The sequence below is a fragment of the Ahaetulla prasina genome, chromosome 2 (assembly GCF_028640845.1).
Source record: "Ahaetulla prasina isolate Xishuangbanna chromosome 2, ASM2864084v1, whole genome shotgun sequence".
In the NCBI taxonomy this organism is placed as follows: domain Eukaryota; kingdom Metazoa; phylum Chordata; class Lepidosauria; order Squamata; family Colubridae; genus Ahaetulla; species Ahaetulla prasina.
In genome coordinates this window covers 88,519,736-88,659,147 of record NC_080540.1, presented here as the reverse complement: position 1 = coordinate 88,659,147, position 139,412 = coordinate 88,519,736, and the positions used below count along the sequence as shown (strand labels likewise).

Here is a 139,412-nt window from a genome sequence, read left to right as displayed (position 1 = left end):
GGAACGATGAGAAGATTAATAGTAGTGCAGATTTAGTAAATAGTCTGACAGTGTTGAGGGAATTATTTGTTTAGCAGAATGATGGCCTTTGGGAAAAAACTGTTCTTGTGTCTAGTTGTTCTGGTTTGCAGTGCTCTATAGCGTCGTTTTGAGGGAAGGAGTTGAAACAGTTTATGTCCAGGATGTGAGGGATCTGTAAATATTTTCACGGCCCTCTTCTTGATTCGTGCAGTATACAGGTCCTCAATGGAAGGCAGGTTGGTAGCAATTATTTTTTCTGCAGTTCTAATTATCCTCTGAAGTCTGTGTCTTTCTTGTTGGGTTGCAGAACCGAACCAGACAGTTATAGAGGTACAAATGGCAGACTCAGTAATTCCTCTGTAGAACTGGATCAGCAACTCCTTGGGCAGTTTAAGCTTTCTGGGTTGGCACAGAAAGAACATTCTTTGTTGTCCTTTTTAATGATGTTTTTGATGTTAGTTGTCCATTTTAGATCTTGCGATATGATAGAACCTAGAAATTTGAAGGTTTCTACTGTTGATACTGTGTTGTCTAGTATTGTGAGAGGTGGAAATATGGAATGGTTTCTCCTAAAGTCTACCATCATTTCTACGGTTTTGAGTGTGTTCAGTTCCAGATTGTTTCGGTCGCACCACGAGACTAGTTGTTTGACCTCTCGTCTATATGCGGATTCATCATTGTCTCGAATGAGACCGATCCCTGTTGTGTCATCTGTGAACTTCAGTAGTTTAACAGATGGATCATTGGAGATGCAGTCATGGGTATACAGAGAGAAGAGAAGTGAGGAGAGCACACAGCCTTGCGGGGGGGGGGCTGTGCTAATTGTACAGGTATCTGATGTGATCCTGCTTACCTTCACCTGCAGGTTCCTGTTTGTTAGGAAGCTTGTGATCCACTTACAAGTCTGTTCAGGTATCTATAGCTGGTTTAGCTTAGTTAGAAGAGTGTCTGGAATGATGGTATTGAATGCTGAACTGAAGTCTATAAAGAGGACCCTTGCATAGGTCTTTGAGATTCAAGATGTTGTAGGATGTAGTACAGAACCATATTAACAGCATCATCTGTTGATCTATTTGCTCAGTATGCAAATTGCAAGGGGTCTAACAGCGGATCCGTGATGGTTTTCAAGTAGGAAAGCATTAGCCTTTCAAAGGCTTTCATGACTACAGATGTTAAAGCAACTGGTCTGTAGTCATTTAGTTCCTTGATTGTGGGCTTCTTCGGCACTGGGATGATGGTAGAGCATTTGAAGCAAGAAGGAACATAGCACATCTCTAGTGATTTATTGAAGATATGGGTGAAGATGGGGGCCAATTGGTCAGCACAGACTTTTAAGCAAGAAGGAGTTATCTTGTCTGGGCCTGGAGCTTTTCCTGGCTTTTGTCTGTGAAATAGGTCCTGCAGTTCCTTTTCTGTGATCACTAGGGGTTGTGAACCCAATGGGATGGGGTCAGTTGTAGGAGGCTTGGCTGTTATTGGTATGTCTGAGATGGGGGTTGTGGAGATAAGTGGCTGTAGTTTCCTTTCAAACCTGCAGTAAAACTCATTCAGGTTATCTGCCAGACGTTGATTACCTTCAGCCTGGGAAGGAGGTTTTCCATAGTGGGTGATATTTTTAAGAGTTTTCCATATGGGTGCTGGTTCATTTGCTGAAAACTGATTCTTTACTTTTCAGAGTTGCTTCTTTTTGCTGCTCTGATCTCCCTTGTTAGTGCATTTTGCCTGATTGTACAGCATTTTATCACCTTTTCTGTAGGCTTCCTCTTTGGAATGACGTAGCTGCTTAAGTTTAGGTGTGAACCAAGGTTTGTTATTACTGTATATTCGCAAGTTCCTTGTAGGTACACATAGGTCTTCACAGAAGCTGACATATGATGTTAAAGTATCTGTGAGTTCATCCAAGTCTGCAGAAGTATCTTCGAAGATATTCCAATCAGTGCAATTCCAATTTTACCTCCTCCATCCAAGTCTTCAGTGATTCAGTTGTTGGTTTTGTGGTTTTAAGTCTTTGCCTGTAAGCAGGTACAAGATGAATCATGCAATGATCAGAGTGACCTACAGCTGTTCGTGGTAAAGACCGATAAGCATCTTTTAGTGTTGTGTAGCAATGGTCTAAAGTATTCTTGCCTCTAGTGGGACAATTGACATGCTGAAAGTATTTTGGTAGCTCTTTCCTTAAGTTTGCCTTGTTTAGAGCTCCCAAAATAATGACCAGTGAATCAGGGTATTTAGCTTCAGCCTCCATGATTTGGTCAGCTAGAGTTCGTAATGCCTTGTTTACACAGGCTTGTGGTGGGACATAAACAGCAATTAGAAGAAATGAGGAAAATTCACGAGGTGGATAGTATGATTTGCAGTTGATAATTAAAGTCTCTAAATTGTCACAGAATTTGTAAATTACTTTTAAATCTTGACACCAGCTACTGTTAATATATAGGCATAAGCCGCCCTGCTTCTTTTTACCAGATGTTTCTCTAATTCTGTCTAATCGTTCAGCCTGAAAACCTGGAATATGCAGGCTGCTATCTTCAATTGATTCATTTAATCAGGTTTCAGAGCATAGGACTGCTGAATTGCGAAAATCAGAATAGCATTTGTTTAAGAGGAGTATTTTATCCATCTTATTTGCAAGTGACCGTACATTTGTTAGGAAAATTGAAGGCAGAGGAGTTTTTTTGCTTCTATTCCTTAATCTGTTTAAGATCCCAGCCTGTTTACCTCTCCGTCGCTTCTGTCGTTTGGTTTTTTTGGTAATCCATGGCTCCGGGGGAATTGCCTCTTCCTGTGTTAGAATCTCCTCCATGTTTGTAAAGACGGGGGGGGGGGAGGGTTGAGATCACAGAAAGCTGCTCCTTAAAGAAATGTTTGCTTAATTTTTAGCAGATGGTCTCATGAATAGGAAATCCGTAGTGAGTCACAGTGAACAATTACAAATAAAGAAACCATTAGAGAGCATTTCACCGAGGCAGCCTTCGTCGGCACCATCTTGGGGAATAATATCCTTGTTCATGAATACCTAAATGACTCTTTGGGACAATGAGAAAAATTACATCACTGATCTGCTTCTTCAACCAGCTTTATTCCTTTGTTGTTGTTATTTATTTATTTATTTAGTTTGTCAAACAAGTATGAGAAAACAGGTATATGTATAAACATGGACATGAACACAGGAAATGAGTATGAATAAATGGGGACAGCAGGACAGGAACGGTTGGCACGCTGGTGCACTTATGCAGGCCCCCTGCAGACCTCTTAGGAAAGGGGTGAGGTCCACGGTAAACAGTTTAAGGTTAAAGTTTTGAGGGTTTGAGGATGTAACAACAGAGTCTGGTAGTTCATTCCAGGCATTGACCACTCTGTTGCTGAAGTCATATTTTATGCAATCGAGTTTGGAGCGGTTCACTTTAAGTTTGTATCTATTGTGTGCTTGTGTATTGTTGTGGTTGAAGCTGAAGTAGTTGTTGACAGGTAGGATGCTGTAGCAGACAATTTTGTGTACTATACTTAGGTCAGACCGTAGGTGGCATAGTTCTAGGTCAGGGGTGTCCAAACTTGGTCCCTTTAAGACTTTTGGACTTCAACTCCCAGAGTTCCTCAGCCAGCTTTGCTGGCTGAGGGACTCTGGGAGTTGAAGTCCAAAAGTCTTAAAGGGACCAAGTTTGGACACCCCTGTTCTAGGTTGTCCAAGCCCAAAATTTCAAGCCTGGTGGCATAAAGTATTCTGCTCAACCTATTTTTCAAAGCATCAGAAGGAAAAGACAAAAAACAATGGGTGGAAACTAATCAAGGAGAGAAACAACCTAGAACTAAGGAGAAACTTCCTGTCAGTTAGAATAATTAATCACGGAATGACTTGCCTCCAGAAGTTGTGGGTGCTTCCATCACTGAAGACCTTTAAGAAGAATCACAACAGGCACTTGTCTGGAATGGTGCAGGGTCTCCTGCTTGGGCAGGGGGTTGGACTAGAAGATCTCCAAGGTCTCTTCCAACTCTATTATTCTGTTTTTAAGGGGAGGGAGGGAATGAAGTTGTCAATGGCTGCTACTCATGTCAGTTTTATATTATCTTTGGAATCCAAGTATCCATCTTTGGGGGAACAGCAACAGAAAAAGATGATCATGACCTGTGAGTTAGAATGACAATACATCCATAAAGGGACAAGGAAAGTTTATGCTATAAGGGATCTGTTCATTCTTTAAGACGCCGGGATGAACAAAGCAGGCTATACACTATTGACTAGAAATGTTCGATTGGTTCCAATTTTGCTAACAAGCACAGCTGCTCATAGCTCCTCAGAATGTAGGTAGTGTGTGTGTGTGAATCACAGCAGAAGAGATTCATACTGATCTCAGAGAAAGGATTAAAACTTTCGTCCAAAGCAATTATTCTATAATGATTTTGCAATGATTACATTCTTACAGAAATCCTGATAAGCAAAATACAAGTAGGAGAACCTACAGTACAGTTCTCCTCCCTCTGTTTCCCCTTGTGGAATATCTAAATAGGACTTTCTTCAATAAGCAGGAGTTGATCCATCTGGAATCTCCATTCCCAGAGCAAGGAACAGGCCCTGCCTAGTCAGCAATATCTTCCATACATGCAACAGAACTATCAATCTTAATGACTCCATCCATTCATTCACAGTCAATCTTAATCTCTTAATTCATCCAATCTCAGTTTTGTGCTTCTGCAAAGAATACCATGAACATTTTTAACCCTTGCACATTGTGTTTTTCAAACTGAGAACCCAGATTGTTGGGGGCAATAAATTTGACTTCGTATACAATATACAAATGGATGAAGACTATTGCTTAACACAGTGTAAGCCGCCCTGAGTCTTCGGAGAAGGGCGGGATATAAATTCAAATAAAAATAAACAAAAAACAAAAAACAAAACTGCAGATCTTAACCCCTGTGCCAGTTGTGATCTGAAACAAGTGGGAAACTTGTTTATAACAACTTTATAACCTCAGCCCATTCTTTATAACCTCACCCCATTTCTAAAAGGACTATAAGGGGCGTGCATAAGTGCACGAAAGTGCCTACCGTTCCTGTCCTATTGTTTTCTTTCATTATATGTGCTTGTATATAATGTTGTGACAAAAACAACAACAACAACACTTGTTTCTTCAGATTGTAGCAGTGAGTGGAAAGGACAAGAAACTGTCTAGGGCCTACTCAGACAGGGGTTCCAGTCTATGGGGCAGCCTTGGAAATCCAAGGGCTGTGGCCAGCTTTTCCATTACCTGCTTTCCCCACTTCTTGTTATTGCAGACTAACTGAATCACCAAGAAGTTCCCCAGGATAACTAGCTATGGTGATCTGGAGGACAAAGGCAAGGAAAGTTACCACACACAAGATAGAGGCAGCTTTCCTTTCCCAACCTAGCAGACCAGTTCTGCTGCAACTCTTCCACTTCCATTCCCCTTGGATGCTGCAGGCACCTTGCCAGTTCTGGGGCCTGGGAAGTGAGGAACTGAGGAACTCATTCTTAGGTACATGCCAAAGACAATGAGGTCCATACAGCCCCTTTAAAAGAGGAAAAAGCTTGCTTGGCTCTTTGCAGAAGCTTGACAGAAGAACCTGGTCTGGATTTCTTCTCAGAACTTTTGCTTTTTCTATTGTAATTTTGGAGGAAGCAAAGAGCATTGATCCAACCTGCCAATTCAAGAGGCAAAGCAAGAGAAGGGGTCAAAGCTATATCAACCATTTGCCTTTTCCAGGTGCTGGACCTTTTAGAATCGTGCTATGTCTTCTGGTCATTCTCAGCAAGAGAATTTTTCTGGGAAGGGCAAGGAGAGTAGTCTATTCTAGATCTTCAAACTAACCTACGTTTCTAGAATTAAGGAGAAATTTCCTGTCAGTGAGAACAATTAACCAGTGGAATGGCTTGCCTTCAGAAATTATGGGTGCTCCATCACTAGATGCTTTTAAGAAGAAACTGGACACCACTTGTCTGGAATGGTATAAGGACTCCTTCCTTGGACAGAGGGTTATATTAGAAAACCTCCAAGGTTCCTTCCAACCCTATGATTCTATGATTCATGGCATAATGAGATGAAGCTTTTAAGTAAAAATAAAAATTCCACAATCCATTCCCCTAAGTAAACGATGAGCTATAAAGACTATTGATTATCTCCAGTACCACCTATTCTTCTACTACTGGTACACGTACAACATTTTAAAATTCTTTATTGCTTTTTATAAACAAATATTCACAATAAACTCTCACAGAGAAATTTAACCAAAGATATACAGTGTATTTAAAATATGGCCCAGCCTTGTATTAAATAATTCCTCTTTTTGTCTGGTTCTTTTCTATGTAAACCCACATACGTCTATGTAGACTCTCTCACACATGTAGACTATGCAGACTCTGTCACACATTCTCTCTCATACACAACTTTGCACAATATATGCATATGTACCATATCCATAACACAAATAGTTCAAGGCAGTGGTTTGTGGAATATATTAATACATCTGAAATGTAGCATTGATATTTGCATTTGTCTTTTTGTCGTTGGAGCGAGGAAATATTGGGTTAAAAGCACTTTTGTGCAAGAATTATATAATTCTTTATATAATGTCATATAAAATTTATATGTTTGTATATAAATTATAAAGTTTATATATTATATAATATAGATATTATAAGAATATATTATAAAGTTTATAAAATATTTATATATTATAAAGGTTTATATATATTTTATAAACTTTATATAATTCTTTATATAATTCTTTATATAATTCTTTATATAATTCTTTATATAATGTCATATAAAATTTATATGTTTGTATATAAATTATAAAGTTTATAAAATATTTATATATTATAAAGTTTATATATTATAAAGTTTATATATTATAAAGTTTATATATTATAAAGTTTATATATTATATAATATAGATATTATAACAATATAATATAGATATTATAACAATATAATATAGATATTATAACAATATAATATAGATATTATAACAATATAATATAGATATTATAACAATATAATATAGATATTATAAGAATATATTATAAAGGTTTATATATATTTTATAAACTTTATATAATTCTTTATATAATTCTTTATATAATTCTAAAATCCTTTTATAGAAGTCAAGAGGTTGGCTAGCTTTCGTAGCTATAACTTGTTATCAACAAATAAATGAATAATTATCTTTCTTGTAGACTGTATTTGTCATAGTTCTGTAATTTAAAATTGGAAAATAAGATTGAGGCAGTTCAATGTAAAATGAGAATTTGAAGCAATTTAAAATGACATTGTATGTTTACAAGAAACACATATTAGAACATTAGACCAGAAATATTTGATAAATTCAAATTGGGAATACATTTTGTTGCATCTGCTACAGAAAAAATCTAACTAAAGCAACTAAAGTGATGCTGGTGGTGACGATACATCTGGTGTTTGAAGCCAATTTGATCTCAGACCCTCTTGCAAGCCAGGTTAATAATGTCATTCAATAATATAACAGATGGCGACTTCCTGGTTGGCTCCGTTGGCAATGGAGGTGATCTTTCTGGTCACCAACCTCTGGATCATGTTGGACTGCTAAGACAGCGACAATCAGCTGTCCAGCAGTTCGGAAACCCCCCTCTTCGGGAGAAGAAGTGGTGGTGAGCAAAAGGAAGCAGAGGTAGAGCTTCCCTAGAGCTCCTGGAAGATACCAGAGGGCTCGAAGGGTTAAGCCCCCTCAGAACTTCAAAGTGAAAATGGCGATCGTTCTTTAATGAGCTACGCAGTTGAAAACGAAAGTGTTACAATTCTCTGTCTGCTGTTTATTGCTGAAGGCCAGCTGGAAATTTTTTTTAAACATTGTAATGAGAAGGGAGAAGAGATACTGAGACTGGGGGAAAAAAAGACTTAAAAGGTTTATACGTAATATTAAGTTAAAGAGAAATTTTAAGAGATGGCAGCAAAACAATTAAAGTCAACTGCTACAAAAACCCCAGGAACATTAACACCGGGAGTCTCTCCAGCACATACAGCAGATACAAAATCACTAAATTTGGAAGCACTTCAGGATAACCTGAAAGAATTTATGAAAGAATCTCTTAACGATGCTATGAATTGGCAAACTTCCCAGATAGAGGATAAGTTTAAATTAATTACAGAAGAAATGTCAGAGATGAAAAAACAGATGTTAGAAATTCAAACTGGAAATAAAGAAAGTTAATTTAAAATCAGTTACCTAAGTTCATCTTCATAATAATCTACTTGCACATGATGTGAACTAGGCACGTAGATCTCCTGAGATGGAGTTGTGCGACAAACTTAAGACACCACCAATTGTTACGCCTGGAAAGCTCTTATAGCTGGATCAGGATTACTACTTCATTGATGGTATAAGGACTCCTTCCTTGGACAGAGGGTTATATTAGAAAACCTCCAAGGTTCCTTCCAACCCTATGATTCTATGATTCATGGCATAATGAGATGAAGCTTTTAAGTAAAAATAAAATAAACAAAACAAAACTGCAGATCTTAACCCCTGTGCCAGTTGTGATCTGAAACAAGTGGGAAACTTGTTTATAACAACTTTATAACCTCAGCCCATTCTTTATAACCTCACCCCATTCCTAAAAGGACTATAAGGGGCGTGCATAAGAGCACGAAAGTGCCTACTGTCCTGTCCTATTGTTTTCTTTCATTATATGTGCTTGTATATAATGTTGTGACAAAAACAACAACAACAACACTTGTTTCTTCAGATTGTAGCAGTGAGTGGAAAGGACAAGAAACTGTCTAGGGCCTACTCAGACAGGGGTTCCAGTCTATGGGGCAGCCTTGGAAATCCAAGGGCTGTGGCCAGCTTTTCCATTACCTGCTTTCCCCACTTCTTGTTATTGCAGACTAACTGAATCACCAAGAAGTTCCCCAGGATAACTAGCTATGGTGATCTGGAGGACAAAGGCAAGGAAAGTTACCACACACAAGATAGAGGCAACTTTCCTTTCCCAACGTGGCAGACCAGTTCTGCTGCAACTCTTCCTCTTCCATTCCCCTTGGATGCTGCAGGCACCTTGCCAGTTCTGGGGCCTGGGAAGTGAGGAACTGAGGAACTCATTCTTAGGTACATGCCAAAGACAATGAGGTCCATACAGCCCCTTTAAAAGAGGAAAAAGCTTGCTTGGCTCTTTGCAGAAGCTTGACAGAAGAACCTGGTCTGGATTTCTTCTCAGAACTTTTGCTTTTTCTATTGTAATTTTGGAGGAAGCAAAGAGCACTGATCCAACCTGCCAATTCAAGAAGAGGCAAAGCAAGAGAAGGGGTCAAAGCTATATCAACCATTTGCCTTTTCCAGGTGCTGGACCTTTTAGAATCGTGCTATGTCTTCTGGTCATTCTCAGCAAGAGAATTTTTCTGGGAAGGGAAAGGAGAGTAGTCCATTCTAGATCTTCAAACTAACCTACGTTTCTAGAATTAAGGAGAAATTTCCTGTCAGTGAGAACAATTAACCAGTGGAATGGCTTGCCTTCAGAAATTATGGGTGCTCCATCACTAGATGCTTTTAAGAAGAAACTGGACAGCCACTTGTCTGGAATGGTAGAGGGTCTCCTGCCTGGGCAGGAGTTGGACTAGAATGCCTCCATGGTCCCTTCCAATTCTGTGATTCTGCATTTTATTCCCAGGCACCCCCCCCCCCTCACATCACTGCAGTGAGCACAGACCTGCACCTACCTGGGACCGACCCAGTTGCCTTCCAGCAGTTGCATGCAAAGTCCTGTGGAGTCACCTGCCCATTTCACGCTTTCACTCACAGCGGTCAGGTTGCTTCCCCCACCCCCGATGTTGTAGTAAGGCAGGTGAACAGACGAATCAAGGTCAGGTGTAAAGTCAAGGTGTGGTTTGCACTTGCATTTTTTCACTCTGCTTGTTCTTAGGGAAAGTTTCCACTTTTTTTTTATTGTAGACTTACCTCCTTTCTCCGGTTCTGGCCAACGGACCCTTTGGTTCCCTTGTCCCTGTCAAGTTCCAGAGTGAAGCTGAGAAAGTAGCTTCTCCTGTGGTTTTATTGCCACTTAAGCGAGGTGGTTATTAATGTTTTCTATCCATGGAAAGAAACTAAGGCTACAGAAAAAAATCTAACTAAAGCAACTAAAGTGATGCTGGTGGTGACGATACATCTGGTGTTTGAAGCCAATTTGATCTCAGACCCTCTTGCAAGCCAGGTTAATAATGTCATTCAATAATATAACAGATGGCGACTTCCTGGTTGGCTCCGTTGGCAATGGAGGTGATCTTTCTGGTCACCAACCTCTGGATCATGTTGGACTGCTAAGACAGCGACAATCAGCTGTCCAGCAGTTCGGAAACCCCCCTCTTCGGGAGAAGAAGCGGTGGTGAGCAAAAAGAAGCAGAGGTAGAGCTTCCCTAGAGCTCCTGGAAGATACCAGGGGGCTCGAAGGGTTAAGCCCCCTCAGAACTTCAAAGTGCTCCAGATCTGAGGCTTTTTTCCTGCTCCGGCAGACCTAATTGCCGCGACCAACTTCCGGGACCAATTTTAACTTAAAGAAGATAATACCGGACTGAACAGAAACAGGAGAGCTCTAATTATAAAAGCAAGTAATCAATCAATTCCCTGTTATTATTTTTTTTTAAGTTTTGGATTTGACTTCAAAGTGAAAATGGCGATCGTTCTTTAATGAGCTACGCAGTTGAAAACGAAAGTGTTACAATTCTCTGTTTGCTGTTTATTGCTGAAGGCCAGCTGGAAATTTTTTTTAAACATTGTAATGAGAAGGGAGAAGAGATCGAGATATTGAGACTGATTTAAAAAAAAAAAAAGACTTAAAAGGTTTATCGTAATATTAGCGGGACCAATTTTAACTTAAAGAAGATAATACCGGACTGAACAGAAACAGGAGAGCTCTAATTATAAAAGCAAGTAATCAATCAATTCCCTGTTATTTTTTTTTTTAAGTTTTGGATCTGACTTCAAAGTGAAAATGCGATCGTTCTTTAATGAGCTACACAGTTGAAAACGAAAGTGTTACAAGTCTCACTGTCTGTTGTTTATTGCTGAGGCCAGCTGGAAATTTTTTTTTAAACATTGTAATGAGAAGGAGAAGAGATACTGAGACTGGAAAAAAAGACTTAAAAGGTTTATACGTAATATTAAGTTAAAGAGAAATTTTAAGAGATGGCAGCAAAACAATTAAAGTCAACTGTTACAAAACCCCAGGAACATTAACACCGGAGTCTCTCCAGCACATACAGCAGATACAAAATCACTAAATTTGGAAGCACTTCAGGATAACCTGAAAGAATTTATGAAAGAATCTCTTAACGATGCTATGAATTGGCAAACTTCCCAGATAGAGGATAAGTTTAAATTAATTACAGAAGAAATGTCAGAGATGAAAAACAGATGTTAGAAATTCAAACTGGAAATAAAGAAGTTAAAGAAGGTTTGGTGTCAGCAGTACAGGGTCTGGCATCAAATGTGATTTTATTGGAGCAGGAAGTAGAAGAAATAAAGAAAGTTAATTTAAAATTGGAAAATAAGATTGAGGCAGTTCAAGTAAAATGGATAAAGTTGATGATGAAATTGTTTTGGTACAATATAGAGCTATGGAACTTGCTTTACGAATCCGTGGACTTAAAGAATGTAAAATGAGAATTTGAAGCAAATTTTTCGGAGGCCTTTGCAGAGATTTTGGCAGTTCGGCCAGTAGATGTGGCTTTTATATTGATAAAATTTATCGTGTGAATTCCTGGATAGCAAGACAAAGAAATCTTCCCAGAGACATTGTTATTTATTTTACTACTAGAACAGTGAGAAATGAGATTTTACAAGCTTTTTTAAAGGAGACAAGATTCAAGCAGCGGCCAAGATATTTTAATACTAAAGGAAATTCCCCAAAATGTTGAGAGGTAGGAAGGAGTTTGCTTTTTGGTGAGCGAACTTAAAAAGCGTCAGATTGAGTATAGATGGGACATCCCAATTGGTATAATAGTTTACTATGAAGGAAAGCACATCGTCTTAATACAGTCAGTAAAGCACAAGAGTTTTATGCTTATGTGCTTAAGGCTTGAAGTCCACCATCTCCGGATGGTAGGAGAAAGGAAGGTGAAATTAAAGAAAAAGAAGTGATAGTAATGGAAGAAGACCGTTTACAAGCATTGGATGTGTCTAAGATGGGATCAGAGATTCCAAAAGAGCCAAGGATGACAAGAGCAGCTGTCAAACGCAAGGAACAAGAAGAAAAGGCTCAACAGGCTCAATCTGCTACTACCAAGACGGAAACAGTGGAGGAGCAAGGCCCAAAGAAAGATATGATTTGCGGCTGGTGCTTCAAAAGTTTCCGATTGCTGATAATGGCAATTAGACTTTTATCTTGGAATGTCAATGGATTAAACTCACCACAAAAGAGAAGAAAGATATTTCATTATTTGAAGCAATTTAAAATGACATTGTATGTTTACAAGAAACACATATTAGAACATTAGACCAGAAATATTTGATAAATTCGAAATTGGGAATACATTTTGTTGCATCTGCTACTGAAAAGAAGAATGGACTAGTTGTTTATATAAAGAGTAATTTATCTGCAACATTAATTGAAGCGGATAATCAAGGAAGATATATTGCTATTGAACTTTTATTGGAAGGGAGAAAAATACTTTTAATAGGAGTTTATGCACCAAATCAATAACAAGAAAAATTTTATAAGTTTTTACATAAAAGAATAACATCTTGGGATTATAAAACTTATATATTAATGGGTGATTGGAATGGAGTGATGGATACCCAGAAAGATAAAAGAAGTCTTAGAAATATTTCCAATCGTGTAAAACTGCCAAAGGCATTCTTTGATTTGATGGAAGATTTAGAATTGAGAGATGTATGGCGAGAACGCAATGAAAAAGAGAGAGATTTTACATTTTTTTCTGACAGACATCAATCTTTTTCTAGGATTTATTCATTTTAATTACTAATGATTTGTTTTTCAGAGTGAAGAAGACAAAAATTTGTTCTAGAACCTTGTCTGATCATAGCCCGGTATGGATTGAGTTAGATCGGGAAAAAGAGGCCAGGAGGTCGTGGAGGATGAATGAGAACTTGTTTAAATATGAACAAAATGTAAATGAATGTAAAACTCTAATGAAGGAATTTTTTTCTTTGAACATGGATAAAGGGACACCTATAGAGATAGTTTGGGACACCAGTAAAGCTTATATGAGGGGAATTTTATTAGAGATGAATAATAAATATAGAAATAGACTGCACAAAAGGCGAAAAGAACTAGAAGAGGAAATTAAAAGGAAGGAGCAGTTATTGGTAGGCAATCCAGGAGATAGTAAAACAAAAGAGTCAATAAATATATTAAGAGGTCAATTTAATATGTTAATGGCAGATCAGGTGGCAACTAATTTACAATATGTAAGACATAATTTGTTTAATAATTCTAATAAACCTGGAAGGTGGTTAGCATATTTATTAAGAAAGAAACAGAAACGACGATAATTGATAAAATAGAATATAGAGGTAAGGAAGTATATCAGCAAAATTTGATTAAAAAAGCTTTTTTAGAATATTATACTAAGTTATATTCTAGAGATGTGATTAGTGATAAAGATATAGATAGATATTTACAGGACCACGGTATTTTAGAAATTACAGTAGATCAAAGGGAAGAGTTGAATCAATTAATTTCTTCAGAGGAAATAGTGTTTGCAATTAAGCAGCTTAAAGCGAATAAAGCACCAGGTACAGATGGCTTGACAACTACTTATTATAAAAATTTACAAAATGAGATGATTGTACCACTTAAGGAGTTATTTAACAGAATACAAAGGGGAGGAGAAGCTCCTCCTTCATGGAGGACAGCTTTTATTTCATTAATACCTAAAGAAGATCGAGATGGTGTTAAACCAGAGAATTATAGGCCAATATCGCTTTTAAATACTGATTATAAGATATTTGCTAAGATACTAGCGAATAGATTGATGCCACTGATGAATCAATTAATTCATAATGACCAATCAGGATTTATTAAGGGGAGACAGATGAGATATAATATGAGACAAATTGTAAATTTACTTGAATATTTGGAAGGAAACAGCCAGGTTTCAGCAGCATTCCTCTTTTTGGATGCGAAAAAGCTTTTGATAGATTGGATTGGCAGTTTTGTTTAAAGTAATAGAAAAATGCAATTTGGGGATTATTTTATTCAAGCAATTAAGGCTATATATCAAAAGCAAACAGCTCAAATAATAGTAAATGGTGGATTAACAGAATCTTTCAAGATTGAGAAAGGGACTAGACAAGGATGTCCTTGTCACCATTATTATTCATTCTAACTTTGGAAATATTATTGAGTAAGATACGTGGTTTAGATCGAATAAAAGGAATTAGAATTAAAAATCAAGATGATAAATTAAGAGCGTTTGCAGATGATTTGGTTGTTTCTTTATCTCAACCAATACATTCAGCTGTATATTTGATGGAGACAATTGATCAGTATAGTAAGGTATCTGGGTTTAAAGTGAATCAACAGAAGACAAAATGATAATTAAAAATATGAATACACATCAGAGGGAAGAATTAGAAAGAATAACTGGATATGAAGTAGTTAAAAGGTTAAATACTTAGGAGTATACATTACAGCATCGAATGTAAAATTATATAAAACAATTATGAGGTATTGTGGGGAAAAGTAATTAAAGAAATGGAGAAATGGAAGAAGTTACAATTATCATTGTTGGGAAGAGTGGCAGCTATAAAAATGAATGTTTTGCCTAGATTTTTATTTTTGTTTCAAATGATTCCAATTTTGAAGAAAGATGCAAATTTACAAGAATGGCAAAAAGGGATTAATAAATTTGTATGGAAGGGTAAAAAACCGAGGATAAAGTTAAAAATAATGCAAGACGTTAGGAAAGAGGGGTTTAAAATGCCTAATTTGAAATTGTACTATGATGCAGTTGTTTTAACTTTAATTTCTGATTGGATTAATTTAACAGAGGAAAGGATTTTGAATATAGAAGGTTATGGTTTGTTATATGGATGGCACGCATATGTAATATATGACAAGAAAATTGATAAGACATTTAAGAATAATATGGTCAGAAGTGCGTTGTTGAGGATTTGGAAAAAATATCAATATAAGTTAGATGGAAAGATACCAATATGGACCATCCCCAGACATATGATAGAGAATATAAATATATTACAAAAAATGGAAGTTATCACTTACAAAGAGCTTTTGACTATGGAAAAAGGGGAATTACAGTTGAAATCTAGGAAGAAATTGAGGGATGAAGGAAGAAATTATACATGGTTCCAGTATGGACAATTGCAATCTAGATGGAAAATAGATCAGAAAATTGGTATAAGGCAAAGTGATGATAATCTGGTAAAACAAATAAAAGATCAAGGTCAACAGCATATAAAGAGATTATATAATGTATTGGTTGAAATTGATTCAGAAATGGAGTTGGTTAAAGATTGTATGGTAAAATGGGCACAAAATTTTCAACAACCTATAATGTTAGAAACATGGAAAAAATTTGGGTGAGGAATGTTAAATTCACGCAAGCACAAAATTTAAGAGAAAATTTTTATAAAATGTTTTATAGATGGCATTTAGATCCTAAAAAACTGTCATGTATGTATCCAAATGTGAAAGCAAAATGTTGGAGATGTGATTGTGAGGATGCTACCTATTATCATATATGGTGGACTTGCAAAAAAGTTAAAGCCTTTTGGATTAAAATATGGTGGATTATGCAGAACATTTTGAAAAAGAAGATCAAGTTTGTTCCACAGTTCTTTTATTAGGAATAATCTCAGATTGCACTGTTATAGAGACAAAACTGATTCTGAATTTAATAACTGCTGCAAGATTATTGATTGCACAATATTGGAAGAAAGAAGACTTACCTACAATTGGAGAATGGATTAGTAAAGTATCAAATTTAGCAGAAATGGCAAAATTTCTGCCTACTTGAAAGACTGTACACAAGAAAAATATATATTGGAATGGAGGAAGTGGATTGATTATATTCAAAATAAGTATCAGATTAAAATATCAATTAGTTTTTGAGTGAAGTTAGGAATTATTATGTATTAGTTTAAGAAAGAAGGGAATTGATAGTGTGATGGTGTGAAATGGAATATGTTTTATGTTATATTTTAGATTATGTTTGTTAGTTACAATACCCTGTATTCTGTTCTGGGAAGTCTCGGGGGGGGGGGGGGAAGGAGGTGGGGAAGGGGAAGACTATAAATTGATTGGTTGCCATTGTACAGGAATAATGGTAGAATTAAACAAGTTGGAATGGTGTAATGTCGGGACTGCTCGGCAAACACTCCCGAAGGGAAAGGGTAAGGAAAGAGGAGTAAAGAAGGAAGAAAGTAGGTAGGTAGGTGGGTAGGGAGGAAAGAAGGAAGGGAGAAGAAAGGATAGGAGGAGGAGAAGAAGGAGATAGAGGGTTAGAAAGGATGGTAGTGAGAAGTGGGAAAGAGGAGGGGAAGTAGGAAAGCGAGGAGAAGGTGGTGGGGGAAGTTTAAGAAGGATGAGAAGGGAAGAAAGGATTAAAGGGGGGAGTGGCAATCGAGCAGCCCTGACTGAGTATAATTTGGGTATAGGACTGATTGTTGGATAAGTGATTGTATTGTACACTGGTCAAATTGTGGGAATTATTATGGAAAAATAAAAATTTTTTGCAAAAAATAATAATATTAATAATAATAATAATATAACAGATGGCCAGCGATACAGATCAACTGCTATCTTTATACTATTATCATGACATAACAAGATAAAATTCAGGGGTCTATACAGATAAAGCCTCTTAATCTTGCACCATAATGGCCACCATTCTTATAAGGATAATTCATTGTTGAAGGTGGCCATTATATTACTGAGCTTAATGTTCTAGCTAGCATCACTTGAGATCAGCTTTAGTCACTGAAGCAGATAGTATTTAACACACTAAAGAATTAGCTGAGATTATCCCCATGCGGAATATATTAATACATCTGAAATGTAGCATTGATATTTGCATTTGTCTTTTTTGTCGTTGGAGCGAGGAAATATTGGGTTAAAGCACTTTTGTGCAAGAATTATATAATTCTTTATATAATGTCATATAAAATTTATATGTTTGTATATAAATTATAAAGTTTATATATTATATAATATAGATATTATAACAATATAATATAGATATTATAAGAATATATTATAAAGTTTATAAAATATTTATATATTATAAAGGTTTTATATATATTTTATAAACTTTATATAATTCTAAAATCCTTTTATAGAAGTCAAGAGGTTGGCTAGCTTTCATAGCTATAACTTGTTATCAACAAATAAATGAATAATTATCTTTCTTGTAGACTGTATTTGTCATAGTTCTGTAATTTAAAATCAGTTACCTAAGTTCATCTTCATAATAATCTACTTGCACATGATGTGAACTAGGCACGTAGATCTCCTGAGATGGAGTTGTGCGACAAACTTAAGACACCACCAATTGTTACGCCTGGAAAGCTCTTATAGCTGGATCAGGATTACTACTTCATTGATGGTATAAGGACTCCTTCCTTGGACAGAGGGTTATATTAGAAAACCTCCAAGGTTCCTTCCAACCCTATGATTCTATGATTCATGGCATAATGAGATGAAGCTTTTAAGTAAAAATAAAAATTCCACAATCCATTCCCCTAAGTAAACGATGAGCTATAAAGACTATTGATTATCTCCAGTACCACCTATTCTTCTACTACTGGTACACGTACAACATTTTAAAATTCTTTATTGCTTTTTATAAACAAATATTCACAATAAACTCTCACAGAGAAATTTAACCAAAGATATACAGTGCATTTAAAATATGGCCCAGCCTTGTATTAAATAATTCCTCTTTTTGTCTGGTTCTTTTCTATGTAAACCCACACACGTCTATGTAGACTCTCTCACACATGTAGACTATGCAGACTCTGTCACACATTCTCTCTCATACACAACTTTGCACAATATATGCATATGTACCATATCCATAACACAAATAGTTCAAGGCAGTGGTTTGTGGAATATATTCAAGTTGATGTTGATAAGGTCAAGCCTTTTTAATTTCTCATTATTTCCTAAATAGGAATATGTAGTTTCTTGATAACAATTTCTGGGAAATTATGAGTATCAGAAAAAAGATAGTGCCCATAAAACAAAATCCATTAGGGCCTTTTCTGGGTTAGTATGGAACCCTTGTATATTATTACTTACTAGAAATAACAAATTCCTACATTAAAGCCAATGCAACACACTCCTTTTATAAACGTTTTTGTTATTTCAGTCAGATGCTTTTCCCTGTCAATGAGCATTGACACAACTCCAGGATAGCCTGTTCTTAAAATCTCAGTCCTATTCTGGGAGTTTTTAGACCAATGAAAATCTTGGATCTCAGGAATAGCACTTAGATTATTATATACTTAGCACTTATATACTGATTCATAGTGCTTTTACAGCCCTCTCTAAGCAGTTTACAGAGTCAGCATATTGCCCCCAAGAATCTGGGTCCTCATTTTACCCACCTCAGAAGGATGGAAGGCTGAGTCAACCTTAAGCCGGTGAGATTTGAACTGCTGAATTGCAGCTAACAGTCAGCTGAAGTATTCTGTAGTACTGCACTCTAACCACTGCACCACCTTGACTCTAATATAATAAATTGGAAAATGGAATAAAAGCACCATTAAAAAATTCTGACTGCTACTGAATAATATCTTAGTTCCAATCTCTCTGATATTTACAGCAAGAATCCACTTTATCAATTTTGCTACCTTTACAGTGGACAACCAATAAATGCCTTCCATTGCATCATTACAAAAAATGTAACCATTTTTGGAATGAAATACATGAACAAAACATAACTGCTGTAGTTTGCCACTTGCTTTTCAAGGTATCACTGTGAACACCGAGAAAAACAGTTGCTACCAGCATTCACTAAAAGTGCTTCCATATGTCCTGGTTTGCAATTTCATCTTTCTGTCCAGATAACAATCCAACTCTATAAAACAGCAACATGATCCATTTGTAGTCCTGCCCAAATCATAAAAATGGGGCTGGACTGCGTGCAGAAGCATCTTTGCTATCTTTTAGCATAGTTACCCAGAAGGGAAAGATGTTGCTGTTAAAATGGAAAGGTTGCACATTTCTGTAACATATACTTGAATTAAATGTCCTCTTCTTCAGGCACATTGCGAATGCAGACACACTGTATTTTGTTTTTAAAACATCACTTCTTCACAGCTTCCATAGTCACTCTCCACCATGTCGGAGCCCTCATAGTTCGAAGGCAATGCTGGCTGAGTTCTGGCATTCGGTACAGGCCTGATTTCACAGTCTGCGTAGGAGGGCTGGGCCACACTAAGTCTCATGCTAACCCTCTTGTACCCATTGTCTGGATGGTAAAGTGGCCCTTCATTTTCTACCAGCTGAGAAGGGTAGTAGCTGATGGCAGTGTATTCGTTCTGACACTGGGAAGAAGGTAGTTCAGCAGAGCCAGTGGGTAAGAAGTCTTCCAGATTTTGATTGCTGTAGCGAGGCGGAATAGGTGCCCGCTTGTTTTGATCAAGTGGGAAAGGAAAGCCACCATAAAGGCCAGCTGGATCTGAGTCTACAGGAGGAGGAGGAGGTCGATGGCATGGGGAAGGCGGAAGGGGAGTTTCAATAATTTCATATTGATGATATTCTTGAGTGTCTGTTGACTGATATCTTGGTGGCCAGTAGGTTGTTTCTCCTGGATACACTGAAATAAAACCAGAAGCTTATGAATATTTCCCAATAAATGTGTAGTCGGCAATAACTATTATTTCACTGCATCTTCAAATTAACCACATTTTTTTTTCATAATTTGGAGACTGATGGTCTGCCATGGGGAAACTTGCTTTCTTAAATAGTATATAATAGTATATAATTAAGAATCTGAACTATGTAAAATTGTAAAGTCTGCCAAGCATGAATAAAAATTATCTACTCACAGAGAATGTCTCACCAGGAGCTAAAACAATTTTTTAAGGTCTAGCATGCTACTCTAGTTCTAATTTTTGAACAATACAATACCTGATTTGAGGGAATTCTTGACAAAGATTTTCACGGCCTGAATCAAACTCAGTGATAGAATTAGGGACAGGATAAACAAAATATATTGATAGATATTTTCAGAAATGAATTACAGTATATGTTCTTGACCAATAGTAAAACCTATCAGGTTTTGTCATTAGCACTACTGTTATTTGTTATTCTTATTTATTGTACAAATGCTGTTTCCAACAGCTACTCATGCTCACTGTATCCTGCAATTCTACTATTTTTGTGAATACACAAAACATCTTGTGCTGTGTATAATTTTGTGCATCACCATTTTGATAGTTAATATGATAATATCCCATATACTGATATTTTTCCTCTTTCCTCATATTAAAAGTTATAATTGAGTACAAATTTAATTTCTCTCTTATATATTTGAATGTTCTTTAACTTTACATATAGGCTTCTTCCTCTGAATATTATTCTTGTTTCTAATTCTTTGATCCTTATTACTTTGTGCTTTGCCCAAGTTCATATAGAAATGGTCTATGAAATTTCTCTTTCTGTTGTGACTAATCATATATTTTTTTAAAATGAGCTGTCTTTAATATGAGGTGTATGCCCATTACTATAAGTTTGAGATTGAAGAATATTGCTATTAGAAGAGATCAATCATAACTGGTCTATTTAGCTTATTTGAAAAATAGTTGAGAAACTTCAACACCAAACCCTGGCTACATTTACGGTGTTTACTTAGAGCTTACTTATCACTATGTTGTATTACTGTTGATGACTGATGTGACATATTTTGATAACTAGTTAATACTTGTGTAACTACATTCAATTTGTAGGGCAACAGTACACAAACTGGAAAGGGAATTGAAGAAATGCACATTTCTGTTTTAAATGTGACAAAACTGATACCACCATAACATAATATTGTTATGAAAAAGGAGAGCTAGATACCTCAAAACATATGAATAACTAGTGGGGCTTTAGAGCATAGAAACAACATTACTTGGAAAGATCCACTGAAACAGAGGAAAGGGGAAAGAGAAACAAACAAAGATAAAACAAACCCATTTTTTCTCCAGTCCAGGAACTCTTCAACGTAGAGTCATTATCAGTGTTAGATAAGGGGAGAGCAGCTGGGAGATTTGGAGCCACACTGCACACAATGGCTCCCCGTTGTTTCTGCACATTGCTTGAATGGAAGGTGGTGAATTCTGGGACAACAGAAGGCTTGGCTGGGTCTAGAGCACTGAAATGGTTGTGATGACCATTGTTGAGAATATTGAGTTCAATGGATGGAAGACCTTGAGTGCCAACCCCAACACTTTTTGAGAATTCATTCTTGGAGAGCAGGTCTGGATCTTCTTTGGCCACTGGCTTGTGAGCTTTGACTTTGTGGCAGAAGCGTTTGTGGATGATTGTAATAGCTATCACCAGGATGACTATACCTAACACACCAGCAGAGATTTTGGCAATCCCTTCAGGCTTCCAAATCTCACTGGATGGATTAATAGTTGGAATCCCAATTCTTTGGGTGCAGAATGTTCCCTGGAAGTGATCTGTACAGATGCAGTGAAGAGTACCCTCACTATTCACACAACGTCCTGAGTTCTGACATGGATTTTTCAAACATTTTTCAGCAACTTTTTCACACCTGTGATGGAAGAAAGATGATAAATCAACAAGCAAATGCCATTAACTCTAATTATGAAACTAAAAAGCAGGACCTTTACTGCCGTTTTCTGCACATTTATAATTTGTTGTTTGTCCAGTTCATTCCTTTACAATACATGAATGAAGTTGAGGAAAGAATTAGGAAGCAGAAATCAACGCTGCCCTCTAGATACATCGAAATTTTCAGTCCCTATTAAGTTATCCCAGGTCTATAGAATTTTTCCAAATTTCCTCCTCTGAAATAGAGTGACAATTCTGATCTCAGAAAAGCAATATCCAAATGTTAGAAATCTTAATCTTATTGATTTCTTGATCAATAAGATTAAGATCAATCCAAGGATGATTCCTGGGTCTAAATCATGGGTTGGGAAGTGGGAGGAAAATTGAAATACCAGTCATGATCATATCTGCTCAACTGGTAGAGATCTATGGAGCTCAACACGTAGGATTGCTGTGCCAGTGAATTTGAATTTAAATAGAAACCCAGAAAGTTCAGAAAATATAACTACATGATCTTCAGAGCTTTGGGGCCATGCAGATATTAAATATATGATTGCTGATTTGTTCAAAACAGCCGGCCTCACTTAAGTCCTCCATAAAAACTTGATATATTAGTGTGAACTTTGAATAGAGAAAGCAAACATAAAATATAGCATAATTAGGGAAGCATTTCTTATGAAACATTCATCTATATAAACAGAGTCGTAAAATCTCAGGTTAAAATTGGCATGCCACATAAGAGACACGAAATCACACAATCACAATACAATTAAAGTCATGTGCTGGATGTTCGCAGCAGAAACTCATGCAACAAAGCAATTTATTCTAAGTATTCATTGATAGTGTATCTCCAGACTTGCTTATTTATACAATCACAACATTTTATTTGTCTACCTAGCAGTTCATTCATTCATTCAATCAATCAATCTTTCTATCAAAAGAATAAAAGGATAAGCAAATAGATCTTAATTATAATTGCCAATGATTCTATAATATTTGAGATAAGGTGAGCAAAATCTTTAAAAAATCTTCTAAAATTAGTTACTCATACATTCCTAAACAGACATGGCTATTGCACTGCGCTATTCATTGTGAGATGAATTTGGGCAATGCAGGATAATATAGGCATGATGTCCTTGCTGAAGTTCAAAAGGACAAAAGTAGCATTGAGAGAATAGTCTTACCTTCCCCCCCAATATCTCTCTGGACAACGGCAAGTATAGCCACCTTTCTCAGAAAGTTCACATGTCCCTCCATGTAAGCAGGGATTTCCTTTACAACGGCCATCAGCCACTTCACAATGATCTCCAGAAAACTGTGTGGAGCAGGTGCAAACATAACCTAATGAAAATAGGTCAAATAAAAGCAAAAATAGATTTATTTTTAAAAAATGGATAGGGCAGCCATATACAAAATAAGAATATAATTCAGATGATGTTATGACATGTTATAACTATTAGGCATATAGTTCCTCTTCATAAGGAATAACTTTTTTAATGCATTGAAATCTCCATTAAAAAGCTGGGGATATGATGTCTTCACTTAAATCACTTTGGTAACTACAATTACATGCACAATTGACACTGCAGGTGGCAACCCTGATGTGAAATTATTATTATTATTATTATTTATTTGATTTTTATACCGCCCTTCTCCCGAAGGACTCAGGGCGGTGTACAGGCAAAATAAAAACAGACAAGAAAATATACAGTTTAAAATGCAAGATTAAAAAACTTATTATAATTAGCCTAAAAATTTAAAATATATAAAAACTAAAACCCATTTAAAATTAATAATAATGATTTTAAAATCGATAAAATCTAAGCCAGCCCCGCGCGAATGAAAAGATGTGTCTTCAGTTCGCGGCGGAATGTCCGAAGGTCAGGTATTTGGCGTAAACCCGGGGGAAGCTCGTTCCAGAGTGTGGGAGCCCCCACAGAGAAGGACCTTCCCCTGGGGGCCGCCAGCCGACATTGCTTGGCGGACGGCACCCTGAGAAGTCCCTCTCTGTGAGAGCGTACGGGTCGGTGGGAAGCATGCGGTAACAGCAGGCGGTCCCGTAAGTACCCAGGCCCTAAGCCATGGAGCGCTTTAAAGGTCATAACCAAAACCTTAAAGCGCACTCAAAAGGCCACAGGTAGCCAGTGCAGTCTGCGCAGGAGCAGTGTTACGTGGGAGCTGCGCGAAGCTCCCTCTATCACCCGCGCAGCTGCATTCTGGACTAACTGAAGCCTCCGAGCGCACCTCAAGGGGAGCCCCATGTAGAGAGCATTACAATAATCCAAGCGAGAGGTAACGAGTGCGTGAGTGACTGTGCACAAGGCATCCCGATCAAGGAAGGGGCGCAACTGCTGAACCAGGCGAACCTGGTGGAAGGCCCCCCTGGAGACGGCCGTCAAATGATCTTCAAACGACAGCCGCTCATCCAGGAGGACACCTAAGTTGCGCACCGTATCCTTTGGGGCCAATAACTCGCCTCCAACAGTCAGCTGCGGCTGCAGCTGACTGAATCGAGATGCCGGCATCCACAGCCACTCCGTCTTGGAGGGATTGAGCTTGAGCCTGTTTCTCCCCATCCAGACCGTACGGCTTCCAAACACCGGGACAGCACTTCAACAACTTCATTGGGGTGGCCCGGGGTGGAAAAGTACAGCTGAGTGTCGTCAGCGTACAGCTGGTATCTCACCCCGAAGCCACTGATGATCTCACCCAACGGCTTCATATAGATGTTGAACAGAAGGCGAGAGGATCGACCCCTGCGGCACCCCACAAGTGAGGCACCTCGCGGTGACCTCTGCCCCCTGTCAACACCGTCTGCGACCGGTCAGAGAGATAGGAGGAGAACCACCGATACACGGTGCCTCCCACTCCCAATCCCCCCAACCGGCGCAGCAGGATACCATGGTCGATGGTATCAAAAGCCGCTGAGAGATCTAATAGGACCAGGGCAGAGGAATAACCCCTGTCCCTGGCCCTCCAGAGATCATCCACCAATGCGACCAAAGCTGTCTCCGTGCTGTACCCGGATCGGAAGCCGGACTGGAACGGGTCTAGATAGACGGCTTCATCCAGGTATTGGGGTAGCTGTCGCGCCACAGCACTCTCTACAACCTTCGCAACAAAGCGAACGGACGATAATTACCCAAAATAGCTGGGTCCAGGGAGGGCTTCTTGAGGAGGGGTCTCACCACCGCCTCTTTCAAGGCGGGAGGGAAAACCCCTTCCAACAAAGAAGCGTTGATAATCTCCTGGAGCCAGCCTCGTGTCACCTCCTGAGTGGCCAGTACCAGCCAGGAAGGGCATGGGTCCAGTAAACATGTAGTGGCGTGAAGCCTCCCCAACAACCTGTCCACGTCCTCGGGAGCCACAGGGTCAAACTCATCCCAAACAGACTCAACAAGACGTGCCTCCTCTCCCTCGCTTGGATCATCCCAATTTCGGTCCAGACCATCCCGGAGCTGAGTGATTTTATCGTATAGATAACCATTAAACTCCTCGGCACGTCCCTGCAACGGGTCATCCCGCACCTCCTGATGAAGGAGGGAGCGGGTCACCCGAAACAGGGCGGCCGGGCGGTTATCTGCCGACACAATGAGGGTGGAGGCGTAGATACGCCTCGCCTCCTCATTGCCACTAGGTAGGTCCTAGAATAGGACCTCACTAGTGTCCGATCAGCTTCGGAACGACTGGACCTCCAGGTGCTCTCTAGGCGTCTTCTCCGGCGTTTCATCTCCCTCAGCCCCTCGGAGAACCAAGGGGCCGGACGAGATCTGCCCCGGGTCAGAGGCCGCAAAGGCACAACACGGTCCAAGGCCCCAGCCGCGGCCTGTTCCCAGGCCACGACTAGTTCCTCAGTCGTGCTGTGGGCCAGATCCTCAGGAAATGGCCCAAGCTCCGTCAGGAACCTCTCAGGGTCCATCAGGTGCCTGGGACGGAACCAACGTATAGGTTCCGTCTCCCTGCGATGGTGAGTGGCAGTTCGGAAGTCTAGACGAAGGAGAAAATGATCGGACCATGACATTGGTTCTGTTACTAAATCATCTAATTCCAGATCATTTAACCACTGTCCAGAGATATAAATCAGATCCAGCGTGCCTCCCCACATGTGCGTAGGGTCATCATTTACTCGAATCAGGTCCAAGGCCGTCATGGAGGCCTGGAACTCCCGAGCTGCAGTCGATAACAAGCCAGCTGATGGTAGGTTGAAATCCCCCATGACTATAAGTCTGGGGGTCTCAACCGCCACAGCGGCAAGTACCTCCAACAGCTCGGGCAGGGCTGTGGTCACGCAGCAAGAAGCCAGGTACGCGACCAGCAAGCCCAACTGATTCCTATGACCCCACCTCACGTAGAGGGATTCACAGCCGGCAATCTGAGGAACAGTGGCCTCCCTCGGCTCTAGATCTTCCTTAATAACAACCGCCACCCCCCCACCCCTACCTTGGGCCCTCGGCTGATGAAATGCTCGGAAACCTGGTGGGCACAGCTCGACAAGGGGGACCCCCCCTCTGGACCCAACCAGGTCTCCGTAATACCCATAAGGTCCGCGGACTCCCCCTGAATAAGATCGCAAATCAGGGTATTGTAAATTCACAAGTACAGTTCACCCAGATGCTGTTGACCTGTATATAAATCTGCATGGACTTAAAATTACACCCCACCTCTTGGTGAACCTTGTTTATGAAGGGCAGATGAACTACTGAGCAAACAGTTGTTACTGTGAGCTCTAGGAAAGCAAGAGGGATGTAGTCCACTTCCTGTTAGTTCCTTATTTGTCAAGACATGCCACTCAGTTGCAGAAGCCGGCTTTAGGCAGATGTAACAAAGTGCACAACTGAACCCTAACCCTAGAGAAGGTATTTCCAAGAGTTTCCCAATAGACGCCTTCCATTACCAGACATTAGTATCAAAGTCACTTCCATGTGGCCAGGATAAAGGAAGAACCATTGCAGAGAAACGATTTACACAAAGATTTAGTGCAACTGAGCTTCTTCTTCCCTTATTGAACACATCATTTTCACCCATGAGCGTAATCATTTTTATTTTAAATTCTATCCACTCTGCTGGAAGCTCATGCATAGTTCTTTTCACTCACTTCCATAATAATGCTTTATTTCCACCAGAATCACTCTATTGTAAGGCAGTTTACAATAATATTTCATTACAGTTAGAGAGCCTATCAGTTCCTTCATTAACGGAAAATCCTGCAAATGGAAATTTAAACATGTAGTTCACTGATGCATAACAAAGAAAACTTGAGAACATTCAACCTGTTCACTCTGCCTGTCCCTTCTCTTTATCCCCCAGAAATTCATGTCTTTTCAGAAGACAAAACTTTGGAATATAGAGGTTAACTAACTAGGAAGAGAAAGGAGAAGCGTCCGTGATCAGTTACAGTACCTAGATATTTCACAAGTCATTGTAATTTCCCCAAGATGAGCTGCTCCAAAGTACACTTACCTCCATGTTGTACCTCACTGCATAGCCCGTCATTAAGGCAGGGGTTGCTGCTACAGGCACCGCTGTGTGGACAGCACTGCCTAATGCTTGATTCTTCAACCACCCCTCTGGATCGTTTTTCTTTGGGCAGAACCACCAGATTTCTTCCGTCCACAGTAATAGCATTCAGGCAACCCCTGAACCCACCAGTGATTCTCTGAGGCTGATGATGCTGCACTAGTCCTCCAATCAACAGATCTCTGGTCGAGTGGGAAATGCTACAGCTCTCTGGGAGATGGAGGGAGGCATTTCCCATGTCATCAACCAGCAAATGGATGGAATGGCTTTTCACTTCTAGGAAGACTGAATGCCACACGCTGTCACTCACAAAACGGTGAGATGAAAGGTTCGCACTAAAGCCACTCCGACATCTGTATCCAAGATGAGGTACTCCATTAACGAGCTGCGTGAGATATACAAAGCATGTTTAAAATAAGCATTTTGTATTGATTTAGGTTGTAAAGATCTAAGCATCCAAAATGTAATTTAGACTTTTTTTCCTGTATTGGCCAAATAAATGACAGCTTCATTTTGAAATATTTACTGAAATTTCCACATCTAACTGCTTTACTTGCATCACTGAGCAATTATCACTCCAAAATAATAGTTCTTTGACATTGGAGAGTTTGTACACTCCAAGTTATAAGTCTCCAACTAGATTTCAAATAGCTTCTATAGTTTCGGATGAATCAAGTCCTTGCTACTCAAAGTTCATTATTTTTTCCTGCTCCAATCCTCTTAGTGAGGAACAAAACAAAAACTATGTGAAATAAAGCAATACTTTTTTTCCCCTCTATTAGGAAATTTAAGGACCAGGATAAATTATTTTATTAACGTGACTAATAACACTGCAGGTAGTCCTAGATGTAAAATCATTTATTTAGTGACTATTCAAAGTTACAACAGCACTGAAAAAAAGTGACTTATGACTGGTCCTCACGCATCCCTACAGTTATTGATAAAAATTTGAGCATTTTGCAAACAGCATATATTTATGATGGGTTGCAGTATCCCAGAGTCATGTGATTGCCAGTTGTGACCTTCATAGCTAGCCTCCAACAAGCAAAGTCAATGGGGAAATCTGGATTCATTTAATGACCACATAGTCATTTAACCACAATGATTCACTTAATAACTTTAGCAAAAAGAGTGTAAAATTGGGTATGACTTAATCACTATCTTGTTTAGCAACAGAAATTCTGGACCCAATTGTGGTTGTAAATAAAGGACTATTTACAATGCATGAGCCACGGTGGCACAGTTGTTAAGAGTGCAGTATTGCAGGCTCCTTCTGCTGACTGCCGGCTGACTGCAATTTGGCAGTTCAAATCTCACTGGCTCAAGGTTGACTCAGCCTTCCATTCTTCTAAGGTGCGTAAAATGAGGACCCAGATTGTTGGGGGCAATAGGCTGATTCTGTAAACTACTTAGAGAGGGTTGTAAAAGCACTGTGAAGCAGTCTATAAGTCTAAGTGCTATTGCTACCGCTACTACTGTAGTTTGTGCCATTTCATGACAATGATATTTAGGACTATGTTTATGAAGTTTTTAGTGACACTGATTCTGTAATATATGTAATATACATATATTTTATACACAAAAAAAGATGGAACACATTTTCACATTTGCCTTTCATTCTTTTTTTTTTTAGGGAGGAACACAACTGCTTTCAAAGTGAGCTGATTTGTCCAGATCCCTTTCCTTTTTTTCATTTCAGCTGCACCGGCAATTCTATTTGCCACAAAGACATGCAGAAAAGATGGGGCTGTGCTATTGCATGTGAAGTACCATGCATAACAGCAGGAGGCCTGATCCAGCTGTCTCTGTTCCTGCCTATTATCCATTCAGAAATGAAAAAAATACACCAACATTTAAGAATACTTCTGGCCTTTGGATTCGAGTGAATCAAATGGCAAGACAATCTTAGCAATGATTCTGTTGTCACTCTCTTAATGCTACAGATGCTGCTGCCTATTCTAGAATGGCTTTTCCCTCACTGCAACCAAGCTGGAACAGCGGCAGGATTCAAACAGGAGAAAGCAGCTGATAATTTTCCATAAATGGAATCAGTGGAAGATACTTTTTGGGGAAGCCAAGCTGGGTTGAGCTGTTGGTCAGATTAAGCTTCTAACACCTGGAATTATGTGCCACTGTACTTCTGAATCATAGTTCATCCATGTCAGAAGGATGGTGCTATGTTTGCATAATATACAATTCAATACATACAATAAACACAGTAAAAGGCTATGGGAGATGGGAGAAAATAAGGCTGTAACTTTACAGAGATGCGCCAAGAAAAAGTATTTTCTTCCACTATTCCTAATTAGTGTGTTAGAGTGTGCTAGGTGTGTTAGATGAGAATAATTGTATTTTGAACAAATCATGATAGTGAAGGATAGCATGTAGCTTACTTTATAGAATAATTTATAGATCCAAAACTCCCAATACATCAGACAGCACTGGGCTATTTTCCCCCCATGCCTGTCAGATTGGAAACCATGAGCTTTATCCTTCTTTTTGAGAGAAAATATTTTACATTCCTCCATGCCTGCTTCAGAAATAATCAGTGCTTCAGGCAGTAGCCTAGAATAGGCACAAAATTGGGGCATCTCCTCATTTGGATTCCATTGATTCTTCTATCACAGAGTGAGTCATTTATCCGTAAATAGAAGCATAGTGAATTGATCATCTCACACAAAGAAAGACAGATAGGAAAATTGTTGACAAAATCTATAGAAAGTGTGAGACATATACGGATTACCTATGAATGAATGAATCTATGAAAACTTCTTTATCTAGTGATCATACTGCAAAACTTAGTAAAAAATCCAGGAAGATTTGATTAAACAGAAGTGAGATGTTTTACTAGTATTGTTCAAAAGAATTAAACAAGTTAGAGCTCAATTACATAAAATTGTTCTGACAACAACATTCCTAATCCTAGTTTTGTTAGAGTTTATATAGGGAAGATCTTTCTCTACATCCCAGGAAGGAGGAATCTATACTTCCATATAATCTTCTGAGATGCCATCACTAAGGTGTACAAAATTGCAACTTAAGTGCATAAATAGGTTGAAGGAAAGTAATTTACACTGAATTTATCTATTGAAATGCATTGTATTTATGTCCTGGCTAGTGTTAGAATGCGGATCAATTTGTAAATGGCAAGTGTGCTTAAAACCTAACGGTAGCAAAAAGGGAATAAGTACTAAAATTATGAAAACTAACCAATTATAAAATCTCACTTCTCTATCAAATTGTATTAAAATCAATGAGTCGCTAACAATATAGTAGAAAACTGTATCTGGGGGATGATGTTGCCACCTAGTGTTCCTTTGGAAGATGGGCAGCCATATAAATAAATTAACATAATAATAATCTGCTCACTGGAGAAGAGCCTAATGCTGGGAAAGATTGAGGGCAAAAGAAGAACGGGACGACAGAGAACAAGGTGGCTAGATGGAGTCACTGAAACAGTTGGCATGAGTTTAAATGGACTCCAGAGGATGGTAGAGGATAGGAAGGCCTGGAGGAATGCTGTCCATGGGGTCACGATGGGTCGGACACGACTTCGCAACTAACAATAACAATAAATAAATGTATATTTTTCACTTCTTGACAAGTGACTACTTCTGCACGTTTCTTTCAATTGCACATGGATTTTAAATCCACAGCCAAAAAATAAGATGATCCTATGAGAAAGTGTGTAATTAAGATTTCACTGCATCTGCCAAGTGGTAGTGGAAGATATTCAAAGATATTAATGTGATTATATTTTAATCTGGTATCCTGTTCATAAACTCTCAGTGTTTACCTAAACTGTTCATGAAAAACTAAATGATGTAGCATGACTTTCAAAAATTGTGTTAAATTCTATGAAGTACTTTAAATCATATACTTATGGCAGACAATGATCATCCATTCATCCCTCTATTAATAGAAGAAAAGCTTTACGGTCTGTGAATGAAAGCATATTTTCCTTCAGGTCAATGTGCAACATATGTTCCAGATCTCAATTGGATTAGCTTGCAAACTTGGATGAGTATGTGGGTGGCTTAAAGGCTCTTGAATAATTAACTTGAAAGCAGAAAGTATCATACTTAAGAGTTACCTCATCAGGCAGCTGATAAGGTTTGATTTTGTTTAGTACAAAATGCTTTGATCTTATTGACTCTATATCTTAAGTTTTTCATTTTAGTAAGATTGTTATGTGCTTTAACTTTATTAAACGTGTACTCGGTCTTCTGTCATTAAGGCTTCTGGCAATGCATAAAATAAGATTTTTCTCATAATCTAAAAACACACCATGCTACTATGAATCAAAGAAAATGTAAAAAGTAAAATATCTGGTGATATAGAATGGTATCTCTGATCAAGACAGACCTTCTCAACAGAGATTGTCTTTCAAAAGTCTCTAACACTAGATTTCCAATAATAGTCAGCACTGCCCCAGTTCCTTTATCATCATTGTATGGATATCTGAGCAAACTGGGAATTCTACTCTAATAAATAATAGTCTCTAGACAAACATTTCAATTGAAACGAGAAAAATGTATAAACAATTAGGACATAGCCAAGGCAAACAAACAGCAACGCAAATTATTTTTAGCCCAGACTTTGAATGTAAACAACCCAGAAGTGCTGAGAAAATTAATAAAATACGCAAAGTAACTGCAAATTGTCATCAGCCTGCCTAAACAGTGTTATTATCCGACCAGTTTCACTCTTTATTTTTACATAAATTTTCTTAATAACTGAATACCTACATAGATTCCTGTGACTGCCTTTTCCAGTTATGTATACGTATATTTATGTATTTAATTACAGGCTCGTTACAGCATTCTTTCCATTGAATGCAGGAAGTATGGCTTTCAAATCACTACTGTACCTAATTTCATATGGATGAAACATACATGAAAAAGATGCATTCTACTTGAGTAGCTTTGATATAGAATGTAGAGATGTTGGACAGTAACCCAACATTGGGTCGGTCTTTGGCAAACAGAGATTGATTGATTAAAAACAGGTATATCCCATACAGTTAATGCATTTAGATGATTTGATGCTACTTGGAATTCTATTTTTTTTTAAAAAGAACAAAAATATAGCAATAAAAATATAAAACAATATTGCTTGCTAGATCTGGATTGCTCTGGTAAAAAAAACCTGGATTGACCATCAGATGGTAGAATCAAATTTGTTTTCAGGATCTTTTTTGCTGTCATCTAGTGCAGAGGTCTCCAACCTTGGCAACTTTAAGACTTGTGGACTTCAACTCCCAGAGTTCCTCAGCCAGCAAAACTGCCAAGGTTGGAGACCCCTGACCTAGTGGATGTCCAAAGTTTTGTACCCTAGTTCTAGTAGCCTAGTCAATACTAATAATTGAAATTCAAGGGAGCAGAGGTTGGCACAGCAGGCCAAATCAACTAAACTGACAATTAACTTGGGAAATTTCAGTCTGACAAATGAACTGCCTGTCAAATTATGAACAGTGACAACAAAAAGAGTTAACTGTTACTGTTTCAATGAGCTACTTCTCTCCCCAATATCTGTATATTTAACTTCTTGTTCATTTGAGTACCACTGCTAAATTATGATAATATATATCCTCCACTTCATCATCCCTCAAGTCATAAATAAATATACCAAGGGAACCAAGGAGGCATCAAACCTTGTGGAATTCCACTTAATATCTCCTTCCAATTTGATTCAGAAGGTAAACAGTTTGTAAGTCTGATTTTAAAGTAAACTATACTTCCCTTAATAGTTGTATCCTTCAACCTTCATTTAAGTAAGCTTGCTAAACAGTGTCATGAAATGCCCTTAGGAGTCCTTTGCTGAGATCAAATATTATATAATGCCAACAAGCTACACTATGTTCCCACAATCTACTAATAAAATTTCCCTATCAATAAATGAGATAAGCCTAATTCATTAGGTTTTTATTAGTTCATGCTAACTAGCAGGAGGCATAGCATAATAATATTCTTAGTACAGGTAGGCATAATGTTCAAGGTGCTTACATAAGGGTTACTTTATGGTTTACTCAGAACTTTCCCAGTTGACAGATCGACTGCTCTGCAGTTCCCCAAACCTTTGCAGTGGGTATAGCTGTTAAAGCTCACGACTGAACTTCGTAGCTTGAAATGCATATGTAAAACGGTACGGCAGAGGGACAAATGGCAAGACACAACCTTGTAATTTATATGTCTATGTCCTATGTTGGGGCCAGGTATTAAAGGGGTGCATTTGCATTGTAATGTCTCTACAGGTGCCTCTAAATGTCTCCAAAGGTGATATTCCACAGAGTTTAGGTTAGGATGCCTACGGCCAGAGTTAAAGCACATTGATGGTAGTGATGTAATGCTTTAACAGCAGGCATTTAAATATTAAGAAAAGGGAAGGGAAGGGAAGAGAAGTGGGAGAAGAAAATATAAAGAAAATAAAGAATCAGCAAAGTGTAAATCAGAAGTGACTTTTCTGGACAATAGAGGATATCATTCAAGTTGAGAAAGAGAGGAAATGAGTGAGGAAAGGACCCAAAATGCTAAAAGGCTGCTGGTGAAAACTGCAACAGCAAATGCAGGTGGCCTTCCTACTGAGTTTAGATGCAGACACTGTGATCTGAACACACTGAAACAGAGAAGTTATTATACTCCCTTTTTACTCCTGAAATTACAGGTAACAAATGCCCTTATCCTCTTATTTAGCCCTTTATTGCCAAAGATAAAATTACGTTAGATTAAGACATTGTATATCTTTCCCCTGTAATATACCTTACCTGTACTTATTTTATCAAATATTTCCTGCGTATTTATTGCGTCATTTTTATTATTTTTATTGATCACATATCTCCTGTACCATATCCAAATCAACTTTGGGTTCTCCAATTTAACCCATTCATTTGAAAGACACAAATTTCTACTGAGATAATGGTGGCAGCATTGGGTTCAAGGAATGTGGGTTTGCAGGAAACCAGATTAAGAGGAATTTACCATCTTTGGCAGAAACCCCCTTTTTACCCTTTTATTTGGCTAATTGCAATTTTATATATAAGTAAACACTCTTATCCAGGAGGCAAGGAAACAGTGTGTTGTTTTCAGTCTTGAGGAGTGGTTTTATGGCAGACCAAGAAAAAGCTGATTTGTATGATCAGAGGACAGACGAATCCTACCTGTAGAACAGCACTGTTGCTCCCATTGGTAGTAAGCAGTATGGCATGGAGCTGGTGGGTTTGTAAATGGAAGTGCATCTGCCAATCCCGTTTGCCTTGATGGTGATACCATATGTAACTGTGCCCACTGAACCTCAGAGCTGTGCCTGACAACATAAGCAAAAAAAGTTTACAGTTTGAAAAAAGAACTGCTGCAAAAAGTCGCACTTCATGGCCAATACATTAAAAACTTTTTATTGTTCAAATTTATTTTGTGTTGTTTGTTTATTAAAGTTATACAGCTTCTCATCTACCAGAAGGAACTCTGTGGACAGCAATCAAAACCGCATTATAATTTAAAACAATATTAAAACAATGTTAAGGCAGTGATAAAACTTGTAACTATTAATCATACCATGCTGGCTCAATCCACATCCTGGCCCTGCTCCCTGGGGGAAAAGCCAGAATTTCACTGTCTGAAGCCAGCAAAATAAGGGCCATCTGTATTTTCTGGGGAGGCTAGTCTATAAGGCATGTGCCATATCATAGCATACTTTTTAGACCCCATCAGGCAGAACTACTTCAGCAAGTAGACTAGCGTCCTTGCTGAAGTGCTTAACCACCACACTGAATTTAGAAGAATGAACAGGAACTATTATAGATAGTCTCATAAATAACCTGGACTTGTGACATGTAGACTTTAGCGATAATGACCAGTACCTTGAATTGTGCTCAGAACTCTATTGGGAGCCTGTGCAGTTCACATAACAATAGTGTTACATGAACATACCACTGTGTGCCCACTATTGCATGCGCCCCTGCATTCTGGACCAATTGAAGCTTCCAAATGCTCTTCTACAGCATCCCCATGTGCTGCATTTTCCAACAGACCAATAGGGAGATGACTAAGGCTTGAACAACCACTATTAGTATCTCCCAACCTAGAAAAGGGTGCAGATGCTGCACAAGATGTATTTGTGTAAAGGTTCTTCTAAGCATAGCTGCCACCTGTGTTTTGAGGAGGAACTATGAGCCCAGGAGAACCCCAAAGGTTTTTATTATGCCCATCAAACCACATCATAAACAGGAAAGAGGGAGAGATTGTTCAGCAATAATGGACTAATTATGATGCTTGGCACAGAAATTCTTCTCTGGCTTAGAAAGATTGCTTAGTAGCACTCAATAAATGACATTTCCCATCAAATATGGCATGTTTTGCTGCTCTGCCAGATGTCAGAGAAGTAGAAGGCACTTTTTTCCATTCCTATCCATTCCATTATTTATGGAATCAAGATAAATGTGCAGGATAGAGTCCATTTGAAGGTTATGAGATAGGACAACAGACAGTAAAACTTACTAGAATACCACTGGGACCTCTATAGGGTTAAATCTATATTTGTAATAAATTAGGTTTTTTCTCAGTTTTGGGAAGCAATTCATTTTTTAAAAACTCAGTTTTGAACCTGAGTGGGACCATTTTTTTCCACCTGCCTAGGCAAATATCTAGATGGTCTAGTAATCTGAACTAAATGCAATAAAATGCCAGAGTTTAGAATAAAAATATTCCAGATATCGTACCATAACAAGCACTGCCTGAGAATATTGCTATATTTATTTTACAAAGTAAGGGAAAATGATGATCATGAACAGCAATATTTTCTCACCATTGCAAGAGCAGATCTGTTCCAAACTGTGCCGAGGAGTGAGCACACTGAATCGGGCAGTACTATAAGTGAACACTGTGCTTGGATCAAGTTGAAAGGTTTCTTTGCAAGCGCGTTGAATGATACAGTTGGCCTCATGGCATGGGACATAAGTCACTTTCTTTACCCGCAGCCCAACTCGCTGGTCCATTTCTTCAGTCGACTGAGAAATCCGGTTAGCAATGAAGCTGGGCTTATAGAGTGAATATTGGGGTTCCCCAACTGCTAACAGAATATCCACCCCATTAGAAGCCTCCGAAGGTTGCAAGCTAGCCATGTGGACATTCTGTCGCTTTGTCTCTAAGATATTCCCCAGAAACCGCTGCAGGTTGCGCCAGTGATCACTTATAAATTCTTCTGGGTTAAGGTGGCGGAAATGCAGCATCACAGCTTTATCGAGGACATCCTGGCTGAAGGACCATACATGAATCTGGACTCTGGTTATGGTTGCAAAGGTCCCATCACTAACACTTACATTCAGAGAATAGTGGCCATGTTGGAGACCATCAGTTGCAATTATTTTTCCATCTGAAAGTCCCACAGAGAATTGTTTCTTTTCAGGGACTACTGACACAAAGCTATATAACAGAGTATCATGGGGGTCTCGATCAGTGGCATGGATTTTGCCAAGAACTCCACCTCGGAAGGTTTTTTCATTAGTTGTGATGAAGATCTCGAGAGGGAGTGCGGAAGGAGGGTACTGGCTTTGTTGTATCACATAGATGCTTATAAATGCCGAAGAAGAAAGAGGAGGGTGACCACTATCAACAACCTATTGGACAAAATTACAAAAATCTTTATTACCACCAGAACTTACATACTTTCCTTGTACATCTGATTTGCTTATTTAAGTGACAAGGCAAGAAATCCAAACTTTCTGCTGTCAAAGATCCATTTAAAGCTGCGATGGCACAGTGGTTAGGGTGCAGTACTGCAGGCGACTTCTGCTGCCTGCCGGCTGCCTGCAATATGGCAGTTCAAATCTCACCAGGCTCAAGGTTGACTCAGCTTTCCACCCTTCCGAGGTCAGTAAAATGAGGACCCAGCTTGTTGGGGGAAATATGCTGACTTTGTAAACTGCTTAGAGAGGGCTGTAAAGCTCTGTGAAGCGGTATGTAAGTCTAAGTGCTATTGCTATTTAGGCCAATAGCCATTTCTTCCATCAGCAAACAAAATGTCTTTCTTGCTAGTATTCTCCAGAAACATCTATTTCAATACAACAGCTACCCTTGCATCTTTAGCATATTGACAGTTCTCCTTGAATATTTTCAGTACTAGCAGGAAAGAAGTCTCACTTAGGCAGTAAACTGGATATTTAAAATGCTGAAAAGGTACTTGTTGCATTTTTGCAGGACTGTAGTGAAATCCAGTAAAAATATCTTTGGGAATTAAGGGACCCAATGCCATATCTGCAAAATACACTTATGAGCTTTCATATTCTGTTGTCTTCATTTTCAAATATTATTGGTATCTATATGTTTCAACAAAATTCTAGAGGGTCTGTAATGAAATCCGATTTTGATAGATTCTACTGGCATTATATAAGACTGCTTTTTAAAGAAAATTAATGCCAAAGTTTCACTGTACAAGCCAGTGGTATTTGGTGAACAGTAGTCTACAGTAGCGAACATTCCCTGAACAGAGTTAAACAATTTTCTCCCATAACGGCTGACTAATTTGGCAGCCCCTTATCTACCTTTCCTTGGTCACGCCTTGTCAAAAAGAAAATGTTAGAAGATCCAATCAGATCCAACTTCTCCAATTAAGTTTCAACTTGATCCAGACATAAGTCTACCTGGACTTGCAGAAGATATTGTTCCTTTGTTCTTCTGTTCAAGGTGGATGATGTCACTAACACTCCAGCCTGGTTAATCTGGAACGCCTTTCCTTCATTTCCCTCAACAATCTGAAAATTGTATGGTGGTCCATTCTCTGGAGAATCTCTGTCACTCATTATTAGCTCCAGAACACTGGTGCCAACTGGAGAGTTCTCCTGAAATGTTAGTTGGAGAAAAGCAAATTAGTTAGAAAAAAGAAACAAGTCTCCCTTGTTTAGGAGGAAAAGTGACAGAAGACAGAATGATTAAAAAGATGCAAATAGAAGAAAGAACTATAAATTAATCTAAAGCTAATTATTATGTGCGTAATAAACATTTCTTATTCATTTGAACAGTAAGGGGCTATGGTAATTTGTCTACTATTGCTATCAGATAATCTGCTGATCACAAGTGTACATTCCTGTCTGTAAATCCAATCTAATTCAATGGTTATATGTAGCAACCTTTAAATGAATGAAATCTTAATGGGACTGCAACTGAACGATTTATTACTGCTACTAAGTTTCTACTATCTCTGGGTCTTTGGCAACCCTATGATTAACTTGGCAACTTTCAAGATTATCTCTGTAAAAGACTAATTGGGTAAGATTGGTCTCTGTGAATGACTACCTTACCTGTACTGCAATGCTGTAATTGAGCTGAAAAAACCTAGGTGGATTGTCATTAATATCAGACACATGAATGAGTACAATGGTGTCACCGGAAAGAGCTGTCTCTCCATTGTCCGTGGCTTGGATTTTGAGAGAATAGCTGGATATCTAAAAAATATAACACATGTTTGGAAGGTTTATAGCTCCAACAACTGTTAACCCAGTGTTTCTCAAACTTGGCAACTTTAAGATTTGTGTACTCCAAATCCCAGATTTCCCCAAGTTGCCAACTTTGAGAAACAACATATTAACCAAATAGAGATGATTAAATAAAGTATTCTAGTTCTTAATACTGATGGTTAGTTTATTTCTAACCTCCACCCAAATTCTACCAGACAAATAATGAGAATTTATTGCATGACATATTTCCTACCCATAACTCATTGATCAACTCCAATAATGGATTCTAAATAAAGAAAACAGTTGTACTTCTGTTTTCTAAGCAAGGCACTTCTCAAATGGAGAAGAATTGCACCAAATCAATAAATTCATGACTGAGTTCATTAACAACAAATATCATTCCTTGCCATGTATTAGGGCTGTGCAAAGCAATTCAAAGGGTTCTTTACAATGTGCAGAAATTGCTGGGATGGCTGTGCACACATTCTCATGTAGAGGCAGCTGTGAGCAGCTTTTGAATCAACTGTGTGAGTCCCCTATAAAGATTCTTTGGATCTTTTTCAAATGTTTGCACAGCCCCACTGAACACCACTTTCTATCATTTTAGAGCTGCATCTCAAATCTTTCTAAGGGCAAAAACTGCCATTTGTCAGAAATGGTGTAGAGTCTCCTGCATGAGCGGGGGGTTGGACTAGATGACCTATAAGGTCCCTTCCAACTTTGTTAATCTTTTAATTTCTCTTGCAACATGCCTTTTGGAGATTGGCTCAGAGATTTAATTTTCAGTATCAAAGTGAACCATGTTACTCACTTCTTCTCTGTCCAAGTGTTTGGCAGTATAGATTTCTCCAGCTTTCGGATCAATCATGAAATGACCTAATGGATTTCCTTCCACAATAGAATATGTGATTTGATTGTTCATCACGCCATCCTTATCATTAGCTAAAACCTGTCAAAAGGATAAAAATGCAGTAATAACAACAAGCACAGACAATCCTCTTTGTGAGCACAACACCATTGACCATGCCAGTTCCAACTTTTTAAAGAAGATATTAATTTTGGGATTGATTATTAATGTAAATCTCATTAACAATTGGTTTTTCAACACAGATGCAATACCTTCCTTCCTTCCTTCCTTCCTTCCTTCCTTCCTTCCTTCCTTCCTTCCTTCCTTCCTTCCTTCCTCCCTCCCTCCCTCCCTCCCTCCCTCCCTCTAATGTCAAAGTGGTTTCTAGTAGTCTATAGAAAAGACTGGAGACAGCCAATTTGACTTCAACAATGCCATTCTGTTTTTGCTTTCCCATGTCTCTGTTTACAGGAATCAATTGTTCTATACATCCTACAATTCATAGTCCTTCCAAGATAGCAAAATACAAAATGAAGCTGCAGCATAGGCCTGGCTTGGACAACCTATCGTCCTATAGTCCTGTCCTATCGTCCTATAGTCCTGTATTCAAAAAAGGAGACCCCAGCTTAGTTGAAAATTACAGACCAATCTCTCTATGCTGCGTCACCTGCAAAGTAATGGAATCTATCATCAACCAATCCATTACCCTCCACCTAGAAACAAACAACCTACTCTCTAATAAACAATTTGGTTTCAGAAAAAAATTATAATGTAACTTACAACTTCTTCACTGCAAAAACATATGGACTACAAATCTTGATCAGGGCAAAGCAATAGATGCAATCTACATAGACTTCTGTAAAGTTTTTGACTCAGTAGTACATGATAAACTTCTCCTAAAATTAAAATCCTATGGCATTTCAGGACCCCTCCACAATTGGATAACAGCTTTCCTGTCAAACAGACAAGTGGTCAAAATTGGCAATGCTCTATCAAATCCTGTTCCTGTCAAAAGTGGCATTCCCCAAGGCAGCGTTCTTGGACCAACACTCTTCATATTATATATTAATGATCTCTGTGACCATATTACAAGTAATTGTGTTCTTTTTGCTGATGACATCAAACTATTTAACACCACCACCAATACAACTACCCTTCAAAAAGACCTTGACTTTGTATCTGAATGGTCTAAAACTTGTCAACTCCAAATCTCAACCAGCAAATGCTCAGTCTCACATATTGGAAAAAAGAACCCAAACACTAAGTACAAGCTTGATGGACATTACCTTACTGATGACCCCCATCCTGTTAAAGACCTTGGAGTTTTCATATCAAATGATCTAAGTGCCAAAGCTCACTGCAACTACATCGCAAAAAAGGCTCTAAGAGTTGTAAACCTAATCTTGCGTAGCTTCTTCTCCAAAAACACTACACTACTAACCAGAGCATATAAAACATTTGCTAGACCAATTCTTGAATACAGCTCGACTGTCTGGAACCCATACCACATTTCTGACATCAATACAATTGAACGTGTCCAGAAATATTTTACAAGAAGAGTACTCCACTCCTCCGAATACAACAAAATACCTTATGCCACCAGACTTGAAATCCTGGGTTTAGAAAATTTAGAACTACGCTGCCTTCGACATGACCTGAGTTTAACTTATAGAATCATCTATTACAATTCCTGTCCTTCCTGTCGAAGACTACTTCAGCTTCAATTGCAACAATACACGAGCACACAATAGATTTAAACTTAATGTTAACCGCTCCAATCTTGATTGCAGAAAATATGACCTCAGTAACAGAGTTGTTAATGCTTGGAATAAACTATCTGACTCTGTGGTCTCTTCTCAAAATCCCCAAAGCTTCAAACAAAAACTGTCTACTATTGACCTCACCCCATTTCTAAGAGGTCTGTAAGGGGTGTGCATAAGAGCACAAACGTGCCTACCGTTTCTGTCCTATTGTTTCCTTTCGTTATATCCAATTAATATAGTTATTACATACGCATGCTTACATTTATTTATTTATTTATTTATTTATTTATTAGATTTTTATACCTCCCTTCTCGCGAAGGACTCAGGGCGGTGCACAGCCAAGTAAAAACAACATGCACATAGACAAAAATTAAAAACCATATTAAAAAACTGATTATGAAATGGCCAATTAAAATTAAAAACTAAAGTAAAACAATCCTAAAACCCCACTTAAAATTTCATCAAGCTAGCCCCGCACGGTGGAATAAGTAAGTCTTGAGCTCGCATTTAAAAGACTGGAGGTCGGGGAGTTGACGCAACCCCGGAGGCAACTCATTCCATAGGGCTGGAGCCCCCACAGAGAAGGCCCTCCCCCTGGGGACCGCCAGTCGACATTGTTTGACTGACAGCACCCTGAGGAGGCTCTCCCTATGGGAGCGCACAGGTCGATGGGAGGCTATAGGTGGCAGTCGGCGGTCCCGTAAGTAACCCGGTCCTATGCCATGGAGCGTATATGCTTATATATTGTATAGTTATTACATGCTTATGCTTAGATATACTGTGTGACAAAAATAAATAAATAAAAAATAAAGTCATATGCAGGCCTAGGAACTACAGAGTCAGGGGAGCAGGCGTGCCAGTGACAAAATGTATATTATGATGACATGAAGCAAGCTCTGTCTCTTATGCCCTTGCCTGCAGTATTGCAATAAAAGTAACTATAAACACTTGGAAGTTGCATCATAATGTTAGGATGTATGTTTCATCACTTTGACTTTAGTCAGGAACAGATTTGCCTGGGCAAGCAGACCCTGAAGCTTTTTTTCAGGTTCCCTGGATTCCACTGTTATCAATGGCGCAACAATTAGTAGTGTCATTTTGAGCAAAAATAATACAAACTACACTGCAAGCTATAAAATAGGAATAATTGTAACATTTAATAGCAGGAGGTCTTCCTGAACATCCCTCAAAAATCCAGATAGAAAAATATGAAAGGTAGACTCCTGTGCAACGTTGTTAAATGTGGCTTGCATCCCACAGAATGTTTATTTATTTATTTATTTATTTTGTCACAACAGTATATATAAGCATAATCATTAAAGTAACTATATAATATATAAGCATATATATATAAGCATAAGCATGTAATAACTATATGAAATTGGATACAATGAAAGAAAACAATAGGACAGGAAGGGTAGGCACGTTTGTGCTCTTATGCACGCCCCTTACAGACCTCTTAGGAATGGGGTGAAGTCAATAGTAGACAGTTTTTGGTTAAAGCTTTGGGGATTTTGAGAAGAGACCACAGAGTCAGGTAGTGTGTTCCAAGCATTAACAACTCTGTTACAGAAATCATATTTTCTGCAATCAAGATTGAAGCGGTTAACATTAAGTTTAAATCTATATGTTGCCCACCCTGATTGTGATGATGTCTCACCGTGAGCACTATTTCACCAATGGCTGCATCCTCACTGATGTCGGCAATATAGAGATCTTGGCCAAATTCTGGCATGTGATCATTTATGTCTGTGATGTTGATCACAACCATTGTGATGTCACTGAAAGATGTAGATGTTTTTCTTATACCCTCGATGGTTAAATAATATTCATGGGCAACTTCAAAATCCAGAGTCCCATTAACGTACAGGATGCCTACGAATACAGACAGAATTTTAAAAAACAACACAAAATTAAAACAGCCTAAACTCTTATGAAAATTGGCTACTTTGAAATTTTTTAACCATTTAAAACAAACAAGCAACAAAAACTTGATGGCCATTGGCTGCCATCTAGCGGTAATAGGTTTGTCACGTGGGTTGCTTTGTGAGCACATTGACTTGTCTCAGATAAATCAATATTTTTTAATTAGAAATTTCAACATTTATTGAGTTTTGAGTAGGGACGTTAAAAAGTGAATGCAAGGAATAAACAATAACTTTGACATTTCTCTAAATTCTTTCTCTGACTGAAATCTTGATATGTTCATAATTAAATGAATAAAGAAATAGATCAGAGGTATAATAAATCTTGTTATAAGAAAACAACTGGTAGACTGGATTATTTGCTGAACCAAGAACTCACCAGTGCTTGAATGGAGCCTGAATTTCCCGAGATCATTTCCTCTTGTGATCTCATATCTAATCTCTGTGTTTGCAACGGTACTTCTTGTCAAGGTAGATAGATTCAAAACTTCTGTCCCAACAGCCACATTCTCCATTACCTCAACTAAGTATTCTGTGCTGAGGAATACTGGCAGATATTCTTTTAGATCCACAATTGAGACAGTCACAGTTGTAAAAGAAGAGAGGGACTGGAGAACCCCCCTGTCCTTGGCCAACACGGTCAACTCCAGAACTGAAGGGGATTCCTTCAGAGGCTTCTCTAGAAGGATCACACCAGTTACCTCATCAACTGAAAAACGGCCATTAGCTGACTCAGTAAGATGATATCTCACCTCACCATTGAGACCTGGAAAATATCAAATAAGAAATGTCATGCAAGAACTCATTTGATTTGGGAATTATTCTTTTAGAAATGGGATGAATTGAACGGAAAGTAGTATCTGTCATGATTTATTTTTTTAATTTTTTAAAATTTATCTCCAAAATTAAAATACAAAAGAAAAAGAAAAAAAGGCATCAACTATAAAGAAAAAACAAAGAAAAAACAAGTGAACAAAGTACAATAATAAAAAAGCGTGTAGAACAAATAACAAATATATCATTAACATTCAACATAAAATGTCCACCCTGATTGAATGCTGAAAAATATATCTCGAATACCTTATAAATTCCCCCTCCCCTTACGTAACAGGTCTACAACTTGTTATTATTTTCCTATCTTTATTTATTAAAAAAAATACTATGTTTACATATAAAGATGTCACCAATGTGGAAATCTGTGGTGCATCTATCAAGTTGACCCACCGTCTATTCACTTAAGAGAAAAAGTTAATAGGTAACTTCAAAAACAAGAACATGCCATCTCTTTTAACACTGAAAACAACCACACAGGACTTAGGATTTGGGAATGACTTACCTTCATCAGGATCCTTTGCAAAGACAACGGCAACGGGCGTTTTTATTGATGTATTATCATATATGGCTACAGCACAATGACTGGGATAGAAACTGGGAGCATTGTCATTTGTATCCTCTACGTGCACAGTAATTTCCATCTGGCAAAAACGTCCTCCTCCATCTGTTGCCTTGACAACAAGGTGATACTGTGATTTCAGTTCACGGTCCAATAATGTAGAAGTAGTCAGTTCTCCTAGTAAGTATAGTTGGGAGATAAAGATTTGGTGCAGGGATTTCAATACCATTATAGGCAAGATTCCTTCTATGCAACTGTACATTTTAAACATTTTAAGAAATGAAACCAGGCAAATAGAAAAAAGGATGCAAATATAAATGTTTACCAAAGGTTAAAAAATATATCTTTAACTCCCCTGTTCATGGACACCACAGAACAATTTAGAATTTATATCATCTAAAAACTATAATATTGTATGGATTGTTATCTAAGCAGGGGTGGGCTGCTGAGGGTTCACAGGGGTTCAGGAGAACCTCTAGTTAAGATTTTGTGCAGTTCAGAGAAACACCCAAATCCCACCCCTGGCTGGCCCTGCCCACCCCTCCCCTCCCAGGAGTCCCCATGTGGTCTGTTTTGGATGCAGGTAAGTGCAGGGTGCGCATGGAGGCTCAGGGAGGGTAAAAAATGGGCCTACCATTCTAGAACAGTAGTTTCAGAAGTTCCAGAAGGCCTCCAGAGGGCCGCCAGAGACTGGGGAGGCCGTTTTTGCCCTCCTGGATGTCAGCTTTGGAAACCATACTAGGCCGGAAGCTTCTGTGCTGCCACCTTCTCATGTGTGGGAAAGTAGGAGGGGGGGATTTAGTAGAGGGGTTGTCTTTAGACATAATAGCATTCTTCCTGTTGATCAAGGTCAGGCTGATCCTGCATCTGGAGAAGGAGGGGTTGGAGTACTGTCTCAAGATGGGATGGTTGGCGATTGGAGCATGTGATCAACTGCAGGGTCAGGGGATGGTTTTGGGCTTTTTGATTTACTGAGGAAAAACCCGGACCTCTCAAATTCGGGTTTTCCCAGATGTGACAGTTTACCTATCCTAGTAAATAGAACTTTGAAAGATGCTTGCTTCAGAGTTCTTACTTGGAATGGGGGGGTGTTTCTGGAACGCTGACACCGGAGGGTCCAGAAAAACCTCCAGAGCCCAGAGAGGGCAAAAACGCAGGATGCAATTTTGGGATGATGCAGGAGGTCAACTAGGCCATGCCCATTATGGTCACGCCCACCCAACAACTGGGTAGAGAACCCCTTGCTAAAATTTTTGAAGCACACCTCTGTTAAGGAATCTTCGTCTTTCCACTGGAATTGGGTGGCCAGTAAATTTTAAAAAAATTATAATAACTTTTCAGATTTGGGCTAATATTTTATAAGATTATTTTGCAAAAAAAAATACTCATGCATACTCATTCACATAATGAATGAATCTATTTTAAGTCTTATAGGAGTCTTGATTTCTTAATGCAAAGTCTTCTTGCATCCTAAGAACAAGAAGGAAAACACAAGGTAAGACTATTTCAGTAACTTTTGTTGCATGAGAAGTGAATAATATTTTACACTAAATTAAATACTTTTTCTAGGGAAAATCCTACCAACGTTCTACAATATGCGGACATATTAATGCCAATCAAGAGAAAAATACCAGTCTTAGTATTTCAATTGAAGAAGTCTTCAAGATACACTGAAAACTCTGCCTACCTCTGCTTTATAGTAAACAGGGGCAAACTATATTATTAATTCTAATATATGGTGAAGTAATGAGTAGGAACAGCAAAACTGTTCCTTTAAAAGGATGTAAGAATTTTACCTGTATGAGAGTCCAGTCTAAAATCCTCAGTACCAACTCCATGAAGGCTGTAAGTGATCTGACCATTGCTACCGGCATCAACATCTTTAGCCAACACTTTAAGAACAGAAAATCCTTGGGATGCATCCTCTGAAACTTTGCCTTCGTACAGTGTCTGGAAAGGAAGAAAATTATTTACCAAGTTAAAAGGATAACTTTAAGCCACTTGCACAATATAGCTGTTCGTTAACCAATAACACTGAAGTGTCACAGATGGGCTCCTTCCTGCTACCCTAATGCTACCCAACATTATGTTATTCCAAGATAATAATAATTCATGACTCCTCCAAAATGAGCAACTAATAGAAGATTCGTGCAGATGTGTAATTATTCAAATAATTGCTCCATAATTGTGAGTTGTCCAGGTCAACTCTGGCACCATATCAATATAGGGCCTGCACATACACGTTTGTATAATTTCAGAACAAAGCCTTTTACATACATCTACAATTACCTGCTTGCATTCAGGGCTGTTATCATTAACATCAAGGACTAAAATCTCCACTTCTGTGGCTGCTTGAAATTTTCCATCAGATACCATAACTTTGAGCAGATATTTTTCTGTTTCTTCCCTGTTCAGAGGCTTCTTGGAAAAAACCTTCCATTTCCCATCAACTTCACTGACACCAAATTGCCCCAGAACATCTCCTTCTGACAGGATAGAGAATATATGGTTATGAAAAAAAGAAGAAGAAGAAGTGTTTCAGATTTCAAGTTAACAGAAAGAGGGATATACCTGCAGCCTTCTGGATATTGCTCACCCATGTTACAGGGGTGAAATCCTACCGGATCGGACCGGATCGGGCAAGTAGGTAGAGGAGATTGGTTCTGGTTCGCCGATCCGGTGGCAATCGCTGGCTGGCCACGCCCCCGAACCACTCCATGGCCCGCAGTTTAGCCTTCGCAAGCTGGATACTGGAACACCAGGAAGGCAGCTCGCCACCTGCTCGCCCTTAGGTCAGGGGCCAGGGCCCATTCCCCGAGGCCCCGGAGCCGCCGCCTGCCCCAACCGGGTCAGGGAATGCACCATTCCCCGACTCTGGCCTTTCCCCGGAGCCGCCGCCCACTCTTCCTTTGCCACTTGCTGCCCGCTTGCCGCCTGTTCCCCCTTCACCTTTGGTCAGGGCCCAGGGATACCTCATTCCCCTGAGACCCCAGAGCAACCCCCTGCTCGCTGCCTGCCTCAACCGGGTCGGGGAATGCACCATTCCCTGACACCAGCCTTGTCCTGGAACCGCCGCCCGCTCTTCCTTAACCATGCAATGTATACTTACTTTCTTCCAGCAGCTGGCTGCCAGGAAAGGCAAGCATCCAAAAGTTACTGGAGTCCCTCTCCTTGAATATGCCGCCACCATTGCTGCTTGTTCCATGCACCGGCTGCGCAAGCGCACACCGTTTATTTCATTTATCAGCGGCAGGTTGGGTGTGCGCTTGTGCAGCCGGCACATAGACCAAGGCGGCATATTCAAGGAGAGCAACTCCAGTAACTTTTGGACGCTTTTTTTTTTTTTTACATTTATATCCCGCCCTTCTCCGAAGACTCAGGGCAGCTTACAGTGTATAAGGCAATAGTCTCATTCTATTTGTATATTTACAAAGTCAACTTTTCCTGGCAGCCAGCCGCTGGAGGAAAGTAAGTATATGCTGCGTGATGAAGGAAGAGCGAGCGGCGGCTCCGGGACAAGGCTGGTGTTGGGGAATGGTGCATTCCCCAACCCGGTTGAGGAGGTAGCAAGCAGGGGGCAACTCCGGGACCTCAGGGAATGGGGCGTCCCTGGGCCCCGGCCCCGGACCAAAGGCGAAGGGCAAGCAGGTGGCGAGCGGGCAGTGAGTGGGCGGCAGCTCCGGAGAAAGGCCAGAGTTGGGGAATGGTGCATTCCCCAACCCCGTTGAGGCAGGTGGCGGCTCCAGGGCCTAGGTGAAGGGAGAACAGGTGGCGAGGGAAAGGGAAAAGGCAGAATAGAAATTAATTTTTTTCCCTACTGGGTTCTGTGGGTGTGGCTTGGTGGGGGGGGGTTGTGACTGAATGGGCATGGCTGTGAGTGACATTGAGTTGGCCACACCCACTCAGTCACAGGACACACCCACCCACCAAGCCATACCCACAGAACAGGTAGCAAAAAATTATAGATTTCACCCCTGCCATGTTATGTGTAGAACCAAAAATTTGCTTGCTCTGTGGTAAATGATATCATATAGATAACTGATTCTGAGATAATTAATAACATTTAACCAAGAGATTGAATGGACTGATTATGGTTTGTGCTGAAGCAGCTATTATATTATCCCTCACTCTCTGGGTAGGGACAATTTTATAATACATACTGACTATACATTAATTACAAAGATACATAAAGAACTGACTAAACCATTGTGTAGTATGCTGAACAATATTCCAATCTACACTGACAATCTGCAAAATAGTTTATTTGATATATTACAGTGAAATGTAATTCTTCTTAGTTCTATTCTATATCTGTGTTGAATAAATCACAAATTATAAAATGTGCCTCCATAGTTTATATTTACCATGCAAAGACACATATATTAGTTGGTTAGAGTATACAATTGTCATGAGAGTTACCATAGTTGGATAATTAACTTTTGATCGTTGATCAGAAATTTAATTCAGGACTGGAATTAAAACTGCAGGTTCAAAATAATGTAGCTGTATTTGACTAACAGCAATGATGTTTTAGAGTCAGATAAATGTCATACAGTTAGATTACAATGCATTTTAGATCAGAATTTTTATTATAGCAATTATTGAGCCTGGTGTAGAAGATCTCTATGTAATAAGACCCAATAGAAAGTACTCTTTCTAGGAATATTGACAATGTAGCTATTTTTCTACACATTTAGTCTCAAAATATCTCCCGATGAGACATGTTGCATCAAATGGCCATTATTAATAATGAAAATCATCTTACATTTGCAACTGCAGAGATATTAGCAAGATTAATTTATAGAAAAGGGTGCTTTTCAAAGTTAACTAAATTTATCCAAAGCACCCTCTCCCCTTTTTACCAAATCTTAAAAAAATATAGATACTTACCAGTGATGTAACACACGACCTGTCTATTTTCTTCTGAAAGATCTCTGTCAATACTATTAAGGATGGTAATCATCTGCCCAGGCTCAGAATTCTCAACAACTGATCCTTTGTACATTTTTTTGGAGAATTCTGGAGCATTATCATTTTCATCAGTGACAGTGACTTCTACTAGAGTTTGAGAAGAAAGTTGGATCTTCTTTCCATGATCTGAAGCCACAACAAAAAATTTGTAGCTTTTCTGAACTTCACAGTCTAGTTCTTTAAGGGTCATAATCCAGCCATTTTCACTATCAATGGTGAAGAATTCTCTGATGTAGCTTAATTCTGACCCTAGGCTATAGGTCACTTGCCCATCACTTCCAGTATCCTGGTCGTTAGCAGTTATCTGAATTACAGGAGTCCCTGCTGGCATGTTCTCCATAACAAAAGCTCTGTAAGGATCTGCTTCAAAAATAGGTTTGTTATCATTGACATCTTTTACGTGGATGTTTATGGATACTAAAGAGACCAACTCAGTATTCTTATATGAAGAATGAGCCAAGACATCTACTTGGTACCATTTCATCTTTTCATAGTCCATTGCCTTCTGAATAGTCAAGGCCCCTGTTTGCTTATCCAAAGTGAATATTTCGTCCTCATTACTTTCAGCAGAGGTTCCTTCTACCAGACTGTAGATGATGGGTTCTTTTCCTATAGCTCGAACTAATCCTATTTCTGAACCTTCTGGGAGATCTTCAGATGCTGAGAAGGTATATAATGGCTCAGAAAACCTTGGCAAAGACACTTCCCTTGGAACAACTTGTAGCTTCACTGGGACAACTGAATGCCAATGGGGAGGTTTGGCATCTTCAGCTTTGACTCTAAATTTCACTGTTCTGTTTTCTAATCCCTTGAGACTCTCCTTGACTACGACAACACCTGTGACAGTGTTAATCTCAATCACATCTTCTGCAATGACTTCCTCCACTGTATCAACAGAGTAGGTGACATCAGCATTTTCTCCTTCATCGGCATCATAAGCTAAAACTTGAATGACTGGAGATCCCTTTTTCATACTGGACTGGATAGACAAGAGGTATTCAGAAGCTTTGAACTGAGGTGGATTGTCATTTTCATCTGTAAGTATTATTTTGACAGTGCAAAATGCCACCTTTCCTCCCCCATCCTTGGCCATTATTTTAATATCAACAACTCTTTCTGTGGAATTTTCTCTGTCCAGTTTCTGCAATGTTTCAATGCGCCCCTTGTCATCTATTAGAAATTTCTCCTGACCAAGCTTGTTTATGATGATATAATTTATGGTGCCGTAAGCACCATCATCTGGGTCAATAGCTGACAGCTCAATCACTTTAGTTCCTACTTTTGCATTTTCAGCTAATACGGCTTCATAAACATCCTGCTGAAATGCCGGGCTATATTTGTTTACGTTAGTTGTGTTGATGTATACTGGCACAGTGGTCTTAAAAACTCCATCTGAAGCAGAAACCCTAAGACTGTAAAAAGATTCCAGATTTTTTTTGCAGTGGTTTAGTGTAGAAATGATACCAGAAGTGCTGTCGATTGTGAAATGCCTTTTCTCATTTCCTGAAAGTATCATATATTCCAGTCTAGGAGTATCTCTGCTGTCAGGATCAAAAGCCTGTACCTTTACAATAACCTGACCACAGCTGACCATTTTACTCACATTAGCCTGATATTGAAGTTGACTGAATTTCGGTGGGTTGTCATTGATATCCAGCACGTTGACTATCACAAGAACGTCACTGCTGAGTGGGGGCAGCCCATGATCTGTGGCTCTCACTTTAATATGAAATTCACAGTTCATTTCATAATCTAGACCCTGAGTTGTTGATATTTCACCAGTGCTGCCATCAATGCTAAAGAACTTTGAGGCATCTGAGTGATCCTCTAAAATCTGATATGAAATGAGTTTGTTCAACCCTGAATCTTGGTCAGTAACCAAGAGCTGAATTACAGGGGTCTGAGGTGGCATATCTTCTGAGACAGACACAGTATAAACAGTCTGTGAAAATAAAGGAAAATTATCGTTAACATCCTCAACTTGAACTTCCACAATGGCTTCTGAGTAGGAACCCGCTGCTGTTTCTGTAGCTCTGACAGTAAATGTATGTTTTGTATCAGATTCATAATCCAGTTGGCTTGTGGCCATAAGCATGCCAGTCTTGAAATCAATATGGAACAGTCTGAGAACGTCTTTTTCCACAATGTTATATATCAAGCGTAAGCCTTCAAGGCTTCGGGCCTGGAGGTGAAGAATGTTTGTGTAGGGTGGACTGTTTTCAGGCACCTTTGCAACATATAAGAGACTTTGGAACAGAGGGCTTGATTTGTTCTTCACCATTATGGTAATCTCTTCCTCGGCATACAACGGAGGCTCACCGGCATCTCGGGCAATAACATTCAGTGTGTACTTATTTAAAGTTTGCAAATCAAGTGGTTGTTTGAGTGAGATGTCTCCTGAATAGGAATCAATCCAGAAATGTGGATAGTCTTCTGCAAAGGAGTAAAAAATGTCCCTGTTATTTCCCAGGTCCTGATCTGTTGCAGAAACTCTAAAGATAATATCACCTGGCTCAGTGCCAGACTGTATTGGTATATAATAAGGTAGGTTTTCAAACTGGGGTGGATTATCATTAATATCATCCACTCTTATTCTTACAATTGCTTGAGATACCCCCGGTGGATTTCTAATATCTTTTACTTCCACTGCTATCACATACATATCTTGAATTTCACGATCAAACTCCACATTCTTGGTCTGTAGCACTCCTGAAGATGGGATCATTCTGAACCACTCTGTGCCATTCAAGATAGAGTAAAAAAGGGGTTCATTCAGTTGATTCCCAATAACACCAAGAACAATAATAATCTGAACTTCTGTGGAATTTTCCTTTACTGTAGCTGAATATAAATCTCGATCAAACTGTAAAATGCTGTCCTGCGGCTCAGTAAAATGTAGTTTGACCAACGTACTGGCCACATATAAACCATCTCCAGCTCTAATTGTAAGTTCATGATAGTTTCCTACGTTAGTATGATTGAGCACAGAGATAACACCAGTTGTTTTGTGGATGAAGAAAGTATTCGTAGGGTTCCCTTCAGCTATACTGTAGATTACTTCGGAATCTGCATCTTCTGCATTAACTTTTAAAAGTTCCATACCATCATGAATAGGAAGTATCACAGAAAGGTCATAAAAGCTTTTGATAAATACTGGAGGACAGTCATTTATATTTCTGATATAAATGGTGACTTGAACAGGTTTGGAGGCAAACAAAATGGAGTTGCCACTATCATGTACATGGACACCAAAGTGAAAAACTGTATTATGTTCATAATCTATATCAGCACAAGTAGTAAGAGTGCCCATATTTGGGTCTATTTTGAAAAAAGTCATGGCTTCCGTCTCCAAAATTTCATAAATCAATAAAGCATTAGAATCTTGGTCAGCATCTGTTGCATTTATCACTAGCGGTACATTGTTTTCATCCATAACTATGCTACCAAATGGAACATTCTCATCGATCCAACCAATAAAAGAAGGCTTATCAAAGATAGGAAGGTTGTCATTTTGGTCCATGAGATAAACAAACACTGGAACATCCATAAATGATCCTGCCATGTTGGTGCCCCGAATTTTCAGCTGGTAAGATGACGTCTGTTCAAAATCTAAGCTCTTCTGGGTAGAGATAAGTCCAGATTGATAATTGATAGAAAAGAAGCCATCTTTATCTCCAGCTTTTATTTCGTAAGTAACAAATGAAGAGCTTATAGCCGAAACAAGGATTACTGGAGAGCCAATGATTGCAGATTCACTGATCTCTACAACATATTCTTCTTCTGTAAACTGTGGGGGAGTAGCATCAGAAGGCTTAATATAAATGTTCACAGTAGTTGAATCTTTCAGCTGGGGAAATCCTTGATCTTCTGCTTTTACTGTGAGAGTAAATCTTTCTTGTTTGGATTGATCTAACTTCTGAGAAACTGTAATAATTCCAGATAACTTGTTGATGGTGAAAAAGTCTCCGCTATTCCCTGAAAACAAACAAACAAATCTTAAATGAAAAAGCATAATTGAATTCTACAATGTTTATTGTTTTCCATCACACTAGTTTGTTATACTTAAATGTACCTTTTTTTAAAAAGGTCCCTGGGAAGAAGTAGATATTTTTTTTTTAAAAAAAGTAGATTAAAAAGTCTTGCCTTGCCTTTTTTTTCTTGGTCAATTTGGTCTCTTTAAAACTAAAAACATGGAATATAGATATATTACATTTCTCCTGCATGAATGTGCCCATTTTTTTGATTTGAAATCAAAAACAACAATGTAAGCTGAATATTCTGGCTCTAGTCCTTTGATGATGTCGTTGTGCCACACTCCCTAGGCTCTCTCTTAAATAAATTAAAGTGTATCAGCTGATGACTTTGGAGACACTGATGCTATCAGAGACGATTGTCTTTAAGCAGGTCTGTTCACTTTCTTAACCTGTTTTCAAAACTGTCCAGCAAACAATTCTGGAAGGCAGAAAAAAAATGGTGTCGCCCTCTGTCAATCCTCAAGTAAGCTCCTCACACATTTCCCTGCTTTAATTCAAATGTAGTTTTCCTCCTTTGCCCTGACTGTTCCTTTTTGATTGAGCAAAACACTTTAATTTTTCTGCAGCTGAAGATCAGCTATTTACTGGATACTTTGCAAAGAAAAGATCATCTCTTCAAAATGAGCCAATCCTTAGCATTAACTCTAATAGCTGTTCGACTTCTCTTTTTATCCTGTTGCTACAGTAAAACATTTATTTTGTATCCCAAACGTTACTGGTTTGAAACCTAGCTGGATTTTTTTATTTAAACTCTGATTTTCTTTCTGAACTTCCCACTTATCTGTTTATTTATTTAATATAGAGCAGTTCTTCCATTTTATTAAATCAGTTTTCACCCTCAGCTTTCAGGTAGCTCAAGTAATTTATGGACTATTTGGGGACTGAAGTCTTCTACTCTGAACTTTGTCATGTAAGTTCAACTGAATGGAACACACTCAAATCTGTAGAAATGGTGATAGACTTTAGGAGAAACCCTCCCATACTACCACCTCTTACAATACTAGACAACACAGTATCAACAGTAGAGACCTTCAGATTTCTAGGTTCTACCATATCTCAAGATCTAAAATCGACACCTAACATCAAAAACGTCATTAAAAAACACACAACAAAGAATGTTCTTTCTGCGCCAAATCAGAAAGCTCAAACTGCCCAAGGAGCTACTGATCCAGTTCTACAGAGGAATTATTGAGTCTGTCATTTGCACCTCTATAACTGTCTGGTTCGGTTCTGCAACCCAACAAGAAAGACACAGACTTCAGAGGATAATTAGAACTGCAGAAAAAACAGTTACTACCAACCTGCCTTCCATTGAGGTCCTGTATACTGCACAAGTCAAAAAGAGGGCTGTGAAAATATTTACACACCCCTCACATCCTAGACATAAACTGTGGCAACTCCTACCCTCAAAATGACGCTATAGAGCGTCCAGAACAACTAGACACACGAACAGTTTTTTCCTGAACGCCATCACTCTGCTAAACAAATAATTCCCTCAACACTGTCACTATTTACTAACTATTTACTAAGTCTGCATTACTATAAATCTTCTCATCGTTCCTATCACCCATCTCCTTCCACTTACGACTGTATGACTGTAACCCTGTTGCTTGTATCCTTATGAGTTATATTGACAGTTTCCTAATATGATTTGATTGCTTATTTGTACCCTATGGCTATCATTAAGTGTTGTACCTTATGATTCTTGATGAATGTATCTTTTCTTTATGTACACTGAGAGCATATGCACCAACACAAATTTCTTGTGTGTCCAGTCCAGTCATACTTGGCCAATAAAGAATTCAGTTCTGTTCTGTTCTGTTCTGTTCTGTTCTGTTCTGTTCAGTTCAGTTCAGTTCAGTTCAGTGCTATGCTATGCTATGCTATGCTATGCTATTCTAATGTATAACTTTAATTTCTCTCTGTCTCTTACACACACATGTGTGCGGATGTCACCGCACACGTGCACACATGCATACACAACATGTGTGTCCAGGAAAACTTGCCCACCAAAAGGAAAGTGACCGGTGTTTGGTTTTCAGATACAGAAAGGTGAGGGGCATAAAACCAGGGGAAATAATACCAAAGTCACTTAGTCTGTACATGATTTGATTCAAAAATCAAGAAGCATCAGCCCAAGATAGGAAACCCCCAAATATTAACAGCAAATGTGCCCTTTGGTTTACAAGACGAGTGTTAGGGGTTAGAAGGAGGAAAACAACAGAAAGTATTCATGAACCAATTGGCTCTATTTTTTTAATTCTACTTAATGTTGAATATATAGTAGATTCAGAACAATATGCTTAGCTGACATATATCATTGATGTAGTTAAAAACATACACACATTTTTTTTTCATAAGGCAGTGTGTATAAGTGCCTTACCCGCTTCAAAGCAATAGTGGACTTCACCATTAACTCCTTGATCTGGATCCAAGGCACGGACTTGCACAACTTCTGTGCCAATTGGAGCCACATCCAGAATTTCTGCTTTATAATGGAGGCCGGTGAACTGTGGAGGGTGGCTGTTACAGCCCTCAATATGAATGACGATTCGGGCAAAGTCTCGCTTGATAGGAACATCTTGGTCTCGTACCTGAACAACCAACAAATCAACCACAGATATTTTGTTTAAACAATATTACATCACAAATAAGATTTAAGTTTGCAGTATAATTCTGAATGCATTCCTTCTCATTTTATCCACCTTTCTTTAAAAAAAAAAACATTAGATGCAACAAACACACTTTAGAAACCCTGCTGCAATCTGCCCACAGCCCATAAGGTCGGACAGAAGAGGATAGAAATTTAATAAATAAATCATTTATTTTCTGCTGCTCACGTACCATCACTGTCAAAGTATGCAATGGCATGGATTGAGCATCAAGATCTGATAGTGTCACAAGCGTGCCACGGGTTGGGTCTATTTGAAAGAGTTTCAGACTTCTAAGATCTAAGCTGCTATGGAGGGTGTAGATCAACCCTTTCCCATGATCCTGGTCGACTGCACTGACGCCCAGGAATTCTGTCCCAGGGAGCGTGTCTTCTGGAATGCGAGCCTCATAGTGGTACTCCAAAAACCGCGGTGGATGCTGGTTAATGTCAATCACATGGATGTAAGCCTATGGGAAATGGACAAAAAGCAAGCAGTAGAGAAGGTCAGTAATAGGGTTACGCAAGCGTCTCCTTTCCATGATGGTACAAGTGAAGTGCTGCTTAAGAAAGCAACCTTTCCGTTACTTCTTTTCTCCTTTTACCATTCTGATACTTTTACTACGAATTGGATGATTCAACACGGTGAATAGCAACCATTCCAGAATGAAGGGTCTTGCTGTGGTCAAGTGCCATCTCTCATAGGCCAAGTACTGTATAACTCTTTTAAAATTCTTTTAAGATGGCTTCGGATACACAATTTGTGTGCATGGTCTGCTCCATGAGTTAAATTAATTCCTAAAACATGTGTTTCTACTGTTCACTTTAGAGCCTTCAAATTTCTTCCTTGGTATCCATTATCTTGAACAAACTGCTTCAAAAGTGTATTTTAGGGAAGCACTATGCAAGCACTATGATGAGACTTCTACCTTTTCAGATGTTTACCCTGCTCTTCCTTATTCTCACAGTTCTCATGCTTATTGATCTACAAATTCATGTAAACTTATTTGCTGCTGTTATTTTTGTTGATGAATTAATGCAAAGCAGTCCCAGATTGTTAGTGGAAGAGGGGAGAGTCTTGTGGTAAGTCAATTTTATGTTTTGGGAATCTGCATGAGGAATTGCTAACAATACTATACCTGGGTCAAACATTACCATGGCACCTAAATCTAGCTTCTACTGTACTTGTAAGCACCTGGTTGCATAAGAAGGTAACAAAATGAGCCTAGAGCAAGTTTCAAATTCTGGTGGTCTGGCAGATATCCCAAGATGCCAGATGCTGGTACTCGGTTTGATTTGATGGCACAATATATATTGTAATGATATCAGGACTTCATCCCAAAATGAAATCATCTCATTTATTACAGCTAGTTAAATGAAATGGAAACTTAGCCAAACTAGACTGAGTTGGTAATAGTAAAGGAGAAAGAAGAAGAATGAAATGATGCCAGGAAGCAACAGCTGGTGAAGAAACAAAATGAATATAGAGCAGTGACTGGTTTGGCTGCCTCAATATACTTACCCCGAAGCAAGTATCAAATTAAAGAATACTTATTTGTTTTATGAAATGTATGAAGTTGCCCAACTCAACTAGCATTAGGCATTTGTGATAAAAACAACTGGTAATGCTCCCGCTCCCCGCCATGCATCATAAGATGACTACACCCAAGTAAAAATAATGGAAACTGAAAAGAATAAGGTCTAATTATATAAGAAACAACCAATGGAAATAGAATTTCATCCCAGGGTGGGAGGGAAAAACCAGGTCTTCAAGATTTGCTTGAAAGACAACAAGCTTGGGGCAGTGTGAATTAAGAGAATATTATTCTAGAGGCAATATTTCAAAGAAAGCACATTTCCTGGGACTCATCTTGGAAAAGGATGTCCTTTCTTCAGTAAAATCCAAGTCCATGATTTTGCAATAGCAGGTTGACAACCTATCCAATAATAAATATTAAAGTAAGCAGAGAAGAAAGTTCCTGGGACTGGAATTGTTATGTTAGCCAAGGTATCGAAAGGTAACTCTTGGTAGCAGAATAAAGTTCTAAGACATTCAAAATGACAGTGAGCTAAGGCACTCTCGGTATTGATTACCCTACATTATATATACATTATATATATTTATATTTTTTTCTACATTATATAATAATATATAATGTTCATAGCCCTTAATAAAGTAATGATCAGACTAGATTATTGCTTAAAGGAGCTAATAATCAGACTAGATCTTTGCTTAAAAGATCTTCTCTATACAAGTAAACTTCTATATACTTCAGTCCTCAGCTGCCATGAAAGATGACAATAGTCAGAGATGGAACCCATGTCTATAATTCCAGATAGATAAGGCAATAGATTGAAGCAGCTTATTGGAACTTACATTGGTCATATATGAGGAAAGAAGTAAAATAAGAAACCAGCTCTATACCTCACCTTCCTCACAGTCAATGGATCTTGGCAGAGTCTGAAATTAGAAGTGGATTTGTAGTAGATTTGCAAACCTTTTGGATTTCCAATCATCAATATTGAAGTAGAAATTTAGGAAAGAATCTCTGAGTAAGTATATCCCTGTTGTTTATTTGGCTCACTGAATGACCAAAAGTAGTTTGGACCCTTCTTGCCCAAATGAGATCACAATATAGGCAATGTTTTGTTTACTGGTTCTAATCTACCAGAGTGGGAGAACTGGGTAAACTGATAGTTTTAGAGAATGTTTAACCCAAAACTTGAGGCAATAATTCAATTGGCATTTGAATATCTAGTACTTTTCTAAAATAAATGTTACAGTGAGCACTATATACAGACCATTATGAAAATGATGTTCATATTACTGAACTGGGCTTTGAATTAGACTTTGTGCACTGACCTGTGTCTTAATGATGCTTGATCCATCTGTGACCTCTATGGTGAGATTGTAGTTTGATCTTTCCTTTGCATCTAGAGTTCTTGCAATAACAATGCTGCCAGTGCTCTTCTCAATGTCAAAATTCATAGCATCATCACCACCTTAGAAGAGAGGGAGGACTTTAGAAATGAAGAGTTATAATGGAGGCTAGATGTCTGAACATCCTTCTCTCCTGGGGAGGACCAGAGGAAAATAATCCTTGCTGTTGGCAGCATTTGTAACAAGCTCACTCATGGAGTTTGATTAGAAATATTTAGAGGGAGGAAGCAGAATGGCATTAAAGCTGGGTGGGGAATCTCTGTGAAAGGTTTCTATTGTCACCACTGATCTTTATTTACTTTATATACAGTATTGACTTAAGAAGGTAATGTCTACTTGTAATGCAGTGTTACTTAAGGTAAAGGGAGGAGACTGACATCAACCAGTGAAAGACAGGAGAGCAGGGAATATCGGGGCGAATTGGCAGAGAGAAGATATATTCTGGCTCCACTTCAAGGTGCAATGCTTAAGCCAGTTCCGCTCTCTTGCTTATGCCCTGTTGAGGCTTGCCCTGTTTCCTTTTCAGTCCATCCTCCTGCTCACTTCCTTTTTTGTAATTCTTTAATGGATGATACTGGGCTCTGTGTGTGTGTGTGTGTGTGTGTGTGTATGTGTATTTGTGTGCCTGCATATGTGTGTGTGTGTGTGTGTGTGTGTGTGTGTACATTTAGGGGTGTGTGTGCAGAGAATCTGTCCAATGACAGGTTCTTGGTGCTCTCTGAGCTTGGTTGTTTTCTTGCAGATGTTTCATTATTCAAACTAGGCAATGACTGACTGATTTATATCTGAATACTCCAGGCAGTAGGCAGCATTTGATTTTCCCATTCTTAATAAAACTCAGACAAGAACCCAAATTCTATGCATCCAAGAGCATAGTTGCAGCAGTAAAATAAAGCTGAAGGACAACCTGAAGAATTACTATCAGTGGCCCTATTGAGGGATTCCCGAAGAAGAGAGAAAGGGAAGAAGACACTCCTGCTAAATGCCTCTCACAACAGAAATAGGATGGTATAAGCAGTCTTTCTTTATCATGGATATGGCCTTACTTTAAAAAAAAGGAGGGAGGAGTGCATAGCCTCTAAATTAAAAAAAAAATACTTCAAATGGAGTGTGCTAAGTACTATACAGAAAATAACAGTGGGTGTGGGGAGAGAAAACAGCCATAATCAATGATTGTCTATTTGACTCACAAGTGCATGTCTCATATAATTCAAACAACCATGGAAGCATAACACATAGGGGAGAAAAGTAATTGTTTTGAATGCTGGGAGAAAAAATATGTCCCCCGTGCAAAATGTTTTTACTTTTTCAGTAATGATTTAAGGTGGAAAAAGGAAAAAACTCAAGAAAGCGAACGTCAAGCAAAATATTCATTATAAGGAAGAAATAACAGAAGAACAAAAAAGGCTAAAGGATGTTGCATTGTGAGGTTTGTGAGAATGAAGTTGTGCAGCTGACCTACCTGAGCAGACAAATAAGAACATTAACTTGTACAAATGCTTGAGAAGGCAAGTGAAAGGGAAGAAGGGGTAAAGGGAGGCACAAAATTTGAAAATTACGGTCATTGTGATGAATTAGCTTTGTGGCCCCCTATATAGCAATAATAGGAAAGTTCCGTATTTCCTGGAAAATGTTGAATAGACTATATTCCGAAACTTTTTGTTCCGTCCCACCTGATCCTGACAGATTGGAGAAGAAAAATCAAAGGGTCTGCCAATTTATGAAATAAAGTTTATTTATTTCCCTGCCCTTGTATTTACACTTAAATTTATATTGCATGCTACATGTGGCATGCAACACACTCTTTCAGAGACACAGAGGCACACTTAGAAAGAAAACTTTGTTTAGGTGCACAAGCATGTTTATAGGTTATAATTATTTTATTCTCCGTTTTGCAGAACTACTTCAAATATCACATTTTTATACAGAAATGCTCATGCAATGAAAGGCTTGTCCTAGCATCAAAAGTTCAAGAGGCAGGGGCAAATAACTATTAAAAAAGTAGCGGGATAGTTGAAAGCCAGCCTAGCAACCTGACATCAGAGGGTGAATGGGATGGCATGCATCCAGATGCTACTATGATAGAGGCTAATTTTTTAAAAATAAAATATACTATACTGATACACTATATAACATTTCCACAATAAAATGTGCTTGCTCTAAGTCCCTCATAGGACCATTAAGTTCATTTTATCCTGTAAAAGAATATTGATTCTTCAGTTCATACACAGCATGCAAGTAATGGTTACATTCCCTTCTGTATTCCCAATTTCAGGCTTTGTGAAACTGTCACAAAGATAAAATTAATTAAGTAGTAACAGGCATGTTCTCTTTCCCTCTTCACTGCTTTGAAAAATTTGCAATATATAAAAATTTATAACATATAAATATGAAATATACTCTAAAAGTGGTATGTTTTAGATTCAGATTGTGCTGAGTTTTGGAGTAGACTGAAAAGGATTAAATGTAAAGAAGTGGCTCTACTGATATCATAGGTTTATGTGGGGGTAGCGGACTAAGCAAATGCAGGTGGCTTATGACCACAATTGAGCCCAAAATTTATGTTGTTAAATGAGTTTTGCACCATTTTACAACATTTCTTGGCACAGTTGTTAACCGAATCACTGCAGTTGATAAGTTAGTAACCTGATTGTTAAGTGAATCTGGTTTCCCCAATGACTTTGCTTGTCAGGAGGTTACAAAATGGGATCATGTGACTCTGAGGATGCTGCCACGGTCATAAATATGAACCAGTTGCCAAGTATCTGAATTTTGATCACATGGGGATGCTGCCAAGGTTGTAACCGTGAAAAATGGTCGTAAGTTACTTCTTTCAGTGCTGTTGAAACTTTGAACGATCACTAACTGTTGTCAATCAAGGGCTACCTGTAATGCAAACTACAATGTTGAGTCGCAGTGCAGTGGTTACAATGTAGTACTGCAGGTTACTTCTACTGACTGCTGGCTACCAGCAGTTTTAATCTCCCCAGTTTAAGGTTGACTCAGCCTTCCATCCTTCTGAGGTCGGTAAAATGAGGACCCAGATTATTGGCGACAATATGCTGACTCTAAACCACTTAGAGGGGGCTTTAAAGCACTATGAAGCAGTGTATAAGTCTAAGTGCTATTGCTTTTGTGCCAATTAACCGTTAGATTCTGCTCCAAACAAATCAATTCTCCCCAATCAACTAATTTCCTTTTTGCCTGGGCTGACACGTACAATTTACTTATGTAAAGGTTCACTGGTCCTTCTAACCTCTGTGATGAAGGCAAAAACTCAGAGAAAGCTTACAAAAATAATTCCTTTAGAGATGTTGGTTTTCATACCCCTCTGAAGCCACACAGATTAAATTAGATGAATAAAAAAGGCAGATGTGGATGGGTAAGTACTGTTCACCTCATTAAGGATGATACTGCTGGCATCAAATTAAAATACAGGTAGTCCTCAACGTACAAGCATTCATTTAGTGATCATCTGAAATCACAACATTATTGAAAGAAGTGACTTATGACCACTGCAGCATCCTCACAGTCACAAGGTCAAAATTTGGGCAGTTGGCAACGGGCATGTACTTATGATGATTGCAGTGTCCCGGGGTCATTTGCAACTTTCCCAGCTGGCTTTCGACTTTGGTAAGCAAAGTCAATGGGGGCAACTAGATTGGCTTAACGATTGCAATGTTTCCCTTAAAGGATTGTAATATCAGGTGCAACTCACTTAACAACTGCCTTCTCTCAACAATGGAAATTTGGAAATTCTGGTTCCAAATTCCAATTTTCAAAGGAAATATAGCCTAGCCTTTGTTATCCTTTCGTTTTCCAGATGTATCGGAAATACATCTTCTACAAATGCCAAGTCATGCTGGCTTAGGTGTCTAGGAATTGGAGCCTCAACTTTCCTGGAAGGTCCTAACTGAGAAAGGAGATCTAGTCCCATTCTGGGAATAGGAGCAAATTCACGCTGCTAAAACTGTCTCTTTGAGATGAATCCTTTAGTAAAAGTATGCCGCTTAATGCAAGCACATACTGTAACTGAATGAATATTACAGAACATTGTAACGTAAAGCTGGGGTTTGTGGAAGACCAATGATAGGACTCTCGATACGCTATACAGCAGCAGCCTCCAACCTTTTGAGTGCCAGGGACCAGGTTCCATGGAGGACAGTTTTTCCATGGACCAGGGTGGTGGTGGTTTCACACGCTCCCTGGATTGCACATGTGTGCAGATGGAGCTTCATTCACTTGCACGGATCAGCTGACTGGCCGTGAACCAGTGCCAATCCGTGGACTGGGAATTGGGGATCCCTGTCATAGAGAACACTTTATACTATCTACTAAGTATACACATACTTTAAAATTCCTATTTCTACTCCATGAAATAATTTGATTATAAAGTTTCTTACATTCATTTTATGTTGGGAGGAGAGGTCATCCCATGAATGTTGACTTAGTTTTTACCAGATGCATAGAATTGTTTCCTTGACTGTATTTAGTTCTACAATTTGTATTTTATTTCTAGATTCTAAAACAAAAACAAAATACAAACCAGTCTAATGTATTTAGTGTGGAACTACTTGAAATGTTGTTTTTAAAAGTTCAGCCTCAGTCTAGAAATCTTCTTACAAAACTATTTATTTATCCTTATCTCAAAAGTGAAGTTACCGTACCTCATTTTTAGTAAATGAAGTTAAGTAATTCCCTTTACTATTGTTATCAACTCCATGGCTCAAATTGGGCGATGATTAGTTATAAAACCATCCAGTTATTGTAGCTTCTTAGACAAAAATTGGAACCAAGGTTTTTCCATTCTACTGCACGTTATATGCTATTTTATGTCCCTGGAAGATCCAATGATTGTACTTGCTGAAAATAGACATTCTGGTGAAGGAAAATTATGGGATAAGTCCTTAAGTACCCACTTCATAATTAAAGGCCAAGAAAACACCATATTCCCCTTAAGAGTGGCCCATGGCTACCAAAATATTGCCCATCCCTATACTATACAAATGAATTTTCTACTTTTGTTTCAGTATTTCCTGCATTACCTCATGGCATTTACTGAAATCAGATATGGCCCAGCTTCTAATTTTCATCCACAATAACTAAATAATCCGTGCACAATAGGAACATTGTTGGTCAATTACAGCCTTTTCCAACCTGGCTCCTTGTAATTGTGTTGGAACTGCCTACTGCCTAAGGATTTTGGGGTTGCTGCTGCCTCAACATACTGGACTAATAATCATAGATGGCTATCACATAGATTTTGGGTAAAACTCAGGTCATTATTAGAGTATTGAGTTCTTAAGTTTTTAAAATAATTAATCATGTACCTAGTGACAAAGATATCTGTTGATAACAAAATTATGCACCAAAAGACATAAAACAAACAATTCCCACTGATCAATACATTTTTAAAAAAAATCAATTTGCTGTAAGAAGATGTTTGTTTCCGTCTGTTTACAGAAAAAGTAAACAGCATTTCAGAGTAGTTGACCAAAACAATGGAGAAGGGGAACAAGAAGCATGGGAGCAACCAAGTGCAGCAGATTAACTCAATAAAGTCTTCCAAAAATGTTTTTCTCTCCTCCTTCCTTGCCCCCTTGGGCAGATTTATTTTTATTGTTGTGGGAAATAGGCATGGTTATTACATATTCCCTCTAAGCCACCATATGTGTTTTGACCTGTTTGAAAACACTAGAATTTTCATTAAGATTGGAACATTGCCAAGCAATGGCATGCTGCAAGCTGTGATAGGTACTATAATACAAATGGTACACCACACTCTTCATGGAACTCTTATCAGCTTGAATGCTGCTTCATATCAGTGCTGAAGCTTTGTTTATAACACTCCTGCCACCTACAATATGAACAGCCTTTGATAGCTCGGCCCCTTATGGATATGAAATACCAGGACAATATGAGCAATATTTATTTTCAGTTCAGAATCATTGTGAAGTTCCTTTCTCAACTGCACATGTTCTCACCTGTGATATCAAACCAGATCTGGCTGAGACCAGCATCAACACTGATCACTCCCACCATGTGGTTCACAGGATCTGTTTCCATGACTGCAAAGTTGAAATGAAGTTCATCAAAAGCTAATGGCTCTGTGGAGGGGAAGGGCTTTGGGATCCAGTCAATGTGAAGCCTCACACTGGAGGAAAGCTGTGGGGTGCCACCATCAGTAGCCTTAACCTGCCAAGAGAGAAAAACAGTAGTTCATGTAGATCTAGGGATCCGAAAGATAATATGCTCATATTGATGAACTTCTGCCATGCTTGTGACATATACCTGCCTAAATTAAACTTCTATACTTTTAGGATGGGAACACACAAAACCAAGTTAGACAAATGTAATATCTCGGGATTAATATATTTATTGATGTCTACTGCTTATACAACCCCATACATGCAAGATGAACCCTATTTTTACGTTCTTTTAACTAATTAATCAAGGCACACAGATTTATTTGCATCCACCAAGTAGTGGAATCCCTTCGCTACTGGTTCGCTCTTGGGCGCTCACACACTTGCGCCACTTCTGTGCATGTGCAGAAGTTTCTGCTCATGCGCAGAGACATCGGGTGGATGGGCGGAGCCTCCCGCCACCAGTTCCCCTGATCCGGGGCGAACCAGTAGCAACCCACCACTGATCCACCACCACGTCAAGGATTGAATTATAATGGTTATTGGTAGGACTAATGTATCTCATCACATGATGTCTCACTTAATGACCATAAAAGTTGCTGACCCAAATTGTGGTTGTTAAACAAAGACTACCTGTCTCTCAGTTTGCACTCAGCTTGATAAATGAACTAAGGTCTAACTTAATTCCACTTATACTGTATTATCTTCAGGATGAATTCCATGTCAGGCTGTTTTCCTTTGCAATAGTCAATAAAAAGATTCTACTGTGAATACAATATCTAGTTCAAAGAATTCAGATTTAATTAACTGAACAGATGGCATACTCTGAAAAAACGTTTAATTAGTAAACAAAGATTTCACTATGTAGTGAAAAACAATATACGCTACTGATAAAAAACCTTTTCCCACTCTTCAGTGTGGGCTTGCATTGCCTAACTACTCCATGCATCACCAATGTCATTTTAATTCCCTTTACCAATTTTCCTTTAAACTGGCTTGGAGAAGCATGTTATATTTATAAGGGAGTTAAAAATTATCTTTATTGAATTGTTTCAAAATGGGCTAGGGTCAAATCGTTATTAAAAGAGTTTTTTTTTTAAAAATTACCAGAATCCAGTTTAACTTCAGCCACAAGAGGGAAAAAAAGTGTAAATCACAAGGAACAGTATCATTCCCATATTCAGAAAGACAATCACCTGTCTTTAGTCTCCTCTTGCTTCTAATGATACTCACTGTAAGTATGTTGTATTCTTGGGCAGAAAAAGCCTTTTGGGAGAACACTATGCCTGTCATTGGATGGATGCTGAACAGTTCCTCACTGTTTTCTTCCAGGCTGTAAATGATTTGGCAATTCAGTCCCTCATCGCGATCTGCAGCGATTACCCTGTAGATCGGCAAAGGAGTTTCAGAGGCTGCTTTTTCTGGCAGCTGAACCATAAACAACTTTTGGGAGAAGCTGGGAGGATTGTCATTCACATCGAGGACTTGGATTACCACTCTACTGCTAGATTGCAAAACCGGATCCCCATTGTCTGAAACTGAAACCTGTAAGAAAAAGCCAGTAGGAAGTCCCATCAGAACACAACGGAAAGCAAGAACATGTTTGTAGTATAGGCATGCACTCCTTTCCAGGCAAGAAACTCATTTTCAAATATGATTCATCTGAAGATGACTGAAGTCAGTCTTCAACAGTTTGTTGCATGCTGGACTACACTGACTGGATTGATAGATGAGTCATAGACTCAGATATGGAAGGCAATCAGTCAAGAACAGGTGCCTTAAAAGTCTAAAACTTTTTCGTTGGAAAAGGCAAGTATTATTGTTGCAAAGAAGAAAGACACCCCCCCAGCAGAAAAAGAAAACAAAAATACAATTACTGTGTTGGTGTGTTTAATACAGCCCACATTTGCAACCCAAAGCTGGAAAAGTTTACTACGTCATTGGCCTGTATCGTGGAATCCACAAGCACCAATGTAGTCGAAGAAAACTTGCTTGATGGCCCACATAATCTTTATTTCCAAGAACGCTTCTGCACTCCGGACATACAACCAACGCTCTCACAAAATAGAAATGAATAAAAGATTGAAGCCCTTTCTTTTGTTTAAAAAAGTCATTTATCTTAATTCCATAATAAATGTCTTTTAAAAAAAACAAATGGTTGTACGCATCACACAAGCTATTTTATGAGAGTGCCCATAAGACTCTATGTTCTCAAAGATCCAACTATGCCTATTAGCTCAAAAGATTGTAGGCTTCTTCATTAAGTTATACCTGCTGGATTGTTTAAGCAAAGGAAAGAGAAGAAAACAGGAATTCACATTAATAAGTTTGGTGTCTGTAGCAGAACCTGGGAAGAAATTTAGTAAAGATCCTCAAAAGGAAACCTACTGGAGTCTGCATTTGCAAACTGAAGTAAAAGTTAGTCTAACTCAGCCCTTTCTTAGTTAGGACATGACATGAACAACTATCTTAATCTAAAATGTTTTGTTACTCACTTTATAAGTCTCATTTAATAACCATGTGGTCATTAAATTAACTAAGTCAATATTTTTTCATACCATGTTTTCTCAAGTGGCAGGAAATTAATGACCATGTTCTAGTCTTCATGGTTTAGGGAAGACGTCCTTAAAATGGTGCCCTCCAGATGGGTTGATTTTAAGTATGATATTTCCAAGCAATAATGTTCTAGATAAAAGCAACATGTGGGAACAGACATCCAGAACATCTGGATGCATCAGCTTGGCTTTGGCACAAGATTTCTGCTTTAGTCTTCAGTTAGGAAGTCAAGTCATGAGATATTTCTTAAGCTGGCACTGGGTGCAGAAACACAAAAATGCAGAACAAGCAATTATCTTCCTAAGCAATTTGGAAATGATGGAATGAGTCTTCCTTCTTCTCCTCTATCTATGCTCTGACTTGTAAGGAAATGTCTTTGAGGAGGTTTTTTTAAAAAAAATCTACTTACAAGTAAATAACACTAATTGCAATTTCATCATTACTCACCTCTAAGATATGTTCAGCCTTGTGTTCACGATCTAGCTGCTGAGAAGTGGTGTAAATCAAACCTATTAGGAGAGAAAAGAGCATTGTGAGATCCAGGCACTGTAGCCCACGTGATCCTCACCTGTGGTACTAATGTCAGCCAATCCTCAAAATTAGGCTACCCTGCAGCAAGTCAATGCTATAAGCAAAAGAACTTTAAAGCTGAAAATACTTCCTGCCGCCTAAGCATGGAAGCTTTCCGCATGTCCTAATTAATTAAAGTGATTTAATTCATCCCCTTCCCAAATATTCAACAGCAATCTCATTGAATTATAATGTCCAGATTCTTAAGCCTCCATCATCAGACAAATCATTTAAATGTCAAAGTAAATAGATTGGGTTGTGCAGGGGGAAGATACTTTAGGATTGTACATCGAAACGAGGGGTGGGCTGCTTGGGGTTCGCAGGGATTTGGGAGAACCTCTAGCCAAGATTCTGTACAGTTCAGAGAACCCCCAAATCCCACTCCTGGCTGACCTTGGTCACCCCACCCTGCCCCTCCCAGAAGTCCCTACGTGGCCCATTTTGGATGCAGGTAAGTGCAGGGCATGCATGGAGGCTCAGGGAGGGTGAGAAAGTTTGGATTTCTGGCTTCCAGAGCCTGATGAGGCCATTTTCACCCTTCCGGAGGCTTGAGGAAGGCCTCCGGAGCCCAGGGAGGGCAAAAAGTCCCCTCCCCCCGCCCTGGTGCAGGAGACTGACTAGGTTCGCCCACCATGGCCACACTCACCCAGCAACTGGGCAGAAAACCCTTTGCTAAAAAATTTTAAGCCCACCCCTGATCGAAACCCATAAATATTGGTCCCTCTGTGATGTTCTCTTTCTTTCTCTCTAAAATTTATATGCTGCCCATCTCAACTTTTTTTTTTTATCCAATCAATCAGGAATTGAATTGGGGGTATAGTCCATGCAAAGGTCTACTGAAACTTTTTTTTCCTGAAAGTTGAAAGCTTTGTTTTTGAACACAATCTATGTCTCCAAACCTGAGAATTTGGGACACTTGTTATGGCTTATTCTTATATTACACAGGGATTATAGCAGTCAAATAAATGCAAACAGTCACATACCTGTTAAATAAATGGGGAACAGGTTCGGCAATAGATCTGTCTCTTTCAATTGAGTACATCACTTGTTTATTTAATTGTCCCATTATCTGTCATTTGCAATATGCAACAATGAACACTGTTTCCCTAAAAGATGACACTATTACCCACATCGCCCACTTTCATAAAAAGAATATATAAAAAGAATGCCAACAATGGTACAATAACTGCCCACATGCATTCAAAGATAATTCCAAACACTTTTTATTGGAAAAATAAGTTTGTTTATGCTGCATTTTGAAGACCAAAACATAGATTTAATTTTTTTCTCCCTCAAATGTATAGTTTGCAGTTTATCTTATCTTCTCAGGCAAAAGGAGGTCTGAAAAATGTCATAACAGTTGTTCAGCTTTTGCAACTGAAATTACAGTAGATGGGAAAATCTACCACTGTAATGCTTTGAATAACTTTGACTTGGGATAAAGTAGTAAATATTATTATTATTATTATTATTATTATTATTATTATTATTATTATTATTATTATTATTATTATTGTTTATATTTATATACCGCCCTATCTCCCAAAGGACTCAGGGCGGTTTACAGGCATTTAAAAAACAAAAAATACAATAAATACAATTCTAAAAACAATTAAAAAACTTATTCAAAAGCCTTAATTAAAAATATAAAAATTAAAACCCAAGATAAAACCCACAAACTAAAATCTAACTCAATCTATTAGCAAGATTCAAGGATATTTGAAGAAAAGTTCTGAATCTTATCGGTTACTGATCAACAAGAAAGATAGTAGCCTACTGACCATTTACCTCTTTTCCCTTATGAGATTCAATACTGTGAGATTCAAATGAAGGAAAACATCTGGTTATAGTCCATATGGGAAAAAAACAACTATGGAAAATCAGAAAAGAACAAGCAAAAGAAGATCTGAAGTATCCTTCCTGCTATTACAATATTGATCCATTTCTTTAAACAGTTTCTCTGTTTTCATTACCGTACATGAGGAAAACAGTCTTTAAAAGTGATTGTGCAAAGTATTACCTTGTTATCAAGCATCACAAGTGCAATAGAAATTCTTGCAAATTATCAAGGAATTGCTAATTGAAGAGGAGTTTGCAAAGAATATTACATCCATCTCTATTCTCTCTCCATCAAGAAAACAGAATTCACTGTATGTATGGCAGCCTAACAGCCTAACATAACTCTATTGTTGGTGAATATTTGGCACTGCAAAAAGCAGGATCATTGTCAAGAGTCTGAATTGCTGTAAAAATGGCCATATGACTTGGTGAAAGACATCAGGGATGTAGACCTGCTATTGACAGAACATTCTATGGGAAAAAGCACATACAATACTGCTCCAGGGATTGTGCTAGAAACATTTGGAACAGGGCTGCAGTCTGCAGGCATCATTTGTTCATTACTTTTTCCCCATTAGGGATTATGTATATTCAGCTTTGGCTCCCATTATAAACTACTTTGAGACGAAAGAAAGCAATGTGTTAGGACAAGCTGCATTTAATGGATTTGTGTGTTCTATATGATATGTTGTTGGTTTTTTCATCCTACATCTTTGCATGAACAGAAGATCCCAAGGGCAACAACGAAACTATAAAGAAATATTTGCATATATATATTAGCTCAAAAGATCTTTGCTAAACATGGTTCTAAATCTATATGAAGCCGCTGGGTGAGATCATCAGTGGCTTCGGTGTGAGGTACCAGCTGTACGCTGATGACACCCAGCTGTACTTTTCCACACCGGGCCACCCCAATGAAGCTATCGAAGTGCTGTCCCGGTGTTTGGAAGCCGTACGGGTCTGGATGGGGAGAAACAGGCTCAAGCTCAATCCCTCCAAGACGGAGTGGCTGTGGATGCCGGCATCCCGGTACAGTCAGCTGAGTCCGCGGCTGACTGTCGGGAGCGAGTCATTGGCCCCGATGGAGAGGGTGCGCAATTTGGGTGTTCTCCTGGATGCACGGCTGTCTTTTGAAGATCATTTGACGGCCGTCTCCAGGAGGGGTTTCCACCAGGTTCGCCTGGTGCGCCAGTTGCGCCTTTCTAGACCGGGATGCCTTGTGCACAGTCACCACGCCTTGTGACGCCTCGCCTGACTACTGCAATGCTCTCTACATGGGGCTCCTTGAAGGGCATCCGAGGCTGCAGTTGGTCCAGAATGCAGCTGCTGGTGATAGAGGGAGCCCTCGTGGCTCCCGAGTGACACCTATCCTGCGCAGGCTGCACTGGCTACCTGTGGCCTTCCGGTGCGCTTCAAGGTGTTGGTGAACGCCTTTAAAGCGCCCATGGCATAAGGCCGGGCTACTTACGGGACCGCCTGCTGCTACCGAATACCTCTCACCGACCCGTGCGCTCTCACAGAGAGGGACTCCTCAGAGTGCCGTCGGCGCGGCAGTGTCGTCTGGCGACACCCCGGGGAAGGGCCTTCTCCGTGGGGGCTCCCGCCTCTGGAACGAACTCCCCAGGACTTCGTCAACTTCCGGACCTCCGAACCTTTCGCCGCGAGCTCAAAACTTACTTATTTATCTGCGCTGGACTGGGTTAGTTTTCTTAAGTTATGGGTTTTTTAATGGGTTTTATCTCTAAATTTTAATTGTGGCCAATTCAAATAAGTTTTTTATTAGTATTTTAATTGTATCTACAATGTATTTTCATTTTTTACTTGGCTGTGAACCGCCCTGAGTCCTTCGGGAGAAGGGCGGTATACAAATTTAAATAATAAAATAAAATAAAAATAAAATAAATAGTGTGCCATGACTCAGTGGAGAAAAGACTCAACAGAGAATGGTCTCATGATACACAGGTAGGACTTCAGCATGAAAACAAAAGCCTCCCTCTCAAGTGTTCTGTTTTCCCCAATGCATGTATGTAAACTGACAGCAGAATTAAACTTGCTATGCATATAAGACCAAAAAAACATATCTAATGTATGACTGTCAAGTCGCCCAATTTTGGTTGTAGTTGTTTAAAACAGTCAATAATGTTTTATTTATTATCTAAATTCTTTTATCATTGCCATGGTAATTCTCTACTGTTTTCCCACTATTTCTAAGGTTTACTGTAAGCTGCATAGAGATAAATTCATTAGCAATAAATAACAATGGGGTTGATTCCTTGACACATTAAATGCCAGCAGCTTCTCAAAATAGTGTGCTCTATTTATTTATTAGGAACAGTCTGCCATCATACTTGTCTAGATTATGACACCCAGAACTACCAGTCAGCACAACTAAAGGATCCAAAAACAAAAGTTACAACTGTAGTTTATCTACTGCAATTGAAAAGTTCCTTCAGTAATGTAGATCGAAATTGGGGAAGTGTGTTATATGAATGGTCTTGACACACGTAATTAAATATAGGAGAATTTTCACATGTATCTCAGAAAATATTTTGCAGAATTCTGGAATGCCATGGCTCTTCAACAGGTCATGGAGAAAAGCATGAATGTGAAAAAGAAAATTTACTGCCTGTTTTGATTTATAAAGGAATTTCACTGAAAAATATGGAATTGCTGGCACAATTATGGTAATGGAGATATAAAGAGTTTAAAATTTATTTATAAAATTTATTTGCCACCCATCTTGTATCCAAAGGCTCTGAGTAGAAAATGAGCAGAAAAATGATGAAGCAGTAAATACTAGATGTACCAGTAATCCTATTATGACAGGTAGTCACATTATCAGTAGTCCTAGCTATGACAACAATTGGAATCAGGATTGGCATTGTTGAGTGAAGTAATGTGTTTGTAAAGTTTGACATCACTAGTTGCTGTCATGGACCAGTCAAGACATATGGATCATTTTAGTTGGAAAAGGGGGAAGTCCCAGGAGAACAAGGTACCATGGTGGTGAGAAGAGCTTGCGAGAATCAGGGGAGGGGCGGGATAGGCCACATGTAAGTCACAGAAGTTCTCAGGAGGGTCTGAGAGGGTTAGGACAGGGAATAGATGTATTGGATGGTTGCAATAATAACAATCAAGTATCTTTTGGTATACTAAAAAAACATTTGTTTTATATTGTGTTCTATTCAAATGTGCATACTTTTCTTGGCAAATACCTCCTAGATGACCTAAAAAAAACCACAGCCCAAACAGTATTAGTTTTAGCACTTGCTAGTAAAAAACTGTTTTAAACAGCCTAGATGAGACTTCATAGGATAAAATCAACACATGAAAGAATACTTTGGGGAAAAGTTTTAAAAGCCTCCTTTTTAATTTGCCTCAATATTTATTGTGCACTAGTAGGAAGGAGGCAATCTGGTTTGGCTGCCATGTGACTCCAGAATGCCTCAGACACACACATATTCACCACTGATTTCCTTACAAGGTCAGTTAAACACCCCATAATGAGATCTTAGAGCAATTGAGGTTAATTGTTAATTACACTAATTCCCAAATAGAGCTGCGGTGTTTCTGTTCTTGCCAAGGCATGCAAAAATGAAATGCATTTGCGTGGATTCCAGTAGCAAAATCTTAGAAGAGGCATGGAAAAAAGGCCCTAATAAAGCTAACTGGAATGAATACAATCATTTGTCACTACAGTTTCTTGTCAAGAGGAAGGAAGTGCAGGTATCAAGCTATCTATCTGCTAGACAGACAGATGGAAACTGGAGATGCAAATTGCTAAAGAGGATAGTCTATTTCCCCCCTAAGGAGAATACATTAAGGAATAAGCAGGGGGTTGGACTAGAAGACCTCCAAGGTCTGTTTTTCTGTTAGTCTGTTAAACATCCTAATTTTTAACTTCCTTAATTATATGTCACAACTTCTAAATGTCTATTAAAAATAAGAAATATGATAAGTAGGCATTCAGAAGGGTGTAATTACATTATTTCACTGGTCAGGAAATTTAACGTTACTAAGTCACATTCAGATACTGAGAGATGTACCCAGAGCTCAATCATGCACTGCCAATCTTCACAAGTTACTTTACAAATAAGCCCTGTAAAAAATGCCACATATATGAAATGAAAAAAAAATCCTTCAAGTGATTGGAAATACATTTTCCCCTCTTCCCCTATTCTATGTATCTAGAAATCTAGAAATCTGACTTATATATTCTGATGACAGATAAGCTTCCAAAAAATTATAATGGTAACAATTATACAGGTTGTCTATTCAATGCAATGTCAAGTTAGTATGTCTCTGCTTCATCAGTCACCTATCTCCATATTAGAGGCAGCAAATTAGTACTTAAAAGATCCATGACAGATTCACGCAGGTCTCAGCTGTACAATTTATATGCCCTTTTTGGTGTACAGATTACGTGTATATTGGGAACTCAATCAAAACATGTTATTAAAAGGGCAAATGCTACCATTCTAATTTCCATCCCAAATAAATAAATAAATAAATAAATAAATGATTTGAGCATCCATACAACTACAAGCTAAAAATGATTAAAACCATGATGTCTTGTAGTGCTATTTGTGGAAATGCCCAAACAGAAATTTATCTTGGACTGATATCTTAGGTGCCCTGTACCTGTCCTATTCAGCTGATCATCACTCTTAAGCAATAACCTTTAGCACAGTTAAAATCCCCAAAGGACTAGAACAACCTTATTTATGCATATCACCACTGGGTTTAGAAAGGAATCCCAGTGAGTCACCATTGAAAAATATTATCAGAACATTAATGGAGTCTGAATGGGATTTATTCATTTTACTAGATTTAATTGATTGTACTTCTTGGATTAATGTAAATGTTTTTAAAGATGTTGTGTTTTTCATGTTTTTACTGTATTTTAATGAATATTAGTTGCACAATTCCTGTGAAACAGATATTGTCCATGTGTAATAGAATGTCTGTGTGTATATGTGTGTGTATTAAAACACTTGCACTTGTGGAATACCTTCCTTCAGCTTCTTGTCAGTAAAGAAAATCAAGTGCATGCCTGAACAAGAGCACCCTTGTTCTTGTTAGTCACCAAAAACATTCAATTTCACTTCATTTCTTCTGACAAAGGCAGAGTTCAGGACAAAGCCCTGAAAACAAAAAAAGGCCTGAAAAAAACTAAAAAGGATAAAGCTACAACTACCCTACCTAGTTTGAGAAGTTTAGAATTAAAGGAAAAAAGGAGTAAAAGCATAGGATTTTCCCATGCCACTACGTCCATATTATGAATAAAGATGAAATATATTTTCCTAATGAAAGGATTTTCCTTTCAAAACAATTTGCACTGATTATCTTCCGTAATCCCATCATGATTGAGAGAGATATATCTTCTCTATTCAAAGTCTCTGAAGTCTTAAATCATGGTGAGTTTAACGGCCAGATTTTCTCTAGTGTGTAAGAACAGATTGTTTCTATGTTCATAGTTGGTTCCATGCATATATTCAGATTGTGGGAGCAAGCAATACTGGAAAAAAAATAAAATTCAAACTTGCTTCCAAATCTGAATTTCTGGCACGGGCTAATCGTCAAGAGTACAAAAAGGTAGTGCTAGCAGGCTCCTAAAGCAGAAGTGACTATGCCAATATTGTTGAGCGCATTTGAGCGCATGTGCTAAAATAACCAAAGGGCCTCTGGTGGCTCAGCAGACTAAGTCTGTCTGTTATTAACACAGCTGCTTGCAATTACTGCAAGTTCAACTGCAAGGTTGACTCAGCCTTCCATCCTTTATAAGTAGGTAAAATGAGGACCCAGATTGTTGGGGGAAATAAAAGTTGACTTTGTGTATAATATACAAATGGATGAAGACTATTGCTTAACACAGTGTAAGCCGCCCTGAGTCTTCGGAGAAGGGCGGGATATAAATTCAAATAATAATAATTTTAAAAAAACCCTCCCCAAAAATATTTAAACGCAGAACTGAAACTCAGGTAAGATGACAAGAGGAGCCCCATCTTGCTCGATGCACCCCAAATTAATAAGACCTCCCCAAAAATAAGGCCAAGCTCTTATTTTGGGGTTCAAAAAAATATAAGACAGGGTCTTATTTTCAGGGAAACATGGTAAGTTAACCACTGAAACACTAAACTGCGCTTTGGAGTTTAATAGAAGATAGGTACCAGATATCTGGTGATCTGTAACTTATTTCAGCTCATGTCCTAATGCCACAAATAGAGAAACTAGTTCCTCACAGAATCTCATCTCCAACTTCATAGCACCTAATGCTTTAGCTACAACTACAATCTTTAAACTACTACAGAATTAGAAAATAGTTACTGTGATATGACAAGCTGAAGTGGAAAATGCTTATGTGCAAGCGCTTAAGCCTGGGTGTATTAGTACTACTAATTATTGTGGTAAATTATTGCAGCATTTAGGTATTCATCGTAAAAAGTTCTATTGTAAATATATGTTATATTCATGAATACATGCATGCTGTTAATAGCTAATCTGTTCACACAGTATCATATCTACACATTGTTGAAACATAGGACACAAGGGCAGCCTATTATAGTTTACTGGTAACAGGTTGTGGGTCAGTCTGCATTCATGACATGGGTCATGTATTCATGAGGTACATTTTCTATTTAGTTCATATAGATGAAAACCATACTGAAAGATCTCAAAAACTAGCAAGGGTATTTGGGTTAGGGGTAGTAAGACTACCCCTGTTCCTCAAAATAACTGCAGTTAAGAAAAAGTAAGCATTTTATTTGTGGGGGGAAAAATATGATCTCATCCTATGTCATCCAATATATTTGCCTCTATTTCACAATTATTAACTATAATTCTACTATCATCCAAATAATCTTCAATCTTTTCAAGACAGCATTTTTATTCCATTCACTAACAACACTGGAACCATCTTTCTTTTCCCTATTAAATATTTATTTCTTTGTGTTTCTCCTTGTTTAACATGATAATTGTTGAGTATCCTGGAGTATCTTCCAGGTAGATCTCAGTTCCCTCTGTTTTACTGAGTGGCAAGTAATGTAGCAATGCAAACTTGCAGTGGCAAGTAATGTCCAAAATATTTAGAAAATGTCAGGCTGCCTACACAATATCGTGAAACTACCAGCAAATTCATTTTCTGAGTGCGGCTTTTTAATATTTCATATCACATAATCAGTTCAAAACAGTGCATAAATCTGAAAATAAAAATAATCAAAATACAATAACATTTTAATTAAGTAAACATGATTAAAATAAAAGATATGCATTAAAATGGGAGGACTGGAAAATCCATGCATAGACACACCATCTATAACATTCACACAGGAAAGTTCTGGTTGTAGCCAAAATGTTTTAATTAAAATCAGAAGGAAAATTTTAATAAGCTTGGGTAAATCCCAAGAATTACAAAACTAACCTTCAGTAGATAAAAAGCAAACAGAGAAACAGTTCAGCTCAATAGACCCAAAATACAGATGGTTGGGATAGGAGATGAGAAAAAAAGAATGGAATAAAGGTTTTTAGTTCACTAAATGGTGTACTTCATATAACAGTAAAACACTAAATTAAAGTAAAACACTAAATTAAAAATAAAGTAAACACTAAATGATGTACTTCATATAATATAATGTACTTCATGTAAGAGTTGTTAATGCTTGGAACTCATTACCGGACTCCATAGTCTCTACTCAAAATCCCAAAATCTTCAACCAAAAACTGTCTACTATTGACCTCACCCCATTCCTAAGAGGACTATAAGGGGCGTGCATAAGAGCACAAACATGCCTACTGTTCCTGTCCTATTGTTCCCTTCATTATATCAAATTGATATAGTTGATACATATTTATTTACATATATATATAAATATGTAAGATATGTTGTTTTATCTATGACAATTGTTTGTGTATACTGTTGTGACAAAAAGAAATAAAAAAAAAATTGCAGCACTTTTTGTCTCCACATTCTGTGCTTCACATTCAGTACTTTTTGTGTCTCCACATTCTGAAACCAGTCACTTTTTTCCCCTTCTCTTAAAAAAATAAATAGAATTTCATTGTTATCACCTTCTGTGTCAGGATGAAACTCAGTTCTAAAACAAATGATTTACAAAGTTAGCATTATTGACATTTGCTGCAGAAAAACAAGTTATGTGGGTAGGAAAAAAGACAGTTTACAAACTGTAATGAGTGAATATGTTTTGGTTAAAGAAAAGCCTAACAATGAACAATTTCATCAACCAGAGTAGATAAAAGTTAAACTATTTTATCAGCCACAGCTGCAAATTTTAATTGAAAAATAAAATAAACAAGAAGTACCCAATGAAAAATGTTGTAGGAAAATACAATACCAATCCAGGAAGATGAAAGACAATATAGGAAAGCAAGAAGCTAATCTAAATGCTTAATTTACAAAAAGAAAGGAATTAGAAATTCAGACTGCCTGAAAGATCAAAGCCTCGCTTCTTTGCTGGATGGGGATAGAATGATCAGGTGCCTACTTTTATTTATCTTCTTATTTTACAGCATTTATATGATAGCTATTTCGCAAGACTCTGAGTGTTCTCACAATATGGAATAGTGATTTGGGAAGCCTAATTTGTTGAACAAAACATAATGATTGGGTACATATATAAATTTAAACCATAATGAGTGGGTTCACACATTGTGTAAATTAAGACCAAATCAAACCATAAGTTAGTGTGATTTGTGAATGCAGTCACTGTAGTTATTTGATACTAAATAAAGGATGCTCTGGACCCCAAAACTAGAACTCCACAAAATATTCAATACAATTCTTAGGAAAAAGAGAAACTTATTAAATACTCATAATATAATAGTAGATAACATTAGTTATCATATATTACAAAATTCCTCTCTAATTAAAAACATATTGTGTACCAAATGTCTGTCCCATAAACTGCTTTCAGCAATGGGACATGTAGGAGTGCCTTCTTTGTGATTTTCAGGCACTATATACTGGGAGATTAAAGCACCAAAGCCCAAAACCATTAAGGACTCATTATTAAATAATCTCATTTAATTTAATTAATGAGATTAATCATTTAATCATTATTAAATGATCTCAAATGGACTCATTATTAAATTATCAATAAATGATAATTTAATAATTATCATTATTAAAATCTTGACATCTGAATTGTAACACACAAATAGCTAATGCAACTATTTTAGGTATGACATTATATGGATTCTAAAGGGCAATAGCTGCATCAGACAATAGTGTCACTGCTGCATTCTGCATTAGTGACAGTTTCTGAATCATTGTCAAGAAATACCTTTGTTCAGCATCTTTTGGTAGTTTTAATGTGAACTTAATAGGAGTATAAACTGATCTGTTTATTATGATATGCTGGGACAGGCAAAGCCAGAGCTTCAATCTACTGGAGTCAACTTGAGTTTATTGATCCTTAACCAACCTATTATAGCTTCTAGCAATAGTAACAGCACTTAGACTTATATACCACTTCACAGTGCTTTATAGCCCTCTCTAAGCGGTTTACAGAGTCAGCATATTGGCCCCTCATTTTATCAGCCTCAGAACGATGGAAGGCTGAGTCAACCTTGAGCCTGGTGAGATTTGAACTGCCAAATTGCAGGGAGTCGGCAGTCAGCTTACTGCAGTACTGCATTCTAACCACTGAGTCACCATGGCTCTTCTAGATCAGGGACGTCAAACTTAATTTCATTGAGAGCCGCATAAGAATTGTGTTTGACTTGGAGAGGCCCAGGGAGTGTGGGCATGGTGGGCGTGACACATGTGGTGGCCAAATGCTAAGGCAGGACTTCCCTGAGACCTTCCCTCACTCTTCATTATACAGACAATCCTTGAGTTACGAATGTAATAGAGCCTGCCAATTACATTTGTAACCTGAAGATTCATTTGATTGAATCACATTAAATGAACATGATCACTCCCTGCTTTCCCCAATGCATTTGTTAATCGAATGCACATGAGGTATCTCAGAGTGGGGAAGAGCATGCGGGGCCAATGTTGCAGCAGGCCATCCAAGGTCTCCCCCAATCCACTGAGATACCTCATGCTTCCCTGGGATCCCCACAATTGCTTCCCCCCCACATCCTGCCCCACCGGGTCTCCACAGACTGGGCCTGCTTTGCTAGCCTCCCAGATTCCACTTACTCCTCCCCATCCCATTTCCATGGATTACTTACTTTTTAAGGATCTCAGGAGCTCCAGAAGAGGCTGACCCACTGGCAGAGAATTCAGATAATGGCGAAGCTGTATGAATGTGAAATCTAAGGAAAATATTTTCACCAGCTTCTGAGTAAAAGACTTTGACTGGGGCCATGGCCAGCAGGCCTAGGCCTGGACTGGGCCACAGCAGCCTCCTGCTTCAGGGATTGAGGCTGCAGCAGCAGCAGCCAATCAAGGAGGAAGTTGCTTTCTTTGTCTTATCGGGCTGAACTTCAAGCCCCTTGTTAATTGACTGCCACTCCCCAATCCCTGAAGTTGCTCATTTGAACTAGCCAGTAAGTAGAAAGCAGGAGAGTGCTCGTGGCTAGCCAGACTGGGCCCAGACTAAGCCTGCAGGCCCTCATGGCAGAGGAGCCGGTCTTTTATTCAGATGGGGAGAGTTGTTATATCATCTTCTTACAGTTTCACAGGCTTCTGAATAAAAGACTTTGGCTTCTCTGCCACATGGGTCAGCCTCTTCTGGAGATCGTCAAAAAGTAAGTACAGTAAAGCCATGGGAAATCAGGTGGGGAGGGCCAAATCTGGCCCACAGAGGCCCCATTTCGGCCTGTAACAGGCCCAGAGTGGCCTCCAGAGGCTCCATTTTGAGGTGTAACAGGCTAGGGGACACCTCCGGTGGCTTCATTTTGGCCTGTAACAAGCCTGGGAAGGCCTCCAGAGGCTCCATTTCAGCCTGTAACAAGCCAGGGGACAGTGCTACAGGAGGCTGTTCAGAAAAATAATAGGCTGTGGAATGTGTGTGTGCTAGCAGAGGCACCATGGCTCGGTCCTTTGTTATTTCCAGGAGGGCCCTGCAGGCCAGATCTAAGGACTTGAGTTTGACACCCCTGTTCTAGACTCTAGTTAAAGACCTGTATCACCTCATTTAATTCAGATGTCAGAAGGAAATAGATTTGCATATTATCAGCATATTAATGGCACCCAGTCCAGACCCACAGTTTTCTCACTCAGCATCATCCTAAGAATATTAAACAATAATGGTGGTCCTAAAAAACAAACATCCTAGAAGCCACTCTCTGGAAGCAAACCCCGAGATAAGAATAATGCAAGACACATATAGCTAATGCAACTATTTTAGGTATGACATTATATGGATTCTAAAGGGCAATAGCTGCATCGGACAATAGTGTCACTGCTGCATTCTGCATTAGTGACAGTTTCTGAATCATTGTCAAGAAATACCTTTGTTCAGCATCTTTTGGTAGTTTTAATGTGAACTTAATAGGAGTATAAACTGATCTGTTTATTATGATATGCTGGGACAGGCAAAGCCAGAGCTTCAATCTATTGGAGTCAACTTGAGTTTATTGATCCTTAACCAACCTATTATAGCTTCTAGCAATAGTAACAGCACTTAGACTTATATGCCACTTCACAGTGCTTTATAGCCCTCTCTAAGCGGTTTACAGAGTCAGCATATTGCCCCCTCATTTTATCAGCCTCAGAACGATGGAAGGCTGAGTCAACCTTGAGCCTGGTGAGATTTGAACTGCCAAATTGCAGGGAGTCACCAGTCAGCTTACTGCAATACTGCATTCTAACCACTGAGCCACCATGGCTCTTCTAGATCAGGGACGTCAAATTTAATTTCATTGAGAGCCGCATAAGAATTGTGTTTGACTTGGAGAGGCCCAGGGAGTGTGGGCATGGTGGGCGTGACACATGTGGTGGCCAAATGCTAAGGCAGGACTTCCCTGAAACCTTCCCTCACTCTTCATTATACAGACAATCCTTGAGTTACGAATGTAATAGAACCTGCCAATTACATTTGTAACCTGAAGATTCATTTGATTGAATCACATTAAATGAACATGATCACTCCCTGCTTTCCCCAATGCATTTGTTAATCAAATGCACATGAGGTATCTCAGAGTGGGGAAGAGCATGCGGGGGCCAATGTTGCAGCAGGCCATCCAAGGCCTCCCCCAATCCACTGAGATACCTCATGCTTCCCTGGGATCCCCACAATTGCTTCCCCCCCGCATCCTGCCCCACCGGGTCTCCACAGACTGGGCCTGCTTTGCTAGCCTCCCAGATTCCACTTACTCCTCCCCATCCCATTTCCATGGATTACTTACTTTTTAAGGATCTCCGGAGCTCCAGAAGAGGCTGACCCACTGGCAGAGAATTCAGATAATGGCGAAGCTGTATGAATGTGAAATCTAAGGAAAATATTTTCACCAGCTTCTGAGTAAAAGACTTTGACTGGGGCCATGGCCAGCAGGCCTAGGCCTGGACAGGGCCACAGCAGCCTCCTGCTTCAGGGATTGAGGCTGCAGCAGCAGCAGCCAATCAAGGAGGAAGTTGCTTTCTTTGTCTTATTGGGCTGAACTTCAAGCCCCTTGTTAATTGACTGCCACTCCCCAATCCCTGAAGTTGCTCATTTGAACTAGCCAGTAAGTAGAAAACAGGAGACTGCTCGTGGCTAGCCAGACTGGGCCCAGACTAAGCCTGCAGGCCCTCATGACAGAGGAGCCGGTCTTTTATTCAGATGGGGAGAGTTGTTTTCCTTACATCTCATTTTCTTACAGTTTCACAGGCTTCTGAATAAAAGACTTTGGCTTCTCTGCCACATGGGTCAGCCTCTTCTGGAGATCGTCAAAAAGTAAGTACAGTAAAGCCATGGGAAATCGGGTGGGGAGGGCCAAATCTGGCCCATAGAGGCCCCATTTCGGCCTCTAACAGGCCCAGAGTGGCCTCCAGAGGCTCCATTTTGACAGGCTAGGGGAGGCCTCCGGTGGCTTCATTTTGGCTTGTAACAAGCCTGGGAAGGCCTCCAGAGGCTCCATTTCAGCCTGTAACAGGTCAGGGGACAGTGCTACAGGAGGCTGTTCAGAAAAATAATGGGCTGGGAATGTGTGTGTGCTAGCAGAGGCACCATGGCTCGGTCCTTTGTTATTTCCAGGAGGGCCCCGCAGGCCAGATCTAAGGACGTGAGTTTGACACCCCTGTTCTAGAGTCTAGTTAAAGACCTGTATCACCTCATTTAATTCAGATGTCAGAAGGAAATAGATTTGCATATTATCAGCATATTAATGGCACCCAGTCCAGACCCACAGTTTTCTCACTCAGCATCATCCTAAGAATATTAAACAATAATGGTGGTCCTAAAAAACAAACATCCTAGAAGCCACTCTCTGGAAGCAAACCCCGAGATAAGAATAATGCAAGACACAGATAAATAACTGATCAAGGTACCATGATCAGACCTATATTCAGGAAGATTAACAGAATTGAACTCCAAAGCATGTGATCTGATGCCCTGGTTAGTTCTGGGGCTAAAATCCAGGGCTGAAATCCACTACAATAATTTGGATAATCCAAATGAATTCATAAAATTGACTGACCTCTCAAATACCTTGATGAAAAATGGATATTTGCAAAGAAGTTATTTAAATAAATACCACCATCTCTTTTGATACAGAAAGAACAAATTCTTGATATAAGGAAGCATTTCCAACATTCTTGATCCACCTAATCAGCCCACTTCTTCCAGATCTTCATAGCTAAAGTAGGCAAAAATTGAGGCTACGTGCAATATCTGGAAATGCATTTTGGGGGAAAAATAGACCTGACTATGCACTGCAATTCTACAGATACTGTTACAAGTGTAGTATCAGGTTTTAAACAGATGCAAATAACCTTCTGTTTTACATTTTCACAAATTCATTTCAATAGATGACCAAAGAATAATAGCCAACATTCTATAGTACAGAATCCCCTTTGTGATAAAAGCAGATCTATTAGACAGTACCATGACTTCTTTCTTTGCCCCCCACATTGCATGTAATAGGTACATCTTAAGATTCCACAACCCCTCTTTCGACAGCTCCAATATGGCCTCTTTGTTGTAGATATGTCCTCCATATATCGTTCACAGCCAATAAATACACAAAACACTATAAATACCATTAAAATACAATTAAAAAACTTATTTAAATTGGCCACAATTAAAATTTGGAAATAAAACCCATTAAAAAACCCATAACTTAAAAAACTACCCCAGTTTTTGGTGGAGGGGAAAAACAAGCAATGTTGTAAATGGGGAAATCTGAAATAAATCTGAAATCTGAAATAAAAGGAATCTAGGAATTCACTGTTTCGATAATCACTTGTACAATTCTACAAGTTGCACAATTTATTCACAAGATCATTATCAGTAATGGTTCATTTGAACTATATTAGTTTTAGATGTATCCTGTATCATGTTAGGCAGCAATCTGGTTCCCACATGTATGTTCATCACATGATATCTAAAGCATCAAGTATATCAAAAGATATAACATATAGCATTAGATATAGGAACAGATTATTGCAGACAACATACATAACACACATACAATAATAACAGAGTTGGAAGGGACCTTGGAGGTCTTCTAGTCCAACCCCCTGACCAGGCAGGAAACTCTACACCATTTCAGACAAATGACTATCCAACATTTTCTTTAAAATTTCCAGTGTTGGAGCATTCACAACTTCTGCAGGCAACTTGTTCCACTTATTGATTGTTCTAACTGTCATGAAATTCCACATACTAAATTCCACATACTAAATTACTTATCCATTATCTATGTATCATCAATAATTGACATTTCAATTGACAACAGTTGAAGCAAAGTAAATATGTGCAGAACTGTTTTGCGATCAACTCAGCAAGTAAATGTTAAAGAATCAAACTGCAAGATGATTTGCATCTTCAGAATATTGAAAGAAACTGAAAACCTCCTTAACATGGGTAAAGCAACATGCTTTCCACTGGTGAGACGAGCCATGAGGCAGACAAAGAGAGGAAAACAGTGTTGTTTACCAGTAGTACCATGGCCACTGGTCCTGACCAGTAGTGGGTTTCAAATCCCATCGCTACTGGTTTGCTCATGGGCACGCACACATGCACGATGCTTCTGTGCATGCTCAGAAGCTTCTGCGCATCTGCATAGACGTCTGGGTAGGTGGGTGGAGCCTCCCACCACTGCTACCGGTTCGTCCGATCTGGGACGAACTGGTAGCAGCCCACCACTGATCCTAACCTCTACCTCAAATAATTTTCTCCAGACTGGAACCCTCCATATAAGTTGTACCAAATGGATATAACTCTCAGAATTTCTAGATAAAATCACTGCTGACTTTATTCGATTGTTTTCTTCATTTCAATAAAACCTAATCCTGAAGGATCTAGGCAGCTACCAAACTCAGCATAAAATGAAAACATCCATAAGGGAAAAAATGAACGGTAGGAATTACACTTCAAACAGTGCTATTAACATTTGTCTTAAAATTAATATGCCAGACATAAATAGATAAATTTAAAGAAGAACAGTGTATGGGTAATATAGAAATTAATTACCATTCCTCAATATTCTACAATTATATGAAATAACAACATCCTCATCTTAATGGAAATTGTAATAAGCACTAATGATTTTGTTTTTGTGTTAATTAATCCTCCTTCTTCGATGATCAAAGAAACCTAAACTAAAAACAATATGAATTTTTCCCAAGCAATGTGAACACATATTTGAATGTCAAAATAGTGAGCAAGAGAAACTAAAGCACACATCTTATACACTAGGTATGTCTTTTTTTAAAAAAACAACAACGGATATAACACCTTACCAGTGAATGGATTAATAGCAAACAATCCTTGATGGTTTCCATTTATGATGTGGAAAGTCAGTTTTCCCTGTGAATCAGTATCTGGATCAACAGCTTCAACTTGAAGGATGGAAGTATTGGCTGGTGAATTCTCCAAGACAGAGGAATAAAAGACAGGTCTGGACATCTGAGGTGGATTATCATTGATGTCACTGATTTCAATGTAAATTTCAACCACAGAAGACAGGGGGACGGATCCTTGATCAACAGCAAGTACTGTCAACCAATAATGAGAGCACAATTCTCTGTCGAGTGGCCCCATGGTAAAAATAAGACCTGAGAGAAACAGAGTATTATATGATTTCCAGTGGCAAGAACAAAATTAAATACAGGGTGGTGGGTTTTTTGTTTTTTTTTTTGTTTTTTTTAAGAATTAAAGGGCCTCTGGTGGCTCAGACTGCTCAGACAGTCTGTTATTAACACAGCTGCTTGCAATTACTGCAGGTTCAAGTCCCACCAGGCCCAAGGTTGACTCAGCCTTCCATCCTTTATAAGGTAGGAAAAATGAGGACCCAGATTGTTGGGGGCAATAAGTTGACTTTGTATATAATATACAAATGGATGAAGACTATTGCTTAACATAGTGTAAGCCGCCCTGAGTCTTTGGAGAAGGGCGGGATATAAATGTAAATTAAAAAAAAAAGTGGAGTTTCTCTTTTGGAACTCTTGAAAAGCAACTTAATCACTGGAAATGTACTGTTCTTCTTTATAATGACTATATTTTCAGTTTCTGCAGACATAAATCTATCCTAACCAATACAATGCAAGCTATATAACTGATCTAATCTTACCATTAAACAAACAAGTAAAGAAAACACTGTTCTATAAAATCAGGTCCATCTGAAAACCCAATGTGTTCTTTTGTGAAATATATATAATATAGCCTTCCTCAAACTATAGTTAGTATATTACAAAGAAGCATGCATTCGAGTAATGTATGCCTCCTGTAGAATTATTTTTTGTTACAGGTAAGGTAAAGGTAAAGGTTCTGTCGCACATACATGCTAGTCGTTGCCGACTCTAGGGGGCGGTGCTCATCTCCGATTCAAAGCCGAAGAGCCAGCGCTGTCCGAAGACGTCTCCGTGGTCATGTGGCCAGCATGACTCAATGCCAAAGGCGCACGGAACGCTGTTACCTTCCCACCAAAGGTGGTCCCTATTTTTTCTACTTGCATTTTTATGTGCTTTTGAAACTGCTAGGTTGGCAGAAGCTGGGACTAGTAACAGGAGCTCACCCCATTACACGGCAGCACTAGGGATTCGAACCGCTGAACTGCCGACCTTTCGATCAACAAGCTCAGCTGTCTTAGCCCCTGAGCCACCTTTGTTACAGGTAGGCAATGTTTATTGTATACTAGAAGGCTTATGATGGTTAATACCAGAGAAAATAATGATAAATCAAAATCTTAGATCAAATAAGTTATCATTTGACCACTCCTCTTCTATTCTCCCCTCTTCTACAATGCCCCATTATTACCTGTGTCATTTTCAATATTGAAGAGAGCCATGCCAGATCCCTCTCTGATGAAATATTGGATTTGTCCATCTTTTCCTCTATCACCGTCTTGAGCTACTACCTTCATCACATGTGTCCCTTCTTGGACGTTTTCTTTCACTGATCCCTCATACACAAAAGAATCAAAGGAAGGAGGGTACAGATTTTCATTAATGTCCAAAACATTTATCTCAATGTAGCAGAGAGAAGAGAGAGAATAGGGCATCCCAGCATCACTGATCTTCACAGAGAGATTATAAAAGTCCATTTTCTCATAATCTAATTCTTTTTCCAATGTTAAAGACCCCGTAAATTCATTCAGATGAAACATATTTTCATTATCACTGATCAGACTGTATTTCAGCTCTCCCTCAGAGGTAATATCTGGATCAAAGGCTTCCAGGAAGAGTAGGGTGGTCCCCAAAGGCAAGTCCTCAGGAACATTCATCTTGTTCAAGGCTGGGATGCAGTAGGGAGAATTGTCATTTACATCTTCCAAAGAAATAACCAGGTCAGCAATTGTAAAGAGTTGATGACCCTTTTGTGGCTGGTCTCTGGCTTCAACTTTTAATATGTACTGAGGCTCCAATTCTCTATCAAGAGTAGCAGTCACTACTACTTCTCCAGTAACACTGTTGATAGCAAATTTATCACTGTGTGTGAGAAAGGAATATTTCACTCTGCTGTTGTCATTTGTATCAGCATCATTAGCTGTCAACACAGCAATGGTTGTACCCATTTTTATGTCCTCTGGTATAGTGATTAAATATGTGCTTTGCAAAAATGTAGGTGCGTTATCATTTGCATCCAGAACATTCACAGCTAATAATTTCCATGTTGACTTCTGAGGACTGCCGAGATCATATACTGTGATGTTAAGCACATAGAAACTTGTTCTTTCATGGTCCAAAGGAGAAAGTACCAGCAGCAGACCTGCTTCTGCGTCAATATCAAAACAGCTCTCCTCATTTCCTGAAGAGATGACGTAGACCATCTTTCCATTAAAGCCAGTATCACTGTCTATTGCTGTCAACTGAGCAATGGTAGAATTAACTGGGGTTGTCTCCAGTATATCAATAGACCGTGGAAAGGTGTCATCAAACTGTGGTGCATGATGGTTCATAAGATATGTATTCAAGGAGGAATCTTCATCCTGGTGGTCTGGAGGTGGAGAGTCAGCAAAATGAATTATGGTGTCAGCCAGTTCCTTGAGCACCCCCGTTTCCTCACATTGAAAAGAGAGAGGAGTTTCCTGGTTGACCACAGTAATATTTATACATGCTGGGGATGCAGAATTATTTCCATCAGTAGCACTAATTTTGAGAGCATAGGAGATTGGTAGGCGTGAGTGGTAGTGGAGATCCTTGAAATGTGCTCTGAGGGAAATAACACCAGACACAGGATTCAATTCAAAAAACTGTCCTTCATTGCCAGACTTGATTTCATATTTTATGGGATTTAGTTCATCTCTATCAATGGCTGAAACTGTGAACACAGAGTGCCCAATAGGTAAATCCCATGGAATGCTTCCATTGCAGTTAATCTTCTCAAATACTGGCACATTATCATTTAGGTTATTCAGAATGAGGGAAACATAAACTTCAGTCTGATGACGAAAAGGAGATCCTGAATCTGATGCCCAGATACGCAGATAATACCACCTCTGCATTAACTCATAATCCATTAATTTAGAAGTAGATATGACACCTGTAAATGGGTCAATGACAAATGGAACAGTTCTCTGATTGGCTATGTTGTATGTAATGAAGCCGTTCTCCCCACTATCATTATCTGTAGCCTTTACTGAGAAAACACTTGATCCAGGAGGCAGATTTTCATCAAAACTACTGAGGTATGAAGATTGGGTGAAGCTAGGAGCATGATTGTTGCAATCAACAACATCAACAATAACAGTGGTAGAAAGGTGTCTATAACTGGCTGTAACTTCAAATTCAAAATGAGACTGTTCATGGAAATCTATTCGTTTTGCTGTAGTTATCAGACCAGTTTGTGTGTTGATTTTAAAGTTAATGCTATCAGAACTTGGTTTCAGCATATATTTTATATTTTGGAGAACTGGAGTAATTTGAACCATGGCAACATGACTTCCAGGGGGCGCACATTCATTGAGTTGCACTTGATAAATATTGTTTTCAAATTTGGCAGAGGTATATTTAGAAGGTTGTATTTGAACAAATACAGTCTGGGAAAAAAGAGGTGGCTTGTTCTTGTCTTTAGCCTGCAAGCTGAGATTGAAACCAAGTGGACTGTTGCTCCAATTGATCTCTTTGTCTGACACTATCATGAAGTCATGACTTCCCGTGTATGATCTTATGGCCCTGAAATGCCCTCTTGGGTCTCCATCCACAATATCAACAGAATCTACCCCAGATCCTGAGCCATCAGTTTTTACACTTAAAGTAGCATAGAGGAGATCTTCAGCAGAATCAACTGGCTTCACTGAAGCAATAACAGGAGGTTTCCTGGTAGAGGGTTCCACCAGGATGGTAACACTGGCCATGTTTCCAAAACCATTTCCTTCAGAGATCTTCCTCATTCTGTCCACAGCCAAGGCCTTTAACTGGTGCTTCCCTCTGTGGGTAGCATTCAGTCTCACTATACTCATGATTATTCCACTGGTGGGATGAATGGTAAACAATTGTGACCTTGTACTTAGTGCATAATAGAATTCTGCATTCTGGCCGATATCAGCATCTGTAGCACTGACCAAACCAATTGTGGTTTTCGGAGGTGTGTCTTCTTCAATTGTCACTTTATAAGAAGGCGGTGAGAATAGAGGCTTTAGGTCATTTCTGTCAAGAATTTGGACCAGCACCTTGGCCCATGTCTCGTAGGCAAATGTTTTCTCTGTGGCATGGATTGTTAAAATATACTTGTCTTTGAACTCCCTGTTCAACCGATCAGTGTTACCACTTCTGGTTCTAATTCTCAAAAAACAGAAATCTCCAACAATATATTCTTCAGCTTTAAAGAGACCACTAGTGTCCCCAGAAACTATTTTATATTTGATGTCCCATGCTGGGTCTGTGATGTATATACCCATTTTGACATAGTTCTCCATGTAAGTTTTGGGTGCTGAGTTTTCATAGATTGAAGTGTTATAAAGAGGATAGGTAAAGTGTAAAAGGGATCCATTGCCTTTCTCCGAATTCCCCTCACAAGCCAGAAAGAATGCTAGGCAAAGGGCAAAGTTCACAAAAAGCTTCCTTGTATCCATCGCAGATCCTAAATGGAGGAAAATGAAAAGAAGAGAGTGAATGGATTTAGACAAAGCATGATATAAAAACAAAATGTGACACCTAAGCTACATGTTTACTATTTATTATCAAGTGCTTTTTGTCATTTTTTAAATCTTAAACAACATAGATTTATTATTTCAGAAACCTTTTCAAGATCAAAAATCACAAATAGTTCTATTTTCTATTTTAACCTATTTTCTATTTTCTCAATTTCTAAGACAGCTCATTCTGCACATATTGGACTGTTTAGGAATGCTGAATTGTGACACAGATATTGTCATCCAGATTTGTCATCTGCTGCTCTATCTGCCTTTTCCAGTTCAGGCAAGAAACTGATTTCCATTTCTTTTCTTCTGAAACAAAACTTTTGTAGTTTAAAAGCTTACTAGAGTCTTTTTTCTTGATCCATTTGTTTAGGTTAGAAGTAATTAGTCTACAATTTGAGAGAATCCCATAATGACATGCTTTTTAGATAGCAATGAAACATGTGTTATGACTGTACAGCAGCTGCATGATTCCAAGAAAAGATGAAACTGCTTTTAGATTGGGTTCTGCAACTCATTTGAGCTGAAGCATCTTTCTGGAATTGAAGCCAAAGCACTGCAGCCTTAATATGTCATTTTATGGTAAAATTACATACAATACGGCGATTTTGAGCTGTATATAATATGGTATTCAGGAAGTTGTCACTGTTTTCCTTACTGAAGTGTAGAAACGTTCTTCACATGACTAAATTTCATGTCTTAGTAAGTGGTTAAATATAATTGGCATGGTTCATGCATCACATTAATCCATAAACCAGATAAATCTTATTAAGGCTTAATGTGCTACATAAATTTTGTGTGTGTGTGTGTGTAATATTAAAAGTTATACAGCAATTGAAAGTATCAATTTCTTTTTAGAAAAAGCAATCGGCTTAATAGTTAATCCGCTATTAATTGTTTCACAGTATAATTGGGAAAACATTCTCTGCCCCTAGAAGCACAGTAATCAGTTACATGAGAAAAACATGTTATATTGAAATACCGTTTCATTTGGCATAAAATGTAGTTGTCAGTTTCTAACTATTTCACCACTGTATGTTATATTTAGTCTGTACCAGCTTCCCTTAAATATTCTCCAAATGTATTGGACTCCCATAATTGGCCTTATTTGCTAAGAATTATGAGAACTACAGTCCAATATTATTTAGGGCATTAGGTCAGAGGACATTGATCATCTAGAGACTAGAGAAAGAACAAAATAGCACATAGAGCAGCAATATCAATCATACATTGCTTTATATGTAAATCCGAAGTGGCAATTATTCAGATACCCAAATAATGCTGGGAAATTCCTCTCGCAGTTTTCAAGATTAGTTCTTACCTCTGACTAGCTTTCTAAATTCTTCTCTGAAGTCCAACTAATTCTCCATTCTTGAGTTTGCTAGTTACATAGGGCTTGACAACTTGCAACTGAACATCATTCCTAACCCTTCCTTATTCCAGGAAGCAGCAGTAACTTCTTCTAAGAAATAGCATGAAACTGCTCAAGAGGGTAGAAGGATTGTGACAGCGTAGAAGCATTCTAACATGCATATAGTCGAACTAAAGATTTCATTGCACAAAAAACATCAATAAATTGGAACATCCCAAGACTACTATTATACTCTTGCACAGCACAATTTAGTAATGCTTACAGCTGCAGCAAAAAGTGATGAACAAGGAAAGCTATTTTCTCTCTTCCTTTCAGGACTGCTATGGCTTCAGGTCTGCAGCATGCAAAATGTGCAGGGCAAATTAATCATCTAAAACAGAACTGTTAAGCTGTCAGCAATGTTTTCTACTAAGAGGTTTAGACCTTGTATTTCCATATCAATCAAAGATGCTTCCTCCTTTGTACCCTGTACAGTTTCTGCTCAGAGGTTCATATATTATAAAATGCACATTGAAAGAGGAAATATATGAGTCTGGGAGTGGAAAACAAGGTGCAGAAAAATAGAATCTATTATACTGAAGTTATGCTGAAGTGGTTTAGCTTTCTTTTTTTTAAATGAACTCACCCTGATACAACTGTGCAGAAAGAATACACAGTTCAAAGAATGATCGATATCTACCAAGTGCATAATCATTTTTAACCATCTCTAAACATTGCAGCATTCATATCTCAGACGCATATTTTCCTGCATGTCCTCGTCTTTCCACAATGTAGACCAGTGGCCCGCAACCTTTTGGGCACCAGGGATCGGTTCCATAAAAGAGGTTTTTCTGCAGACCGGAAAAACTGTACTGCCTGCATCCCGCAGATGGGACTTTGCTTAGTTGGTTAGTGGTTACGTGCGGCCTAGTTGCTAGCATGCCACAGACCAAAGCTAGTCCACGGACTGGGGGTTGGGGACCCCTGGTGTATGCACAGGAGTATTGGAATCATTGTCTGATAAACTTGGGAGAATTTGACAGAATATTATCTTGGCTAGAGAATCAAGAGAAGACTGATTACATTTCTGTGCATTCTTTTCATACATTTGCTTAAGGTACGCTTCTTAATCTTCACCAAGCTCATCTTCTGAGCTTCATACTTTATCTTACTAATAAAACTGACCCTGTTGTGAGTCACCTGAAAAACTGGAAGAGATTTCTCCACCTGCATCCTTTCCTTTATTTTTTCTAGTGCTCTTTAACAAGTTCATAAACATGTTTGTACATGTAGATTTCTGTGACAGGAGCCTTAAGATAGAACAAAAGGCCTATCTACAACCTTAGGCAAGAGGGGGGAAAATACTGACCAGAAATCTGGCTTTACGATACACATTGCTTCATTCTCTGAAAAGGTCACTTGAAAATAGCAAGTTAAATAAACAAATATACAAGAAATCACACAGATTATTTCTCCAGAAGACCAAAGAATTAAAAGGTTAGTTATTCTTACATTTATAACTCCTACCTTTTCCATTGGGAATCCAATTATTGTACATAGTAATGCACAGCAGAAAAATCCCCTCACATCAGTTTCTATCCATTCACATTTAATCTGATGAAAAAGTATTGATTCTTGAGACTGCTTTCAAAGAGAATTTTGGGGAAATTCTCATGGGTGGAGGATGGGTGAACTATGATATCCTTGCATTAATTCTGGCACAGTGAATACCGATATCTATCTTTGCAAACTGCCCTATCTTCTCACTTTGCTAAACACAGTTCCTCCCATAGATAAACACAGGGGTTTCAAAAAGTTGAAAATTTGGTAATAAACAAAACTAGGACTTACCTCCAAAACAAAGATTCAAATTGAGATTAACAGAGGATTGAATGTAAGAGGGCTGCTACCGAAGACACAAACTAAACCTTCGGAACTGAACATTCAGCCAAAATTTATTGAGCATGCCATCAATCTCCCTTGGAAAAAAATGTTAGGGCTTTCTTTGATCTGATGGTCAGGGAGCTGGTTAGCAAGCATATAGACAGAAGTCATTCATACTGTAGAAGCATAGTTCACTATGATGAAAAACTGGAGTTTGGGAGAATCACTGGAAATTTTATATTCCTGTGACTGAAAAGATTTAAAAAAACATCAAAGACTCAACAGTAGACAATGGACTTGGCTGTAAGTCATCAAGGGATCAGAGAGAGATTTAATTCCTTTAGTGCAGATCTCTAATTTTTGTGGGTTTGTTTTGGTAGTGGTACAATTAAGTGCAGTCCCTGATAAAGTGCTTATTGAATATACAAATACACAGCAGACATATTTAACGCTATCCTCTTTTGATTAGTTAGGGGGGGAAAAAGCCTTTTTAATAAGATTGATCAGAATGAATGGAGGACTACAAAAATGTCATTTCATTAGTTTTGGCATATCAGCATTCAAAAATGGCACAACAACCATTGCTTTGCCTTTCTAACAGGAAATGTGATTTTTAAAATCACATCCTTTCTTCAGATAAGTATATACTTCGAGCATGGCTTTGCAAGAAGTTGTCATATAAAGTATGATATACATACATATATTCCATAATAATATTATCAGCATTCAAAAAATAATGTGCAGCAAAAATATAGTACATAGTGTCGATCTATCCTGACTTTTATTGTTCCTGAATATATTGGAAAGTACTGAATTTGAACCACAGTGAATTTACATGATTGGTAAGCTGTATTAGTAGTGATAGTAGTAGCTATTTTGAACCACAGTAAGCTTAGCAAACTGTATTGTGACTTAATATGTGAACACAGCCAATGTCATGAGGTGCCAATAATCAAGTAGAAAAACAGTGGCTAAACTGGGGCACTGTTTTTTATATTTTTTGTCTGTCCTTCTCAATCTACAATCAGCCATAATAATGGAGGCTATAACCCTGGAGATAAGAAATGGCTCATACTCCAATTATGTGCATTTTGATATTATTCTGTAAACAAGCAAGTTACCTAAGAGAAGTATAACTCCACAGAGTAAACCCAAAGGATGAGGCTTTGTACTACCATGAGCCCCAGGACAATAAAGAAAGATAAATGAATATATTAGGAGATTAGATAGCAGATGGTTGTCTGCAGAAATGCCATTTTGTCTCTGCTTGGCTAAAGAAGCTACAGATGTCCAAGTCATTGATGAAGATGTTGAAGAGTACTGCCAGAGGACTGGAAAAGAGCTGATGTAGTTCCCATCTTCAAAAAAGGAAAAAAAACCAGGAAACTATAAACCTATCAGCCTGACCTCAATACCGGGGAAGATTCTGGAAAAGATAATCAAGCAACGAATCACCGAACACCTAGAAGCAAACAAAGTAATAACCAAAAGCCAACATGGGTTTGTCAAAAACAGATTATGCCAGACTAATCTTATCGCATTCTTTGACAAAATGACAAAATTAGTAGACCAGAGGAATGCTGTCAATATAATTTACTTGGACTTCAGTAAAGCATTTGATAAAGTAGAACATAACCTACTACTAGATAAAGTAGGAAAATGTGGGTTAGACAGCACCACCACCACCAGATGGATTCGTAACTGACTGACCAACTGCACTCAACGTGTAGTCTCAACGGAACTACATCCACATGGAGGGAAGTATGCAGTGGAGTACCCCAAGGCTCTGTTTTAGGTCCAATACTCTTCAACATCTTCATCAATGACTTGGACGAGGGGATAGATGGGGAACTCATCAAATTTGCAGATGACACCAAGCTGGCAGGAATAGCCAACACTCCAGAAGATAGGCTCAAGTTACAGAAAGATCTTGACAGACTTGAACATTGGGCGCTATCTAACAAAATGAAATTCAACAGTGAAAAAAGTAAGGTTCTACATTTAGGCAAAAAAACCAAAATGCACAGGTACCGTATATGTGGTACCTTGCTCAATAGTAGTACCTGTGAGAGGGATCTTGGAGTCCTAGTGGATAACCATTTAGATATGAGCCAGCAGTGTGCAGCAGCTGCTAAAAAAGCCAACACAGTTCTGGGCTGCATAAACAGAGAGATAGAATCAAGATCACGTGAAGTGTTAGTACCACTTTATAATGCCTTGGTAAGGCCACACTTGGAATATTGCATCCAGTTTTGGTCGCCACGATGTAAAAAAGATGTTGAGACTCTAGAAAGAGTGCAGAGAAGAGCAACAAAGATGATTAGGGGACTGGAGGCTAAAACATATGAAGAACGGTTGCAGGAACTGGGTATGTCTAGTTTAATAAAAAGAAGGACTAGGGGAGACATGATAGCAGTGTTCCAATATCTCAGGGGTTGCCACAAAGAAGAGGGAGTCGGGCTGTTCTCCAAAGCACCTGAGGGTAGAACAAGAAGCAATGGGTGGAAACTGATCAAAGAAAGAAGCAACTTAGAACTAAGGAGAAATTTCCTGACAGTTAGAACAATTAATAAGTGGAACAACTTGCCTGCAAAAGTTGTGAATGTTCCAACACTGGAAATTTTTAAGAAAATGTTGGATAACCATCTGACTGAGATGATGTAGGGTTTCCTGCCTGGGCCGGGGGTTGGACTAGAAGACCTCCAAGGTCCCTTCCAACTCTGTTGTTATATTATATATTAATCAAATACACAAAAATTGAAAATACCCAAATCATGGATCTCATCAACCTCCGCCTTACTATCTCCTTTCAGTTTGATGGAGAAGCATACCAACAAATCAGAGAATACCCATGGGATTACCCTCAGAACTCATGGCAGAGATTAGAATGCAGTTTCTGGAAAATACAGCATCCTTTATAATTAAAAGTAAGGAACCCATATGTAGATGACACCTTTGTGTCATAATTAAGACACAATAACTTTTTTGTTGTTGAGAAGATACATGAAATAGTCAGCAACATATTCAAACAAATTTCCTAACAGGAGAAAATAATAATATACTATTCCTGAATTTCTTATCAGGAGAAGAAATGGTAGCAAATTAGAAATACAAGTTTATCAAAAAACCGCCATCATTAACTAAATTCTCCACTACCAAAGTAACAACCCAATGTCCTCCCACAAGAGGAGCTATGTAAGAGCATTATTCAGATGAGCACATACACACTCTAGCAAGTAACCCTGAAAACTAGAAGAAGGAAGCAGACCATTTACACAACAGCTTCCAACAAAATGGATACTCATAGAATTTCATCAACTATTCAACTCACTACAGTACAACCAACACAATATGGAAAGAATAACATCTAAACATACAATTAAACATAAATCAAAAACATCTCAGAAACAACCAACAGACTCTTACAAACACATAGCATCATTGCAGCATACAAATCAAGTAAAGCCTCTAAGTAAATGAATAGACACAATAGCCCAAAAACAAAATACAGGAGTCACCTATAACACACAGTGTCAGGACTGTAATAACCACTATGTACGACAGATAGGCAGAAGGCTAGTAGAGCAGATGCAACTAGCAGTCAGAAGGTACAATGAAAATCCTTACTTTCACAACACATGGACAGACTCAGCCATAATTTCAATTGGAAAACTGTGAGCATCCTAGACCAAGTTAAATCCCAAAGCACTAGGGAATTCCTGGAAGCTTGGCACTCAGACAAATCAGCCATCAACAGGCACATAGAGACAAACACACCATTCAAGAGACAGTAAAAAATCCAAGAAGCAAACAAAAAGACCAATACACCTCTTCACCAACAATCAACATCCAAATAAGTAGTGACTAACACCAGGATTCACACCAGACAAATAATAAAGCAGTAAACAATACCCTAATCAAGGAATAACCTACTTAAACAACAAGCAGTAAACAACAACCTAATCAAGGAACTAAAAAGAGAAAACAACACCTTCACAACACTGACTGGGCAAGCAACTATATGTAAACAGAAAGTAAACCCCTTTTTCCTTCTACCACTGAAGATATTACTTAGTTAGGTAATGAAACCTCTATCTGCAAGCAAACAACCAAGATCAGAGAGTATCAAGGACTTCATACTTCAAACGTAGCCTACAAATACCATGTTTTCCCGAAAATAAGTTTTCTTTTGACCCCCAAAATATGGCATTTGCCTTATTATTGGGGGTCTTATCCCTGAAGTGGAATAGGTGTGGCCGGTTCTTGCCCGCAGCATTGCCAGTGAGGATCGGGTCACAAAAAAAACCCTGAAGTTTTTGCAGGCAAATTGGGTGCAAAGGAGAACTCTCCGCAGGGAGCGAGAAGGGCCAAATGATGGCTTCCCAGCGGGTCCTAATGAAGCCCTGCAAGAAAAGCGGCCACAACCAGAGAACTTGAAACTAGGTGGGACCAGAGTTGCTTTTGCCCAGAGTTGCCTCCTCCACTTTGGGATGCTGCTGGGGCTTCTCTCGATGTGGCTACTGAGCTGTTCGATCAGCTTGTGCCATGGCTATTTTGATTGCCCGCTTTATCTGGAGATGTCCAACGGGACGTTGCATCACTATTTTGTGCCCGCCAACTCAGAGAAGTCACTGGGGGAACTGGAAAACAAATTTTGACAGGGCCAGGAGCACAAGAGCCACGAGGAGAGCTGCCTCAATGATGACTTCCTGGGAATGCTGGTGCATGTGCGGGGCCCTCCTCAAGGAGACACTGACTGTCTTGGCCAGCCTGCAGGACAAGTACGAGCTGCTTGCGCTCACTGTCCGGAGCCATGGTGCATGCCTCAGCCACCTTAAGACAGAGTATCACAAGGGCTGAGCGGGAGCAGGCACTTCACTGGGCTTCGAATGATCCTCTCTTTCCCCACCCCTCAGTGGCCAGCCATGTCGGTGGGACTCTTGCCAGCCACACTTCTCCACAGACAGACTGACTTTCCTCCATTGCATGCCGATTGGGCATGGAAGTCAAGTAATACACGCGTTTCACTTCTCCGCGGTGTTTTACCTGGCTTCCAGCTCCTGCCATGCCCAGCAAGGGAGGGGGGGGAGAAGAGACGGCAAGGGGACCCCCATCTCACTCCATGCATCTTGTTTCTCCACCGCCCACTCCTCCCCACCTGCCACTCCCCCTCGCTGGCCAAGATTAGCAAACCAGATATGGGGAGCTGAATGCACTGCTGCCGCCCGGGAGAAAAAGAACATCAGAAATGGGCTCTCTCGCAGTGCCTCCTCTCTCTCTTTTTCTCCTGAGTGGCAGCAGTGCATCCGGCTCACCGAATCTAGCCTGCTGATCTCAGGTTGCAGTGGCTCTGAAGTTCCCTCTCCTTTCTCTCTTCGCATGCATCTAAGTATTTGGGGGGAGGTTTATTTTTTGGGGGGGAAGGCTTATTTTTTGGGGGGGGTTATTTTAGTGCATGCACTCAAAAATTGAGGACCCAGATTGTTGGGGGCAATAAAAGTTGACTTTGTATATAATATACAAATGGATGAGACTATTGCTTAACACAATGTAAGCCGCCCTGAGTCTTCGGAGAAGGGCGGGATATAAATTCAAATTAAAAAAAATTGGGCTTATTATCAGGACATCTCTTAGTTTTGGGGAAATGGTATTCTTTTCTAATTTTCCATCTGATGAAAAATAAAGCCAATAAATAGTAAACTGCCAAACTAAGACAGAGAGTGAAAGGTGAAAAAAACAAGTTGTATGAATGATTTTTTTTCCAAATACAAGTTATCATGGAGATAAGTTTTAGATTAGATTTTAAGATACATTTATATTAGGTTTCAAACTGGAAAAATAAAGTGATTCACACAAGAGATGCCACCTGGAAGAGAGAAAGGTCAGTATTGACTACTTTGATTGGCAACATCTCTCAAAGGTTTTCTGCCTTCTGCTAGTTGAACTTTTTATCCAGAAATGCTAGAAAGTGATGGCTAATCTTTTCCGGACCAAGTGCCCAAAGTGTGTGCACGCGCCCAAACCCCCAAAATGCAATGCACGCACAGCCCCCTGCATGCGCCCAACCCCCCCCGCATGCACATGCACCCCCCGCACGCGCATGTGCAGCAGAGACCCAAAGACCAGATGGCCGGCAGGAGGTATGCGCACATGTGCAGTGGAGCTGAACTGCGGTGACGGCTCACATCCCATCAGAGAGGGCACCTCGTGCCACCTCTGGCATGCATACCATAGGTTTGCCATCAAGGTGCTAGAACAAGCACAAGACATTACACATGCAAAGCACTGACTTTACAAGGATCTACTCTTCTTTCAATTTTAAAGTAATACTTTTTACTATTTCCGAATAGGCAAAATACCCACTGATGAAACAATTTCTAAATCTGTTTTCATAGGAAATGAGCCAAAATTTTAAAATTCTGACTCTTCTTTCCTAGGATACTTCAGATAAATCAATGCTTTCTATAAAAATTCCCATTTTGAAAATAGCAAAAGCAATGACACTATTTTAAATACTTACATTTCTTACTTTATTGATTGATTTATACCCTCTTCAGTAATTTCCAAGATATCTTACAAAAAGTGAAAAAATAAACCATTCATTTAATGAACAAATAGGAGAAGGGAATATCTGTTAGAGCCAAATATCCATTAAATGTAACTACTTTTAATAATTTCTATATATTTCTAGAAGATGGACTATTGTCCAGAGTGATCTGCTAACAGTTTTTGCTATAGTTTGGGGCAAAGTCCATTATTGCCTAATACTGAGAAAAAACTGGATCTAGTGGAATTTGTCCAAAGTCACTCAATCATAGTGTGATAAAGTGAGGGTTTACTGTAATGCAATATGAAAATTTGCATATATCACCATGTTGCAGTCAAGTTAACCATAGACTTTTCCCACTATTTTCTAGGGAAATTTTTATTATTATTATTATTATTATTATTATTATTATTATTATTATTATTATTGACAGTATACACAGCAAACGAGATAACTATGCTGGATTTCATATCACAGATCACTAGTCGACACTATTATTATTATTATTATTATTATTATTATTATTATTATTATTATTATTATTATTATTATTATTATTATTATTATTACTATTATTATTTGGTCTCTTCATGTCAGTACTGAGCGATAATTTTCGATCCACATGGAAACAGGCAATAGCAACTTAAATCTCATAATGGGGGTTCTCTACAATAGGGGTCCCCAACCCTCATTCCCTGGGCTGGCACAGGGCCATGGCATGCCAGCAACTGGGCAGCGCAAACAAAACCATGCATCTTCCGGTCCGCAGGTAAACTGTTTTCCATGGAACCGGTCCCTGGTGCCCAAAAGATTGGGGGCTGCTGATCTTCAAGTCTTCTATTTAGCATGGGATACTATCAGCCCAAACATTTATTAAGCAGCATGTAATAGACTGAGAGTGCCAGGAACCTTTGCCCTCCCCTCAGCTATCCTTGAAGGTATCTCTCTTTTACCCAGAGAGACAATGTCCCTGTGACTACAGACCCACAGAAACAACAGTGTGTGTGCTTCTCCAGGTCCTGTACTACACAGACCTTTGTACTAGCCTTGTCTCACAATTGCTGCATAAATACCGAGGCCACACAGGATGATTCTAAACCTCCCTGCTGCTTTTAGATACCAACTCTGTTACAACATACAATGTTGTGCAGCCGTGCTCAAAATTCATTGAATGATACCTGTGCCATAACCTAAGCACTTAGTTCGCCATATTAGAGGGCCCTGTAATTTGATATAGTCTTCCACAAACTAACCATTTGTGCGCCCATCTAATGCCTACCCTTTTAAATTATCTTAATACTTTCTGTTTTAATATATTCTAACTTTTCACAATATTTTAGCATCTTTTATGCTTTTAAATTAATTCAACCGTACCCTCCTTCTGCTGGTCTACGGCCATAATAAAGTTTTCATTGGTTTTTATGTTGATTCCTGGCAACTGCCTAATCCCTGCAATTTTCTTGGCATTTTTTTTTTTTGCAAATGGTTTGCCATTGTCTCCTTTCTAGGGCTGAAAGGGGTTACTGGCCCAAGTCATCCAGTTGGCTTTGTGCCTAAGATGGGACTAGAACTCAGTTTCTTGGTTTCTAGCCTGATGCCTTAACTGTTACACCAAACCAACTACCTAATCACATACACATTTGGATTTTACAAATATTTAACTAGTTGGACTTGATCAATTGATTTGACTTGATCAACTGTATAACTCTCTTTCTCCCCCTTTCTTTTAGGTAATGCTACATTGTGTCCCCCTTGTATAACATCAGAAAAACTGGGATAATTCTAGTCTTCTTCCATGTCTTTTGCTGAGTTCAAGTTTTCTTTCTCCATTTTATTAATTGTGGAGCAAATTAGCACAGACATATAGGACAAACTCTATACTAATTTATCTGACTTCACATTTTTTCTTGGTTTCTTAATTCATGATAGATTTTAAGATTCTGAGATTCGAGGAAAGAAAAGCAAAAACTTTTAGCAATTACCTAATTAGGTCCACAAATCAGTCAGTCATGACTCTGTAATATACACATGTCTCATTTTAATTCTATGGAGCAGATAGCATTTTAACTATATATACATATCTGCTGTCCAAAAATGGATGGGCAACACACAATCATCCAGTACCCTCAAATTATTCCCACAAAATCTGATAGTAAAGTGGGTGAATAGTAAACTGCTCTTTCTTCACCTTTAAACCCTTATTACCTCACAAATTTCAACTCTTTTAATATTTAAGGTATCAAAGATTGGAATTGGATTGTTTTGCCTCTAACAAGCCTCCTATTCCCATTCCTACTCTGAAATCCCCATAGACAGACAGACATCCCACCCGTCTGGAGACATTATGGATTATTGTCCCAAATTATTGGGATCACCCCAATAATTTGGCAGACTGAACTGTGGCCCTCACTGCTTGCTCTACTTTAAATCGCTAACATAGTTGTAGAATTAAATATATATAAGTAATATTAGGCCAGTTTTTTTAAAAAAAAAGCAGGAAAAGCTTACTATAATTGACTAAATATCATAAATGACAGTATGTATACTTTCTTTCTATTGACAAAGGTGTACTGAATTTACTTTGACTTTATTGCTTATTAGCAGTTTTCAAAGGCATAGGCATGTGAGTACTTTGCAGCAAAAAGAATTAAATCTTAAATGTGTTCATCTTTCATGTAGCCTAAGATGTTATCTCATGTTAGCAAATTTAGTGTCCTTGAAAAACTATGGGAAAACTTTGAAATTTGATTACAGACTTCCCCTCATTAGTTTTTGTCAATAAATCCTTGACTCTGCTCTCCTAATTTTTGTCCCCAGGTACTTCCAGATTGAAAGACACAAAGATGTAGGCATTAAGGCATAGAGAAGGATTGTTATTTCAAATCCATCAAGTCCTGTTGTTTTCTCTTACAAAGACAGTATAGCATGGATCATAGGATACAAGTGACATTGACAAGGATTTCATAGGATTGTATTGTCTATAAACACATCTGTATGGATTAAAAATTATCCTTAAAAAACAAAAGATGGTGAAATAGGATTTAGTTAGAAAGTTGTCTGACAACCACACCATATAAAAGATAGGGCAAGCAAGACCAAAAGGCATGGGGGAAGGATGCATCCTTCTTCCTCAACTATCAGGAGACAAGTCTTTACAAACAGTTCTTGTTCACTCTGGAAGCAAGATTTGTGGTTAAAACATTCTTGGTGGATTCAGTCCTTGGCAGAACATTTCACAAGGTCCAGAACTTCAAAGCCACCAAGGAGAAAAAAATGAATTTGGAAATTGCTTTTGTCAGTCCTCGCTGACTTATATTGTTCTGTTAAAATTATGCATGTTAATTATTGCTTTTATTTGTTGAAATTAAAATGTCTAACTTCTTACATTATGGTCATTAGACTTTTGTGAATTTGCTATTGAAGGAAAAAGAAAGTGTAACAAAGCAGCTAGACCTGATTGGTTGATTTGAATGATTAATGTAAGAATTGGAATGTAATGTATTTATCCCATTTGAGCACTTACCATTGTCCCCTAATTTGTGTAAATGCAGCATAGAGAGCCAGTTTAGGCTAATTTAGTGATTAAGGCATTAGATTAGAAACCAGGAGACTGTGAGTACTAGGCCCACCTTAACCACAAAAGCCAACAGAGTGACTTTGGGCCAGTCTCTCTCACTCAGCCCAGCTCACTTCATAGGGTTGTTATTGTTATGGGAAAATAGAAGGAGGAAAGGTGTGTTGAATATGTTTTCCATCTTGAGTTATTTGTAAAAATAATAAAGGCAGGTTATAAATAAATAAATAGACCTCCCTCTGTTATTAGGTTTCTTTTCTTTTTAATTTCTCACCTGGATGTTGCTATGTAGGAAATAATATTCTCTGCATGCAAAACATTAAAAGTTTCTTTAAAGCGTATGTTTTTCCAATGTCCTAAATTTATTCTTCTTCGGGGGGGAAAGTAGTTACATATTAATATGAGTTTGGGACAAGGTTTTCTGACATCTATATTCTTTTGAACTATTTCTATTACATGGAAATTAACTGAATCACCCCAAAGTGGATTCTTTGTGCTATTCTTGTTAAGAGATAAGTCATTCAACACTAGAAATATAAATGTATGGTCTCAAGTATTCAATGGACTGAAAACCTGATGTTACTTGTAACTCACAAGTAAGTAGGGTATAAGATGTAGCTTATGTATGGATAAGTACTATGAAATACAGTTAACCTTTATTGAAAATGTGTAACATTTCATATACACATGGTACGTTGTTTGTTTTTTCTGTGTTCCATTAACAATTATATATAGATGTGGGGTGATGAGTTTTAGGGTGGGGTAGCTATTCTTAAAAGCTACCACTAATGATTTGTAGGAATGCACTTTTGTGAGGGATGTCCAAAGAAAAAGTTACTATTGTACTACAAAATGGAAAGCACAGGTAACTTTATCTCACTGTTTATGTCTATAATACTACTTGATTTCTGCATTATTATTTTTTTAAAAAATGGTTCTTCCGTGTGCTTAAAAGGGCTCTATTGCACCTTGAAGAACCAGAAAAAGAAAATGTCTCTACTGCATAATGCTTGCTTTTTCTACTCCACCTCCCCAGAAAACCACACAAAAAAGGGGGAGACGGAGAAATCCTGTCTGTTCAGCAAAACTGGGTTTATTCTAATAACACAATAGTACCCAGGTTTCAAGAAAAGTCTCTTACTTTTAATCCTATTATCTCCATGCATTTCTGAAGATTAAAATGTGCCTGTTGATATGCGTGGAACATTTGTGCCTGTATTCACTTGCTGTTACAGACACAATTAATGAGAGGCAGAAAAAAAAGACCATGCTCTGCAGCAAAAAACCAGCATGAACGATCCTATACAATCTGTACTGAAGCCAACAGTAGTTTCTGTACATCATAGTGCAAAATGCATTTGTTGCCTGCAGCTGATGCTGCATTCCAGGTGTGCTTAAATTATTTTTTATTTCCCTTCCCTTTCTTCATAAGGACAATGTTTACTTACTTAACACTTCCGATGGTCTTCAACAAAAGTTTATTAACAGAACAAGAGTATCAGTTTTTTAACACCAGAATGCTGGAAGTAATGTAAATAGTAAACTAATATGCTATATTCATTTTTCATTTAACATAAACAGAACTTGTATGATGTAAAAAAAAAAGGTTTCAAAACTTGCTTATCTGTGAAACTTCCAGGAAAGCCTTGGGCAGGACTTTTGAACTTACTCTTTCCATTTTAAATTATTGAAATAGTTATTTTAAGACTAAATATTCTACATTAAAGCTCATGTGGAAGTAAAGTATTGAAAATATACAGCCAATAATTAATAGTTTAAAGGAATATTCATTATACTGAATTAATTACAATATACTGGGGTGGGGGAAGCCATGTGCATTCTTCACTATGCATACAAAGACACTGAATTCTGTGTGGATAAAGTTGTATCCTGCTACATTCTTGTTTCGTTCTTACCGAAAAGAATGGTTTAATGAACTAGAATTTAAGACTTTACTGTACAATTCAAAGTGGAGCTTTGACTTGCTGCCACTGCAAGAAGTTTGGATTTTTCCTCCAAAAACAAAAAAACAAAAAACCATGAAAAATTTGGCTTACAGTCTTTAAGAATAGCCACTTACAAAAAAGTTTGGATGTAACACTAAGCTTTTAATTCCTGGTTAGTTAAGCCACTCCTGCCAATAGGAAAAACTAAACCAGAATTAATGGCACCAGAATTCTCCAGTTAAACTGCAGGTAAACACAGCTGTATTCTGCATCCACAGAAGCATGAATGAAGTAAATGAACCCTACCTATATGTATGGTACTATCATCTTAACAGTCAAAACAGTGGCTGTATTCAGATCCAGTGCCATTACATTCTACTCAGGCGAGAATTGGCTAATTAATAACATAAGGTTGTTCCTGATAGGAGAAGTATCATAAATTAATGGCTGTCTGATCCATGCTCCTCCACACTCCTGATACTCCACTTTGTGGCTCTTTCAAGGAAAGTTTAGAATTCTATCATTTTAATTTGAAATATCACATTATTCCAAGAAGTAGGTGCCATTGAGCAGCTGATCTTTGTTGTTAGTCTGCTCTTAAATCCCCAAGGTTAATTCTCTGATAACTGCTATTGCTTGTGTTACCTTTGTTCTGTCAATGTCTGCATATTTCCTATCTCTTCCTTCCTCACTCAACTTCTATCTTTCTCTCATTTGTCCCAGAAGAAACAAAATGTACATCAGTCGTGATTTCAGTTTACTTAGAGATTGTTATCTAATTGTACTGTTCTACCAAGAATCTGGTATATCTTTTCACACATATACATATTTATTAATAAGATATGGACATACACATGTGCACACACATCACACCTGTAAGGAAAGACAACAGCTGGGAGGCCTTGGCTCCACTGAGGTATCTGTTCAACACTTCTCACAGCTGTCAATTTGTTGATGACAGAAACAAGCAGTCAGGCTGATAGAAATATTTTACAATCTTGTTCAAACATCTGTAGTGTCAGAATTACTCATTTGTTTGAATATTCTGGCATGATTTCATTTTAAGTTCTAAATTCCAATGGATGATTAGATACAATTTCATAATGACATAAAGCCCATGAATAGGATAGAGAAACCTGGGGAGGATCACTCCAACCTGCTTGCATGGTTTTGGCAAAACATTCATCTCTCTATCCCCATTCCAAAAACTAAATCCATTTCTTACTAGTCATTCCCTGTATTCAATTGCAAACTGTCATGAAGTTATTGACACGGAGGGATGTATGTTTTGGAAAGGTAATTCTCAAAATAGAAATGGACAATATGATTGTGCTCCATTAAAGCCAGCAGATTAAATCCACTGATTTCACTGTAGAACCAACTCAACTCTGACTCTTCTTGATATTCTTGGAGTTAGAACTTGGACAACCCAGCAAAGGTGTGGAATAAAGTAATAAACAGAACATTCTCAACAGTCAACTGGTTTGTTTGTTTTTTAGATAAAACTTAGTATTGTTTTGTGCTTCATCCCAGATGTTAAAAGCACTTCCCTCTATGATTATCAAAACAATCCTTAAAACAGGCCAATAGTTTTACCTCCACAGAACAGTCAGGAGGCTGAGACAATAGCAGCCAGCAGGTCTTTGGTGGGGGAGAGCATAAAATTTCATAACCAATATTGCATCTCTTTTTGTTTGTTTGATTTTCAACTGAAGACTTTTCACTTCTCTGTAGGTGTACAACTCTGAGGGTTGTTTCAGTTGCGGCAGCATGGGAGATTAGCTAAATACAACTCCAAGGTTCACCAAAATAATTCCCAGAATCAGTCGGTCTTAATAGGGATACCACTTTTTGAAAAGGAAAGACGTGTAACTTGACCCACTCTACCCCATGAAAGTTTAGGGCACCCAACCAACCAACACGGCTGAGTTTGCAGAACACGTTTCATTCGAATACCCAATTTGCAGAGAGAAGAAGAAAGTACCAATAAATGAGACAGATGTGATAATCATCACTAAGCAACAAAATACAACCAACACGAAAGAAACCCAACGCAACGCTGTGAGAAATAAAAGGAGTCAAAGAAACCAAACTGAAGTTGCTTATGTCCTAACTCCGTCTTACTCCGCTTTCAGCGCGCCGCGCCGTGTGAACGCAGCCCAGGCGCCGTTCGTCTTCGGATTCAGCCGCCGCTGCGCGCCTGAAATTCTGCCCGAAGGTTTCGAGGGCGACTGCGAAACCTGCTTCAGCCCGCATCGCTTTCCTCTACTACACTCCACGATTGCCCTACATTTCTCCATTTGTCTTCCAAAGGGGCGCCCGAATCCAACGCGCCGGGCTTCCCGTACAAAACGAATTGGGAGAAGGTCTTCCCTAAGCCAAGACACAGGCTTACCTTTCCTGCGCGCTAAAAACCCAGAAGCGAAGCCCGTCCGGCCCTTCCTTCTACATACCTGGTATTGCAGGAAAGGAGCGTTTCCTCCAAATCTTTTTACCAGCTCTCCCTTTGTCTGGTTGGATCTTCCGAGGAGGACCGTGTACAGCGCCGAGCCGGTTGGAGAAAGCGCATGTCGATGGCCGCTCGCGGCAGCGGCGGCGGCTCCTCCGAGAAGTTCAAGGCGGCTGAAAAGTTGCCGAAGGAGCTTAGAGGAGGGGCAGCCGCGCTCGCGCCTTCTTCGGTCCTTTCCTCCTCAGGCTGCCGGGGAGGAGAAAGAGGCAGCACCGAAAGGGTGGGGTGGGGTGGGGTGGGGTGGGGGTGCCTGCGCGGCCGGGTGTAAGCAAAAGGCGTCGAGCGCAACCGGGTGGGGAGAGGCAGCGAAACAGCGCGAGCAGGCTGTGGAGGTTGTGGGCGCGCGCCCGAGGGTGGAAAGGCGCGAAGGGATCCCGGGCCTGTGGAAAAACCCTGCTTCTGAGGGAGCGCAAATGAGAGAGGACTAACAGCAGTGGCTTATCTTCCTCTTGAGGAAAAAATGCCAAATACTGGAGTCCGAGGGGAGGGGGAAAGGTGGGGAGGAGAATGTGGACTCTTTCTTGCCTCTCCATCTCCTCCGCAAAAGGCTCCCTCTTTTTTTTTTTTAGCCTCGAATAGCAAGGGGTGGATTGAACTCCCCCTCAAAATGAGGGTTGGGAGAGATATTGCCTCAACAGCTTTGAAAAAAACTTTGTTAATTATTTACTGGTCTCTAATCTTAAATTCTTGGTCTGGCCGACTGATAAGGCTGTGGCTTTGCAACCCCGGGTGGATCTGGTTGAAATTGCTAATCTGACCCATTTCTCTATTTGGGTTTGGTCCGGAAGGCTTTGGTGACCTTGGCAGATGATCTAGGTTGGAAACTTTCAGTAGAGAGGTGCAGCTTTGATACTTTTGGAGTTTGTTTGTTTTCTTGTGGATGTTTCATTAACCCAAACTAGGTAACATCATCAGTGCTAATTAGAAAGGACTGTAAGAAAACAACCAAGCTCATAGAGCATCAAGGACCCTTCATTTCAACCCCGAGTTACAAATATTCTCCTTTATTGTTATGAATTTCCCTGGGCTTTTAGGCCCATCAACCATGCATCCTTCTGGGCTATCTGGTTGAGTTGGGTTTTGTGGGGAGTTGGGTTGGATAGGATGGTTCCAATCTTTCCTTTCAGGCTGCAACCAGATTTTAGCACAGGGGTGTGGGGGGGACGACCAAGGCTTGACTCCTAGATCATTGATTCTTGGTATCCCTGAGACTCTTATCTTGCTCTTTATGCTTTTAAACATCTGCATGCAGCTACTGCTGAAGCTTTGAAGTGGAGCACCACCTAATATCATGGAAGTAAATAGCACCCTTGAACAATGCGCAGACTTGATAAAAGGAGAACAAACAAACAGAAATTATATCTAGACAATATAGAACTGCTATTGATAAAAGGAATGTCTGGATTCAAGGATTGGACTCAGAAAGAGGAAGTGTTCCTTGAGCCCACAGCCTATCGCTAGACTTTCAAATGATGACTGTGGCAAGGAACTTGTTTAAATAGGTACAGCTTATGAGGAAACTCTGAGCCTTTCTGTACTAGTTGGACTTAGTGATGGTTATTCATACCTTCATCTCCAATATTTACCTTTTAACGAGTACTTAAGAATTACAGAATAGAGAATAACAGAGCTCGAAGGGACCTTGGAGGTCTTCTAGTCCTCCAGTCCATCTGGTGGTGATACTGTCTATATCACATTTTTCTGTCTTATCAAAAAGTAAGTTGTTGCAGGGGTGAAATCCAGCAGGTTCTGACAGGTTCTGGAGAACCGGCAGCAGAAATTTTGAGTAGTTTGGAGAACTGGCAAATACCATCTCTGGCTGGCCCCAGAGTGGGGTGGGAATGGAGATTTTGCAATATCCTTCCCCCAGGAGTGGGGTGGGAATGGAGATTTTGCAGAATCCTTCCTCTGCTACGCCCACTAAGCCACACCACGCCCACCAAGCCACACCCACAGAACCGGTAGTAAAAAAAATTGGATTTCTCCACTGAGTTGTAGTCTACTTTGCTCTATGCCTTATTGAAGTCCAAGTATACTATGTCCAGGGGTGGGTTCTACTTACCTTCACAACAGGAACACAGAGGAACAGGAACACACATGCGCACTTCTGTGCATGCACAGAAGCTTTTGCGGATGCGCAGATCATCCATAGTGAGGTCCAGGTGGATGGGTGGAGCCTCCCGCCAGTTTTACTACCAGTTCACAAGAACTGGACTGAACTGGGGGCAACCCACCACTGACTATGTCATAGCATTTCATTGACCCACTAATTTAGTCATTTTGTCAAAGAATACAACAAGGTTTGTCTGGCATGATCTGTTTAACAAAACTAATGTTGGCTTCCAGTAATAGCTTTGCTCTTTTCTAGATGTTCCCAGATCCATTGCTTGTTTATCTTTTCAAGGATCTTTGCAGGTACTGATGTCAGATTGATTGGCCTGTAGTTTCCTGGACCCATATTTTTTCCTTTGTTGAAGATGGGAGCAGCTCTTTTCATCAGCTCCTTTCCAGTCCTCTAGTAGTTCTTTGGTGTTCTAGGATTTTTGAAAGATATGGATCAGTGGTTCTGAGATCATGTCTGCCGGCTCCTTCAGATCTCTTGAATATAATCCATTTGGTCCTGGTGATTTGAACTCATCTAGAGACAGGGCCAATTTGCAAAATTTTGTTTCCTTTTTGGACATCTTGGTGGTCCTGGGAAGTACTTGCCATAGTTGATGGGATTAATCCACATTTTTGGAATTGACACCCATAAATGTTTTGTGCAGAATGGCCCATCTATTTGTTTACCTCCATCTGCCCACAATTCCCTATTTGGAACTGGGTCATGTGAACGGCTGTGCAGAGCGCATGTGCGTGCACAGCTCAACTTGCATGAGCGGCAGGCCAGTGGGCACTCGTGCATGTGCACCAGCTTACTGCTCACGCAAAGCCCTTCTCTCCTCCTCACCTAGCCAGGCTGCCAAGCTGCAAAGGTTGGGGATTGCTGCTTTAAGATGACCTGGATCTGCTTTCAGATCTGCTCCCAAAGGGGCCAACATATGAAAGAGGCACCTCTGTGAGAAAAGACTTTAGTAAATGGTAGGTGAGCCATTTCAGTGTAATGTCAGGGTGAGCAAAAATTGGAGCTCACTAGAGTCCTTAGGAAATAACAGTGTAGCCAAAATATGCATGTGTGAAGAATCATTCAAATGCTGTCATTACGTACTTGTTTGACACAAGCACATAAATCTCTGTCTACCTATCATCTATCTATCTATCATCTGTCTGTCTGTCATCTATCTAATATAGCCAGCCATCTCACCCAAAAGTGACTCTGGGTGGCATACAACAAAGCTAAAAACAGTGAATAAATATGAAAAACCAATGTCACTATTAATATAACAAAAACATTAAAAACTAAAATGAAAGCAAACCAGGAAATAATAGATAAATAAATAAATAAATAAATAAATAAATTACATTTATATCCCGCCCTTCTCCAAAGACTCAGGGCAGCTTACAGTGTGTAAGGCAATAGTCTCATTCTATTTGTATATTTACAAAGTCAACTTATTGCCCCCCCAACAATCTGGGTCCTCATTTTACCTACCTTATAAAGGATGGAAGGCTGAGTCAACCTTGGACCTGGTGGGGCTTGAACCTGCAGTAATTGCAGGCAGCTGTGTTTAATAACAGGCTTCTTACAGCCTGAGCCACACCGCGGCCAGTGATATGGATCTGTGATGGCGAACTGTGGGCATGCATGCCATCGCCCCAGTTCAGCTGTGCTGTGCATGCATGTGCGCCTCCTGCCAGCCAACTGGTTGTCGGGTCTCTGCTGTGCATGCACAGGGCGCATGTGGGGAGCGTTTGCACATGCATGCAGGAGCACACGCAGGGGCCATGCATGCATGTGGGGGGGGCAGGGGGCATGCAGGGGCATGCATGCACAGGGGCGGGACACATGCACGGGGCACATGCGCAGGGGCTGCACACATATTGATTTTGGGGGTTTGGGCGCACACATGCACATTGGGCACTCAGTCTGGAAAAGGTTAGCCATCACTGATATATATACGGTAATAATAATATAGCCATGTCACAAGTTTTTATTTATTTGTTTATTTTTTAATTTATATTTTCACCAATCTCCTGGGATATTCAGGCTTCCTGACATAGTCAGTTCTTAAGGCAGAGGTGGGATTCAGCCAGTTCTGTTTGGTTCGGGCGGCTCAGTAGTGGCAACTGTGGGATACTCCACGCACCTGCCCTGACGTAATGCATGAGCAAAAGCATGTGCAAAAGGCTGTGCGCATGCGTGTGTGCTCACATTTGTGAACCGGTAGGGAAGGTAAGTGAATCCCACTTCTGTCTTAAGGGATAGTTGGAAGCTCAACCCTGATGAGGCCAATCTCACCTCAGACGGGAGAAGATTTCATAACACGTGTCACTGCAGAAAAGGCCCACCAACTAGTGCCCTCCAAATGTAGTTCCCAGACTGAATGCACCAGTAACATTGATGGGATGAGCAGATTAAAACCAGGAGAGGCAGTCCCTTTACCTTGAATTGGACCTGAAAGCAAACTGACAACAGCACAGCTTCCAAAGCAGAGGTGTAATGTGTGTTCTGCCACATGCCACTACATTTTATACCAGCTAAAAGTTTCAAGGGAAGCCCCATGTTGAGTGCATTACAGAAGTTCAACTGAGAGATGTCCAGTTGCATGAGTGACTGTGAATGGGGCCCATTGATCTACTGTCAACTGTCCAACTAGTGAACCCAAAATAAGGAAACACTTTTGGGAGCTTTGAATTCCCAAAAGTAAAACTTGATTGAAACACCATTTTGGTTCTGAAGAATCAAAACCAGCTCTGGTTTTCCTGCACAAATGCTTGCCTAGTTAAACAAAGGTTTCCTTTCTCCCCACCCCCGGGTGATCACGTTGTCTAATTATGAGACGTCCTTTTGTTATGGGAACAATGCACCTCCTTCTCAAGCATCTGCAGTGGTGACCTTGGTGGTTTCCAAATTCTCACAATCTGTGCATAACTGCTCAGTATTCTATTTCACCCTTCCCTCCCTCAAGTTTATTGACAAATTGAATAGCGATAGGGTTTGAAAAAAGGAAAGTGTTCAATCTTGACCTGGGCACAATTGGTGCACAATACAAAGATGTGCAAAAGCCCTTTGAGCAGGTTGTGAGTCCAGAAGGACCTCCAGATTATGCATTAGGTCTGTTAACAGCATTTATATAATGATATCACTCATATTTTTTTTAAATTTTCCCCTACCCTTTTCTAAATCTGCAGGAAGTAATTTCTAAACAATTTTTATTGCTTTTAAAATAAAGCAGAAAAAGAAAAAAGAAAACAGAAACAAAAGCAATGAACAACAGAGATGCATACATTATCAAGTCCTTAAAAATAAGTGAAAACTTGCAACAGAAAAAAATAGAGTATTTGTCATTACAACACTAAACAGTTACAAATCTAATACATGTATATAATTATCATGCTTTGTAACCTGTATTTGGCATGAAAGAATCCCATATTTCATTACACTTATCTATGTAGGGTCTGTATCTGCAGGCAGTACACTCATAGGTAGCAAATATAATCAGGTCTTCAATGCATTGAGTAAACAGTGGAGGAGGTCATACATTTATTTTTTCAATGTTGCAATATTAGTATTTTAGCCATAATAAGGGGATGGAGAATCTATTTACATTGTCCGGTTGTCAAATTCCATATACTAGATACGTAGTTCAAGCAGGGGTGAAATCTAAAAATTTTCCCTACCGGTTCTGTGGGTGTGGCTTAATTGGTGGGCATGGCTTGGTGGTCAGATGACTGGGTGGGCGTGGCCAATAACAATAAATAATAAAAATAATAAACAAAGTATAAAAAAACAATAAGAGGTACCAAAAACCAACTTTCACACTTTACACACACACAACACAACACAACTGACTCACACACAATGTAAAAGCAGCTGCACTTCACACTTCACACAGCCACAAAAAGCTCAAAAACCAACTTTACACACACACAACTGACACACACACACACACACACACACACACACACACAAAATACCACATACAGTTTTCTGAGATTTTGTGTATTTGTGTAGTTAGAGTGAAACACTACAGAAACACACCAAATCTCAGAAAGCTGCACAAATATTTTATTTTATTATTTTATTTTATTTTATTGTGGACTTCAATTCCCAGAGTTCCTCAGCCAGACAGCATTAATCACTCAGTGGTGAAATAGATTAGCTAAGTTTAGATTAGTTCTGTCTTGTGCTAAAAGCGAAACTGGGGCTTTCGGGCTGTGAGCAGAGCCATGAGGTCGATCAGTAATCAGGTAAGTGGCTTAGACTCTTTTAAAAGGAGTTTTTCTACATGTTTTCTACAGAAAACATGTTTTTTAAGGTTCTGCTGATGAGGAACTCAGGTGAGATCCCCAGAGTAGCCTTTAATTTTAATTTTTAAGTTTAAAGGCTGCCGATCTCAGCTGAGGGGCGGGATCCTCAAAGGCTTTTTTTACTTTTAAAGGCAGGTTTCGGCTGAAGCAAAACCGGCTTTTAAAAGTAAAAAAAAAAACCCTCTGCTGATGGTGCGGCTCAGCAGAGGCAGGGGGGGCGGGGCCAGGGATTTTTGCTACCGGTCCTCCGAACCAGCAGCCGCCATCGCTACCGGATTGCGCGATTCCATCCGATCCGGGAGCATTTCACTCCTGAGTTCAAGAGAATATCCTCTGAAAATTTTAGCTTTTGTTGCACAGTCATGTTTATATAGTCACTACTTTCTACAAAGCTTAGTAATTATAAGACATTGTAAAAATACATGTGTTTTAAAGAAGCAGTGTCCTTGTTATATGTCCAACAAAATGATGTTCTAGAGTGGACAATCCTTTTCTATACAGACATTAATGGAGTTCAACAAATTCTAAATATAATTTTTTGTTAAATACGTTATAGTTTAAGGTTCTATAGGAAACAATTTTTATCACTGAAAAGAGTGTCAATGATCCATTAATTGTTAATAGCAGATAGGTATTGGTACAATTAATAACCCAACCTGCAATTTGAGGATTTATGAATGGAACATTTTCTTTCAGGCAATGTCTTTTTTACATGGATAATTCCCATATAAAGGGAAGGTATTAGCCTTTCTTTTGTGTTCTGCCTGAACAATTTTTTGGAGGAGATGCAGGGTTCTGTGAAAGTGAAAAATTTAACAAAAAGTAATGTTGAATATTGCTTCCTCTCTCTTCACATTAGATTCCAGGATCATAATTGTAGATTATGCCTGATTAGATAATTTACAGTACATACTTAGAATACTGTACTTTTATGTAAAAAGAAAAGTCTTATACGGCTAAAAGACTGATACACTTATTATGCATAAGCTTTTGTGAATTAAAAGTCTACTTCTTCAGACACAATAGCAGTCTTCCAATATCTATGGGGTTGCCACAGAGAAGAGGGAATCAAACTATTCTCCAAAGCACCTGAGGGTAAAACAAGAAGCAATGGGCGGAAACTGATCAAGGAAAGAGAACTAAGGAGAAATTTCCTGACAGTCAGAACAATTAATGAGTGGAACAACTTGCCTGCAGAAGTTGTAAATTCTCCAATACTGGAAGTTTTTAAGAAGAGATTAGATAACCATTTGTCTGAAGTGGTATAGGGTTTCCTGCCTGGGCAGGGGGTTGGACTAGAAGACCTCCAAGGTCCCTTCCAACTCTGTTATTATTATAGATGTATATCATATAAGCAATAGCACAAGCTATTTTGGAAAATTTAAATACAAAGTGAAGCAAAAGTATTTTTCATTGGTACTGTATTTTACACATAACAAAGATCGAACTACTTGTATTTCCTTTGATCAGATTCCAATCAAATATTTATATAGGTCATATTTTGGATGAAATTATCCTGATTATTGATCTTTGCTGATATATTCTCAGGAGCATTTTGTGGACTTAATATAACAATTCACTTAGACCCAGTTCCCAGAATTCACTAGAAGGAATCACTGTATTTAAAAGAGATGAAATCATCCTATACGGAGCCATCTGGTTCCATGATGACTTTGAGAACATGGTGAAGCAGAAGGCTTATTGCAAGTTGAGATGCCAGTGTCATGCTGAGGATAGTTGTCATTCCTCCTCTAAGCAGATGGGGTCCTGATAAGAGATGCTTCAGGAAACTCTGGGCAAACAAAGAAAGTGGTAGGGAACTCACTCATGCATTCGGTTAATGAGTTGGCACCCATCTAGCAAGTGAATCACAATCTTTTAGTAAAAAGTGATTTGTGACAGAAGGATGGATCATGACTACTATTCCCTCAGACTGCGACAGGTGAGAAATAACCCACCATGAGATGATTTGTCCATCAGTATTTCTTGTGTACTTGTAAACCATTAGCTCATCTTCAGCTGATCAATCTCCATCTGTTTTTGAAACTCTTATGTAATGTCTAGATTTTGCCACTGGGATATTATCCCTGTAGCTTGAGTTGAACATGGCAGAACATAAAAAAAATAGAATAATGAAAGGGGCAGGAAGATGTAAGTTTCATAGAAATCTTTAGATCCACATTATGAGGATTCAGAAATTAAACCATTCTTCTATTATGTACTTCAAGGGATGATAAAAACTTAAGTAAGTGTGAACTTATAGGGTGACTGCTGCAGAATCAGAGCCAAAAAGAGACCCTTAACAAACACAAGAATGTATTGAACTGCATAGGAATGAAAATACTATATTTAGAGTGGATAGAATTGTTTAAACTTTTACATACATACATACATACATACATACATACATACATACATACATACATATATATATATATATATATATAAATATTGTCATTTGTGACTCTGACTTTTTGTTTACACACACAAAACTTTTTTGTAGGTTTTCACGAGTATAGGTATGTAGGTCTTGGCATATTCGGGTCTTTTCCTGTGTAAGGTTGAGAGTATCTTGGTAACGTTTTGACAAGGTCTCACTCATCATCTTCAGGCTGGTGCTTTCGGCTTCGTGCTTCTGTGAGCAAAGCATGGTCAGAGCTGCTGTCTCTCTATAGAGAGAGACGCCTTAGTCAACAAACGAGTTCCAGCCACGAAAATTGACACCGGACCCAGGATAACACACAACGCCACTGTTGTGTCTCGCTCGCTCCCCCCGCCGCAGCCGGGCCCCTCTTATCTCCTGCCGGACGCTGATAGTTCGGAAGAATGTCCTGGAATGCCTCCAGCCCCCAGCCCTGGCACCATGCCCAGACAAGCCGAGCAAGACGAATGGCCTGACGTGCCTTCAGCCCCCAGTCCTGGCACCATACCCAGGCAAACGGAGCAACTAAACCCCTCCCCCACAGCATGTGAGCCTGAAGAATGTGAAGCCAGTCATGAGCTAAGATTACCAACAGCTGGAGGCTGGAGAGATCCTCGCTTCCGGAGAGTAGAGAGGCGACGTCAGCAAAAGGAAGGGAGGGGCAGGACTGGATAAGTGCTGAGTCATGGAGCCACACCCCATGGCCTATATAAAGGATCCACTTTCTGGCATTCTCTGACTCAGGCAAAGTCTAACTTGGATTGCTGAAGTCACTTCCTAGTCTCCTGCCTGCCTTGAGAACTCTGATAGGACTTCGGCAGAGCTGCAGAGGCATGCTTGATACGGACTTCCCCGACCCGGCCGTCAGCGGAGGACTGGGACACGACAGCCACCACCAATCAACCTCACCAGATTCAAACCCAACACATCCCACAGACGAAACACAACCACCATCCAGAAACCAGACCATGCTGGCACCACTGGCTGCTGCGCCCCCCCTCCGATCACCACACAAAGCAAGCTGACACACGCCAGGAACACATGACAAGACCTCGGACTCAGAGCCAAACCAAAACCCGGGATGCTGCATCACAGACATCTGCTCAAGACACCACATCACAGAACTCCAGAGGCCACAACACCAAAGCTCAGGAACAAAAGACTAGGACTATACCCACACAGGATGCTATGAAACAGCCAACCAATCTGCAAACACCCACTCCATCTACCAATCAAGATGCAACCACACAGCCAACCAACCTGCTCACAGCAACACTCCCCACCTCCCCACCAGTATTTATAGAGAGACGGCAGCTCCAACCACGCTTTGCTCACAGAAGTACGAAGCCGAAAGCACCAGCCTGAAGATGATGAGTGAGACCTCGTTGAAACGTTGCCAAGATACTCTCAACCTTACATGGGAAAAGACCCGAATATGCCAAGACCTACATACCTATACCCATGAAAACCTACGAAAACAAATATCCACCTCTACGAGGAGGAAACCTTCCGATTGACCAGGATGTACGAAAAACTCGAAGTCCAAAGAGCTACCATCTTATGTGACCTCACATTCCTACGCAACTGCCGAGACAAGAACGTGATCCCCACATCCTTCCAACTAAAATTCCATTCCAAAACCCCAGCCACCGAAAGGATCCTGAAAAGAACAGAATTAGCCCTGATCAGAAACGAACTCCACAAAAAAAGATTCCTACTAGACCAAACCAACAAGGACCTACTCACTCTGCACCTCAAACTTAGCAACAAAATCCACCCAGCACTCTGGGACAAATCCAAACAATTAGCTCTCCAGAGAGCTGAAACAGAAACCTCCAACAAGACAGACACACACACCAACAAACTCCACAGACTAAAAAAACGCCAGAAGCCCAACCCCCCTCCACAGCAACTCATGAAACAAACAGTACACAACATATTAGACAGGACCCTAACCATAGCAGAAACCAATGTTTATTTACTATTTTTATTCAAAAATTTTAAATTTTCAGCTTATCGAATTAGATTTTTAATGGTTTATTGTATTTTAAATTTTCTCGTTATTTATGTTTTATTTCTGCTGTACACTGCCCTGAGTCTTCGGAGAAGGGCAGTATAAAAATATGAATAATAAATAATAAATAAATAAATAAATGTTCTCTCCAAAGGATTCAACTTTGCAGTCGCCCCCAAACACATCCCCGCTGAAAATATCATATGCGGAGTTGAAGCTAGCCTAACCAAAATCAACCCATATGAAGCCAATAAAATCAGACTTGAAGTCACCAATGTCCTCTTCTCCATCCAGCCACCCAGAAGCAACTTACACAAAGAAGAACAAAAAGCACTCACCGACTTGAGGAAAGACAATAACATAATCATTCTCCCAGCAGACAAAAGTAACGCCACAGTAGTAATGAACACATCTGACTACCAATCCAAACTATCCAACCTACTCCAAGACCCCGCTTACAAACCTCTAAACACAGACCCCACCACCTACCTGGAAAAAACCACCAAATCCAAAATAAAAGCTTCCCCCATCAGTGAAGAGATCCAGCAAAAAATCATCCCCAGAGAGAAATCATCCAGATGCCCCAAGCTTTATGGCCTCCCCAAGATACACAAAGAAGGAACACCACTCAGACCCATAGTCAGCTCCGTAGGCTCACCTCTACAAAATCTCACCAAATTCCTTGCCAAACAACTTCAGCCCTACACAGAATCCATCACCTCACACATACAAAACTCATTCCACTTCATATAAACAATAAAGAAACAAAAGCTACAGCCCAGCGACCTACTCGTGAGCTTCGATGTCATATCCCTCTTCACCAAAGTGCCTATTAAAGAAGCCTTGACAGCTATCCGAAACAAATACAACCCCTCCAAACACATCCTAGCTCTAACCAACCACTGCCTAACCAACTCATACTTCATCCATAATGGACAAAGATACAAACAGATAGAAGGAGCACCCATGGGATCACCTCTCTCACCCATCATCGCAAACCTATATATGGAATACTTTGAAACCACCGCTTTAGATAAATCTGAACTCAAACCCAAACTCTGCCTTAGATACATAGATGACACTTTCGTAATTTGGCCACATGGAAAGGAGAAACTGGACAACTTCCTCACACATCTCAACAGCATACACCCCAAAATACAATTCACTATGGAAATAGAAGCTAACAACCAACTCCCCTTTCTGGACATCCTAATCTACAAAAAACTCAACGGCTCCCTAGGACACACCATCTACCAGAAAAAAACACACACCAACTGCTACTTAAACGCACAATCACATCACCACCCTGCACAGATCAACTCTGTAGCCAAGACACTCATCTCCAGAACCAAATGCCTAGCTGACAAAGACCACCTGAAAACTGAATTACACACTCTCACAAACGTATTGATCTCCAACTGATTCCAAAGAAACACAATTACCAACCTAATCCAAAGGGAGACACCACCCAAGAACCAAGACACAGAACAAGACAACGGCATCGCCCTCCTCCCGTACATCAAAGGCACCACAGATAAAATCAGCAAAATTCTCCACAAACACAATATCAAGACAGCCTTCTGCACAGACCAAAAAATAGCCAACATCTTAAGAAACCCCAAAGACAAGATCCATCTACAAAACCAAAGAGTCTATGAAATACCATGCAAAGTCTGCCCAGCCACATACATTAGACAAACTAATAGGAGAATAAATGCACGCATCATAGAACACAAGAATGCAGTAGAAAAGAAGAAAAAACCTCCTCCCTTTTCCAGCACCTTAAAACCACAGGACATGAAATTGATTTTGAAGGAACCAAATTAATCTCCAAAACTGAACACCATAACAAAAGAATAATTATGGAAGCCATCAAAATAGAGAAACACCCCCACAACATGAACAAACAGGATGACACCTCCCGCCTACCAGACATCTGAAAACTGGCCTTAGTCAACAAACGAGTCCCAGCCACAAAAATTGACACCAGACCCAGGATAACACACAATACCACCACCGATCATCCTCACCAGATTCAAACCCAAACCCATCCCACAGACGAAACAAAACCACCATCCAGAAGCCAGACCATGCTGGCCCCACTGGCTGCTGCGCCCCCCTCTGATCCCCATGTGAAGCAAGCTGACACACGCCAGGAACACATGACAGGACTCAGAGGCAGACCAGGGCCCGGGATGCTGCATCACAGCCATCTGCTCAAGACATCACATCAGAGAACTCCAGAAGCCATAACACCAAAGCTCAGGAACAAAAGACTAGGACTATACCCACACAGGATGCTGCGAGGCAGCCGACCAATCTGCAAACACCCACTCCATCTACCAATCAAGATGCAACCACACACCCAACCAACCCGCTCACAGCAACACTCCCCATCTCGACCAATCTGCAAACACTCACTCCATCTACCAATCAAGATGCAACCACACAGCCAACCAACCTGCTCACAGCAACACTCCTCATCTCCCCACCAGTATTTATAGAGAGACGGCAGCTCTGACCATACTTTGCTCACACAAGCACGAAGCCAAAAGCACCAGCCTGAAGATGATGAGTGAGACCTCATTGAAACTTCGCCAAGATACTCTCAACCTTACACGGGAAAAGACCTGAATATGCCAAGACCTACACACACACACACACACACACACACACACACACACACACACACCTGTAAACAAAAAGTCAGAGTCACAAATGACAATATTTTTTCTCTTGTGGCATTTTTGCCAAACTAGTATTAGTGTTGGGCAATGTCAGCATTACTATCCTTTCTGGGCAGCTAAACTGTTGAATTTCAGATAAAATTTCAGACTTTCTTAATTGATGGACCTCTTATTTTCCATGTCCCAATTGACATGTCTAAGATTTTACAGGTAACATTCTCTATTAACCTGATCTTTATTCTGACTGGCAGCAAGATGGATGCATTCAACTACTGTGGCTATGCATGCATCATTGAAATATTTGAAAAACCAGTACAGAGGACAGATCATCGGGTGGAAATCTATGTGGCCACTAAGTGTATATACTTGGCACATTATCATCTATCTATCTATCTATCTATCTATCTATCTATCTATCTATCTATCTATCTATCTATCTATCTATCTATCTATCTATCTATCTATCTATCTATCTACCTACCTACCTACCTACCTACCTACCTACCTACCTACCTACCTATCTATATCATCCATCTATTATCTGTCTATATGTCTGTCTGTCTATCTATCTATCTATCTATCTATCTATCTATCTATCTATCTATCTATCTATCTATCTATCTATCTATCATCCATCCATTATCTGTCTGTCTGTCTGTCTGTCTGTCTGTCTGTCTATCTATCTATCTCCTGAAACATATACATATGCAAGATGTAGTTTGATATTCAGACTTGTCCACATACTGGGATGTATTTTACAATGGGGACCCCCTCACTTATGAATCCATTTCATAAGGAAATTGTATAGTTTGTCCTGTCATGTTCTGTGCCAAAAGTGGAGGAATGTTCTGATAGTCATTTAAACCAATACCTTGAGAAATGTACTCTGAGCTTTGTGCTCTTTCATAATTAAGTGCAAACTATCTTTCAAATATAACTGGATGCTACAGAATAAATACAAAATACTATGTATTATTACTGTAACATCGTTGAGTAGCAAATGAGATTCTAATATAAAGATTAAACAAATTTATTCCAAATTGTTTTGTTTGCCATAATTCTTTAGTCTCTACCAAAAGTATGGTACTTACTTTTAATACAATTGTAATCAAGTATTGGAATTCATTTCCTGAATTTGATTTTCACTTCTATTGCCATTTCTGACCTTTTGTGAAACTGAGGCAAAACAAAACTGCTCACTTCATAATTGCTTCTCTTCTCTTTACTACCTTCCTTTAGTACAGTGGTTCTCAACCTGTGGGTCGGGATCCAGTTTGGGGTCGAATGACGATTTGCCAGGGGTTGCCTAAGACCATCGGAAATATGGGAAGTATACTTGCGAGTCGAAGAATCGCGCTCCAATGGTTGACTTCACAAGCCAGCTGCAGGCTTTTCAAATCGCTAGCCGAATTCGGCTTCAGGCGCGATGAATTAAAAAAGAGAGAAATCTTTGCTCTGATGTCTCCCTCTCAAGCCAGCTGCAATCACTCCCAATCGCTAGCCTAATCTGGCTTCAGGCGCGATAAACTTAATAGGGGAGGAGTCTCCGCTTCAATGCCTCTGTCCTCAAGGCAATCGCAAGCAGTTCAGATCGCTAGCCAATACGGCTTCAGGTGCGATAAATTCAAAACGAAAATAATTTTACGGTTGGGGGTCACCACATCGTGGGGAATTGTATTAAAGGGGTCACAGCACTATAAAGGTTGAGAACCACTGCTTTAGTATAAGGCTGGAATGTAAAATAATATGCATATGGATGTGCACATTACCTTACTGAAATATCAGAATATGGAATACTTTTCAATGGTAAGCACCTTTGAAAGGCTCCTTTAAGAATTTTTTGCTGTAGGTATCTGTCTACTTACATTTAGCCAAATGATACAATAATGCCATTCTAAACTCCCAACAGTCATCACTTATTTCTTGTGAATGCATTCACACCCATTGGGAGGGACAAGACAATATCTTAAAAATACTGTTATCATGAATATGTGCATTACATGAGTATGTGTTACTAATGCTGCTATTACTACTAGAGATTTATATGTGCTGTCCAATACCAAATGATCTGGGTTGAACTAAAAACACTAAAACACACAACAATCTAGAAAAAAAGGTAAAGAGTGACTAGATAAAAAATAAATGTTTTGAGTCTTTTGACCTCCGGTCCTGTAACTGCAGCAAAGAATGTACTAGTTTTAACTCTATAGATTCCACCCTGGAAAAGGCAGAAATTTCTGGATGTCAGATACAGGATCTGCAAAAGATTCCACACTGAAAACTTGAAAATGTGAGATGGACAGGAGAGAAGGTTTCCTTTTGTATCTACACTAAAGAGAGGCATATAATAAAAGAATGGATATGCAAAGGCTCAAAACAAATCATGCCAGTTGTAGTAATGCACATATATATAAATAACATTAAATGCCTAATCAAGGGAAATTCAGCAATAAAGATGTCTGATCTGCACATAACATTAAGAGAGGCACAACCTTTATTTACACAGCCTAGAACAAGCAGGTTCTCTGGGCATGTACAGACATGGTAGTGCATCCTTGCTATTGTTCTCCTGTATTGTCTTTGGCAGCAATTGTCAAAGTGGCTCAGGCCTTTCTCACCAGTGCTAAGCGGTGTGGGCAGATTCTTGCAAACTGCCTAAAAGGCAAAGCGGTTCACCTTTGTTGTGCTCAACAATAACGACAACTACAACTGTAGGTGTAGACCAATATTTCTCAACCTGAGCAACTTTAAAATGTATGGACATCAACTCCCTAAAATCTGGGAGTTGAAGCCTGCACATCTTAAAGTTGCTCAGGTTGAAAAACCTTCGGGTACAAAATGCTATTGATCACCCAGAGGTGGTTCCTGCAACACAAGGAGCAAGGCAGAAGATTAAGATTGTTATTAAGATTGTTATTGACTACCCTACTCCTGTTGCTGTTATTGCTGTTATCATCTTATTCCTTTGCTTCATTCTAATATTGCACAGAAACAAAAAATTCAAATCATAAAAACAATATAAAGTGTTGGTTTTCCTAAGGGGTGTATGTCTGTCCTCAGACACTGTTTTTTTCACCAGTTCTGTAGCTGCTGTGTTGCTTTTCTTCCATAAAGCTCTTGCTACTATTGCTTTGTTGGTTATATATCCCCATATAGCTTTCTTTTAATTGTATGTAATAAAATAGTATAAAGAAATAAAAACCATTGAAAATAGGAACGGCAGTTTTAAAAAAACTGCTGTGGTGCCTTTTCAATAATCTGATCCTAAATCTTTTGTGGCTAATCTTTTAGTCAACTTCGCCAAACTCTGAATAGAAGATGATAGAGCATCTTCAGGCCTAGAATTATTACAGTAACAAGCTACAGCATTAGCATGTTATATTGTATCTCTCTCTCTCTCTCTCTCTCTCTCTCTCTCTCTCTCTCTCTCCATCCTTCCCCCTCCCCCATCTTGTCCCCCTGTCCCCCTCTCCCTGTCCCCCTTAACTGTCATGTATGTATATACTGTGTCTATCTGTCTGTCTGTCTGTCGGTCTGTCTGTCTGTCTGTCTGTCTGTCTGTCTGTCTATCTATCTATCTATCTATCTATCTATCTATCTATCTATCTATCTATCTATCTATCTATCTAGTGTCTGAATATCACTTTTTAGGACTGTTGGTTTTAACACTGATTAGTTGGTTTATGAATGTTTGTATTGTTTGTAAAACTGCCCCGGGTTCCTCTTGGATAAAGAATGGTATAGATATTTTTATAATTAAAAAGTACTTTTATGGCTTTAATATAAAATAGAGAAAAAGAACAAAAGAAAACAAAAAAAAGGGGGGGAGGGGGAAGAGAGAGGAAAGGAAGCCAGAAAATATGCCATTTATAACTAATCATTCGGCCTTCTTTCCTATCACATCATGAAACCTTGACTTCACAGAATAATATTGCTCAATCTTTCCAGGACCTCCATGAAGAATTAATTCATGAGATAAAAACAAATTCACATTAGGGATCCAACATTATAAATCTGCGTCTACATTGTTTTTCCAAACATATAGCCTACTTTGCTACCCCACATAATCAGTAAATATGCAATTCTTCATACAGAGATCTCTTCTAGGTTTTGGATATCTAAAGTACATTCATATCTTTCAATAAGATTTTGTAATACCATATTAATAAATGTAATGATATTAAATGAAAAGAGAAGAATAATAGGGCAATCTCATATCCCCTCACCCATTTTACATTTTAAATTTTTTTAGATTGACCGCCAACCATTTTTAAACATTGCCTAAAGCAGTGTTTTTCACCTCAGCGACTTTAGTTGGGTGGACCTTAAGCGGCCTGGAGAATTCTGGGACTTGCAGTCCACCCATTTTACAGTTGCTGATATCGAGAAACATTGTTTTAAAGCACCTGGATATTTTATTTGTTTCTTTTTGCAAATGAATAGACATGCCAAACAAAATCAACTTTGAATGGCTTAAAATGATTAATTAAAAAACAAATAAACAATAAGATGTCATGAGCTGATAAACCTCTGGAACGAGCTCCCCCCAGGATTACGTCAATTTCCTGACCTTCGAACCTTCCGCCGTGAGCTTAAGACACATCTATTTATTTGTCTATTTATCTGATGTAATTTTAAATGGGGTTTTGTATTTTTTAACTATAGTTTTAAATTTGGCCTAATGGAATAAGTTTTTTAAATGTTGTTTTAACATGTATTTATTTTATACTTTGTGTTTTATAAGGCTGTAAACCGCCCTGAGTCCTTCGGGAGATAGGGCGGTATAGAAATTTGAACAATAAATAAATAAATAAATAAATAAACCTATTAAGAGCCAAAAAAGAACAAGGGCAGACTGACAACTAAAGAAAACCATGTCTAATCTCAGGGCCTGGAGGAAGAGCCAGGTCTTTCAAAGTTCACTTAAAGGATGGTAGTAGCATCAGGGCAAAACCAACCCTTGGCAGGGAGAGAGTATTAGGATAGAAAGTATGTTTCTTGGGACCTGCAAGTTGCAATGTATTTCAAGGATGAGGCCTGGAACATTTCTGCTATGACCATTCTTACCAGTATAGTGGAAGAAGGGTACTCCTTCAAGTAACCAGACCTGATGTCATGAAGGGCTTCATATGCCCCTACCAGCATCTTGAATTGCATCTAGAAGCCTATCAGTAATGTGAAAAGGAAATGTTGATTTTAATTGTCTTTCTTAGGTTTGTGACATTTCATTGTTTACTCAAAATACAGAAAAATTACCTAAGATACATTCCAATACCGATAGCAATTTGGGAATTTCAGATGCTGTTGATATAACTGATTATTATCAATTATAACTGATTATATAACTGATGATTATATAACCATGTCCTTCCACTTATGACTGTATGACTGTAACTTTGTTGCTTGTATCCTTATGATTTATATTGATATTGTTTCCTGATTGCTTATTTGTAACCTATGACTATCATTAAGTGTTGTACCTTATGATTCTTGATCAACGTATCTTTTCTTTTATGTACATTGAGAGCATATGCACCAAGACAAATTCCTTGTGTGTCCAGTCACACTTGGCCAATAAAAAATTCTATTCTATTCTGTTCTGTTCTGTTCTATTCTTGATTGATTATTTATTTATTTAATTAACTTTTACTATTTATTTAATTTATTTGTTGCAATCTTGTTTCGAAGCGATCATGCAGCCATTTCTTAATTTTAGGTAATAAGCTAAATTCTCTAGCGATGACCTAAATGGCTTAAAACGTATTAGTAATAAACTGATTTAAAATATTAGTACTTTTACTGGGACCAGATTTGCAAAGAGGAGCCAGGATTTCTGAGGAGAAGAAGAAGAAGAAGAAGAAGAAGAAGAAGAAGAAGAAGAAGAAGAAGAAGAAGAAGAAGAAGAAGAAGAAGAAGAAGAAGAAGAAGAAGAAGAAGAAGAAGAAGAAGAAGAAGAATGTTCAAGTTCTAAAATGCTTCTTGCCCTTAGAAGTTGAAAAAGTGATTTCGGGGATTCCCTGCAAGGAGTCTCAATGACTGGTTCATCTTTATCTCCATGAATGATGAAATTAAAGTTGCTGAGGTTAACAAATACTGCTTTATAACAATATAATTCTTATATTCCTTGTATTGTCTGTTCCATGCCCTGCCTACCTTAAAAGAACATAAGCAGGCAGTTGAATCCAATTTCAAAAGAAAAATAATAGGAGATAAAGATTATCTGCAATAGGTTCTGTGAGACATTTTGGTAGAAGAAGAGATAACTGCATTTGTAGTAGAAAAGGAGAAAATCCATATTTAGGCAAGACTTGTTTTAAAAAATTCTGTTGCACCATAGGAAACACCTTTTCTACAGTACATGCAATGAAACCATCACTACGGATTTCAATTTTTCTGAATAAGCATCCAGAAACCCAATTTGTTACCTTGTAGATGATCCTCACCCCATCAAAGACCTTGGAGTTTTCATATCAAACAATCTAAGTGCCAAAGCCCACTGCAACTACATCGCCAAAAAGACTTTAAGAGTTGTAAATTTAATCTTGCGTAGCTTCTTCTCCAGAAAGATTACACTACTAACCAGAGCATACAAAACATTTGCTAGACCAATTCTCGAATACAGCTCGCCTGTCTGGAACCCACACCTCATTTTGGACATTAATACAATTGAGCATGTTCAGAAATATTTCACAAGAAGAGTTCTCCACTCCTCTGATCACAACAAAATACCTTATGCCACCAGACTTGAAATCCTGGGTTTAGAAAATTTAGAACTCCGCCGCCTTCGGCATGACCTGAGTATAACTCATAAAATCATCTGCTACAATGTCCTTCCTGTCAAAGACTACTTCAGCTTCAATTGCAACAATACACGAGCAGACAATAGATTTAAACTTAAAGTGAACCGCTCCAATCTTGATTGTAGAAAATATGACTTCAGTAACAGAGTTGTTAATGCTTGGAATACACTATCTGACTCTGTGGTCTCTTCCCAAAATCCCCAAAGCTTCAACCAAAAACTGTCTACTATTGACCTCACCCCATTCCTAAAAGGTCTGTAAGGGGCGTGCATAAGAGCACCAGCATGCCTACCGTTCCTGTCCTAATGTTCCCTTTGATTGTATCCAATTCGTATGGTTATTTCATGCTTATACTTATATATACTGTTGTGTTTGACAAATAAATAAAAATAAATAAAAATAAAATAAATATTACAAGAAACTTTTACAAAACCAGATTGTAAAAAATTATAATAAAATATCAATTGACAGGATTTTTGCAAATATTTTGTATTAGTGTTTAATCTAATCAGATAAATCTGTACAGTCAGCAAAAATTTAGCTTACTGAAGGAAACAAGAAATTATTTCAATTGTATTGGGTGAGAGATCTTATATCTTTTGCTACTCAATAGGATAATCACCTAGTCTGGGAGCTTTTCCTGACTTCATAGATGTAATGATATCTATTATTACATATGAGATAAAAGTGTAGTTAAGTAGGCAATTTGATCATGCATAAATCCATGGAACAAGTGTTATATCAAATAGACTAATTTCTTCCTCAGTTCTATTTAACTCAGTATTGTACCATTAAGAGAGAGAGAAAAAGAGTGGATTAATTAAGTCACTATATATTTTACATTGGACAGCCTTAATAGAAGAGATATTACATTTTTCCTATTGTTTCAGCCAAAAGGCTAGTAATTTGTTGGTCTTTCATCTTGTTCTATCATATCGCAAGATCTCAAATGGACAGCTAACATCAAAAACATCATTAAAAAAGGACAACAAAGAATGTTCTTTCTGCGCCAACTCAGTAAGCTCAAACTGCCCAAGGAGCTGCTGATCCAATTCTACAGAGGAATTATTGAGTCTGTCATTTGCACCTCTATAACTGTCTGGTTCGGTTCTGCAACCCAACAAGAAAAACACAGACTTCAGAGGATAATTAGAACTGCAGAAAAAATAATTGCTACCAACTTGCCTTCCATTGAGGACCTGTATACTGCACGAATCAAGAAGAGGGCCGTGAAAATATTTGCAGATCCCTCGCATCCTGGACATAAACTGTTTCAACTCCTACCCTCAAAACGACGCTATAGAGCACTGCACACCAGAACAACTAGACACAAGAACAGTTTTTTCCCGAAGGCCATCACTCTGCTAAACAAATAATTCCCTCAACACTGTCAGACTATTTACTGAATCTGCACTACTATTAATCGTTTCATAGTTCCCATCACCAATCTCTTTCCACTTATGACTGTATGACTATAACTTGTTGCTGGCAATCCTTATGATTTATATTGATATATTGATCATCAATTGTGTTGTAAATGTTGTACCTTGATGAACGTATCTTTTCTTTTATGTACACTGAGAGCATATGCACCAAGACAAATTCCTTGTGTGTCCAATCACACTTGGCCAATAAAATTATATTCTATTCTATTCTTCTTGTTCCCAATTTATCTGATGTTTGTAACTCAGTGAATATTCTGTTTCAGGGATATAAAGGGATTTAACGTCTTAGTTCAGAACTTTTAAAAAGCTTTATATAATTTTGGTACAGATCAGATTTCATTTATGTTCAAAGGTACCTTTGAACTTTGAAAAGCTTTACAGTTTTCTTTTTCAGTGAGATACAAATAGTAAGACAGCTATGAATATTAAAGACATCCCAAACAACCAATACATTTACAAAATGCATATGTGTAAAAATATTCAAACTCTTGTCACATCTGTTTTATAAAAGGTGGATAGACATATAATAATCTGTTCTCAGATTATTTTTTGGGAAGTTGATCCTTAGTTGACTGGATTGATACTTGTAATAGATCAGATCATGTCCCAGTAACATCAGTAATGATAAAGACATTGTAATTTTTCTCTAATTACAGAAGTTACAGAAAAACTCGTGTGTATGTGTGTTTATAATATAAGAAATGAAAATTCAAAATTTTAAACAAAGAAAGTCCTCATCTTAGATTCACATGATACTAAAAAGAAATAATTAAACTCTGGCTTAAGTACTGTCAGACTAAGTCTTTTTGAGCTGCTTGGCCACTCATGACTGTCAGCCATGAAAGAGTGAAAGCATGCCCAGATGAACTAACTAAATTTAAATTATAAGATTACATTAACAAAATCTTGCAAGTCTGAAGTAACCTTTTCTCATGTCCCCTTTACAACCCATGAAACCGGAGGGCGTCTCTTCGGAGACATTTGTCATGCCCATAATCTGGTTGTAAATTAAACTGCCTACTGTTCCCCTGGCTTTGGCTCTTTTTACTCTTTCCTAAAACGATCCCTACATATACCATTACCGTTTTCCAATGTGGGACTACATATTCCATTGGCTGATGATGGGAATTTTCCTGCTTTGAAGGATGGAGGCCCTCCATAGTTGTTCCAAATGTGTATTGAGGTATGACCCAGCCAGCACTTGATTTAGGTGCATGCTGAAAATGATAACTCGGTCTCCAATGTGGATTTTATGAATGTGGAAATAGCTGTGGGTAAGAGAGGTGCGGCAAAGCATCCCTAAATCTGAGGTCTTTGTTTTAATTATCACATTAGATGCTTTGGCAAAAACAATCCAAACCATTTTTATGCCAATTTAGATTTCGCAGATCCTCTTTAATTGCTCTATTTGATTCATTAAAGGATTACAGTCAAGAATAAGGGGAAAAGTAAGGCATATGCATAGCTGTTGTTTCTTAGTAATTGCTGTCATTCTTTTTCAAATAATCAAATGTACGCAAAGGACTTCCTGTGGTCTCTTCATGCATCTGCTGAAATAATATCCCCACTACAGCTCTTGATTTATGCACTGGAATGAACAGTAAAATGATATGAAAATGGAAAGTTCTTTAGCCATCACAAATGGCTTATATAGAGAGATTATTTAAAAGCTTGAAGAAAAAGATGGATCTCTGCTTTCTGTTGAAAGAATTAAAATAGACCTTAGGTGGACATCTCTGGGAAGACTGTTCCACTATTTGGGGAGAAACAGCTACAAGTCTAGCAAACCTTTTCCTCTACTATTGGTGATTTCAAACTCTAAGGGAGAATAGCATAGCATAGCATAGCATAGCATAGAATTCTTTATTGGCCATGTGTGATTGGACACCCAAAGAATTTGTCTTTGGTGCATATGCTCTCAGAGTACCTAAAAGGAAAAAAAGGGAGGAAAAAATACATTCATCAAGAATCATAAGATACAAACTTAGTGATAGTCATAGGTTAATAATAAGAAATCAAATCATATTAGGAAACAAACAGAACAATATAAATTGTAAAAATACAAGCAACATGGTTATAGTCATAAGTGGGAGGAGATAGGTAACAGGAAGGATGAGAAGAATAATAGTAATACAGTCTTAGTAAATAGTTTGACAGCGTTGTGGGACTTAGTTGTTTAGCAGAGTGATGGCATTTGGGGAAAAAAAACTGTCCTTGTGTCTAGTTGTTCTGGTGTGCAGTGCTCTGTTGATACAGTCCTACAGAGGAATTATTGAGTCTGTCATCTGCACCTCTATAACTGTCTGGTTTTGTTCTGCAACCAAACAAGACAGATACAGACTTCAACGGATAATTAGAACTGCAGAAAAAAACAATTGCTACCAATCTGCCTTCCATTGAGGACCTGTATATTGCACGAGTCAAAAAGAGGGCTGTGAAAACAGACCCCTCACATCCTGGACTTAAACTATTTCAACTCCTACCCTCAAAACAACACTACAGAGCACTGCACACCAGAACAACCAGACACAAGAACAGTTTCTTCCTGAACGCCATCACTCTGCTAAACAAATAATTCCCTCAATACTATCAAACTATTTACTAAATCTGCAGTGCTATTAATCTTCTCATCACCCATCTCCTTCCACTTATGACTGTAACTTTGTTGCTTGCATCCTTACAATTTATTTATATTGATATTGATTGTTTCCTGATTGCTTATTTGTACCCTATGGCTATCATTAAGTGTTGTACCTTAGAATTCTTGATGAATGTATCTTTTCTTTTATGTATACTGAGAGCATATGCACCAAGATAAATTCCTTGGGTGTCCAATCACACTTGGCCAATAAAAAAATCTATTCTATTCTATTCTATTCTATTCTATTCTATTCTATTCTATTCTATTCTATAGCATTGTTTTAAGGGTAGAAGTTGAAACAATTTATGTCCAGGATGTGAAGGGTCTGTAGATATTTTCACAGCAGTATACAGGTCCTCAATGGAAGGCAGGTTAGCAATTGTTTTTTCTGCAGTTCTAATTATCCGTTGAAGTCTATATCTGTCTTGTTTGGTTGCAGAACCAAACCAAACAGCTATAGAGGTGCAGATGACAGACTCAATAATTCATCTGTAGAACTGTATTAGCAGCTCCTTGGGCAGTTTGAGCTTTCTGAATTGGTGCAGAAAGAACATTGTTTGTTGTTCTTTTTTGATGACGTTTTTGATGTTAGCTGTCCATTTTAAGTCTTGAGATATGATAGAACCTAGAGACTTGAAGGTCTCTACTGTTGATACTGTGTTGTCTAGTATTTTAAGAGGTGGTAGTATACCTAAAATCTACTACCATTTCTATGGTTTTGAGTGTGTTTAGTTCACGACTGTTTCAATTGCACGACAAGGCTAGTTGTTCAACCCCCACCCCACCCCCGGTCTGTATGCAGATTCGTTGTTGTCTCGAATGAGGCCAGTCACTGTTGTATCATCTGCAAACTTCAGTACTTTAACAGGGGGATCTTTTGAGATGCAGTCATTGGTGTATAGAGAGAAGAGAAGTGGAGAGAGCACACAACCCTGGGGGGCTCCTGTGCTATTTGTGCACGTATCTGATGTGATTTTGCCTAGCTTCACCTGCTGCTTCCTGTCTGTTAGGAAGCTTATGATCCATTTACAAGTGTGGTCAGGTACAGCTAGCTGATTTAGTTTAGTTAGAAGAATATCTGGAATGATGGTATTGAATGCTGAGCTGAAGTACTGTGTTTTCCTGAAAAGAAGACCCTGTCTTATATTTTTCTGAACCCTGAAATAAACACTTGGCCTTATTGTCATGCACTCAAAAGCCCGACTGGGCTTATTATCAGGGGAAACAAGGTATAAAGAGGATCCTTGTATAGATCTTTGGAGATTCAAGATGTTGTAGGATGTAGTGCAGAGTCATATTAACAGCATCATCTGTCAATCTATTTGCTCGGTAGGCAAATTGCAAGGAGTCTAACAGAAAACCGTGATGGTTTTCAGGTGGGCCAGCATTAGCCTTTCAAAGGTTTTCATAACTAGAGATGTTAGAGCAACCGGTCTGAAGTCATTCAGTTCCTTGATAGAGGGTTTCTTTGGTACTGGGATGATAGTAGAGCGTTTGAAGCAAGAAGGAACATAGCACATCTCTAGTGATTTATTAAAGATGTGGGTGAAAATGGGGGCCAGTTGATCAGCACAGGCTTTTAAGCAAGAGGGAGTTATCTTGTCTGGGTCTGGTGCTTTTCCTGGTTAAAAATTAAGAAGTGATTGAGATATCATAATGTTAAACCAAGACTATCACCTGTCTCACCTAGATGCACCTATTCCAACTGGACTGGCCATCCAGGGTCTTAGTGAAGGGGTGAATGCTAGTGTCATGCCTTTTGTTGTGCAGTCATTTATTCTAAGACAACTTTTCTTATGAAGGTTGTTCAGATCAGGAAGCAGAGAAGGGATATCTGCAGCAGGCAAGGGGCCATGTGGTAAAATGTGTCATGAAATCATAATCTAAATATTGCAACTTACAGTATGTCCTTGTCTCTGCAGGTGATCATTATGTATCATTGCATATGTCAGTCTTTGTGTTCGCTGTAGGCACCATTGAACCAAGGTGCTCCTAAAAGAACTATAAAGAGTTGGAAAGGTATTTGAGGGGGAAACAAATACTTTCCTCTGAGAATAACAAAGCAAAGAAAACATCAACAGAAATGTTGAAAGAACATGAGAATGAGGTAAAAAATTAGATGCTTCTGTCTTAAAGGGAAAAAAGGAGAGCAGATTTGGGCCTAGTATTAGCATATTCATCATCATCTAGTGACTCATTTTATCTCAGAGGTCACAGGGTTAGGGCTGAGGCCTTTCTGCACAGTTTGGCAATGATCACAGATTGTCACTGTTCCTTCTCAGTAAGGACTAGAAGCAGCATTCCTGAAACCTGCATTATGATTTTGTCATACTTTGCTACAGTGGTGGAATTCATTTTTTTTTACTACCAATTCTGTGGGCATGGCTTGGTGGGCATGGCAGGGGAAGGATAGTGCAAAATCTCCATTCCCAATTCATTCCAGGGGAAGGATACTGCAAAATTTCCATTCCCACCCCACTCCAGAGGTGAAATTTGCCAGTTCTTTGAACTACTCAAAATTTCCGCTACTGGTTCTCCAGAACCTGTCAGGACCTGCTGAATAGCACCCCTGCTTTGCTAGCATGTGGTGAGATTTGTTCTAAAATTGGCTGTAATAAATGAACCAATACATAGTTACAGCTGACAGCATTTATATTCTACATTTCAAGTAATCTGAGGAATTAACATATTTTGCTTACTAATTTTTTTCTTCATTCCATTTCTCCTGGAACAACATTTGATTGCATCTTGCTTAATAATTCCATTTTACAGTAGTAAAACATGCTCTAATTGTGATGGGTGTATGTTTAAAAGGGAACACTAATACAGAATAAAGAAGAGCAAGAAAAAGAGAAAAAGAGAGACAAAAGTGTAGAAAGAAAAAGCATGAAGAAATCAAAAGAAGCTTCCAATTTCCTTTGCAGCAAATATAATTACAAACTTACTGGTTACTGTAAGTTGTTGTTTTTTTAAAGCTTACTTTTTTTCTATTACAGAATAGATTTTTTTATTGGCCAAGTGTGATTGGACACACAAGGAATTTGTCTTGGTGCATATGCTCTCAGTGTACATAAAAGAAAAGATACATTTGTCAAGAATCATAAGGTATAACACTTAATGATAGTCATAGGGAAACAGTCAATATAAATCTTAAGGATACCAGCAACAAGGTTACAGTCATACAGTCATAAATGGGAGGAGATGGGTGATGGGAACGATGAGAAGATTAATAGTAATGCAGACTTAGTAACAAGTTTGACAGTGTTGAGGAATTATTTGTTTAGCAGAGTGATGGCGTTTTGAGGGTAGGAGTTGAAACAGTTTAAGTCCAGGATGTGAGGGGTCTGTAAATATTTTCACAGCCCTCTTTTTGACTCGTGCAGTATACAGGTCCTCAATAGAAGGCAGGTTGATAGCAATTGTTTTTTCTGCAGTTCTAATTTATCCAATTTTTTTTTCCTAATCATCAAAACCACAAGTCATAAGTGCACTTTTTCTTGTTCATGCAATCAAGGTAGATACTTTCCAGATGAAGGCATTACTCTCTTTATCTGCTTCAGAGACAAAACTAGTTCTATTCATTATTCTGAAATGTTCAAGGTCGTTGGAGTTTACCACTCCCAATAACAAAATAGAGGGGGAGGCTTTTTTTGTACATTGTAGAATAAATGATATGTATGGTGAAATACAAAATGTTCTCTTGAGTCCCACCATAGATCAAGGTAAGATGAAAAGTACAGATATGCATATACTGTAGCTAGACCAATCCCAGATATGCCTCTTATTAATCACCATGTGCAATAAAATACACCAAGCAGAGTACAACAACCTCTTTGTCCTTTTTTTCCTTCTTCATCCTGGGAATCATAATTCTTTTGTAGCGAGTACATTTAAAACAGTGAAATGAGTTTACTTAAGTATTTCTTGTCATGCCTGGGGGGTGATGAAATTGTTTTGAAAGACAAAACTGAACAAAGGTATCTGCTTGCCCTCCAGCAGTTACATCCTGCAGGGGCAACTGTTCAAAGGAAATGAAGAGGTGGCATTTGTGTTCACCAAGGTGAGGCTCCTGGATGCAGTTCAACTTTTCCAAAACTTACTTTTACATTTAGTTCAGACTGAGTTTTCCTACTCAATTTATAGACTTCTGAATGAATTTAATCATTCATTTTTAGCTTGAAGGAACCATCTCCACTCCTTTTCTCATGGATATACCTTTTTAAAGGGAGTTTGCTAAGTTACAATATAGAGTTCACAATGTCTATGGAGATTCTCAATCATCCAGGTCATGGTTGTCTCAAAAGTGCTTTTCAAAAGACAACTGGATACACACACACACACACACACACACACACACACACACACACACACACACACAGTTATTATTTAGATAAACAGACTCTCAAAAAGACCCTGCAGAATGAAACATTTGACCTTCACGGTTGGACATCATTTAAAGGTGAGGAAAATGCAGCATTATTCATTTGCAAAGCGTCATTCAATAACAGAAATCAAGTTAACCAGGAAGTACAAATTTACTCCAATAGACCATGAATTTGGGCCCTGGGATAAGAAATTGGTGTGAGAAGAAACAAAAGATGACTTTGTTTTTTAATTTTACTATTGTTCTGGCTTGTAGATAACATAAGCAAGAAAAACTCTTTTCCAACTTAAGAAAATATTGTAGATGGGGACAATATATAATATGTAAAACTATTGAAATATAATGGTTACACATTTAAAATACTTTGTCTTGTAAATTCTGAAAACTCAACTTCATCTTTTATATATTTAATTTTATTAAATTATTTATATCCATTTACCTTGTGCTTGCTCAGAGTATTTATTTATTTATTTATTTATTTATTTAATTTTGTCACAACAGTATATATAAGCATAAGCATGAAAGTAATATATAATATATAAGCATATATATATAAGCATAAGTATGTAAACTATATTAATTGGATATAATGAAAGGAAACAATAGGACAGGAACGGTAGGCACGTTTGTGCTCTTATGCAATTTCCCCCCATTGTCAGTCTTATTCAATCCTAGTTATAATATTCCAGTTATACAATAATGAAAATACTTTCCAATCAGACAATCAATCAATCAGGTTAAGTGGAAAATACAAAAGAGCCAAAGTCATTTATCACTTGCCAAAATATTTCAAATTTTAAACAATGTCCATATTTGTTTATATCCCGCCTTTATTATCTTTACAAATAATTCAAGATGGGGAACACATCCAACTTGCCACCTCCTATTTTCCCAGTAACAGTAACAGAGTTGGAAGGGACCTTGGAGGTCATCTAGTCCAACCCCCTGCTCACCCAGGAGACCTATACTAGGGATTCGAACTGCCGACCTTTCTGATTGACAAGCTCAGTGTCTTAGCCACTGAGCCACCTAGCCACTGAGCCACCTGGTTAGTGGCCAAGCTGACTCTTAGTAAACATGGGGAAAGAATAAGCTTCACCAATGAAAATATTTAAATTTCAAATTATTTAATTATTTCCCCTCCTTTAGTCCTTAGGTTTTGTTAACCTTGATAATATTCTTCCACCAGGTAGAAATAGTTTGCTTGCTTTTGTATACTCGTCCCCTATATTTTCAGGTATTTCTTCCCCTTTGTCCTTTCTCATTTCCCCAGTGACTCTGCCCATCAAGAACACATTCTTTAGATTAGCCAGGCTACAATCTTTCCCTGAGCTAAGTCTCTACATGTAGAAGCTCTTCTCCATTTCAGTGACTCACAGGTCTTCCGATAGGTAGCTCTGACCTGCTATATTTCTTTTCCGTTTTTAAAAAAACCCAACTCTGCCCTCTAGGCTATGACTCATGAGGGAGTGGTGAAGTCGCGATATAATCAGGATGGGGAATCTTGAAAAAGAAGGAACTATATCAGATACAGAATGAAATTGGTCTGGGTGAAATCTACACTTCTGATAATTATGGGGTAAGCCTGTGAAAGTATTCTCTGCTGAGCCAGAGCCCTGATCACTTTATTTTTGTTGTTTATTTTTGTTGACAATATGAACTCATTAGCTGTACTGAATCATCAATTCTTCTATAAACTACCTACAGGTTGTTGCTTGGGAAGAATAATCATT

General features: G+C 38.8%; 1 protein-coding gene across 1 annotated transcript; it reads right to left on the bottom strand.

Moving 5' to 3' along the window:
* Positions 1 to 17,806: 17,806 nt before the first annotated feature.
* On the bottom strand, positions 17,807 to 109,051 carry FAT2 (FAT atypical cadherin 2). Its single transcript, XM_058166521.1, has 24 exons — positions 108,820 to 109,051; positions 87,743 to 91,006; positions 86,227 to 86,541; positions 68,415 to 68,476; positions 66,645 to 66,956; positions 65,250 to 65,460; positions 59,188 to 59,327; positions 56,519 to 56,794; positions 56,058 to 56,268; positions 49,560 to 53,615; positions 46,959 to 47,155; positions 46,466 to 46,619; positions 44,613 to 44,846; positions 43,656 to 44,042; positions 43,012 to 43,226; positions 39,553 to 39,690; positions 38,586 to 38,729; positions 37,929 to 38,126; positions 36,095 to 36,905; positions 34,452 to 34,597; positions 27,239 to 27,680; positions 22,963 to 23,119; positions 21,172 to 21,758; positions 17,807 to 19,811 (listed from the first exon to the last, which is right to left on the bottom strand). The coding sequence occupies exons 2-24, from the start codon at positions 90,996 to 90,998 to the stop codon at positions 19,291 to 19,293; spliced, it is 13,170 nt and encodes a 4,389-aa protein (XP_058022504.1). The 5' UTR covers positions 90,999 to 91,006; positions 108,820 to 109,051; the 3' UTR covers positions 17,807 to 19,290.
* Positions 109,052 to 139,412: the final 30,361 nt, after the last annotated feature.

What these genes read in the sequence shown, in the direction of transcription:
- FAT2 (XM_058166521.1), bottom strand. Translation starts at nt 90,998, where the DNA reads ATGGATACAAGGAAGCTTTTTGTGAACTTTGCCCTTTGCCTAGCATTC. An exon ending in CAATATTGAAAATGACACAG is followed by an intron (nt 86,542 to 87,742) that starts GTAATAATGGGG and finishes TGTTTCTCTCAG; the next exon opens with GTCTTATTTTTACCATGGGG. An exon ending in GGTCGTGTGTTACATCACTG is followed by an intron (nt 47,156 to 49,559) that starts GTAAGTATCTAT and finishes CTATCCTGTCAG; the next exon opens with AAGGAGATGTTCTGGGGCAA.